This window comes from Mastigoproctus giganteus, chromosome 5 (genome assembly GCF_048544385.1).
Source record: "Mastigoproctus giganteus isolate SK-2022 chromosome 5, ASM4854438v1, whole genome shotgun sequence".
Lineage (NCBI taxonomy): Eukaryota > Metazoa > Arthropoda > Arachnida > Uropygi > Thelyphonidae > Mastigoproctus > Mastigoproctus giganteus.
Genome location: NC_143579.1, coordinates 211,800,825 through 211,945,003, shown reverse-complemented (window position 1 = coordinate 211,945,003; position 144,179 = coordinate 211,800,825). Strand labels below are relative to the sequence as shown.

Sequence of the window (144,179 nt, the reverse complement as noted above, 5' to 3'; positions counted from 1 at the left end):
TTACTTAGATGGCGCTATCTGTACTTCCGGCGGAAATAAAAATTACATTTTAATATTAATTAAAGCATTTAAAATATTATTAGCACTGAACTTAGTGGACAATTTCCCATACATCCGTAAGATGGCAGCACATGTGACTAACAAAATTATAAGTTTTTAATGTTTAAATTCGTTTAGTGCAGTTTGTTTATAGCTAAATATATAATTATATAAAATATAAATCACTAATTAATTAAATATATATTTTATTTCATCTACTACGAAGTAATATAATCTTTTATATTTTATTTTCATATATAGATTTTAAAAAAGCGCTATAAAGTGTGAATTTTTTTTTTACGATGCTGGTGCCATCTAGGAGAAGCTTTCTGAACTGCTTTATTAAAAAAATATATAAATGAAATAAATAAAGTTATTTATTTATTTACATTTGTTTATTTATTGTATTTTTATTTATTTAGACTCGCGTCTTTATAACTGTCGTGGAATTCAGCTTAAGAAGTTAATTACTTTTCGTTTTTTTTTTAAATTTTGTGGTCTTCTTTCTCAGCTGGTAGTTTCTAACCTCTTAGGAAATATCTTCTCATTCCTTAGACTTTTAAAAGTGTCTGCGAGGGTCGGTCGTTATTTACGACAGGTCGCCGCTACGGTGTAAACAACGTTACCTAATTATCTTTAATGCAAATTACACGCTCGGAGCATTTTGCATCGCCCAGACGGGGGGAAAGTTTCAATTGGAAGCGCCATCTGCCGGTTGTCAGAGGAACTAAGCGAAGGATAACGTCTTCGTTGTGTAAACTTCGAAAAATCTTGAAAATATCGTATCGGAAAGCGGGCGTTTCGACGTATCGGTCGACTACTAAGTTCACGAGCTGTTTGCAGAAGTCATAGGTCGACATTTGATATCTGGGAAGCACCCGTATGCTTTCCAGTCGTAGCGATCTTCCCCCCCCCCCCCCACACACACCACTCTACGGAAATCAATGTTATGGAAAGAAAACACGACGTGTGTGTGTGTGTGTGTGTGTGTGTGCTCTTCGTTAGATCGTTTTGGTTGCATCGGATCCGACGACGAAAGAAAGAAATCTGCGGACCGCACTTTCTTAGTGCTTTCACGATCTTTAACGTCACAATAAACAGTAATGGGGGGGGCGACATCAGAGCTAATACAACCGGATGTTGACACACATAAGAACAGACATTCACAGTACAGAACTGTAAAGAGAGAGAGAGAGAGAGAGAAAACAGGAAAAGAGATGGAGAGAGAAAGAGAAAAAGAGGTAGAGAGAGAGAGCAAGAAAAGAGATGGAGAGAGAGAAGAAAAGAGATAGAGACAGAGAGCGACCGTGAAGGGTGTTGTGTACGGCATGCGCTTTCTGTGTACAATAAACAGCTCTTCTTCTTCTAAAAAGAGATAGAGAGATAGAGACAGAAAGAGAAAAAGAAAGATAGAGACATAGAGAGAGATGGACAAAGATAAAGAGACAGAAACAGAGACAAGGAGAGTGTGAGAGAAAGAGAATCATGGAGAGACAGAGAAAGATAGAGAGATACAGAAAAGGACAGAGAGAGAGAGAGAGAGAGAGAGAGAGAGGTGTACTGAAAGATAGAGTTAGAGAAAATGAAAGAGAGAAGAAGAGCGATAGAGAAAAGTGCAGAGAAAGCGACATATATGGACAGAGAGAGAACGGAAGAGAAAAAGAGAAGAAGAGTGACAGAAACGAGAAAACAAAAGAGCGATAGAGAAAGATAGAGGGAGATATAGAGAAAGAGAGAGAGAGAGAGAGAGAGAGAGAGAGAGAGAGAGGAGAGATAGAGAGAGATATAGAGATAGAGAAAGAGACAAATGGACAGAGAAAGAGAGAGAGAGAACGGAAGAGAAAAAGGGAGATAGAAAAGAGAAAAGGAAAGAACGATAGAGAAAGATAGACAGAGAATGAGACAGATGGACAGAGAGTATAAGAGTAAGAGAACTCTAAGAGAGAAAAAACAGGAAAAGAGAAAAAGAAAGACAGAGACATAGAGAGATGGAGAAAAAGAGACAGAAAGACAGAGACAAGGAGATTGTGAGAGTAAGAAAAAATAAGAGAGAGAGACAGAAAGAGAATAACTAGAGAAAGATAATGATAGAGAGATAAAGAAAGAGAATGATAAAGAGAGGTAGGGATAAAGAACGAGAATGATAAAGAGAGATAGAGAAAAGGACAGAGAAAGTGCGATAAAGGCATAGAAACAGAGAAAAAGACAGATGGGGGCAGAGAGAGAGAGAGAGAGAGAGTGGAGAAAAAGAGACAGAAAACGAGAGAGAGACAGAAAACAGAGAGAGAGAGAGAGAATGAAGAAAAAGAGACAGAAAACGAGAGAGAGACAGAAAACAGAGAGAGAGAGAAAGGTATAGTGGAAGATAGAGAGAGAGAGAGAGAAAGGTATGGAGAAAGAGACAGATGGACAGAGAAAAGAGAAAAAGAGAGAGAGAGTAATCGAAGTACACGGTAACTTCACGGAAACTGTTGTGGACCAAATGTAGGTTGAAGCAAACATTTCTTCTCCTTCTAATTTCATCCACAAATAAAACTGCTGCCAACTTTTGAAGGAGTTTCTAATTGAGTGGTGAAGATGAAGGGTAGTGCACTTTTCCCAACGCTGCTCGCGTCTTCTTAAAACCCACAAAGAAAGTGAAGCGGACATTTTCTCGACCACCCTCGTACGACACGACACGCCTTCATCAGGAATGGCGGCTTCTTCGGCTCGTTACCTTCGAAAAATCGGAGCATCGCTTTGGCAAACTGTCCACGTGATCATCTGTTAGCAGATTCCCACATTCGCGCAGCAGTTTTAAAACGGGAGACCGAAATTTGATCGGTGCTGCCATCTACCGATAATTGAAACTTTTCATAAATAGTTCGTTCGGTTTGCATTTTTTTCCCTCTACAACAAAAGCCATAAAAAGCGTCATTAACATATTCTGCCTGAATTGTGACTACGTTTTAAGCTCGGTGCGAAGTACACGACCGCCGTATTGCAGCCACCCCTTTATCTGGAACCCTAAGGGACGGAGGATAATTTATTTCACTTATGATGACTTTCAAGCTGCAGATGGGTCGATAATTTTGTACCGGGCATCCATTTGCTCGTACCGTCAACTTGCCGTGCCTAATAAACGCCACAAAATAAGGGAGCCGAACGTGACGACATGTCTTCGGGGGCCCTAATTGCAGTGATGAATTTGTCTTCGGCGTGCACTTAAGTTTACCGATTAACTCAAGAAACAGCTGGAAGCAGTTTATCAACCAGCCATCTCTCACCTATACTGTACTTCTAAGTGGCGATTCTTCCAGTAATCAAAACTTTGACCGCTAGGGGTAAACCCCAGAGGGGGTATCATTTCAAAGAGACCGAGATTTGGTACCTTTGATGACTTCTTTGGATTCTTTTTTTTTTAGAAACCAGTTATTAGCGGAGGGATGTCTGGATTTTAATGGTAGGGCAGTATACACTGCCCTACCATTAAATACCAAAAGATCTGATTAATTTTATTAAATATTTTCTATACCAAAAGATCTGATTAATTTTGTTAAATATTTTGTATACCAAAAGATCTAATAAATTTTATTAAATATTTTGTATGCCAAAAGATCTGATTGATTTTGTTAAATATTTTGTATACCAAAAGATCTAATAAATTTTATTACATATTTTGTATAACAAAAAATCTGATTAATTTTAATAAATATTTTCTATACCAAACGATCTTGTATACTTCTATCTCTCTCTCGCTCTCTATCTTCCACTATACCTTTCTTTCTCTCTCTCTCTCTCTCTCTCTCTCTCTCTTTCTCCCCCCATTCTTTCTCCCAAAAAATCTGATTAATTTTATTAAATATTTTATACCAAACGATCTTGTATACCAAAAAATCTGATTAATTTTATTAAATATTTTCTATACCAAAATATCTGATTAAATATTTTCTATACCAAAATATCTAATAAATTTTATTAAATATTTTGTATACCAAAAGATCTGATTAATTTTATTAAATATTTTACACCAAAATATCTAATAAATTTTAATAAATATTTTCTTTGCCAAAAGATCTGATTAATTTTAATAAATATTTTCTATACCAAAAGATCTGATTAATTTTAATAAATATTTGATACCAAACGATCTCGTATAACAAAAGATCTGATTAATTTTATTAAATATTTTGGATACCAAAATATCTGATTAAATATTTTGTATACCAAAATATCTGATTAAATATTTTGTATACCAAAAGATCTAATAAATTTTATTAAATATTTTGTATACCAAAAGATCTGATTAATTTTATTAAATATTTCACACCAAAATATCTAATAAATTTTATTAAATATTTTCTATGCCAAAAGATCTGATTAATTTTAATAAATATTTTCTATACCAAAAGAACTGATTAATTTTATTAAATATTTTGAATACCAAAAGATCTGATTAATTTTAATAAATATTTTATATAGCAAAAGATCTGATTAATTTTAATAAATATTTTATATAGCAAAAGATCTGATTAATTTTAATAAATATTTTGTATACCAAAAGATCTTGTATACCAAAAGACCTAATTAATTTTGTTAAATATTTTGCGAAGTATAGTGTCTTCTGAAATCCTTCCAACTGGTGGACTAAAAGCACATCGTGCCCTGCCATATTTCTTCATTAGGGATAGTGGGTTTTACTGTAGTAAGTTACCATCCCCTCTAGAGATGTTAAGATATAGTGCTACCCAGATAATTAGCAGTTATGGGCTCCCAGATACGGGAACCATTACTATTCTCCCATCCTGAACAAGAAATTGCTTTGTTTATTAACACCTTAGAAGAAGATGGCTATTGGTTGACGAACCCATCTGTTGCTTCGAGAGTTACTTAAGGCTGGAAGCAGAATTAGCAATTAGCAATTGAGTCGTAATGTTTCTTTCGACACTGCCTGTAAATTAGCAGCTTCATAGCACTAAAAAAGAAAGGCTTGTTGGCTGCCATGACATTCCATTACGTTGCTATCGTCTGCCAAAAGAGAAATACGTCATTAAATTAAAATAGATATATATATTAAATTAAGTATACAGCAGAACAGAATACTCGATTATTTACAAATATATATATATAGTTCAAAAGATCTGAACTATATTTTTTCACTTTTTCATTCCTCGTTTTTTTTGTACCCCCCCCCCCCCCACCAAAAAATGAGGAATTTTCGATAAACAACTCCTACGCATTTTCGAATAAAATTTTATCAAATTAACATGAAAAAAAAATCAGCAACAATGCTCTTTTTTTCATGTCTTTTTCATCTAACTGAAACTGACAATTTTTTTTACAACGTCACAGCACGCGCAGTGACGCAAAAGATAATGCACTTAGTCCCCTGCATTCCATTGTCGACAAAGCGTTCCTCCACCAGACGTCAATTTAGTACATTTCAGTCGAAATTCAAATTAATGATTATAAAAATAGCCGAGTCAACTCTTTTTTTTTTTTTTTTTTTTAATTTTTCCCTGTTCTTCTGGGAACGAGATTACAAAATTATTCTTTTAAAACTTAGTGCAGAACAACGCGGTAATTAAATTTCGTTTGCAAATTTAAGTCTCTTTTCCAGAAAATCTGTTGTCACATTGTTCGAAATGGTAGAGATCGTCTGTTAATAATGCGCCATAATCAGATTACGTCATTTTATCGTCTGCACTTAAATAATTGCCTTACAAGATTATGAATTACAAGAAAGCGCGAAACTGGTTTTGCGCATCCGATACCGTTTCTAATTATTTGATAAAATCGAGAGGCGAACGCCAGTAAATAATTTAAATCGTTTCCAATAAAACGAGACTGTTCGAAGATAATTATTTCGAGAATGAAGACTGCGTTTCATTACTTAGCGATCGTCTGGCTTTACTGTCCTCTTATTTATTTTAATTCACATTTGATTTATTCTAATTAATCTACTCTGGGCCCTGACAACTCAGAAAGCGAACACGTGGATGAGTTCTTCAGTCTCTATTGAGGATTTCCTTTCAGGAAATTTGGGTTTTCCATCCCGCAAAAGATATAGACGCCCATAGATCACATGGAGTTCATCGATGCTCTACATCTGTCCCTGATGGCCTTAACGCTTTGGGGAAAACTTCAAAACTACTCCACCTACATTTACAGAACTGAGATTCTTATTTATTATAAGTTTTCGTCTGCAATATCGGTTTCGTCTGCAATACTTCCTAAGTGTCGTGCGATATTTTAATGCATTTAATCTTGGGACTACTAAAGAGATTGCTTAAGAGACGAATTCCTTTATTTTATTGTACCCAAATATTTTTAAATAGCTAAGTACTCCGTAGGTGTTTCATTGGAACGGAAAGCATTCCAAACGAAAGAACACAAGTACGTAATGCAGATGTCAAGTGAATTATATACATTAGGTAATGAAACGCTGAAAAAGCCAATGGGGAAACCCAATGGTTTTTGTATCGATCAACTACAATGCTTTTTGGCGAATACTAAGTTTCATTTGCATGACCAAACGACGCTAGCTATCGTCTGCTTGGCTTGATGACCCATAATGATGAGACATAGGTAAACATTGCAATCTGTCTCTGGCGACATAAATTTACACCTCTAAAAGCATTCATCTATAAAACTTATGAATGTATACACACTTACCACGTGAATATTTGCATATTTTCCTAACAGGCGCCCATTTTCACGCCTCATCTATTTCCTTCGAAGATAAATGGACCCAAGTCCATAGCTGATTCGTTACAAATGTCTCTGTTAGTCTTCTGGTATTGATGATCTGGTTTTCTAACCTTTGCCATCAACGCATTTATAGATTAGATGGATGTGTTTATCAAGGGACCCTCGCTTGCAGGGGCAAAAACGAAAAGAGTTTGTTACGCAAAGCTGATCACCCAAATAAATTACGCTATTGTATGAATAGTCGGACAGCCAACACGAAGTTAAATTAGCAGACGATCGATATCTGTTGGACATATGAGGGGAATGTTTTTTATGGGACTGGATTTCTATTTGCAGTCACGAGGTCTTATAACAAGTACAAAACCTTGGTAAGACGGCATTCTTCTTTGTTTGTCGTCTGAAAAACTGCCTGATAAATTGTTGGAACAGACGATTAATCATTTAATATATTGCTACATTTTTTGCTAAGACAATTTTTATATAAACAAAAAAAGTTCGAATATTCGCTGCAGTTGCCTGATCTTGCCATGTCGGACTTTCACGTGCTTCCAAAAATGTCTTCGTTTTGAATCAAATAAAACTTTCCGAATAATGTTGACTTCCATCAATATTTTCAATAACTTGGATGGTTGCATAAACTGAAGAGGAGAGTACTTTGAAGGTGGAAGCACTAAAGGTTAGTGACGAAACATTTATTTTCAATTAGACTAATTATTTTTTTTTATCAGGTTGATTGTTTTGGATTTTTCACCAAAAGCGATAGAAAGAGGCAGATGGACAGAGAGAAAGAGAGAGAGAGAGAAAGAAATGTGAGAGTGAAGGGAACTAAGAGGGGGAGAAAGAAAATGATAGAGAGAAAAGAGAGACAGAGACCTAGACAAAGAGCGAGAGAGAGAATAAGAGAAGCTAGGAGAGAAAAAAATGAAGAGAAAAAGATGGAGAGAAAAAATGATTGAGAAATTGAGAAAAGGGGAAAGAGAAAGAGAGAGATAGAGATAAAGAGATAGAAAAAGAACGAGGGAGATAGAATAAGAGAAACTAAGAGAGAAAAATGGTAGAAAATAGAAATAAAACGGAGAGAAAAAAATTATAGAGATGGAGAAAAAGACGGAGAGAGAAAGGGAGAGAGAGAGAGAGAGAGAAAGAGCGAGAAAGAGAAACTAAGAGAGCGAAAATGATAGAGAAAAAGACAGAGAGAGAGAGAGAGAGAGAGAGAGAGAGAGAGAGAGAGAGAGAGAGAGAGAGAGAGAGAGAGAGAGGAATTAGAGAGATAAATGATAGAGAAAAAGACAGAGAGAAAGGGAGGGAGAGAGAGAGTGAGAAATGATAGAGAAAAAGACGGAGATAAAAAATGGTAGGGAAAGAGCAAGAGAGGGAAGAGAAACTAAGGGAGAGAAAACGTTAGAGAAAAAGACGGAGAGAAAGAGAGAGAGAGAGAGAGAGAGAGAGAGAGAGAGAGAGAGAGAGAGAGAGAGAGAGAAAAATGATAGAGAAAGGAGGAGAGAGAGAGAAATTATAGAGAAAAATGATAGAGAAAAAGACGGAGAAAAAGGGAAGGAGAGAGAGAGAGAGAAATTAGAGAGAAAAATGATAGAGAAAAAGACGGAGAGAAAGGGAAGGAGAGAGAGAGAGAGAGAGAGAGAGAGAGAGAAATTAGAGAGACAAATTAGAGAGAGAAATGATAGAGAAAAATGCGGAGATAAAAACTGATAGGAAAAGAGCGAGAGAGGGAAGAGAAACTAAGGGAGAGAAAATGTAAGACAAAAAGACGGAGAGAAAGGGAGGAGAGAGAGAGAGAGAGAGAGAGAGAGAGAGAGAGAGAGAGAGAGAAATGATAGAGAAAAAGACGGAGATAAAAAATGATAGGAAAAGTGCGAGAGAGGGAAGAGAAACTAAGGGAGAGAAAATGTTAGAGAAAAAGACGGAGAGAAATCGAGAAAAAGGGAAAGAGAGAGGCAGAGAAAAAGGGAAAGAGAGAGGCAGAGAAAAAGACGGAGAGAGAGAGAGAGAATGGGATGAGGTGTATTGCATTTTGTATGTTCTATGGTCCCTTTGGCCGTGTCTTTTTGTCGGATGAACACACACGGTGTGGAAAGACAGCATTCCGAACCACTGCGCTAGCCTAAGGGGCTTTATTGTCAAACCGTGGCATATTAATCCCCAGAAAACTGACAAAAGACTGAAAATTTCCGATATTTTCTTTCCTTTTTGCTCTTTATAAGAAAAAAAAGACGGATTTTTTAGAGAATTCCTAGAAATGTTTTTCTCTTTTTATTGGTCCGTTACGTCATCAGTATTTCGGACAATAGCACCCATCCGTCTGAACATCCAACTGAACACCATAAATCTCAAGCGACCATCAACAGAGCTCTATTCATGCAAGGTTCTCAGTAATCCGGGGGGTTTCTCCTACAAAAGAGAAACTGCGCTGTTACATTGACATGTGGCGTTGCGGGATTCAAATCGAAATTTCTCAGATAGAAAGAAGGAAGGAAAGAAATGTGAAGAAACGATCGCAACAACAAAGACACCCGAAATACAGACAGTGGGGTTGATTGATGAGATAATTTGAAGCTATTTAGCAAAGCGCGTCTCTCTATTTCGTTCGAGAATTGGCTTTCAACCCCGCCCATTATCCGGGGGGGGCGGTTCTTTGAATTTCATTTGTTGTCCGAAGACCCCCCCTCCGGAAACCTTTTACAGGTGTTTATTTAGAAAAGCTGTCTGTCCGTGTCAAGACGTTTTTATCGGGCCATTTATCAACGTCAACAGTTTACTTGAGGCGAAAAATAAGACCTTTGTTTCGTTCAATTAAGTTTTCTTGGTGTAAGACGTGGTGGAATATCTGATGGTCGTAAAATGAACAGCGTCCCCGGGCAAAAAAAAAAAAAAAAAAAGTTCCTTAGCTAGACAGTCCGCGTTCCTTATGTAACGGAATTGGACGCATTGTTTGTCGATTAAAGTTTAGAAATTCTTATTTGGAGAAACCAGAAAAATAGATTCATTTATGGAGATTGTAAGTGTTAATGTGGATTCAAAGGAATAAATTACGTACATTCTAAGTCACGTGAGTTAATTGTGCGTTTCAGCTAGGTTCCAAACGATGAAAGAGTGAAAATTACAAACAGTGCACCTTATGTCCACAAATAATAATGTGGATTTCAAACAATAGACCTGAAAAATACTTCTGCTGATTTCAAACAATAGACCTGAAAAATACTTCTGCTGATTTCAAACAATAGACCTGAAAAATACTTCTGCTGATTTCAAACAATACACCTGAAAAATACTTCTGCTGATTTCAAACAATAGATGCCAAGAATACTTCTGCTGATTTCAAACAATAGATGCCAAGAATACTTCTGCTGATTTCAAACAATCACAGCACGTATATATATGATCAATTGACTCGTGGTATCGATTGACCCTGATACCAAGCGAAGACAATGCTGTACAGGTTACAAAATTTCCACAGATAAGGAGCCCCTTTCTCTACAAATTTCACGCAACGTATCCACTCCCAACATGCGTTCAGAACAATGTCCTGAAATCTCCACCTAACCATCCAACGTGCCCTGGTCAGATAACTTCGTAATCAACACCCCAGCGAAACCTAAAACTACACCATCCTAGTGCAAAAAACCACGCCACTCCTACAAAGTAAAAAAAAAAAGTGTGTCCCCACCACAGTCAAGATTCAGTTGTCTTTAGCCGGGGTGGTTCATGAAGAGAGCACGAAACGACAGCACGCCTGACATCGCTTGCTCTCGGCATGTATACAACTTAGTAATTTACGTCTGCATCTCGGTCTGTGAATGCGTGCTGTCATTGTCAACGGATCCCGATAAGATAGAGCGTCCAATAAGCGGCGATCCCTTAATTATTTCGACCAGCATAAATTTTTAAACAATGAACGCTAATGTAAATTTCAAACAGCAGACGACTGTAACGTACAGTTAGGCTGATGTCATCTTTGGCATCTATTGTTTGATGTAGACATCAAACAATAGATGCCAAAGTAGATTTCAAACAATAGATGCCAAAGTAGATTTCAAACAATAGATGCCAAAGTAGATTTCAAACAATAGATGCCAAAGTAGATTTCAAACAATAGACGCCACTGTATATTTGAATCCAGGTTCAAACAGTAGATGCAAATATATTTCAAATAATAAATACAGTACAATATAGATTTCAGATCAGACGACAATGTAGATTTCAAACAAAACGTGCAAACACAGATTTCAATGTACATTTCAAACAAAACGTGCAAACACAGATTTCAATGTACATTTCAAACAAAACGTGCAAACATAGATTTCAATGTACATTTCAAACAAAACATGCAAACATAGATTTCAATGTACATTTCAAACAAAACGTGCAAACGTAGATTTCAATGTACATTTCAAACAATAGATGCCATTGTATATTTGAATCCAAGTTTCAAACAATATATGCCAACGCATATTTCAAGGTAGATTTCAAGCAATAGATGCCAATGTAGATGTCAAATAATAAATGTCAATGTAGATTTGAAACAATAGAGGTGATTAAATGGACGAATAGTGTCGATTTCAGAGGAGGGTCGTGTTATTTAAAGATACAGGATGAAACAATCATTTGGAAATTAATAAAGTGAAATAAATAAAAAATTAACTGGGAATAAAATTTGTTCAGTAATCAGTGTACATTCAGTATAACAATTCTCGTACAGAACAGCCGAAGTTCTCGTATCAAAAAAAGGAAATGGGACTGGAGGGATGGAGGGAAAATTTTCCTCCTCTTTTTTTGTGCGCATCCAATCCACCAGAAAATAATTCTATTAAGGCATTCGTTTCATCTTAATCGCTTGGCCTTTAACCGAGCTGAGGGAGAGGCGAAGAAATTGGACGAATTCGTCTCAAACATATTGAAAAGGTATTTACTTAATCAATTCTTCGCTATATTTACTTAAACAAATTGCTCCGGTCCATGAAATTCAAAGTAGCGCGAGCACGAGTCCATCCTTCAGCCAGCCATATCGATTCCCGTTTCAGAAAGAGGATTGAATTAGAAACGCAATGTCGTCTTCAAGGTCGTGCGTTTAGGTGCAGCTGTCTCTTCAAAAACACTGTTCTCCTTTGAGCATCTTAAGACATTCTGCAAGCCGGGGTCAATACACGACCACCTGTATTTGATCAAAAACCGTATTCACACCGTAAACAATCAACAAACTCACCCATCTATTGCTGCTCATACAGCATTAGGATCTGAGAGGCGGAGATCTGCTCCATCTGGCAGTTGTCATGGTCACGATCTTTTCTCTTTAGAAGCCAACAGGACCGGAACATCTCAAACATAAACTTATCAACATTTTTCAGAAAGGCCAGTGTCTATTCCCGAAGAACAGTGGAGCAGACCAATGGGTTATAAAGTTCGCGTTATAAAGAAGTGTCCCTTCCTGGGACACATCTTTATAACGTGGTCTTTATAACTAGGTTTCCGATTTCATATTTTTGAAACCAATGCGCATATAAAATTGACGCTTAATTTCATTTTAATTAATTTAATTAGATTTTTAATTAATTAAAATAAAATATTTTTTAAAAATTGTTAAATACTGAAATTAATTTTAAAATTAAATAATTTTGTGTGATAAAAATATATAATAATTTATTAAAACCTTTTTTATCCACGCGCAAATTATATAATTAATTTAATTAATTTTTCTGGAAACAGCCCGTCTCCAGAGTGATGGTTCCTAACATCGCGCGACTGTAAAATATAGGTACGCTGATGTAGATTTCAAACAATAGATTTCAGTGTAGATTTCAAATAATACATTTCAGTGTAGATTTCAAACAATAGATGCTAATGACATTTCATGTCAAAGTAGATTTCAATGTAGATTTCAAAGAACAGATGCCAAAGTAGATTTCGACGAATAGAATCCAAAGTAGATTTCAATGAATAGAATCCAAGGTACATTTCAGTTTCAAACAATAGATGCCAAAGTAGATTTAAAACAATAGACGCTAATGTAGATTTCAAAAATTACATGCCAATGTAGATTTCGATGTAGATTAATGTAGATTTTAAAGAATAAATGCTAAAGGTAGATTTAAAAGATTTCAAACAATAGATGCTAATGTAGATTTCAAATATTACATGCCAAAGTACACTGAGTGATCACTGAATTATGACCACCTGCCTAATACTTCGTAGGTCCTCCTTTTGCCCTCAGTACAGCAGCTATCTGATGTAGCATTGATTCAAAAAGATGTCGGAAGCGTTCCGGAGGTATGACCAAACAAGCTGTGTGTAATGCGGTAAGCAATGCAGGTAGAGGTGATTGGTGAATCCAGATGCCTGATATGTCATAGTGTCCCACAAGTGCTCTATGGGGTTGATATGAGTTCGGAGGCCAATCGATATGCTGGAAGTCAGAACTGTGTTCCTCAACCATTCCTGCGCATCAAGTGCGCATTGTCATCTTGGAAGGCACCATCGCCATTAGGGAAAAAGTGTAACATAGCAGGGTGTACACAGTCAGCAAGCAGCTGACGACAGCGGAGACCACTGATGCGTTGTTCCACATGCACCAGGGGTCAAGTTCCTGCCAGTGAAACATGCCCCACACCATACAACCGCCTCCACCAGCCTGCACTTTGATACCATGCATGGTAGATGAAGAGCCTCATGTTGTGGACGCCAAATCCGTACACGACCATCCACGGTGTGGAGTAAATAACGTGACTCATCCGACCAGCACACCTTCTTCCAGTCTTCTAACGTCCAACTTGCATGCTCTTTGCACCAAGGGAGTCTTTTACGCAGATGAACCTTGGTTAGTAGAGAATGCCGTAGGGGTCGTCTGCTGGTATAGCCCATACGTGCGACGCATGGTAATGCCAGATATTGTTCCAGGTTGGCCCATATTGTATTGGGTAGTCAACTCTTCAACAGTGCTGCGCCTGATCGCCTGTACGAGTCGTCGGACCCAGCGCTCACCTCTAACATCAACCTTTCACTGACCTTTGCAGTTTTGCCGTCGGGTCGTTGTTTGACCATTTTGAAGCCAGTCCTAGTACACTTTAACTACGGCGGCTTTCGAACACCCCAACAGTTCAGCCATTTGGGAAATCGAGGCACCAGCTCGTCGAGCACCCACAATCTGTCCTTTGTCAAAGTCCGATTAATCCTTCCTTTTAATCCTGACGCTCGGAATTTTACTACTTACTGAACCACTGACACCTTATCTATGCTACGTAGGTCGACTAACTTCGCACTCTCGCACCTCACGTGGTCAACGGGTCGCATTCAGTTTTCATAGGGGTGGTCATAATTCAGTGATCACGCAGTGTAGATTTTAAAGAATAGATGCCAAAGTAGATTTCAGTGTTGTTGTTGTTGAGCTTAACAACACATAGGCTGCTGATTTCAGTGTTGATTCAAAGAATAGATGCCAGTGTAGATTTTAAATAACAGATTTGGATGTAGATTTGAAACAATAGATACCAATGTACATTTCAAATAATATTTCCAACATACACGCGTTTACGCCACTTAAAATTCACCGACTGCTTTACACTTCACTCTGCACATATATAACTTGTTTGACATCTGGGATATTTTATTTTGGAGGGTACTGTACACACTTACAAAAAAAAAAAAAAACTTGTGTGGTCTTCACCAATTATTCCACCTCAGAAAATACTACATCTTTGCTCCGAAAAAACCTTTGAAATGAGGCCTTAATAGAGAAATTCCATTAGGTAGAAAATTTCATATTCCACCTGAAGTGTCTTTAGTCCGATATTAGAAATCCCGAGGTATTGGTTAGGCGGAAAAAACAACACGCAACTTTTTATTAAATGTGTTGTCAGTTGAAGAACTCGACTTTCGTGTCCCACCGGAAATAAATGTCAATAACAAGTTGTGCCTGCAGTGGTGATCAAACCTACGACAACTTCTGTAACACGGATGAAAAGATTTCTTCCTCCTGCCCTCTGTACCTACAGATATGTTTCAGTCCTCGGTACGAGGTTCAATTGTACATCTGGACTAAGTCTCGACACCTTGGATTTAAGACAACTCAATACAATAGGTCTGCTAATGGTGAGCACCGACGTCCAAAGAACTTTTCACTTAAAGAAGTTATTTTTGACTAAGAAGAAGGCTTCTAAGGCAGTGCACGTACATCTAAGTTTTCTTTAAACCGGAAATCCCAACCTATACGTCATCTCGCGTGCTATTTGAAGTTTGTTTCACTTCTTTTGGCGCGTGATCAACAATAACAGACATTTTTCTATCTTTCACAAAGAAAACAATTTAGTGTAGATTTCAGAGAATGAAACATTGTTACGTCACAGAAACAGATGTTCATTTCAATGAGTCGTACTTTTATAAGCAGTTTCATTTGTTTCACTTTATTGTTAGCGCGTGATCAACAATAACAGACATATCTATATGTTTCACAGAGCAATCAGTTAATGTCGATTTCAGAGAATGAAACTTATGTTGTTACGTCACAGAATCAGAAGTTCGTTTCAATTAGTCATACTTTTATAAAGTTTCATTGTTAGAGAAAAATCTAACGCTAATTTTGTCTAATTTATTAAATATTAAATAAAAACTGGTCTATTCGAAGTTTGTTTCATTTTATTGTTAGCGCGTGATCAACAATAACAGACATTTTTGTTCCTTTCACAGAGAAATCAGTTTAGCGAAAATTTCCGAGAATGAAGCTTAAATTGTTACGTCACAAACAGAAATTCGTTTCAGTCGTACTTTTATGAGCAGTTTCATTGTTAGACGTAAATCTATTGTTCTAATGCTAATTTCATTTAATTTATTAATTATTAAATAAACATTCTATTTCAAATTTGTTTGACTTCATTGTTAGCGCGTGATCAACAATAACAGACATTTATGTATCTTTCACAAAGCAGTTAATGTCATTTTCAGAGAATGAAACATTGTTACGTCACAGAAACAGAAGCTCATTTCAAAAATGTATGAGAAATTTCATTGTTAGACAACAATCTAATGTTTCGATGCTAATTTCATTTAATTAAATAAAAATTGCTTCTTTTGAAATTTTTTCGCTTTATTGTTAGCGCGTGATCAACAATAACAGACATTTATGTATCTTTCACAAAGCAGTTAATGTCGATTTCAGAGAATGAAACATTGTTACGTCACAGAATCAGAAGTTTATTTCAATGAGTCGTACTTTTATAATCAGTTTCATTGTTAGAGAAAAATCTAATGTTAATTTCATCTAATTAATTAATTAATTAATTAAAACTATTCTATCTGAAATTTGTTTTATTTATTGTTAGCGCGTGATCAACAATAGCAGACATTTTTGTACCTTCCACAGAGAAATCAGTTTAGTGAACATTTCAGAGAATTAAACTTGCATTGTTACGTCACAGAAGCAAAGTTCTTTTGAACGAGTCGTACTTTTATAAACAGTTTCATTTTTAGAGAAAAATCCAACGCTAATTTCATTTAATTTATTGAATATTAAATAAAACTGCCAAGTTGGTTAGAATATGGGATGATATTTCTGAATTCTAAGAAAACATTAAAGTTCTTCACGCTTTAATGTCTTATAGTTAAGAACAAAAGAAAAGGCCATTTATATCTGCGCTGTTTCATGCCAAAGTAAACTTTCACTATCATACAATGGCAGTGTCTGAATAAAAATGGTTTTATTTTATATTCTTCTCTAGGTATCAAACGTGGTTTGGATAGAGATGGAGTTGTTAAATGAATTTGGGGTGCGCTGCGATGAAGGCCAAATTATTTGTACACGGCGACCGAAAAACGAAAAGAAAGATGGACACTGGGGAAGCGTTGAAGGAGAAGAAATAATGGCCTAATTTCAAACTGTATGATTGTTAAAATATAATGGAAGCAGTATTTATTTTCCAACAAGAAGGAATCGAGGACATAAAACTTACTATTAAATCATTTTAACAGACTGAGCTCGCATTTCACAGCTCGCTGAACTGTTATTATTCGATTCGATTCATTTAATCAATTATTTTTGAATTTCCTCTCTTATTAGATCAATGATTCTGGATCATAAGAATAGGTTACGTATCTAAGTATTATACACTGCTCTAACAAAGTATTAGAGTATGATTGCATTTATTAGTAGTTACATACGATTATCCTAAGTGTGGATTCAACTCAGCGACTGTGTGGCCATCGCAGATTCTATTTAAGTTTAATTTATTCTGATCAGGTTCGGCCTGAATACATTTTCACATCCCATATACGCAACAGTGTTCATGCCTTTTTTCAATATCATAATGGACGCATTAAGTAAAAAAAATTAGCAATAGATTATGAGGAATATATACACTACCCTATCAAAAGTATTTGGACACCATTGCGTTTAGAAAAACACGAGTTTTAATGGACACATTAATTAAGGTGTGGGCCTGTTTCACTCAAGGGCCTTACCCCAACTCGTTCTGTTTTTATCTGATCTTGCGTGCACACTTTTAAATCAATTTCTGCTTTGCAAATACAGTATCTGGTCGCATCGTTCACTACATTGGGAGGGAGTGTCCGAATACTTCTGGTAGGGTAGTTTATACATGTTGTTCTGTAAACACGTATATTTTTAACTGGGTACCACAGACATGGGTGAACTCCTTTTCTGCCCTTATTCACGTGAGACATTTCCAGCGTACATCTTTAATATGTCCATCGAGGTACAGCAATTCTTCTTATAGGTATATCATACCACGTGATCAAGCGCATCACGGACTATTTCATTTGCCTACGACGGAAGTATGCAGATACCGAAATGCTGGATTCCCCAATTAACTACTATGTAAAAAAAAAAAAAAAAACACTACACTCTCAAAAGTATTGGAAAAATAGCAGTAGCAGACAGCATGTCAGAGTAAGGTGCTTAGTAGTATCAAAGAGGATGGTTTTCTTTAGGATTCAGGCCATGAGGCGTTAATAACTGATTGTCCACAAAGGCGTCCACATTAATTAAAAATTAATGTGGCTTCTAATACTTTTGGGAAGGTAGTGTACTTTGCATTTCACGCCAGTGGTTTGTTCTTTAGTTTCTAAATCAGGACGCGACCACCAATCATTTTCTTCTCAAAATCCTTTGGTAACCCACCTGGTGGACAGTCTCGGCTCTCTACTAGTGGCTTAAGAATTAAAAATAATTAGTTAATTAGCCACTCTTTGTATTTCAAGAGTCAACGCCTATTTTTTGGCCGCCATTGTTTTAAAACAAAAATTTGAAATTTCCAAAATAACAGTTTTATTGTCTTGGATCGGTTGTAGACAATCTAATAAGTTATTAACTGAGCAACAAATTAATATCTGAAAGATTCTCTGTCTTTTCTCTGAATAAAACATCATTTACAGAAAACATGTACAGTAGTATAAAAAGAAAATAAGCCACGTAGGAGCTGGGGGAAAATTCAACAAGTGATGGCCTATTACAAGTACCATAATGAGAAATGTACATTGTTTATGACACAACGCATGTCTGAAAACAAAACAAACAATGCTTTATTGTTGTCAATCGATAAATAAAAGAGCGCGTGTATCTCCTAAATTATAAATCAAAATAACCCGCGAAGGAGCCGTGTAATTTATTTGAAAATACATTTCAAGGTAGAGTGCATTACAGGGAAACACGTGAGGTAATTTATTGGCCGAAAGATATTCGCGCGTGAAGGATAAATAGCTTTCTTCGACTACCACAGGTGGCTCTTTAGGACCCAATAAGACGGTATTTAAGGCGAGACCTTTTCTGCAATTCCATAAACATATCTGGAAGAGATTTAAATCACTTCCCACATTCGTTCGGCGCAGGCGCACAGCAAGGATGGCGCAACTGGCCACCACACTCTCCGATTAGAAAGGAGCAGTGAGAGACATATCTAGTATCCTGTGATCACCGCACGCGGAAGTTTGCATTCGTTTCTAGTGCTTAATCTGAACCCCCTTTTTTTGTTTTGTTTTCTTTCTTACTAATCGTCTGGTGAGTACCAAAATTTAATTGAACAGTTGAAGAAAATCGAGGACAAGGCGTTCAGGAAAAAAGTGAGTATTTTTGTTTTTATAGTAAGTGTGCAAAGGATAAGTAGTAGTAGAAAAAATATCTGAGTTCTTAATGTATCAAAATGGCACACTTTTAATCAAAAAACAAACGTACAGACGATCTTGTTTACACTCTGTAGATTTCTAACATAAAAGTCGGCTGCCGATGTCACGCGCGTTATTGTTGGCGATTCACGAGTGAAACTAACGTTTTTTTAATTTTTTTTTTATCAACAATGTACGTATCTTGTTTAGACAATAGATTTCTTACAGACAATCGGCTGCTCAGTTCACGCGCTTTACTGTTACACACAAGTGAAACTGACATTTCCTATCAACAATGCGCGTACAAAAGATCTTGTTTAGACAATGTAAATTTCTAACATAACAAAAATCGGCTGCTGAGTTCACGCGCTCTATTGTTGATAATCCACAAGTGAAACCGACAGTTTTATTTTTACGTAACAATTCTATCGCGTTTGCTTACGTAACAATTGATGACGTAAAAATAAAATGCTAATTTGTGATATATTTTCACAAAAAAATCATTAAAATGTCAGAAATTTATATTTTTTTGTTTGTAAGCGGTTTAATTATTACTATGCTCGTATTACTAGTAAAATTATTCTTTTTTTTTTTTTTGATTGATATTAAAACTTGTCAAGATAAAAATTTCAAAAATTCAATTATTTTAAATGAATGCGCAAAATAATAATTATCGATGCGAACCCAACTTTGATTTTAAACTCATTTTTATTGACCATTAACTAATCGCTAATCGCAGTTTGTTGCACACGGAACCCTTTAAATTAACGCCGCACCGTGAAGTTTATTCGGGTGTTCTCGGATAAAATGAACGCGCCATCAGTCCCCAATTACGTCTGCCACTTCAGCTTGTGCGTCGTCGTGTATTATCAGTAAATAGATCTCCGCGGACTAATATTTTTAATCTTTAAAGGATTCCAAATAGCTGTAGAATTTAACTTCGTTTTATACAATATTCAGTGGAGTAAGAGAGAGAGAGAGAGAGAGAAAGAAAGAAAGATCGTATCAATGCATATCTTGGCTCGCATGAAGAGGGAGTTTAACTTCTTTGATAGGCAGACGTGAGAAAGTTACCAAGTGTGAGATTTTTTTGTGAGAATAGCATTGATTATGCTAAACTCTAAGAATGGTACGTGATTCGAATATAGGAGTATTTAAAAAAGATAGAGAGAAGGGGAGAGTCGAAGCTATCGCATACGCGGCTGTGGCATCTCTTTGGAAAATCGGGAGCTGATAGTTCTAGATTACAATATGCAAAGGGACATTAGGGATAAAAAACCGAGGTTTGGGGAAATAAATCAGATGTTTGCGTGGCTGTCATCGGGTTTACTTCTTCCAATAGACATTTCCTTGAAAGTTAACTCCACCTAGCGAGCTTATAGAAAATTAATTTGCTGTTAGGTGTATCGGTTAATTTTTCTTTTAATTCTATATCGGTTACAAGAAATATTATTGCATTTAGGATATGTTCTTATCCCTAAGATAGTGATCAGCATAAGATTTGCCAATGTCTTTAATCTTGAAGATATATTGATGACGTCATGCCTATGGGAGTTAATTATCGGTTTGACTTTGGTAACGTTTCCATTGGGGACGTCACCCAATGGACTTCAATAATAAAAACTGGCAACCGAGGACATTCACATCATCAGTTCCCATAACGCACTGCGAGTCATCATTGGTCATCGTTGCAGTCACCCAAGCACAGGGGATAAATATGTTTTGATAAATGAGCACGACAAAGGCGGGAGTCGATCCGTGCTCCTTTTTGATTCATGGCGTTGCATCCAGCGTGTCTGATTTTCGTCAGGGGCCCACCGTCAACGAAAGGTTCTAGTTTATCATTCTCCTGTTCCATTTGAAAATCATTCACCAAATTGGATTGCTTCCTTGGAGATCGCAGTTAACCCGGCGGTGATCAATTGCCAGGATAACTGAACTGTATTTTTAACTTTGCACATTTATCTCCATTGAGTTGGGCACTGACACCCAGTTTTGGACACTCTTTAAGGCTAACACATCGTATAACGGTAGTGATAAATTGTCGATAATTAAGCGCAACAATCTATTGAAAACAGCATTGTTCTTTGCTGGATTCAATTCTTTCTTTTGATATTCTATTGAAAGTTGACCCCATCTAGTGAGCACAAAAAGTTATACTTCGAATTAAAAAAAATGTTTTTGGTATCGATTTTATCAATCCAAACAATAGTTCTAAGATATTCCTATATTTAAAGGGATATCATTCCCTCAACTGTTTGTTTATCAGAATGAAAAACTCCGAGTTGTAGGGAGAAAACGAATGGATTTGCAGCTTTTATGGGCTTTCACACCATACGGTTAGTCCGTTTCCGATGTGTATTGCGTAATTTTTTCTCCCTGGAAATGGTGATTTTCTTCCCGCAAAACAAATAGTTTTTCATCCCCTAAACCGATCATAGAATGTACGAAATTTACAAACAAGATATAATGAAGCCTTGGAAGCATCTGAGTTTCAAAATTTAGGATTCGAAATGCATAACTATGAGCTCATACCATGGTTGCTTAATAAAGAATCTGTAAAGATTATGTGGACCACGGATCCCCGACTTTGATCAATACCTGACTAAGTAATAACACCAAGATAAATAATCATTATTATGTTTGTTAATCTTCTAATATAAATAACTTCCTCACTTCCAATTCTACTGGAATCGCGAATGTGGTGGGGTGATTGATGCCGGGTACTCCAAAATTTAAAACTGCCTTATATCATATTTGTTATTACGTCTAGATGGTTCCAGTGGTTAAAATACAACCACGTGACAAGCTTATGCTTAATCGGAGTATTCCGTTGCTTAATTTTTAACTTTTCTAGACAAAATCCTACGTCCTTTGCACATATTATTGCAGAAATATTAGGGATGAAAACTCTGCGTGCATTCTTGCAACCACATTCATTACTTTGGACTTATTATACTCATAATACCCTTCCGAGAGAGACATATGTTTGCCTGTCAGGCGACAATTACAAATATGGCAAAACAGACTCCATTTATCCCAGGATTAGCACCTCCTCAACTATAATTCCACTCCTTCTATCTCTAGGGTTATGTAAACCTTGACCTGATGAATGCTCTGAACACGGGCGTCTGCATATCTGATAGTATCCCAAATGCCATCAGATCTGTGCAAGTCAGCCATTATAAAGAGAAAATAACCGTGAAGGCGACGTACGAACATTATTTAACTCGCATGCAGACGAACTATTTGTCAGGTAAACCAACTTTAATTTATTAATGCAAACAAATAAATTCTTATTCATATCGTTGTCAACAATTTTATTAGCAAATAAAAGTTTTCTGTTTTAATAATGCGCTCAGATTAAATTTTAAATAAATATTAAATTTACGACTGATATCTGATAATTTAATAGAAGATATTTATGTAAATTGCATAAGAACCTTCGACATTGTTGATTTCAATAATAAGAAAAAATGTTGATTTCAACAATAAGAAAAAATGTTGATTTCAACAATAAGAGAAAAGTTGATTTCAACAATAAGAGAAACTTTGTTAGAAAATGTTGATTTCAACAATAAGAGAAACTTTGTTAGAAAAGGTTGATTTCAACAATAAGAAAAACGTTGATTTCAACAATAAGAAAAACGTTGATTTCAACAATAAGAAAAAATGTTGATTTCAACAATAAGAGAAAAGTTGATTTCAACAATAAGAGAAAAGCTATTAGAAAAAGTTGATTTCAATAATAAGAAAACTTTGTTAGAAAAGGTTGATTTCAACAATAAGAAAACTTTGTTAGAAAAGGTTGATTTCAACAATAAGAAAAATGTTGATTTCAACAATAACGAAAAAGTTGAAATTAACTTTTTATAGCAGTTAAGGTTGCTAGGCAACGGCACATAGAATATAGAAATAGGTATCTTGGGACAATTGGAAAAGGAAGTTTTGCAGGCTTTTTCACAGTGGCTGTGTTTGTCAGTCTCAAGAAAGGTATGCACGGCTTTTCATCCCGAAAAAAACACACCAGGCTAATAATTCTCGCAGATTCACAGCTAGTGTGCTTTGCCGCTGTGGTAAAAATGGATTTGTACTTAGTCAATAAAAGGCTGTTTTTCTTCTTCTTCTTCTTTTCCAGTCCAACTCAATTTAAAATTTTTAGAGAGCGGCATACTTTCCAATATTGGCTCTGTTGGGATTGTTTGGAGCTTTACCACGTGTCTTCTAATTTCGCTTCTAAATAAGTGGGCTAATTGAAAGGTCGCTTGGCTCTACTTAAAAGCGATAGGAGAACGCTTACTTAAACACTTCATCTCATGCGTGAATTTCAACCATGATTAAAACAAAGAAAAATTCTTTCTCTCTCTGTCTGTGTACACAGCAGACTTTTTTTTTATTATTATGGAAACTTCGATGTGAAGTGACGCCTTGCTTAGCAGAAGACAGACAGAAATGCGTCGCTCAGCAAATAGTCTTTTAAGCATCCAGACCATGTTTTCTGTGCTCCTATAGCAACGTATCTGGAGATCAAGCCTAATATTAGAAAGGAAATCGTTTATTCCACGTGTGTTTATCGTTTTTGATCTCGCGAAACAGACAAACCGACCTATAGAACAAGTACAAATTGGACATACACAATGACAAATCACGGTCTTCGCTTTCTTTTAAATAAGTGAGAGAACTGAAGAAAGCGTACCTCAAAAGACGGAAACACATACACTGACCAGCCAAAATATCAAAAACATGCGATTCCATTCATTCTTAAAAATAGAAATTATTCAACGCCACAATTTTTACCTATCGTGGCAATTTACGAGATTGGTTAGGCATGGCCCCAATTAACGAACCCATGTTGCTGCAACCAATTAAGAGATGGTTGTTTGTTTGTCTGTTTGTTTATAGGCTTTATGGCGCAATGGATTTATTCTCTTCTGTTTTGTATACGCATATAGGGCGGTGCAAATGGTGGGTTCACTACACGCAACGCACCCGGGCCTCGATACAGAAGGGGCCCACTCAACGTTAAAGGATTATAATATAACTATAACAAAAGAAAGGGAGCTCCCAAAACCAACCATCCACCCGAACCCGAGGATACCACTGCACGTTCACATACACTGAGTGGCCACTTTATTATTCACACCTACCTAATAGCGAGTGGTTCGCTTTTAGTCCTCAGAACGGATACGTCTTGGCGTTGACTCAATGAGGTGTTGAAAGAATACCACAAAGATACTGGTCCATAACTGACGCAATTGCTTCTCAAAGTTCTTTCAAATTGGATGGTTGTGGATCTCTACTCTGAAAAGGTAGAGATCCACAACGAAAGACCCTTCATCCCGAGAAGAGGCTGTGCGATTGAGGCTGAGTCTTAATTACAGATGATTGTTTATTAGAGAAACTATTGAGCATAAAGGCAAGTGAGGCTCCAGGAGTTGATGGCATATTCCTGTAGTTTTGAGGGAAAGTGCGATGGAATGTATTAAGCCATTGAGGTTAATTATGAGGGCATCTTTGGACTCGGGGGGGGATTCCTTTGAATTGGAGAAGTGCCAATGTATCGCCAATACATAAAAGCTATCCTAAGAGTGGAATTGGTAACTACAGACCGGTTAATCTGACTTCAGTGGTACGAAAAAACCTTAGAGGCAGTAATTAAGAGTGCAGTCCAAGAACCCTCAAGGATCGGTTCTTCGTCCACTGTTGTTTCTCATTTTCATAAATAAATGATAGAAGGAGTGATGTCAAAATTTGCGGATGACATAAAGATTGGCAGAGTCGCTAATGATCAACGCCAAGCAGCACTCCTTCAGGATGACTTGAACAGACTTCAGAGATGGTCTGAGGAATGACAGCTATATTTTAATCCTTCTAAATGTAAGGTCTTACAATTTGGGAACAGCAACCCACAAATAAATTATACACTTTTTGGAGTTGAATTAAAAACAGTGAAGGAGGAAAGAGATCCTCCTCCCCTAATAAAATGGAGAAAAAGAAATCCCTTAGCTCTCTTCCCTTATTTTCTCGTAATTAGCTTTCGCGCGACTTACCCCCCATTGGTTTCGTAACACAGTCCCTTGTAATACTCGTACAAATCATAATCACGTGATTTCAAAGTTTTTTACGATGAAACTTCAACAATATGATGGAGTATGTGTGCAATTAGACGAAGCTCGTTACCAATCTTTAATAGATTTCGATGTCCTAGAATATCTCTTCTAAATTAACCAGTAAACATCCAGCGATGCTCATTAAAGTTAATTCGATAAAAACTCTACCATCCCTCTTTGTGACTGCGCAGATGATTTATAATTTTCTATTAATAAATACGATCAATGGACCAAAAGAAAAAAATGGAGAGAGTCCAAGTAATCAGAGTGGGAATTTTCTTTTAAGAAATTATCCCTCGTACTTGCAATGATTCCACATATTTAAATCAGATTAGCGCTCACTTTTGTTGCTGTTTAAGGGATCCAACAGAGGTCTTCTTCATAGAACGATAACTCACGTATAATCAGAGTTTATTGAATTATCTACTCTGTAGGGTGTTCTAACGGCACGTGTGAACATTTTGTTTTGTTCGTTCTGTTGCGTCATTAGCACTGTTTTAAAAGATAAGGGATTTAACTGGTTGTGCAAGTGACAGGCCATTTCATCCTAAATACGCTACCTGGGCTATTATCGCTGCTTACTGCAACATAAAGTGTAATTAATAATTGTGTTGGGGCTGTACAATTTCTAATTAGAACCTAACGATTTAGTGATGTCCACAAATTCGAGGGATTTTCAAAACAGCGTCATTTCTTAATGAATTTGGGAACATCTTCGATCTTCTTCGTGTTCATTTTTATATTTATGCAGACGAGATTATCTCATTAACGTATTCTAATCCATCTGAATAAAAAAACATAACTGGTGGAGAGGCTCAGTATGATAGATACACCACGTAGAGGTTGTAGAAGATAATTATTACTATGGAAACGACGCAGACGAAAATTGTTACCATTGTAGGCGATGCAGTCGAAAATTGTTGCCATTGTAGACGATACAGACGAGAATTATTACTATGGAAACGACGCGTACGAAAATGGTTACTATGTAGACGATGCAGACGAGAATTATTACTATGGAAACGACGCAGACGAAAATTGTTACCATTGTAGACGATGCAGACGAAAATTGTTGCCATTGTAGACGATGCAGACGAAAATTGTTGCCATTGTAGACGATACAGACGAGAATTATTACTATGGAAACGACGCGTGCGAAAATGGTTACTATGTAGTCGATGCAGACGAGAATTGTTACTATGGAAACGACGCAGACGAAAATTGTTACCTTTGTAGAGGATGCAGACGAAAATTGTTACCATTGTAGGCGATGCAGACGAAAATTGTTGCCATTGTAGACAATGGAGACGAAAATTGTTGCCATTGTAGTCGATGCAGACGAGAATTGTTACTATGGAAACGACGCAGACGAAAATTGTTACCTTTGTAGAGGATGCAGACGAAAATTGTTACCATTGTAGACGATGCAGAGGAAAATTGTTGCCATTGTAGACGATACAGACGAGACTTATTACTATGGAAACGACGCGTACGAAAATGGTTACTATGTAGTCGATGCAGACGAGAATTGTTACTATGGAAACGACGCAGACGAAAATTGTTACCTTTGTAGACGATGCAGACGAAAATTGTTGCCATTGTAAACGATGCAGACGAAAATTGTTGCAATTGTAGACGATACAGACGAGAATTATTACTATGGAAACGACGCGTGCGAAAATGGTTACTATGTAGTCGATGCAGACGAGAATTGTTACTATGGAAACGACGCAGACGAAAATTGTTACCTTTGTAGAGGATGCAGACGAAAATTGTTACCATTGTAGGCGATGCAGACGAAAATTGTTGCCATTGTAGACAATGGAGACGAAAATTGTTGCCATTGTAGACGATGCAGACGAGAATTATTACTATGGAAACGACGCGTACGAAAATGGTTACTATGTAGTCGATGCAGACGAGAATTGTTACTATGGAAACGACGCAGACGAAAATTGTTACCTTTGTAGAGGATGCAGACGAAAATTGTTACCATTGTAGGCGATGCAGACGAAAATTGTTGCCATTGTAGACAATGGAGACGAAAATTGTTGCCATTGTAGACGATGCAGACGAGAATTATTACTATGGAAACGACGCGTACGAAAATGGTTACTATGTAGTCGATGCAGACGAGAATTGTTACTATGGAAACGACGCAGACGAAAATTGTTACCTTTGTAGAGGATGCAGACGAAAATTGTTACCATTGTAGGCGATGCAGACGAAAATTGTTGCCATTGTAGACAATGGAGACGAAAATTGTTGCCATTGTAGACGATACAGACGAGAATTATTACTATGGAAACGACGCGTACGAAAATGGTTACTATGTAGTCGATGCAGACGAGAATTGTTACTATGGAAACGACGCAGACGAAAATTGTTACCTTTGTAGAGGATGCAGACGAAAATTGTTACCATTGTAGGCGATGCAGACGAAAATTGTTGCCATTGTAGACGAAAATTGTTGCCATTGTAGACGATACAGACGAGAATTATTACTATGGAAACGACGCGTACGAAAATGGTTACTATGTAGTCGATGCAGACGAGAATTGTTACTATGGAAACGACGCAGACGAAAATTGTTTCCTTTGTAGAGACGAAATGCAGACGAAAATTGTTACCATTGTAGACGATGCAGAGGAAAATTGTTGCCATTGTAGACGATACAGACGAGACTTATTACTATGGAAACGACGCGTACGAAAATGGTTACTATGTAGTCGATGCAGACGAGAATTGTTACTATGGAAACGACGCAGACGAAAATTGTTACCTTTGTAGACGATGCAGACGAAAATTGTTGCCATTGTAAACGATGCAGACGAAAATTGTTGCCATTGTAGACAATGGAGACGAAAATTGTTGCCATTGTAGACGATGCAGACGAGAATTATTACTATGGAAACGACGCGTACGAAAATGGTTACTATGTAGTCGATGCAGACGAGAATTGTTACTATGGAAACGACGCAGACGAAAATTGTTACCTTTGTAGAGGATGCAGACGAAAATTGTTACCATTGTAAGCGATGCAGACGAAAATTGTTGCCATTGTAGGCGATGCAGACGAAAATTGTTGCCATTGTAGACAATGGAGACGAAAATTGTTGCCATTGTAGACGATACAGACGAGAATTATTACTATGGAAACGACGCATACGAAAATGGTTACTATGTAGACGAGAATTATTACTATGGAAACGGAGCATACGAAAATGATTACTATGTAGACGATGCAGACGACAATTATTACTATGGGGAAGGCGAAATTATTACTATGTATACCATGCAGACGAGCATTATTACTCTATGTACATGATGCAGATCTGAATCCTTACTGTTTTAGACGATGCAGAGCAGAAAATGGTTACTATGTATGCCATGCAGATCATGCAGACAAGAATTATTACTATTTAGGCGATGCAGACCAGAATTATTACTACGTATGCCATGCAGACGAGAATTATTAATCTATGTAAATTATGCAGACGGAAATTCTTATTGTGTGGACGATGCAAACAGGAATTATTACTCTATTTAGATGATGAAGATGACAATTCTTACTATGGAAACGATGAAGACGAAAATTATTACTATATAGACGATGCAGACGAGAATTATTACTATGTAGACCATGCAGACGATATGCTAAATGTTACTTACTATTTTAGGCGATGCAAACCGGAATTATTACTATTTAGGCGATGCAGACGAGAATTATTACTATTTAGACGATGCAGACGAGAATTGTTAATCTATGTAGTGATGCAGACGGGAATTCTTTCTGTGTAGCCGATGCAGACGGGGATTATTACTATGTAGACCACGCAGACGATATGCTAAATGTTATAAAGTAAAATAGTGTTAAAATTTTGGGGAAAAAATTATTTATTTACTGTTTTACAGCGATTCACGCTACAAATTACTTCATATATTCTTGGATTCGAAACCAGAGAATTTTCAACACCAACATTTTCCACGACTTTCCAGTAAGCGCTTCAAGAAATTGATTTTCTTATCTTTATACCACATCAGCAAGATTTCCTGTCGGAGGTAATCCCTAACAGACTCATAATCTCTTAAGAAGGTTATGTTTAAATTAACATTGTTGGTAAGTGGCTCACGTCACAGAGTGGACCATTGGAATTTTATGCGTGTTTCGGTTGTAATACCTCCTCTACACGCACACGACATGCTTTTTCATCAGACGCGCAATGTGGGAGGGGGCCCAGTGATGAAAAATTGTTTCCTCTCTTAAAAGATCATGCCAACGAGTTGGTAATTTGAAGTTTCTAGATCTTCTATAATGAGAGAATCTGGCATCTGATAATCTACCATCTGAACGCGACAGTGGCTCCCCCTAACGGTATCCTTGTATTTTATATAAAATTCGTTTTTGGGTTGTTTTTTTTTTTGTGTTGTAGATGGAAGGAACCTGTCGACTTTAGTCTGACCTTCAGACAGAGTTTATGTACTTTCCAATGTAGGAGGCGCAGGTGCTAGTAATTGGAAATAAACCAGCTTTTCAGCGTTGTAGAGAAAAGGTTGTCATTAGCAGCAACTGTTGCGTTGACAAGAAAGAGGGAGCCACCGGTCTTTCGAAGTATACACTGAAATAAAGCTTTCACTTACCACAGAGAGAGAGAGATAGAAAAATGGATCAATAGAAAAGCAAAACGAAGTTTAGAAATTGTTTTTAAGTGGTTGAGTTCCTTTGATATGGCTTCATGTTTTTGTTGAGGACCATGCCACTTATTTCAAGTATTTCGAGTTATTGTAATTGTAATGTACTCTTTGAACTTGTGGAATATTTTACTCCACTAATCTAATAAAAGTTTCCTTCTTCGCTCGATCCTTTTAAGAAAGGGATCAAGGAAATGAAAGTATGTTCAACGGACAATGTCTATCTTCTCCTAATAGAGATTATTATTACTGCAAGGACAGATGGTACTCGTGATCGAAAATTACTGGTAGCTTGCAGAACACCTGGAGGCAATGTAGCCGTTCGTTTTCTCGGACTGAAAGTGGATGTTGCAGTGACTGATGCCTCATGAGAGAATCGAGGGCAAATGCAGTTTAAGAGCATCTAAATCGAATTAAGGGAGCTTTATAAAAGCCTCTATCTACGTTTGGAACATGCAGGAGACGTTTCCGGTACTACTTTACAAATGACCGCCCTTGTTATTAGTATTTTCGTTTTGTTGGTTGTTATAATAGGATTTTAGGAGCATCAGCGACTAAGGCCATATTGCTTCGTGTATACTGTCTGTAAATTGCATGTATTCTGAAGTCGATTTTCTGTTTTGCTGCATGAAAAACCCGAGTTTCTTGGAGATAAAATCATGCTGTCCTTGCCTGAGACCGACTAACTCGGCCATGTTGTGAAAAAGGCTCATAATTATTCCTCACATCATCGAAGAGGGACTCGAACTCAGGTCTTTTACACCCGGTTTGAGGAGGGCGGCGATTCTGCCATTTGTGCTACCCACCAGGGCCCTGTTCAGTGAGATTTCTCTAGAATTTACCGTTAGGATTATACATTTTTAAATTAGATTTTGCTAATCTATTTTTGTTTATGAGAACGTTGTTATGACTGAAATGGAGTTGAAATAATGTTGAATTGACACAAAGATAGTTAAGGCCATCAGATGTCGGTATATAATCTCTAGAAACTGATTATTCTATTTGTATGATCAATCTGTTTGTTTTTAGAGATGACAAACAATGTATTACTCGCTAAAACCGAATAACTCGAATAACCGAATTCCACAGCTATTTATTTTAATTTTACCTAAATTTAAATTCCCCTCCATCATGGTGTTGTCCCTGAAACCAATGCCTGCTTCCTCCTAATAGTTTGATGGAAATGCTTCCGTGTTCTTCACTGGGAGCTCCCAGGGTTTCTGGAAAGAAATCCAAATGTGAATCCAAGAAATGGATCTTTAGGGACATTATCCATAAGCCTTAAGAAGTGCATTGACTATTTCTTCGTAATTTCCCAAAATATTGCTGTCTTGCAGTCTTTTCCTGTCCTAGCTAAGAAAAAAAAAAGAGGAGATGGCAGGTGATATCAGTTTTAAGAAATATCGATAGACATTGCAGGTGCTGGGTTGGTTCCTTGTTGTTGGTATATTGATATACTTGAGAAGAGTTCTTTCTTTTGGTGAAAACAGCAGAGGAGAATTGTTGTAGAGCTGAGAACGATTGAGAATTTTCAGCCAGTGCCACTTCATTTCCTTCAGAGAAGTTGCTGACAACAGCTTGTAGTGTAGATCAGTCGTCGTGGTACAGGCTGCAGCGATACAGAATGTACGTCCAGGTTTCCTCAGCACCACACAAGAACAGACTGGTGTCAGACAAGCCAAATTGAAATAGTTTGGAGTTGATGGAGCCGTGCCCAGTAAGTATATATGATGTTGTTAAGCTGGGAGGAAACCATTAGCGGACGTTCTTGTTGAGAGGGAAGGTAACTGCAGGAACAAAAGAGCGGGTGACTTGACCAGTAGTACCGGAATGCCATCGTGATTGCCACACACTGATAAGTTCAATCCAGATTCTCCGTTTCTCGTTTTTGATGTTAGCAATTAGGTTGCATGAGAAGCCGAGAATCTCGCCAGGAACTCTGTGCTTTAGACGATAGCATAGTCCTTTGAAGATGACATGCATGTTTAGTGGTAAGACTCCAGCAAGGACCTGCAGAACAGCAGAGGACACTGTCCTGCAGGTCCGGAGCATGGCAAGCAGCATAATCCGTTGAAGGGAGATGCGCTTGGAACGGAGTTTAACATTAACGGCTCTATGAAACCAGACTCCCGAAGCATACGTTGTTATTGGTACGAATACTGCTGTATAATATAATAAGACAGTCTTCCTCTTTAGTCCCAAATACGGATAATTGCTGCAGAGAACTTCTTAATCTTCGACGCGACGTGATTATTATGAGAGGAGAAGGTTAACTTGTCATCTAAAATTACGCCAAGATGTTTTAATTCAGGTACAAAAGGGATTTGCTTACCGTCTATCTTTATATTTGGAGGTCTTCTGTAATTTAACTTGCCCTTAAAAACCACCAGTTTTGTTTTTGTGGCAGATATTCGCAGTTTATGTATCCTTAACCAATTGATTAGCTCAGAAAGAGTTATATTGGTTCCATAGTGTGTTCCTGCATCGGTGCGGCGCAAATTCTATGTGCTCCATGTGTAAGTTTAATAGTGAATGATATTCCCTATGAACTGTTCCATCAAACGCCCATGAACTGCACCCAGGAAGTCACTCGTCAGTTAGCCCTAAAGTAGACCGAACCACTGCCAGGCCTGCGACCAACTTGGTGTTGGGTGCCGAACTGAGAAATAACCAGACTACCAAGTGCAAGACGGCCAGAACAAACAGTTTGAACAGGAAGAAAACCACTTGGACAGGCACCGCACTAGTCTCAAAGCTTCGGCCTTTCAAACGGGATGGTTCATCACCCAGACTCCCCTCTCCAGCAGTTTGTTTGTCTCACGTTTGGCCCCAGATACGTCAGCAGAACTTGTCACAGATGTACTGATTGAGGAACTTCAGTTAGACTTAAAGATTCAGAGATTGAACACTCGAAGCACAGCATATGCTTCTTTTCGTATCTATTGTGATAGAAGTCAGTTTGAAATGATTGGAACGTGTACCAAATGGCCCCTCGACACTAACATCAGGCCATTTTATGAAGCACGAAGCAGAAAAGAAGTGATATCCATAAACGCTCCTGAGATGCGTCCACAACAGTCCAGACTCTAACTAGACGATGCATCCCTATTCTCCACTAACAACCCAACTGCTCTACATGGAAAAACAAGGCAAATCCATGCTTCGCCCTTAGCATACCTACGGAAAAGGGGCTCCCAACGGTTATTGAAAATGATGAGACTGATTATTACCCAAAATCTGTGTCATCTCTCTCTCCCTGAATTTTACGATCCCTGTCATAGTTTCGACATACCGAAGACCAGCGACGCATCACAGGCCGATCAGACCGCGTACATCCCTCGCCACGGTAGAGAACAACTTCATTCCAACTCCTTTTCCAAAATGTGCGATCCATGAGGAATAAACTGAATGAAGTTGAGGAGCTCTTGCTGTCTAGTTCAATGGACGTGGTTTGCTTCGCAGAAACCTGGCTTGACCCCAGTGATGAAGCACTTTCCTCTACTTGGCCTGCAAGGTATCAGATGGTGTGCACGTCTAGAGAAAACCGGAGGGGAGGAGGAGTTGCAATTTTTTTCAATGAGCAGGTATTTTCCATCCTCCACTCAGTATCGAGGCAGTTCTAGTCACACGGAAACCTAAAAACAATAACAGCCAGAACAATTCTCTCGACATTGTCGCAATGTATATCCCACCGGTTCCAGACGCACAAGTAGTTGATTAACTCCTCAATTGGCTGCTTAACCATCTCCATTCATTCAAACACGTCGTGTGTGGGGATTTCAATCTCCTGAATACTCAGGGAAACCTCAAGAGGAGACTGAGTCAGTGTCTAGGTATATTAGGTCTCAAACCGGTTAGCACACCACCCACGAGGGGCGAAAGCACACTAGACCTTGCGTTCGTGTCAGCAAATTGTGTGGTTGATCAAAACCTTATAAGCAACATACAGTCTGATCATAACCCCACCATTCTCTCTGTACAAATATATATGCCCATCACTTCTGGAAGAAGGAAAGTCACAACCAAAACAATTACAGCGCCCAAATACCTTAATCCTGAAAAGTGTGTTTATGGGGCTCAGGCAATCCCATGGGATGTGCTGGAGGAATGTGACCCCGAACTCGGGATTGACCTGATGACAAGATGGATAGCCAGTGTTTCTCTCTATGCTGCAACGAAGAAACTAACCATCACAGAGCATTCAAAGGCCTGGTGGAATCCAAAAGTCTTTGAAAGTTTCCACGTTAAACAGAATTTGCACAAAAAGTGGAAAAACTCCGGCTCACCCTCGGACAGAACTGCCTATTCCCGAGCTAGGGCGCTTTTTTTCGGAACAAGAGGGAGGCGATAAAACTTCACCTAGAGGATACCATTAATAAGGGGAAGTCCTTCCATAGAATCCAATCAGAGGGCGCTATTGACTCACTCAATATGAGCAGCTGGCTCGACCATATAACTAGGTTCGCTGCTCAGCCAGAATCCACTACGCCAATGGAATTCCCAATCAATCCGATTTCGACAGACATCTTAAATTCAGTTCAACTCACCAAATACCAGCTGATCGACGCAATGAATAGCTTAGCACCTACGGCCGCATCAAGTGCCAACGAAATGCCTCAGTACATTTGTTGTTGATCCTATCCTGTCGTTATTTAACAAGATCCTTAATCAAATTTTTTCCTCCTATGTGGCATGTCTATCTAATAAGACCGCTGCCGAAAACACGCTCTGCTTCTCAGCCCAGTCACTTCCGTCCAATTTCCTCTGCATCATGCCTATTAAAGCTCTTTGAGAAATCTCTTCTAAGAACATTAACCATCCAAATTATGCCACAACAGCTACCGCAGATCCACTATGCTACTCGGTCAAGATCCACCGCTACAAATCTAGTCACTACCACTACCAAGATCCTCGAGGCATTTGAGCACCGTTCGGAAATCACCGTTACGTATATCGACGTCCAGGCAGCATTTGATTCCGTATCCGTTTACGCGTTGGCAAGGCTACTACGTGAGTATTACCTCATTGGTGGAGACGTGCTCTGGTTTATTCAGACAATGCTGGAGAACAGGACCATTATTGCTCGCGATGGTAATGTGCGCTACACCAGGACTATTACAGCTGGAGTCCCACAAGGCGGGGTACTGTCCGGAATCTTGTTCTCAGCTGTTCTCGTGCCATTCGTGAGGGGCCGAATTGATATCATCACCTTTGCCGATGACATAAAACTGTTTACTCTCATCTGCCTTGAAGACACAGCTGAATACATCAATAACTTAATCCTTCAGAAAATACGGAACCTTGAGGCCTTCCTCTCCGGTTTCGGACTTCACATCAATCCCGAGAAGTTAAAACAGTTGACTTTCTTTCTCACACGGAGCCCAACAATAGTACAACCCATTTTAAGAGGATCCGTGATTTCTGCCGTCCAAACAGATCTGGGCGTTATTTTTGATCAAAAGCTCTCCTTTCTACCGCACATAGACTACTTGCAAATAAAGTTCTGTCAACTCCGGTGGATGATTAAACAATAACTCATGCATGTCCATGACCAGGCTGTTGGGTGCAGATATATCAAGACATGTGTCTATCCGGTCATACTCTATGGCGCCGAAGTCTGGACTTCAACTGCTACGACCCATCTTAGACGGATTTTCGCGGGGGAATTCTGGCTACTGAAGTGAGCCATATGGAAATTTCGGCTTCCCCCTACACCAAGGACCACCCAGATGGCGGCAGCTCTCAACATGAGACGTCTTCCTGCCATCATTCACGAGAGAAGACTCGTCTTTGCCATCAAAATGATGGTGGGCATTATTTCAGTACCAGATTTCTGGGCTTACTGCGGATGGAGGATCCCGGTCCCAAGCCTTAGGGCTAATCCAATCCTACAGGCCATTCCAAACCGGTTAAAGCTAACTGATCGTTTTCTATCCGTGCAAATGCTACAAGACATACAGTCCTTGGACGGCGACCTCTACAAATTCGCAGTCGACAAGGAATATAGGCAGAAAGTACTCTGTCGACTTCCTTCCCAGGAGCGCGTCAGAGGGCATTAGAACCTGTTCCCGGGGACATATTCATCACTGCCATGGATCCATCTCGCCAGTGTTCAAACATTTCTGGAGTCATATTTTTTTTTTTTCGTGTGTTTATTATGTTGTATAATTTCTTTTATGTAAACCCCTGGCTTGTAGCCGTGAAGGGAGTTGTATACAGCAATGTGCCTTCTGTATATAATAAAGAGTTCTTCTATATTGGCTGATTGTTCTGGTCGAAGACGCGAACAGCCTGGAATTAGAAGAACCAAATCATCGGCGTAGGTGAAGGCAGAGATATTGTCAGGTTTTTGCACGAGCCAGCTGTCCAAAACTATGTTCCCGAAGAGGAGTCCCAGAACTGATCCCTAGGGGCATCCTCTTGAGATGGTCCTTGAGAGAGACTACTGTTTCGAGATTACTTGAATGAGTCTATTTTGGAAGTAGTGTAGCTTCTAATAACTTGGAATAGTTTCTGAGAGAACTTGGCTTTGGTAAGGCGATTGAGAGCGCTCTCCCACCAGAGGGATTCGAAAGCTCCCTCGAAGTCAATGAATATGGCCAGTTCATATTTAGCCCTGGAAACTGATATAGGGTTAACTGAAGAGACCAAGGCGTCCTCATAGGATTTTCCTTTCTTGAAGCCAAATTGGTATGGAGACATTAAGTTTTGGCCTTCAATTAAATCTGTTATTCTGGGTACTAACAATTTTTCAAATAGTTTGCCAAGGTTTGCCCAAAGAGAGATGGGTCTGTATGCTTTGGGATCAGATTTATTTTTGTCCGGCTTGTGAATCAAAGCTACCTTCCAGAGATTAGGAAATATCCCCTCAGTAAGACATTTGTTGTACATAGAAGTATTTTTGGAAATATTTCAGAAAATTTGATAATTACAGCATTTTCCACAAGATCTAAACCTGGACATTTATGGATATTTATTTTGCTTAGGGCCAGCTTTAGCTCGGGGAGAGTGAAGAGATCCGTTTCATATGAGGAGTGGTAGGTTGAGTTGCTATTCCTAATAGATATTTGTTCTAGAGTTTCTGTGGTGAGATCGTCCAGGGTCAGCAAGCGATCCAGGATAGCATTAACTGAGTCATTAGAGTTAGTGGTTTCTGTGTCGTTGTTCATTAGTGTTGAACACTTCATGAGGGTGAAACTTGTTTTTGCTAATTTTATATAATAGACCCCAAATATCAAAATTTCCTGTGGAGTGAACTAAGTATTGCCAGGAGGTAAGTTTTTGTTTTGCAATTGTATTTACATATTCTTTCCCCTGGCCTTTATAGATATTTTTTAGTCTGGTGACTTCTGGTTCAGGCCAGGACCTTCTCCGTTGAAAGTCTCTGCGTGCTTTGTGTACTTTTTTGCGCAGAGTGGAAAGTTCAGCTGTCCACCATGGAACTGTAGTATGCTTGCTAATTTTCTTCTTAGCAGAGCGTTCTGTAGTAAGGCATATTCTGAGGCATTGAACTGGTTCAAGGAGCGGCGAGTGTCAACGTTAAAATCCTGGTGAATTGAAGACATAAATAAAGGCCATTTGATGGTTTTGATAGAAAATCTTCTAAGATCTTTTGGAGGAAGAGAAGGAGGCGGACCTGTAGTATTTGGAAGGACAGATACCTTAAAAGTGATTGCTCGGTGGTCACTGTTTGTGTAGTCAGTATGTATGGTCTAATCAGAGATCCTCGAGGAAATGGCAGGCGTTGAAATGGTTAAATCAATGTTTGTTTCTCCGTGGACGTTTCAGAAGGTATGCGGTTGGTTGGGTAAGTTGTGCAGATTTAAATTGTAGTTGAATAAAAATTCCTCGAAAATCCTACCTCTGTTGTCCAAGACACTGCTGAACCATAAGAAAGATTTTGAGTTAGAATCTGTTGTAATTATTAAATATGTTGGATTTAAAGTAGCAAACACCTGTGCTAGATATCTTTGTGATAAATTAATATCTGCTGATGGCGGACGATATAGTGACAGTAAGTAGAATGAGAAAGTTGATGTAGAGACTAAAATACAGGTAGAATTTTGATTACACAAGCCAGAGATAACAGTGATATCCAGCTTGTTGTTGAATAGGCGATGGCAGATTTAGGATCTGTTTCAGAGGACTGAATGATCCTTGAAGTCATGGTATATCCCATAACTTTGGAAGATTATCCATAAAAGTGCTTAGAGGCATAAGGTTCCTGAATACATATAATATTAAATAAATTTTCCGTTGCAATGAGCCTGATCTCATCAGCAACGCATCTAGAGTGTTGTGCGTTGATCTGCATGATTGTAAGTTGGATGGGACAGTCTGGTTCGCTGCCTAGTTACGCAGATAGAGGCACACTGCCCATCTATGGTCTCGAGATCGGTTGTACTGCTGGTTGTTCATTATGATTACCAAAGGACCTGCAGGCCAGATAGCTGTGTTTAGATACCTTTCAATATATTGGGATTTTTGATCTTAATCGGGAAAGAGGCATAGGATGGATGCCTGGTGTGGACCTTGATGGGGACATCAGATATATCGAGCTGCTTCAGAAGGGCTTCAATTTGTTCCACTTGTTTCCGGGTATAGTCGGCTTATAAAAATGCTGGAGGGCCTTGACCTTCTTCCTCTACCCTCTACCTGTGTTAGGGTTAGAGACAATAACTGCATCACGATTCTGATCTGCTTGGGTGAAGAAGGTCTCTTTTCTAAGGCTGGACTTGCTTTGCTTGGGAGGAACTTTACTGCTGATAGGTGCTGATTTCGTCTCCCATGCTCTTGGTTCAAATGTCTTATTGGAACTACTTTCAAACTGCACGTGGTGACCATCACATGTATTTGTTGCATTACTGTTCGTTGTTGGTTGGAAGTAATGCTGTCGTATATTCACTGCAGCTGTGTTTTGTTGATAGCTTGATTTGGGTTTTTTGGATTTTTTATAGTTCAGTTCTGAACCTCTGACAGCCACTTTAGTTGGTCTTCTGGTGTTCTGATGCATTATTTCTCCATGTCACCATTTAATAAGGAATCTGGAGTTTTCCTTTGTGTGATTTTTTGATCAATTCTAAGTAGTCAGAATTCCTTAGCATTTCTTCTAGAGGACTAGAGACTTCAAGAGCAGGTTTATTATTATTCAACTGCACCTTAGATTGCTGCGGTACAGTCTCACTAGGCGCGGAAGAAACAGGATCTGACGTTTGAAGTACCCACTTCCCTTTTGAGTACGGCTTCCTTTTCTTTAGTTGAACAATTCCGGGTTCTTAGGTATGTCTCAAGAGTATTGACTATTCTGTTAATACCTTCAAGAATCATCTCAAAGCCATTTGTTTCCTGTCCTCCTCTGTGCAATATAAATCCTCAATTTTCTCGAGACGTTGTACCCAGTTTTCTAGTTTTTTCCCATTGGCCGATATATATATTTTTTAAATTATTTATCTCGCTAAGACATGGTTTTTAGGGTTTTTGGTACCTGGTTCAAAGATCTCCGGGCCTCCTCGGTTCAGGTTGAGAGAACAAGCGGTCCAATAATTGTATTGTTATGGTTATTTCGCATATTCTTTGCTTTTCTAAGTGTTTTCTTCATTGTCCTTATGCCCTTAGATGCCTTAAGGAATATTCTAAACAATCCGAACCCAAGTTCTGTTTAATCTTTGATCTTTGTTCCGGTGAGTGATATAAACGCCACCTATAAAGGTTAACTCTGTTGTGTTATAACTTCGTGGCTAAACTTCAGCTGCCCTTAAGTGTTTTCAGTTTATAGTTTAACGGCTGTGGCCTTCCATCAGAAAGTCAATAAAAGGAATTTTATTTCCTATTTTTATTGCAAGTGTGGCAGACCAGCGTTTATTGTTTTCTGCAGTTATTTGTTCTCATACTTTTGTGTTCGGCGATACAATTTTTAGTCCTTTTTCTATTGCTGACAAATAGGAAGAATCCAAGAGCCATCATAAATCTCGTATAAACCGTTCCTTAGAATTCCACTACAGGCAAAAATTCCTCAAATGAATTCATCTAAGGAAGAACAATGGATTTGTTTTTATATTAACCATTAGGGTCGTAGTGAAAGAAAAAAAAAATTAAGACCTCATTTTTGAATAGAGAAATATGACGTTTGGGATTTATCAATTCTGCATCTCTTTCCTTTGGTAAATACACGAGATTAGCAGCTGTCCAAGAATTCTTTAATTTCAATAGTGGATCTGCAGACCCTTTTAACATAAACTCCTTAATTCTGGCTGTCTTTAATCTCCTGCGCTCTCTCTGTATCCAATTTGTTGTTATCTGTAAAAATGCTGAGTGATCCTGATGCTATTTTCTACATATTAAAAGGTTTTCTTAAGGATTCAGTATAAAGAGACAGGAAAATGTTTTTTGTTTCATTAAATCTCTGGGGGTACAGCAACGATGAAGCTTTCTTTGGAATTCATGGGCTTATGCTCGATATTAAATTATTATGATGGCAAACAGGAAATGTAAAATAAAAACAAAAAACCAAAATGAATTTTAGCATTTTTCTAGCTTCTCTTATTTTTAATAAAAGCAAACGAGAAATGACAAATAATACGTTTCTTTTGCACCAAAAAGCAAAGTTGATCAAGTATCGTTGTTTTGAGTTAAATATAAATTGTACGCATTCCATGGTTGGTTTTTGTTTATCTGGATGAAAAATCAGTGTTCTGGTGAGGAACCCATTCAGTCCGAGACCGACTAACCAGGACATCGTGGGCAAAAAGCCCACGATGTCCTGGTTACTCGGTCTCGGACACTGCTCATCATGAAATTTACTTCACCCAGAAAGAATGGACGGATTTACCAATTAAGCTAATTGGGGTAGTAGAACGTCCCTGCAACTGGTATCGCTGGTCATCTATACTATACTTCATATTGATGTGTACTGCATTCTGGCAAAAATAAACACTGTTGAATTGATACTTAAACTTAATCATTTCTTGTCTACATCTACCACTCCACTTTGACTTCAACATGTGCGCTAATTTTAAGTGGAGCAATTTCCACGACGAGCAATATATTGTATATTTATTATTTTTCATTCTTTAGTCAGCGCCTGATGTCTGCAAATCTCTTTTGTAACGAAATGTCCAATCAGAATCATATACTTCGTTGCTGGGGCAACAGATATTCTGGAAGCCTCAGTACCTGTTAACCTTTTCGATTCTTTGGTTAGAGGCGTTTTCCTCTTCATCAACATTCATTTTGATTGGTCGCTTAATTCTATAACCTGAAGCACGAGGACTTTCTCTGAGCTGTGCAACCGAAAAGAAAGTTCAGTAAGAATCCCTGGAGACACAGGAGTGAAAACAAGGAATGAATATGATAATGTTTTAAAAAAAGAACTCCACACTTTTAAGGAAAATGGATGACTTTGTTATGGAAATTAATAGAAACTTCTATTTCAAGTAGAGACTTCGAAGGCTTACAGTAAGGGCACCTCAGTCGATTTGCAAAGATTATTCTCTGCGTTTGAAATAATTTAAACGATAAACCCTGCAGATCACATTGAAAAATATGTTTTTAACTTTAAGAAAGGTCACGTGCAAGTTGTAAAATAATCCTAAAACTTTTCAATAACTGTTGGTTTTGTTATTTATAATTTAATTAATTAGAATCCAATTGTGGAATGTTTCTAATATTTTGGCCACTTAGTGTAATAGCGTTTTTGGTGCATTTTTTTGTCTATTTATTATAGCTGATATCTCGAGATACTGCGCAATTTTGAGCAATCTCTAAGATCCTGTGATTTAAATCAAAACACGAACGAAATGTTATTTCATTCATATTTTCTCTCTTTCAATCTGCCAAATACGATTTTGTTTATGGCTTTTTGGTGCTGAACGAGATTTATCTCTTAAGAAAATATTTTTTCTTTCATTTTATGCTGAACAATATTTACAAATAATAAATAGTGTTTTTGAAGAAACAAATATAAAACAGTAAACCTTTTGATATTTTTATGAGTATTGCAACATTCAAACAAAAATACATCTTGTTCAATTTTCAATTTCCTTGTGTCATTTGAAACCTGTAGCATTTGTAAACATGACGTAAAAAATCCAAATAAAAATCACAAGGTAATCAGCGCCATCTGCCATCTTTTATAGGAACCAATGATAATTTATTTTTTAGAAATTGCTATTTACATTTCAGAATTATTTTCCTATATTCTGCTGATGGATTCTGATTGGATATAAACATAAAAAGAACATAAGCGCCATCTGCCATCTTTTATAGGAACTATTATAAAAATAATAATTTATTTGTTTTATAAAATTCTATTTACATTGCAGAAATATTTTTGTACATTCTGCTGATGGATTCTGATTGGATATAAACATAAAAGGAACATAAGACAATCAGCGCCATCTGCCATCTTTTATAGAGGAACCATTATATAAAAATATTACTTTATTTGTTTATAAAATGCTATTTATATTGCAGAAATATTTTTGTACATTCTGCTGATGGATTTGCATATAAAAACTTGGATATAACTCACTGAAAAGTATTTTATTCTCCAAGATGGTTTTATAAATATGGTGGTGTGGGTTACTTATTGAGCAAAATACTTAATCTCGTATGGGCAACTATATCTAGTTTATTTTTATTGTAGACCATCAAAAAATGCGAGGAAGTACATGGTCCCGGTATTGGTTAGAATTTAGATTCAGAATGGGATGAGTTTCCCAAGGGATTTTCTGCATTCGTTTTCCCTCACATCCCTTACAAATTACTGCTAGACTTAGTAATATCTTCCTGATAGGCAATATGTAGATGTATACTTCAAATCAATTCAACTTTCGGCATTCGCCTTCGGAAAAACTTGCTATTAAACTTACTTTGCATAAGCCACCTTTCGAGGTTTTATTGAGAACTTCCAATTTTATATTGCGGGCTCGGACTTTCCCTTAATATTTTGTGTATTTCACTACGCGAAGCTTCGAAAGATCTTTTTTGTCTGGGACTTGACTGGCGTCCATATATCGTGGAGGAGGGAGGCAAGTGATTTTAGAATTCTGTAGAATCATAAACATTATTATAACTTATGGACAGTGTCGTTACTTATTATAAATGGGTTAATTTCTAATAGTTTAACTTTCCATGGTCTGAAATAAGTGCATGGGTCAAGGAGAAGAGCTATACCAAAAGCCAGCTGTGAACTGTATGAGGATTAAGTTGGTTGCAGTGATATCTGTAAAACGCAGGATGAGTTATGGTGATGCCATTGTTGTAGAAGCCATAGAAGTCCTCTTGAATGTGGAACTTATGTGATATAAAATTGATCCCAACGCCAACTTGAATTTAATATTTTTCTCGGAGGACCTTGTAGATTTTATATGTGTTCCGAAAATATGCAACCGTAGACTTCCTTGGATATCCTTCGAGTCTCTGGAATACATGGAGTCAAAAATTCAATGACTATTACATGTGGTGATTATAAAGTCTTTTCTTACTTTTAAAAATTAAAAACTCGAGGACTATAGGTAGTATGGAAAAAGTTATATCCTTGTATTGTAATCAGTATATGCGAAATGTTTTGCAACAATAAAAGAATTAGTTCGTAATGTGGCCACCAAGAAGGCTATTTAATAGTTGATTATAAAAGGAAGGATTCTGGGATGGGAGAATTTGATTACTAAACTGGAAAATTTTCTGTGCCTCCTGGTGCGTACAGTTGTTAGGCAATCGGATTCTTTCTTGCATTTCCAAAGAATTCGCAGAAGACAGAATGGAATCCAAGTCATTCATTTAAGGTAGTAATTTGACTTTCCACTGCATACCAACGCTATGGAAGAGTAGACCTAAAGGCCTTGAGCTACCTGTTTCTCTCTCTCTACTATAGCAAAGGGTAGAATTGTTATCTGTGTCTGAATCCAAAAAATAAATGATATTTCTGTTTATATTCGGAGATGGCCATATAGGATGTGAGGAGTAATTTAGTATCTGTACACAACCATTTGGCTAGAGTCGCTAATCTAAAGAAGCTGTTTTTAAATCGAAACTTTTGGATCATCTTCTACTTCCTCAAATAGCCTTAAAAATCTAATAGGTAGCTTCCTTCGAGAAATTTCTTTAAAATGCAAAGCTGTTTCTTTACTATATTCTAGACAAACAAAAGAAAAGTCGATTTTTTTTTTGTTTTTGTATTCATAGTCAAAACTTATCTGCTAAGGGCGTTTTAATGTGAATATTGCCATCCGTGGAGATCTCCAGCCTTAGGAAATTACAACGGCCGTGCTAGAGTTAGAGCACAACGAAGTAAACATTTCAACTCTTCTATACCTCGTTATACTCTAATCATAGTCAAAAAAACTGATGGATCTGAAGTACTGGCAATGTAAACAGATGTTAATTAATAGGAATACCAAAATCATTGTGTCATTCTCAAAGAGAGGACTCAATTTCGAATGTGTACAAAAAAGGATAAACATGGCAAGGGCTAGAGGCAGTAGTAAAATACATGTTGATTAAGAAGGTAAACGATGTCCAAGTTATTTCTTGCGTCCAACTGGTTTATGACGAATAATAATTAACTAAATTGGTCAGTCAAGACATCCTCATGGTAACTTATTGGATCACATCCAGTAAGATACCATTCCTATCGAGATGATCCTGTATTGTATCCTTAATTACCTGTATAAATGAAGAAATGTTGAATTACATGCAGGTTCCCACAATGGATAAAAGATCAGTTATTGGTAAAAGAAATAGAACTACTTGATGGAGTGGGGCATAGTAGTAGGACTTTAGGAGCATCAGCAACTAAGGCTATATTACTGTGTATACTGTCTGTAAAATTGCGTGTATCCTGTGGTCGATTTTCTTTTCTATACGAAAAACCCAAGTTTCCGTGAGAATAAAACATGCTACCCTCTCTTGAGACCGACTAGCTCAGCCATGTTGTGAAAAGGCGCATAAAAATTCCTCACGTCATCGACAGAACTCGAACTCAGGTCTTTTCCACCCGGTGTGGTGAGGACGGTGATCCTATCAACTGTACTACCCACGAGGGCGTTGTTTTAGAATTTCTAGGCAAAGGCTATAAAATGATATCGCTTGATGAAAAGCCAAAATTTACTGGATGAAAAGACCATGCACTTCTAATCGGAGATGGAGATATACATCTTAGAATTGTAGAGAAAGGAGAGTTTAAGACTAATGGTACATAAACTTATCAACTCTTAAATCATTCTTCTTTTTTTTTTTTTTTAAACATCGGGTCGTATCTAACTAATAGAATACGTGTTCATTTGTTCAAAATGCAAATTCTTTCCAACCAAATCGCTCAAGTGCGAGAGAATATTACTGTTATCTTGTATGTATTAGCAAAACAGGATTTGGGTGGGAACACATCTTGTGATTGAAGAAGGCCAAACTCAGAATAACTTTGATATATCTTCTGACCAATTACTCCAAAATAACCCATTTGTACGGAAAGAAAAATAAAACGGATTTGGGGACAAGGTAGCTACAAATCCCAACTGTTGGAAGTAATATTCCAACAGTTTACCTTGTTAAGCGAGTTGAAGAATCCATAGTAAACACAAAGCTTTGTATTCATAAATAATTCAACGCTAGCTAGCTATTTTCTAGGGATTCAACAAAAGTAATCCTAGCCTTTTCTATTTCAACCGATTTGTTTGTTGTCAGATTCGTAAAACATCTCTCACCCCCAGAAAAAACAGAAGTAATTCCCTTGGCACATTCTGCAGCAGGATGCCATCAATCAAGGTAATTCGGATGTCTTGTTTGTTAGCCGGATGTAAACTTTCTGTGAGAATGGAGAGAAATTATTTATACATAGCGCTTTGTTTGTTTTAAATTATGGAAATCGTCTTGTTTAAAAGATCTAACAATAACTAAATCCCTCAATATTGTAATTAGGGATTTTTTAAGTCGACTGAGGAATGGTTGTTGAATCTATAGCAGCAGTTTACTTTCTTTTAGAATTCTGCATTGTGTAAATGACCTCTACTTCTGCGCAGCGTGCCCTGGTTTATTGACAGTTGGCCGTTCATGTTCTCTAACGGACAGCAAAGCTCTCAGAAGTGAAATCAAAAGGCAAAGTATAAAATGTCTTCACTAACAGGGTAATTCATCACCATCTCAATCGAACTATAGAAAAGGGTTAGAATGACTGACGTATCAAGGTCGTAAACCAATGCTCCGTATACGTAAACGTACAATGTCCTTGACCAAAAACTTCCTGATTGATATATTTACATGAGAAACCGGTAACAGAACAAACACATGATTGCGTATATGCGTATATATATATTGACATTTTGTTTCTTTACTAACACCATCTTGCAATTTATGTCAAGAGTGGCATGATCGTGTCAGGTGACCTCGAAGGTTTGTGTGTGTACATTTTGTCTGCATAAAATGTATAATGCACCAAAATATAAAATAATACTGACAGAAAATAACCTAAATTATAATGCGTGTGTTCCAGCATAACAATGCGCCTTGTCCATATTGTTCGAGAGTGTTCACAAACAAGGTTTTACTTTGGCCACCGAATTAACTGGATATGAATCCCTTAGGACATCTCTGGAATTATGTGGATCGATGGATCCAGCGTTTGGATCCTCCACCACGGACTATCGCAGAGTTACGGTACACGATCCTGGCGGAATGGTACAACTACCTCCAACGTTCAAAGGCCTTATAAAATTATTGCCTTGCGTGTGTGGAAGAAATGCTAGAGGAAAGAGGATATACCACTGTTAGGTGGTCATGATGTTTTAACTGGACAATATATACCCTACATATCTGCACACCAATATTATATTACACTGGTACACACAACCCGAATAAATGCCCTGGAATTGATCTTATTGAGAATGCATTCATACAAAGTGTGTTCAAACTGAAACCAGAGCACCTATTTCTCCTTTTTAACCGCTGCCTTAGAGAATCTCTCTTCCCTGAGCCCTGGAAAATCGCTCTTCTCCGACTCATTCCGAAGCCTAACAAACCACCAACAGAACCTCAGGCACTCCGCCCCATTGCTCTCTTACCCAACCTTGGTAAAATTCTGGAACGGACTCATATAGATAAAAATTGTAAGCATATTTCAAGACAAAGGACTTATCTCTCCTTCGCAATATGGATTCACACAAGATCGCTCCTGTGAGGATGCACTCTCAGAAATAACACTCCATCTGTAAACCTCCAAGGGAAAGTACGAACTGGCCGTCTTTATAGACTTTGAGGGGGCCTTTGACCGGGTATGGTGGGAGAGCGCTCTTGAGAGGCTGAGCTCTGCTGATTGCCCACCACAAATCTACTGGTTAATCAGGAACTACTTCACCGACAGAACCGTTACAGTACAGGCAAGACATAGGCAACTAACACGACCAATTTACAGAGGATGCCCACAGGGCTCCGTATTGGGCCCCCTAATCTGGAACCTCGTTCTTCAGGACTGGCTTCGCCACAGCATCGACAGTACCAAGATCATTGCATTCGCAGACGATCTCACCATCATCTTCTCGGGCCGCTCTCGGCGAACCCTTGAGACCACTGCAAACCACGTTCTTGACGACCTTGCTGACTGGACTCAAACCAATAAGCTCCGAATCAATCCAACAAAAACCAATATGATGATCTTTGGAGCGAAACTCGACCTTCGAAGGCCTCCCCAAGTTAAAATCCACGGCGTGCAGTTACCTCTTGTGACCCAAACCCGAGTCCTAGGGGTCATCATTGACCATAGACCTACTTTCCTCCCTCACCTTCAGAATCTCAACATAAAAGTAAGAAACTTCTCAGCCTCAATAGTCAGGATCTTCAGGAGTGAATGGGGGCTCTCCAAGAGCACAATACTCCTTTACTACAAGGCGGTGTTCCTCCCCATAGTCAGGAGCGTGGTTTCACTGGGCAATTAAGTGTAAAATTAAAGAGAAGCTGAAGTCTGTCTAACGGGGACTTCTTCTGGCCACCCATCGGATCTTCAGAACAGTCTCCACAGCAGCAACACAAGTCATTGCAGCGGTTCTTCCACTGGACCTCTTTGTAGTTTATAGGGGACTTATGCTACAGAATACGGAGGAGGATTCCTGCAGCAGTTCTAGGCATCCGACTTAACTTAGACACGGACGTGAAAAGAGGAGAGAAGCTGCGCTGGTATAATGAGCTAGTTCATATATGGCAGACGCGATGGGACACAACCACAAGGGACTAGTCACGAAAAACTTCATACCGGATGTTACCTTTGCAATGACAACATCTGTTACGAAATGGTTTACTCTCACGATGGAAACTTCCTATCTAGTCACAGGACATGGGACCCTCAATGAGAAATTGTTACAATTTAGACTTTCAGAGTCAGAGCTTTGTTTCTGTGGAGCAAAGGAGAACTGGTCCCACATACTCTTCGACTGTGCTATATATAATGAATCCAGAGAAAAGTTGAAAAAAAACGTCCAGGGATTCTCCTCAACTGCAGTGGAACAGCTAATTCAAACAGCAAGTAATCTTGCAGCACTTCAGACCTTTTCAAAAGAGGTTTTTGCTCGAAGGAAGAGGCTTATTCTGGGGTCGAACCCAGTTCTGCCCCAAATCAATCAAGTCTGAAGATAAAATTGGACAATAAAATTCGTTTCACCAAGAAGACCTGGACAATACTTAGAGTTTAAGTCTGTTTTTGATGTTAGTCACTATTGTTTAAGATATGGGTGAGTTGCTAGTGTAAATTTTATGCGTTGTTGTTTTTTTTTTAATTAATTTATATATTTAATGTTTTTACAATGTTTTATTTATTTATTTAATGAAAGATGTAAGATACTCAGTTGAGAGTTGTTAGGCGGATTTGAACTTATGTTCTGGGTGCCATCTTTAGTTTTAATTAAAATAAAAAAATAAATATTACACTGGTAATTGTACCTAATAAAGAGGCTACCCAGTGTATATTAAAATATGAATTCTTTAAACTGCTGCTGCACTCGTGGGTAGCATAGTTGGTAAGATCGCTGTCCTCCCACACTAGGTGGAAAAGGCCAGAGTTTCGAGTATCCTAGATCAGTGCTTCTCAAATTTATCTGTCATGAAAGATCAGTTTCTTTTATTTCCAATCCGTCGCTGAGCGATACTTTTGTAAAATGCAAATCTCGCGGACCGGTAACGGACGAATCCTCTGGGACCTGTAACGTCCGCGACCAATTTCCAATTCGTCGCGGACCTACACCGATCCGCGGACCACACTTTGAGTAGCACTGCCCTAGATGACAGGAGGAGAATTTTTTAAGGGCCGTTTTCACAACGTAGCTGAGATAGTCGGTCTCAGACGAGGACAGCATGGTTTTTTTCTCCCGAAAACTCTGGTTTTTGGTCCAGCTAACAGAAAATCGGCCACAGAACAGGTCATACCGAAATTTCCCCAACTAGAAAGAGTAGGATTTACCAAAAAAATTTCATGCATAACTGTTACATATATGAACGTAAACGATTGTGACATATATGGACGTAAGAAATCAGTAAATCAAGCTGATTTGCGCAGTACAAATTCAATAACGTGTTTGTTACCGCACGTAGGAGTCTGAAGGTTATATAAAAAATTGTGAAAACATTATCATGCAAACAAAATCATATTGCAGCTTCTCTATTTGTCACTCATTTAAATTTGAATTGATGCATTGACGCTATTAATAATATGCCAGATTCATATAATCTTATCTTATCCAATGACACTCTAACAGCACGTCACTTAAGCGTTTCTGCAAATATGTTTCGAACAAAGCAGCTGCATAGGTTCCTGTCAGATTTTCGATCTATGGCATTATGGGTGCAAACAAGGCATACCTTTCGTATAAGCACGCACTCACTAAGAGTGCGTGTCGCCAGAGAAAGGCCATCAATCACCAAGAACTCTTCGGATTTAACAAGCACTTTCTTGCGACGTCGAAAAGCAAACTACGGACCACCCCACTTGTGTATTACATTTCAGTCCTTCGCAGACAAACAGAGCTAAAGTTAGTTGGGAGAGTCTAAGAAGGGCAGTTGGATTAGCAAAGTGTAGGGCACCTTCATAATGTCCGCTTTTAAATGCTTTACTCCATAAAGTAATTGAAAATAATTATAAATATTTTTTAAAAAATCAACTTTTGTTGAATTAAATTTCACTGACCGCAAAATCCGAGAATCGTTATATCCGTTAATAGAAAACACACATGTGGATGTATCGAAAAAAACAATTAGTTAATTAAAAACCTAAGTGGTTTAGATGGTAAGCTGAACATTTTGTGTCCGAAGCTGTGTTGACGCATTGAGATTGTGGATCTGTGCCATTGGCAATTCTCATGATTTGGCAGGAGCCTACAAACAACTGTGATGACTGTTACTTTTGTTTAGTTAATGTAGAGGGATATAAGCAAAGAGTGAGAGGATATTGTGTATCTTAATGTTTCATCTACCATTAGACCAGTCCCAAGTGGAGATAACCTGCCGATTCCATGCCCTCCACTTTTAATGGAGAATGTAGCAGCACAGAGTGCTGAAAGTGAAGCATCTGAAGATGAAACTGAAGTCTACACGCCTGGAGACATTGAGTCTAGCGGTCAACTGTTTTCCCAGCACGAACTCAATGATGTGGTAAGCGATTTAAATTTACCAAAGGAATCTGCAGAACGCTTTGGTTCTAGACTTAAATCAAAGAATCTTCTAGCTCATGGACGTTTTTCTCATGGTACAGACAGACACGCAAAACGAGAACTAGTCCACTATTTTTCTGTGAACGATTCTATGATTATTATTATTTATTTTTTTTTTTGCAGTAATATAAATGACGTAATGAACTATTTAGGAATTATTTACAATCCAACACAGTGGATCTTTTTATTGCCTCACCAAAGAGGAGTCTCAAAGATGTATTTCTCCACAATAGAAATAAACATGGGTCAATTCCAGTAACTCACGCTTTGTATTTGAAAGTAACATATGGGAACTTTGAAGAAGTTGTTGACAAATATAAGTTGTTGTTGTTATTGGGCTTTAGGAGCATCGGCAACTTTTGCGTGTTCTGAAGTCGATTTTCTGTTTTCTGGTGAAAAACACGAGTTTCAGAGAGAAAGAACTAAATTACCCTCGCCTGAGACCGACTAACTCTGCCACGTTGTAAAAAAGACCCATAAAATTCTTTCCGTCATCGACCGGATTCGAACTGAGGTCTTTTCTACATGGGTTGTTGGGAGGACGATCCTACCAACTGTGCTACGCACGAGGGCGCAAATATTAACTACGAAAAACAATGGTTGGTTGGTCTGTGCTGACTTTAAAGCGATAGGCATGTTAATTGGACAGCAATTGCTTTTTGTGTGAGTGGGATAGTCATGGAAGTAGTAACCACTGAGATGTCAAGGTCTTGCCAAAGAGAGGTAGCTTTTTGCCTGGATCAAAGAACAAAGTTCATAAACCACTGGCAGACCCCAAAACTGTCCTCCTTCTATCCTTGCACATCAAACTGAGTTAATGAAACAGTTTGTGAAATCTTTACCTCAGAAAGGTCCCTGAATCAATTACCTTTGTATTAAATTCCTATCGATCACCCAAGAGAAGCTAAAACAAGGTATTTTTGTTGGACCTCAATTCGCAAACTGATGAGGGATCGTATTTTGAGGGAACTATGAATAAAAGAGAAAAAAACAGGAATGGATTAGCTTCAGGTCTGTTGTTGAGAACTTCAGATCCACACAATAAAAATCCAGACAAGGATCCAGACTATAAGAATATAATTGAAAATACTTTAGCAAACTTCATAAAGCTCAGCTGCAACGTAAGTGCCAAGATACATTTTATACACTCCCACTACGACTGCTTCCCAGAAAATCTCGAGGTGTTAGTGAAGAACAGGGTGAGAGATTTCACCAAGACATTAAAGACATGGAGATGAGGTACTAGGGGAGGTGGAATACCAACATGATGGCTGACTATTGCTGGATGCTGAAGGACTGTAAATTATATTTTATTCAGACCAAAGAGGACCTGTTTTAGTTGTTTATTTTTGGGACAATTTAGCCAAAGAAACTAAGGCTATGAGATGTCAGTGTATATTACCTGTAACTTATGTGCATTTTATAAATCCCAGAAAAACTTTCAATATATGTAGGGTAATTAAAAATTATCCTGCCAAACTTTGGGAGCGTGTTGGTGAACCAAAAACTCATATGAATACGGGTGTCCTTGTTGCTTAATAAAATCATGCTGAAATGTTGCTTGCCATTCAGGATCGACCTTCAAGAACACACTTTCACTACTGTTTCGCTTTGCAATATCAGTTAAACTACAGTAGTTAACATTTCTGGAGTCAGCGTATGTAATATTTGCCACTAAACTGCTCTGCTTTAATTCGACATAATTCAACCCAGGCGAACATATTCGGGAAGTTGCCCACGAAAACATTAGACCGCTATAATAACAGCGTTCGTATATGTCGTTTAAACTTGCTGACAATGACGCAGTACTATGTTCGTGCCACTGCAAAGGTGATAGTTACAAAATTATTCCCTGTTAGTAGAATTGGTTAACTGCCAAAGATGGGGAACTCATCCAAGCACATTTACTGGATCAACTGACAATTGCTTGACTCCAGTTGAAATGTTTGATAGATTCATAACGGCAAACACATCCTAAAAGATATTGTTATGGTAAACGCCCTTGTACTTTCCATAATGGTCTCATTAACGGTTAAAATTTGGAAAGAAACCTTTCCTTAGAGATTTATTTTCGTAGGTGATGAAACTGATTAAAATGGAAGAATTGCTATCTTTTGTTAAGAAATCTTATCCCAGGACTCGTTTGCCAAGTCGAAATTTTCTACGCTGCCTGCTTCTTTTAAGAATTACAATAGGATTCTCGAAGGATGGTGTATAGACGTAGAAGATATTTTTAAACATTCGTCTAAAATATAAGAAATGTAATTCACCAGGGAGTAATATTTCTTTAGAAATAAAGTTTGTTAAGATTTACAAAATATTTCTTACTACTAAAGTTTAATTTCCTCTTTCCTAAATGAAAATTTATTTGACAATTTAAAGGCTCATCTCCGTTGAACAATAATATACACTACTTTGCCAAAAGTAAGAGAACACCTGCTGCTTTCAAAGAATCTTTCATTGATGCAATATTAATACATGCCTGGTTGCCTTTGGCCTTAATTTCACCATATATCATCGTTAGCAAACTAAACTTCGTACCAATTTTAGATATCAAGAAGGCAATATTTTAGTTCATTCCTCCTTCAGCATTCTCAAACCAACGTTCCAGTTCATCACAGAGGTGTTCAAGAGGTTATGATCATAGCCACTGCCGGGCCCATGAAGCTTTTGCACGCTCGTGTCTTAAATGCAAATCACAGGCTGTGTAGAGTTATATGGTGTATTGCCATGCCAAAACAGAAAAGGGCTCTCACCTGCTGTTTTCACAGTATAGGAAAAGTAGAACTGTCCAGAGCATCAAAGTACCATTTGTTGTTCCAGGAACGATGACCAATGGCACAAGCCTAAATCACGACAATCAACCCCAGATGGCGAGGGCTCTTTTCTTTGGGTGTCCACCAAGCCCAAACACGGCTATCAGATCAGAAATTACGTACCTTGAAAACAACATACCTCGATTCGTCACTCCATAGCAGCTTTCCAGGGACTAATTATGATGGGTTATGCACCAGGCAAGTCTGGACTGCCTGAAAACTCCAGGTTAACAGTATTCGATGAGGACTGTGGGGTCCATGCCACTCTTTTGAGCCACCTCCGGTGATTACGAAAGCCGCCGTTGAATTTCACAGTATTCTTGCCATGGTATGAACAGGTTGATTTCTAATCTGGCATCCTATAATGACTCGGTAGTGCTCAATTTTCTCACCAGGAATGCTCTGATACTTTTGGTAATATTGTGTAAGTGACAGGTTTGCAGCCACAGAAACATATTTGGAATTTTCTGAGTTGCACACAGACAGGGTTAGTAAAAAAACAAGACGAAGTAAATATTATAACTCATTAAATCTGCTGCTCTACCAGTCCATTAGAGAAAGACCTAGTGTGGATCAATTACGTATTTGCAATCTCAGTAGGTCACGTGCTATTTCATTTACCTATGATAGAAGGCATGCAGATTTCTAAACATGATTTCTAATAACTTGGTAGGGCAGTGTAGACCCCGTTTTTCTTTTTATTGTTTTCTTGTAGAGTACATAACTGTCTGTTGTCTCAAAGAAAAACCAGACAACCGAAGGCTGAGGTCGGTTCCTTAGTGTGGCTTTATTTTAACTCCAGCAAGAACACCACAAACTCCCCCAGTGGCAAATTTCGGAGATAATTGATTAAGTACTTTTATAAGCATTAACTGGAAATTACTCCTTTCTGCAATCCAAATTTGTTTATTAAAATATTAAAAAATTTTAGAATTTAGGAAAATTCTGTCGTTCCTCAACTTCAACATCAGCGAAATATTCTCCCTTGGTGGCAACCTAAGAACTAATTGTGAATTTTTAGTGATAGATATTTTTTTTTTCAGTGACTTTTGCTTGTTCCTTTAATTGGCGCACTTAGCAAATTTTGTCTCAAGAAAAAAATTAAGATTCTACAAAGAAAGAAAGAGAGAGGCAGACTCAGTATCAAATAATAGGTGACAACCGATGAATGTTTTCGTTTTTTATGTTTATCTTTTCTTTCGCTTACTAGAAATGTTAAAGCCCTGTTAACACGTTCTTTTTTCTACAGGGAATGTCACACCCAACTGACAAGATTAAGCTGGAGTGTCGAGTTGTTTGCAATGCGGGTCAGACACTTAAATCCCCTGTTTATCGCTGCTTTTGAAAACCGTTTACTCCAAAGACCTTGATTTCGATAACACACTACGAATAGCTATCTAAAATTACTATCAACCAATAGGAAAAGAAAATAAATTTAATGGCCCACCAACAATCTGACATCTGTCAAAGTCTGATCACTAGGAACTTCGATCACAGATAGATTGATTTCGGAAGAATTCATTAGCCTCAGAAGGACATTTTAAGATAATTTCCACCAATGCCCAGTCTAGCATGTGGTTCAAAGACTCATATATAAGCAAGACGTAGAAAGGGAATCAGCGCGGAAAGCTCAACAGATCCAAGACGTCTTGCGTTTATCGGTTCATCCATTCATTGGCTGTCATCGCCGATGGAACCTTGATGCTCTCAGGGATTTGGAAAATTTCCCGCAGCTATACCTTGAAACTTAATCAACTGTCTCTACCATTTGGGAGAATTTTGAACACAAAGTAGATCACATTTTCGGAAAACGCCCGCAGTAAACGGTTTCTGTACGCCACTTCCAATTTATTCTTCTCTCTTTCTTGGTTAGGGGTAGATAACTTGTTTACCAAGAAGACCATTCTTGCTTCCATATAAGGACTAAGAATTTAAGTGAAATTTTCTGGACGAATTAGACAAACCTGATTATAACTTTCTGCAAAGTATGAGTAACTCATCGTAAAACCTTTCCCCGATTAATCGTGTCCGAAAATTATGTTCGATATTTAATTAAAAATTAATGTTCCCCCATATATTAAAAGTTTCAAAGAACGAAGCGCCATGTTGGCCATTTGCCAAATATCAAAACTACGTATATTAATAAATACGTCATAGACTGGAAAGATGTTTGGTTGAATACTTTTTAAGAGCGATTATTTCTAGATTACCCCCAGCTGTTGGGGTTATTTGACCTCTAATGTCTACATACATATGGTTGTCGTCAGAGGTATTTGAGCCTGAAGTGATCATTCGATTTTTGTGATCGATTCCTTGACTGTACGGTTGTTTGTAAGCTATAAAACGGCCAGTTAGATCTTTATGGTCTTTTTCTATTGCTGGAATAATTTGGTTAGTGGTCATCCAGTAGAGGTCTTACCACTCAGCTCCATTACTTTTTACGTACATTGGAAGGTCGATAATGTCGCAGGAAATGCGACGAAAAACATTTGCTCCGAAATAATCCTGCTTGTGCTTGGTTAGCTTTCCTTTGCCAACATAATAGCCATTCTTGAAAATGTCCCATGTGAAGGAATTACTTTCTTTTTAAATGAAAAGTTACTTCTAAAACTGTCGAAAAAAAGTATTATATGATTAGTTAAGAGCCAATGTGAAAAACAAGAGAGGTGATTTAATAAATGTACCTTTAATAATTAAAATAATTAAAGAAATTAATTTATACATGACTGTTCAGCAAAGAATGAGCATCTCAAAAGTTGGTAGCATCTTTATCCTGTCTGTATCCTATTTAACACTTTTTAGAAATAAAATAAAGACTTCAATTAAATATAATCGTATTTATTTAAAATTTTTAATGTGCATTTAATTTTTTTAAACCAGTTTTCAAGATTATTTAAATTTATATACAGATAAAATTTGATGTGTTAAAATTACGTATAACAACAGAATACGTCTAATTAAAAAAAAGAGTGAATAAATGTACAATATTGTGAATTATGCCAAAAACGCCCTCATGTGGCGACTTCTTAGAAATAAAATAAAGACAAATTAAATATAATCGTATTTATTTACATTTTTTAAAGTGCATTTAATTTTCCTTTTAAAACTCTTTTTTAAGATAATTTAAATTTATATACAGATAAAATTTGATGTGTCAAAATTACATATAACAACAGGATAGCTAACTACATAAAAATAGTGAATTAATTACAATATTGTGAATTATGCCGAAAAGCGCTCTCATGTGGCGATTTTTCAGAAATAAAATAAAGACTTAAATTAAATATAATCGTATTGATTGGTAAATACAGTAATCTATTTAAAAATCTTATAAATTGTATTTAATTTTTCTTTTTAAACCAGTTTTTAAGTCTTTAAATTTATATACAGATAAAATTTGATGCGTCAAAATTACGTTTAACAATCGCCCTCATGTGCCGATTTTTCAGAAATAAAATAGACTTAAATTAAATATAATCGTAGAGTACAAATATTTATTGCTAAATAATTTATTTAAAAACTTTATAAAGTGCATCTTATTTTTCTTTTTTAAACCAGTTTTAATGATTATTTAAATTTATATACAGATAAAATTTCAAGAGTTAAAATTACGTATAACAACAGAATACGTCTGCATAAAAATAATGAATAAATGTAGAATATTGTAAATTATGCCGAAAAGCGCCCTCGTGTGGCGAATTACGTACTCGAGACTGCAATATGACTGATGTAAACGTGAAAGGTTAGTATAAGGTTAATTGCTTTCTCCATGGAATTTAAAGAAGATATACGGATTTGTAATTCAGAGAAATTTAGGGAAAATAGAAAGATAGGTTTAGTTAATAAGATACGATTTAGACTGTTAATTAATAGCGACAAAGCTGGAAACTCGTTACTGCATGAATGAATATTTTAGAGATTAGTCTCCAAGCAGACGAATATCAGCATATAATCCAAAAGATCACGCAATTTCTGTTTATGAAATTGATTTAAATGCGACACGGTTAACATACAGGTACTGAACACAAAAATAGGAACACTTGGATGTGGTTTATTATCGATAATGAATACCTACAAAAATATCGCTTTATTTAAACATTCTCTGAGGTTTAATATACAGAGAAAAACTTAGAACAAAAAGCATCTTTCGCTGCTCTTTCTTAACTGTATTTTTTTCTTTTTTCTTGTCTTCTTACCGGTTTAGTGATCTCGTATCATCCGGGCACTACAGTCGATATAACGGAAAGTCAAGCTAATACGCTGCTCATAGGAAAGATCTTTAAGATCAACAATAACTTCCATGCCACTTGGGAAAAGTGGATTTTTTCTCCATCCCTAACACAATTATCGGAGTTCATTAGTATGAGGATTCCAGTGAGTGTTCAGCTGCCTGTCCATATCTTCAGCTACTGCAAAGAAAACAATGTTATATCGTAATGTATGAGGGTACTTAGTTAGCATTGTATGAGAAGGGCATCGGTTAGATTGGTTCTCTATCAATTCCATGGTACTTAATCTATATTTTTGTACTTAATCCGTTTCTTACGCGAATAATAATAAAATAAACAAATAATTCATTGTGGTATAAATATCTGTGCGTGTGTGTTAAGCGCCAAAGCAACTGAGGCTTTGAAGTTTCAGTATATTGTTTCTATAAATTGCAGTTATTCTATGGTCAATTTTTCTGTTTGTTGGACAAAAGAACTGGACCTTCCGGGAGAAAAAATCATAGAGTCCTCCCCTGAAACAAACTAACTCGGCCACGTTGTGGAGCAAGCCCATAAAAATTCCTCTCGTTGTTAAAGTGATTCGAACCTTTACAATCCAATGTGGGGTAGGATGGTGATTGAATCCAATGTGGTAAATATTAAAAAAAATTATAAATTCGAGTACGGATAGTTGGGCGGTGATTATATAATTATCTCTTTCGCTGTCATTTGTGATCAGAACAGGAGACAGATTATTGGTATCTTAACATGGGAAAATGATTAGGAATATCAGGAGCATAAAAGTTAAAGGTTAGTTAGGTTAGTTATCTCACAAATTCACTGAGTTGGCTTTGTATTAGCAGTCTATCTAACACCTCGTGGGGCAATCTTTTGCCCTTGGGCTACCTTTTGTCATGGATTCCACAAGGTGCTACAGGGCATCCTATGGTACTGCACATTATTGGATAGTTGGGCGTAGCATCGAATGTCATTTTCCAGTAGGTCCCAAATATGCTCAACTGGATTGAGATCTAATATATTGGGCGTCCGTGGGAGGAAGGAGAATTCATTGTCATGTTCCTGAAACTAGTTAGTAACCTGCGGACCTTGAGACATGGCGTGTTGCCTTGTTAGACGCCAGAGTTGTCTGGATAAACTATCATCATCATTGGTAAGAAATTACCGAGTGACCCTAATATAATAGTTTGGTTTTAGTTTGATTAGAGATTAGAGGACCAGGGCAAGCCATGAAAGTACTCCCTAAATCATAACACCGCTGCCTCCAGCCTGATGAACACCACCAGTATATCCAGATTCCTTGTCGTCGGTATTTCCTGACTTTGATCCTTCACCAGCTGTCCACTCCATTCCTACGCAAGGGGATGTTGCCAATGCAAAGCCAACACAGTGTATCATAACACCATGATACACCGGTTGCAACAATTTAAAGTTTGTTGCCAATCAAGATAAAATGTATTTTTGAGTAAACAAGTATATAGTAATGTAGAGTTCATTGAGGCTAATTCTATTAAGTGTTTTCCTTTCCAGTTGCCACGCACTATTTTATCAGAACCACCTCGCGTTCAGATTTCACGAGGAACATCTGGAACCATTCCTCATTTTCCTTTTTAAAAGAATATTTCAATTACTGCACTAACCATATTTAATTAAACACATTCTGATATACGTTTTTGTTTCGTTTTTTTTAAAATTTTTCTTCTGTTGAGTGATATTTTACATTCTGCCACACGAAAACGCCATTAAATATTCAATTATTTATTAAATTAAATAAAGTTTCTTCATTTACAATATCAACGGTAATATTAAGTTATTTATTTCGATTGCAAAAAAGCGCAGACGATAAAATATGCCATCTTGTACTCTCAGAGCAGACAGCAAACGAATGAAATGAACAAAAAAATAAGCGCCACCTGCATAAATCGTGCTCTGTCATTTTCACGTGGACAGTTATTTGTTTATTCTGCTGGCCTCCTCGGATTTTAATTTAAATAATAGCGAGTGTTTTTGCTTATTTTTAACTGTGCGGAATTCCGCTGTTTTTTGTCATTTATGAAGAAGGTTTTATTAAAAATTTCTCGGTACTTTAAGAATGTAAAGAAGGAAGTTGATAATTAGCGCATTAAAATTTTAAAAAAGGTAACCGCTGGTGGTGAGTGAGGTTTGTAAATGAGTTAAGAAATTGCTATTTTAGTTTGAAAAAAAAAGTGGAACTGTCGCTATTCAGCTGTGTGACTAAATTTGAAAGAAAAAACAAAAAAACTCAGTTTTAAGTCTCCTTTTAAAGACTTCTCCTATCGGTTTCGACATCATTATAACACTTGAGCAGAAGAAGTTAACTAGACATACGCGGAATTTCACCGCTCCAAGAAATCGATGGGAAACTACTTGGGCGTTGACAGGCAGGTCTGAGGAGAGACTAAACTTTTAGAGGAAACACCGATGCTCTTGTTGCTGGTCTTATTAAAGGAACTGGCTAGTTTTCTGCTCTGCGAATTAGTAAACTACTTCAATTCCAAAGAGAGAGACAGACAGACATATATATGTCTGTCTGTCTGTCTCTCGCATATATATGTTTAGAACATTTGGAACAGACATGCGCATATATATATATATGCCTGTCTGTTCGAAACAGAGGCCTTGCTTTGTTGCATTTCCCTTAGTTTTGGCGGCTGACTCCTGAAGAAAACACTAAAATCATCGTAATTCCTTGTTGTGGCCTTAAGCTATAATATGTATGAGGCCCTTTTCTCTTACAGTTTACCTGTGACAATATTAAAAAAGGGTTTTTTTAAGATGGAGCGAGGCCCCTTGTAAGGTGAGGCCCTAAGATGTAGCTTGTTTAGCTTATATGTAAATCCGGCCCCGCCCACAACTGCGCCATCATTTATCGTGTGAAGTAAACAGAACTTTGTAAATACAGGTGTAGTGTCAAGTGTGTTAGCTGTCTGACGGCACCAAGGGTTCCCCCCATCTCCGCGTTGTATACTCTATGCATCACAGTACTCCGTGGAGGCCAGAGATTTAAAAGTGTCTGGTGAGTGGAATGTCGTGAAGTGTTACGTTCTTCTGACTATTTAGCCGTTGGGCCCCTAGTGGGACCCACCGTTGCCCACACTCCAGGCACCCAGTAGATTTTTAAGTACTCTGACAGGCCCTGCCACCTAGTTTCCAGAGATTTCAGTGGCAAGTTATAGAAAGAAAAGGGGGGAGCATTGCGGTGAATTCACAGCCGAATTGGAGTATAGGTTTAAGTGAGAGGGGTTAAATTTTGCGCTAATTCAATAAAGTTACTTAATGGGCATACTCGGTAAGTTAAGTTTCAGCACAGGGAGAGAATGAAGGCTGGGGGGGGACAGATAGAGATAAGGGGACAATAGGGCAGGCGCCCCCGTGAAGATCAGTGGGGGACAACCTCACCAGGATAAGAGGGGGACAGAGGAGGCGGGAACCCGTCTACTCCCTCCTTGCCAGGGGATGGGGATTTAAAGAAACCAGGTTAGGGCACCCGGTTTAGATCGCCAAATGGCAGAAGGTCAGATTCAGGATGTTATTCTTCCTAACACCCCGACTGGGCGGCTAGAAGGTCATTCAATTAGTTGGTATTTGTCATACTTCAGTTGTATTTCCAGTTCTTCCATTTGCTATTTTTTTTTTCGGTTTTGGTGGGGGAATCTTGTACTACTACTCAGCGCATTGTGGTAGTCAGTTCCGATCGATCAGACATGAGGCTGATTTGGGAATGTCCGTCATCAGTGTCGGGTCGCTATAGGCACCCTCCTCTTTGTTCATTCCCTTCTCTATTTAGTAGCGTCACGTTTAGGTGTCATTTCTGGGTGTTTAGTCAGTAAGGATTTGTTGATAGGGACATCATTTCCTTACTCAGGTTCCTTGCTGCTCTTTTCTTGCTCATTTGGTGCGGGTCTACGGTCTGCTCTGTTAATCTCTTGCGTTGTTATGCAGCGCAATGTCCTCCTCCTTGCGAAAAGATCCTGCGCGAACTTACAGAACGTTTTGTATTCTTACATTCATACATTATGTGTTGCTAAGTCTTTAACTCTCCGCATCCACAATTTGGGTCATCTACAATTCTCATATTATTTAGCTTGGCATTTATGGCACCATGACCCGTTAGTAGGTATATAGTGTGTAATCCTGCGAAGAACCAATGTGGGGTCCTGGGGTAGACTTTGCTGACTTGGGGTATGAATTTTCTTGTGATTTCTCCTTTAAGTAGTAGGACCATCTCTCTTGCAATGCCTGCCGCAGGTGCAGCACCAGCCGCGTTTTTTACTGCTTCCGATTATTCGCTGGATCTGTTGTGTACCCTATGAACGTCGTTTGGATTCCTCTAGAGAGTATGTACATTAGCCCACAACAAACCACCTCCAGATCAAGGGGAAGCACGCCCGCCAGGGTCTGTAGGGCATGGGTGCTCACCGTACAGCAGGCACCAGTTATATTTAGAAAATATTTCTCTGGATGGTGTCAAGAATTCTTTTGTCAACGGCCGTAACTGCCTTGGTAAACCATACCGGCGAGCCGTAAGTTATTTCCGGAATAAAAATCGCTTTGTAGTAGAGTGTCAGAGTTCTTCATGTTAATCCCCAGTGTTTTCTAGTGATTCTTGCAATCATGGCCGTATATTTTCAGAGTTTCTCCTTCCGGTATAGAAGACGTTGCTTGAAGGATAAGTTTCAGTCTAAAATGATTCCAAGATATTTTAGTTGCGTGCTAAGCTTGATGGTTGCGCCTTCAATTTTGATCTGTGGAGGCCGACGAGTGTCAAGTGTCCCTTTTAATAGGTTGAGCCCGTCTTTGTTGGAAAAATTGTCAATGAGTGCAGCTTCGTCCATTACAGTAGTTTTTCCAGCACCCTGTTTGCATGGATTTCCAAGCCAGTCCTTGAGCTTGCCTCCACGGTGAGGATGAGGTCATCTGGAAACGTTTGACTGTTAACCTCTCCAGGTCCATCGAAAGGAAATCGTCTAGAACTACATTCCACAGGAGCAGCCCCAGCACCGAACCCTGCGGGTAGCCTCTGTGTACGAGTTTAGTTATTTTCTGATACGGTGTTATAACTTCCACTTTTCTGTCGTGTAGGTATGATCTTATGGTATTGTATAGATTCATCGGTAGGTCTGCCTCGTGGAGTCTGCCGAGAACGCCCGACCACCAAAGGAGACGAACGCCCCAGCAAAGTTAATTGAAAACATCAGGAAGTATTTCTTGGAACACTTCTTTGCTGTGCTTGGATAAGGTTTTGGAGTGCATGTACTGTTCATGAGCCTGGTTTGAAATCATATTGTCTGCTAGAGGAGAGGTTTGCTGAGTTGTAGTGGCTAATAATCCTCATGTGTAGGAGTCTCTCGAACAGTTTGCTCACCGTGGACAGCAAAGCAATTGGCCTATAAGGAGTTGTCTGCGCGTGTAGCACAGTGATATCGTGACCGTCCTCCCCACATCGGGTGGAAAAGGCCCGGATTCGAATCGTGTCGATGACGCGAGGAACTTTAATGGTTTTTTTTTTTTTTTTTTCACTTCGTGGCTGAGTGAGTCGGTCTCAGGCGTAGATAGCAAGGTTTCCCCCCAGAAACTGGGGTTTTTCGTACAGCAAAAAAGACAAATCGACCATAGAACACACGCAAATAACAGACAAATCGACCATAGAACACACGCAATTAAGAGACAAATGGACCGTAGAACAGACGCAATTAATAGACATAAGATACACAGCATGGCAGATGAATTCAATTATTCGGGTGGCCTAAAAATAATAGTTGTTTTTTTTTTTTTTGGCCTATAGGAGTCTGGCATATTTGGTTTCTTGGTTGGATTTTTTATAATCAGTCTCAAGTTTGCAGTTTTCCAACTAGTTGGAAATTTTCCTGCCATGAGGCAGCAGTTGAATACTTGGAAAAGGAGGATTGGGGCTATTTCTACCACTTTCTTGATAATCTCTGGCTGCAGAATATCTGGGCCAGGACAATTTTTGTTTCTCATTTGGACAGTTGCAGTTCGTCCATTATAAATTGTGGTTCCATCCTCTGCATAGTATATGCATCGTTTGCCTGACAGATCATCTGTTGATCAAGTGTCAGCATGCTCGTTTGTTCCCGTAGAATTGTATTCAGTATATTAGTTGTTGAGTCCTCCCAGGTTGTTGTTATAGTGCCTTGTGGCGTCTTGGTTGCCGTTTGAACTTCTCCCCTGGGGAGTTTGTTAATGGTTATTTTATAAACCACTCCGCGGGAGTCTGTGTTCCAAGTCGTGGAGATGAGCCGTTCCCAAGATGCCCTCTTGTTTTTATTGATTCTGTCAGTGTATCTGTTCCTGGCATCCCTATAGCGCTGGCGCAGATGGTCCACCTCCGCGATCGGCCATGATCTACGTCCGCTGGAACTCTTTCTTTTTTGCTTGGACTTCTCTCCTCATCCCCTGGAGCTCCGGAGTCCACCAAGCCTTTGCACCAGACGCCGGGGTCTTTCTTCTCATCGCTGCCTCTGCCGCTGTTGTAATTATTTAGGTTATTTTTCTTTTTAGGATGTCTAGGTTTCCCTGCCGGTCAGGTTTTTCGTCCCTCAGTTCATTTGCTTTAGCTATAACTTGAACAGCTGCCAATATTGGCTTTTTCTATTGAAAATCTATCTGTTCATCTTCAGCCTGATGGTAGGTCTCCCCGTCATGGTTCTGTCAATTTGGTATGTTATGGTGCAATGATCAGATGTGGTCCAGGCGTTTTGGACTTCCCAGTTTGAGACATGCTCTGCTATGTTCCTTGTAGTTAGTGCGATGTCGATTGTAGCTTCCCATAGCGTATTGCAGATGGTTGGGAGCTTGAAGGGTTGGTTCTGTACTGTGTAGATAGAGTTTTATAAATAGTCTTCCGGTTGCTGGCCGTTTTAGGTGCTTTTCCGGTCTTGGATTGTGCTGTGCCAGGCTGACAAGCGGCAGTTAACATCTGCTCCCACTATTATCTTTTGTGCTGGAAGAGTGTCTTGGACAGCCTGGAGGTATCTTATAGATTGTTGGATGTCCTCCCCTGGCCTACGGCAGAGCGCGATCACGTAGAGATTATCGATGGAGGTGACAATATGGTGACAACACACTACACAACAAGTCTAGTGTATTGTCTTATGTTAGAGTAGTGCTGAGGTCTTTTGCCCTTTTGGCTTTTGGCCGCAGAGCCCCTAATGGGACTCTATGTTGCCCGCTACCACTACTAGGAGGTAAGCCAGGCAGTCCATAGTTCTCTGGCTGATCTCTGCCAGGGTTGCTTGAGCTTCCTGACAGAGGCCAAGTTAAAAAAAAAAGTGAGTGGGGGAGATAGGAGTAGAGTAGGAGTGACAGTAGGAGGAAGGAAGGATGAAAGAAGCATCCTCCAGTAGTGGGAGAAGGGGCTAAATTGGGGGACGCTTGGGTTGGGGAGCACGCCCAACCCAGTGAAAGAGAAAGAATGCAGGACGAGGGGCTTGTTAAGTGAGTGCCGTGTGGCAGTCAGAAAGGGTGCCCAAGCCCTGTCACATTAAGTATTTAGGGGGAAATGTGGAAAATCCTATCCTAGGATGGGTTTCTCATTTTATTCCTACCCCGAATGGGTTTGCAAACTATCCTACCCCAGAGAGTTGGCAGTTAATTCTACCCAAAAGGGATTTCAGTACATCACACCCCCAGAAGGGGTTAAATTCAAATTATTATATTAGAGTTAGTCGTAATTCATTACATAAACCCGTATTTGTGCATGAAAATTGCATATGTTCTCTGGTCGATTTGCCTGTTTTGCTGGACGAAAAAACCACAGTTTCTGGGGTGGAAACCTTGCTGTCGGCGCCTGAGACCGACTAACTCAGCCACGGATTGAAAAATGCCCATTAAAGTTCATCGCGTCATCGACGGGATTCTAACCTGGGCATTTTTCACCCGATGTGGGGAGGACGGTGACGATACCAGTGTGCTACTCGCACAGACTCCCGGAAGGGGTTGGAGTATGTTTTAGGATATGGCGGCTCCTAGAACATTAGTTCAACTCCGCCTCCCGGAAGGGATTAACAGAAAATCCTACTCCCTAAGAGCATACATAGTGTGCATAGTGTGCATAGTATTAGGGTCAGGCGCCACCTGTGGTTTCCCACATCTGCGCCATATGTTCGCTGTGAAGGAATACAGTACTACTGTAAATGCCAGAAAAGTGTTGTGTGTTGTATATGACATATTGCGTTAGGTTCTGTTGTGTGTCCTGGCATTTGGCCGCAGGGCCCCTAGTGGGACTCCACGTTGCCCGCACACACCACTAGGAGGTAGCCAGTCTGCCCATTATTCTCTGGCTTGTCTCCGCCAGGGTCGCCAGAGCTTCCTGGACGGAGACAAAAAAAAAAAAAAAAAAAAAAAAAAAAAGGTAGAGTTGGGGAAGTACAGAGTGTACGCAAGAAAGGAGGGTATAGCTAGAAATATGGAGGATGTAGGCGAAGGTATCCTCCAGGTTATCAATGGAGCAATAAGCGCCATCAGTTGAAAGGGGAACCCGGGAAGGACAATAAATAAGGCAGCAAGAGAGCCGTGTGCAATTTGCCACTGAGGAATGAGATGGTCCATACGTCAGTTGATCCTATCCAGGTTAAGATCGGTTGGCCAGTTAGGTTAGGATCAGATGTTTGGGTTGTTCCTATTTTGTGTTGGCAATAGGGTGCTCCGTCTTGTGAAGAGGGCTTGTGCAAACTTGGTAAACTCATAGTAGTAGTTTTCTTCTGTGATGAATAAGTGTTCGTTTCCTTGAGGGTTATCTTGTATACGAGTAAACAGGATGCTGCGGAGGTCCTCATAGTGTTGGCAGGTATATACTAGATGGTTCCAGTCTTCTATTTCACCACATGCACAGTAGGGGTTGTCAATGATTCCCATGGATGTTAATTTATGGTTTATTGATCCGTGTCCAGTGATGAGGTAGGTGGTATGAAGACCAGGAGAAAACCAAGTTGGAGATTTAGGAAATACGGCATTCACATAAGGTATAAATTTCTTGGTGATTGGGCCCTTGTCGGTAGCAGTCCATCTGTCCTGCCAGGTCTGAAGTAGTAGGATGGCAATTTTTTTCTTTTCCTGCCTGATTTCATTCAGGTTATTGATGGAGTGTCCAAGGATAGTTGCTGGTATACCCCTGGATAGACAGTAGTGGAGGCCCCTTCGAATAACCTCCAGATCAAGTGGAAGGACGCCCGCAAGAACCTGAAGGGCTGGGTTGCTAACTGTGCAGCATGCCCTTGTAATAGTAAGAAGGATGGTGCGCTGGATGGTTCCCAGTTTACGTTTGTTGTTGTAAAGAGTTGCCCTGCGAAACCAGACCCCTGATCCATACGTTATGAAGGGAAGGAAGATTGATTTGTACAGAATCTTAAGGGTGCGTCGGTTCAATCCCCAATCGCGACGACACACCCGTGCGATGAGAGCAGTGTAGTTTCTCACTTTCGCGTGGAGGTGTGCAAGATGCGGAGAGAAAGTGAGCTTAGAGTCAAGTACTATTCCCAGTAGTTTTAACGTAGAAACTAGCTTGACGGTTTGGCCTAGAAGTTTGATAGTGGGGTTTCTAGTAGGCTGCAGTGATCCCTTCAGGAGAATGGATTGTGTCTTTTGGGGTGAGAGTCTTAGTTTGTGTAGGGCTGCCCAGTTCTGAAGGATTTGAAGTGCCTGGTTTCCTCTGGCTTCCAGAGAAGCTCTGCTGTCAGCCTCAATCGAAATGGTCACATCATCAGCAAAGGCTTGTATACCTACAGGACCTAGGTCCAGTCCAAGGAGCTCATCCAGGACAATGTTCCACAAAAAAGGACCAAGGACTGAACCCTGGGGGCAACCTCTGTAGATTGACCTGGTAATTCTTCGGTACGTTGAGGAGATTGTAATTTTCCTATTTGATAAGTAGTTTTCGATGCATTTGTATAAATTTAATGGTATATTTGCTTGCCTAAGTCTGCGAAGGATACTTGCCCACCAGAGCCTGTCAAATGCTCCTGCGAAATCTATTGCTATTAGTAGGTAGTATTTGGAGGTAGAAGTTGAGACTGCAGAGATGATCCTTTGCAGTGCGTCTTCTGTGCAACGCCCCGGTCGAAATCCAAACTGGAAGTTGGACTGGAGCCCAGCTTTGGTGTAATGGTCTTGGAGCCGTACTAGGAGTAGTCGTTCAAACAGTTTACTGACCATGGATAAAAGGGCAATGGGTCGGTATGACTCTGGTTGTTGGAGTGGTTTAGACGGATTTTTTATGATCAGTTTTACATCCCACTCAGCAAGCATAATGCCCGAGAGGATCCTCTACACAAGAGGGAAATCCCTCACTCCAGCGGAGTACAGCAGAGGTCTCAGCCGCATTAGAGTTTTAGAAATGACAGTTGGTGATCATGTGTTAAACTGATCAACTACAACTATTATATCAGAGTTACCTATAAAAACACTTTAAACTACCCATGTATATTTTGTGTGTAAATTGCCTGTGTAGGTTTATTAGCCAATGACCAGGTTGAAAGGTCAGATAAAATCCGGTTTGTATTCACCTCCAACACCACACGAGAACTGCCCTCCACAATTGTCAGATTATTGGCGAAAGAAAAAATTTTACGATTCTGGAGAGAGCCGCCCAGCCAGTCTTGGAGCACCACGTTCCATATAAGGGCTCCCAGGACTGAACGCTGAGGGCAACCTCGAAAGGCCTTCCTAGATACTTTAAGAAATTTTGATTTGACGATTATTGAGCATCTGACAGACCAGAGACGTTTAAAGGCGCTGCCCTATTTTACAGTTCGAACTACATCCCGCCTAGAAAACTGCAAAAGATTGCGCAAGGTGGATGTTCGTAGTAAGCGAAGGATGCAGCGCGTATGGGGTTCCACAGCCGACGATCCAACAGGCACACTTTCCTCACCGATGATCATCGTCGACAGCAAAAGCTGAGGTGTCAATAACGCGCTGGTTAGACACTGGAGAACTGGAAACGAGTGTGTTAGTCGGAGGACTCCAAATACTTGGTGTAACACGCCGATGGGCGCCTTCTTGTGTGGCACAAGCAACACAAGTTCATAGATCCATCGTACCCATTATTCAGAAATGTGGCAGTAGTTGCTTAAAATTGGGCATGTTGGCTGGTAAGAACTAGAACCCCTGGTGAGTAGAAGTCAACGTTTCACTGTGTGGTCTACCACACGGTGAAACGGCGACTTTTAGGAAACCACGTGCACCTACAATGTTGCATTTTTCCCGGCATTAAAGGGAGCATCTTCCAAGACGTCAATGTAGTAGTAGTAGTAGTAGTGGCATGTGATGCAAGAAAGCAAGTGTATGAGCTTATGCAGCATCAGCCAAAAAAAAAAAAAAAAAAAAAAATTTACAAAACATTCCCTTTAAATGTCTGTCCAAATTCCTCCTTGAATTTATTTAAGCTATCAACTTTAACAACGACAGATGGAAGTTTGTTCCAGCAATTAACCACCCGCTGGCTAAAGGCAAATTCCGTACAGCTATTCTACATCTGTCTTTCCTCAATTTGGATTTATACCCCCTTAGGTTCGTAATCTGAACAAGTGGAAGAATCCCATCAGAATTCAGCGTGCTCAACCCATTCAAGGCCTTATACACCTCAATCAGATCACCGCGCAGGTGCCTAGTCTCCAGCCACTGCAATTTGCTGAACTTAAGCCTCCCTTGGTAAGATGATCCCTTCATTCCATTCAACAAACTTGTTGCCCTTCTCTGTACACGCTCAAGCAACTCTATATCTTTCCTAAAATGAGGCCTCCAGACCTGTACGAAGTACTCAAGGCCTATCCTGACCATTGCCTTATACAGAGGGACAATCACCTCCTTTTCCCTGCTAGCAAAATTCCTATATATCATTAACAAAACCGCATGACCTGCCCTGGCAGCCTGTCTGCATTGCTCAGAAAACTTCATATCTGCCTGCACAATTACTCCCAGGTCTTTTTCATTTTCTACCACCTTAAGTGTAGTCCCACACAGTTCGTACTTTTCTCTGGGGTTACTTCTACCCATAATCAGTACTTTGCATTTGTCAAGGTTAAACTTCAGTTGCCACTTCTTAGCCCATCTGCCCAAATTATCTAGATCCTGTTGCAGTAGCACATTGCCATTACTGTCATTAACAACCCTACCAACCTTTGTATCATCTGCAAACTTCGACACTAAGCCTGATATACCTTCATCAATATCATTGATAAATATACAAAACAGCAGTGGCCCCAACACCGAACCCTGTGGGACTCCACTAATAACATTAGTCCAAGAAGAACAGCACCCATTAATTACCACCCTCTGTCTTCTCGCACTTAACCATCCTTTTATCCATTGTAGCAACTTACCCTTAATACCATTCTGCTCCAATTTGTACAATAGTCTTCCATGCGCAACAGTGTCAAAAGCTTTCCTGAAATCCAAATATATGATATCAGAATTATTTTTTGCATCCAGTTCCTTTGTAACCACATCATAATATCCAATCAAATTGGTCAGACAAAACTTTCCCTTAACAAACCCATGCTGTGTCTGAATTATTGCTGCAGTCTTGTCTAGATGATCCTGCAATGCATATTTAACCAGTGACTCCATTATTTTACCAGGAACAGAAATTAAACTAACTGGTCTGTAATTACTCGTGTCACCCTTCGATCCCCTTTGTGAATTGGGGATACATTTGCACATCTTCAGTCCGTGGGAATTCCCCTGAGTCCAAGGATGCTCTCATAATTATGGCTAAGGGTTTGCTTACTTCCTTTACTGTACCCTTAAATATAACTGAATAGATTCCATCCACCCCAGGTGCCTTTTTTATATTTAACTTCAACAATTTCTCCTCCACTTTGCTCTCAGTTATTACAAAATCATTAAGCACCCTGTTACAGTTTGATCAACTTTCCCTCCCTTAATAACTCCTCATGTGTGAATGTAGATGCAAAATACTCATTCAGATTGTCAGCTATCTGAGCAGGTTCATCAACAGCGATTATCGATATCAAATGGAGCAATCTGGAGTTTATATAAGTAAAGTCTTTGCTGTTTTTCTTAGCATCTTTTGCCAAGGATTTCTCGTAATCTGTCTTCGCCTGCCGAACCTCCTTTGTGACCTGATTACAGATTAACTTATATCTGCTGCCATAGGCTTCTGAGTCGCTTGATAATTTATATGCATCCCATGCATTTTCCTTCTCTGTCACGAGTCTTATTAGTTCATCTGACATCCGTTTAGGCATAAACCTTGAACAATATTTCTTAGTTGGTATGAAACTTTTAGTAGCTTCCACGATTAATTCCTTGAATGCTTCCCATTTTGAATTTGATTTTGGTAACATCATCAGTTCTCTGTACATCCCACTGTACAGAATTTAAAAACTGTCTGAGACCACTGTAGTCCCCTTTACGAAAGCAAAAACCCTTCTCTTAACCCCTGATGCTAGATATATCTTTAAGTTAATCCCACATCAGTACACTGTGATCACTGCCACCTAGTGGTTCCTTTATCTGCAGATTCTTAATGCATGAAGAATCACTACTGATAATCAGATCAAGAGTATTGCCCTCTCTGGTTGCCTCTCTGGTTGATATAGATGAACAGTGCACTGTTCATCTATATCAACTGGATGCACTTCTTTTGATTTTATGTTTTTCTTAACTAACAGCATAACACCTCCTCCCTTCCTATCTTGTCTATCCTTTCTGTACACATTGTACTCCCCAAATTCCAATTCTGCCTTCCTAATATCTGTGTGACACCACGTCTCTGATATCCCAACAATATCTGCCTTTGATGTCTTGACCAACACTTCAAATTCATCAAATTTATTTACTATACTTCTAGCATTGGTATACATGCAAGCATACATGCTCCTATTCTTATTCTTAGTCACACTAACACATCCCATATACCCACGTGTTTCACGATGACTGCCATCAGTCCCTGAAACCCCCAACACCCCTCGCTCCACCCCGCTGCTTATTCTAATAGAAGCAGTGCAAGAATGTAACGTGTCATTGGGCACGCACTCTGCACGAATGGTTCAAGGAACACAGTGAAGATATCATATCCATCTTGATTGGCCTCCAAATTCTCCTGACCTCAATCCAGTTGAACACCTGTTCTGGAACGGGAAGTGAGGCGTATGGACACGCAACCGTCTTCTGTTTCGACACTGTGGAAAGCCTCGCAGGCAGCATGCTGCACATCACTAGGGACGTGTTTGGACATATATTCCTCGAATAGGCAACGCTTCCCCAGTAGAGAAGATTGTTGTTACCTATTCGAGGAAACTCAGTGGCCATCAGCCTCCCCCCCGTAGTAGAGTCAATGCTTAGGCGAATAGTTGCTGTTATCGGTGCGAATGGTGGTCCACGACCATATTAGGTAGAAAGAAAGAGACAGACAGACAGAGGAGAAAGAGAGACAGGAACAGACAGGATGATAAGGAGAGAGATGGACAGATAAGGAGAAAGAGAGACAGTAACAGATAGGATGATAAGGAGAGAGACAGACAAAGAGATAAGAAGAGAGACAGACAAAGAGATAAGAAGAGAGACGGAGAGATAAGAGGATAGAGACAAATAGATAAGGAGAGAGAGAGAGAGAGAGAGAAGAGAGACAGATAGGGAGATAAGGAGAGAAAGAAAGACAGACATATAAGGAGAGAAAGAGACAGACGGAAAGGGAGATAAAGAGAGGGACAGAGAAATAGATAAGAGAGATAGCCAGATAAAGAGATAGAGGCAATTAGATAAGGAGAGAGAGACAGATAGGGAGATAAGGAGAGAAAGAAAGACAGAAAGACTGACATATAAGGAGAGAGGGAGACAGACAGACAGAGGAGAAAGAGAGACAGACAAAGAGATAAGGAGAGAGAAAGAGAGAGAGAGAGAGAGAGATAAGGAGAGAGACAGACAGACAGATAGATAGTTTGATAAAGCCAGGACGACAGAGTGACACACAGAGATAAAGAGAAAAAGACACACAGAGATAAAGAGATAAAGAGAAAAAGACAGGTAGAAATAAAGGCAGACAGAGAGAGAGAAAAAGTATAAGCAAGAAGAAAGAGAAAGAAAGAAGAGAAACAAAGAGAGAGAGAGAGAGAGAGAAAGACAGAAATAGAGAGATAGAGATAGAAAAATACCGATAACAGAAAAAAAAAAAAGGACGAGAGAGAGAGAGAGAGAGAAGAAACGATTAAAAGTTAAAAAAAACTATTTGCAAGGCGGCATCTTTTTAAGTTATATCTCATATTGTGAATACCTTCTTACGACGAGTTGCCATGATATTGCAATACTGCGAATAAGTAGCACTTTGAATAAGTAGCTTGAGGAGAAGACTAATATTACTTATTCTCAGATGGATACCACCACCCAGACGGCACCGTTTTGAAATATGGTATGGGATAAAGTTCTCGGTTATCCTCATACTATCCCTATTAGACTTAGAAAAGACATAAAGATGTAGGAAGGTGATAGTAGGAAAGGAAAGAAATGCCGTAGAAGGAAGAAAAGGACGGTTGCTCCTTCGACTCACACTCAAAGCTCATATATTCCTCGAATAGGCAACGCTTCCCCAGTAGAGAAGATTGTTGTTACCTATTCGAGGAAACTCAGTGGCCATCAGCCCCCCCCCCCCCCCAGACGGCACCGTTTCAGGGCTATTTGGCCCTTCTTCGGTGGGTGGGTAGGTACCCGAGTGATGCAATGATGGCAAAACAGTTATGAAGTATAACTCCACAATAGACTATAGAGCATTTGGGGCTAAGCCCTAAATGCTCTATAAGTTAAAAAAAAAAAATTAAAAGGAAGAAAGAAAAGAATAAAACCGAAAGAAAGATGAAAACGATTCTTGTGATTATCCTCCTCTGTTGCTGTCGAACACGAGGCCAGTTCCCCGATTGATCAGCTGACTACACGTTGAAAAGGTAGAGCCATTCTCCGCTTAAAGGCATTGATTAGAGTGGCGAGACAGAGAGAGAGAGAGAAAGTAACAGCAAGAAACCAAACGTAGCAACGCAATTGCAGAAATTGCTTCTGACGTTTCTCACTTACAATATCTTTGTTGCAACTTTCAGCTGTGCTAATAGGAAAGACGAACGCAGCAAAGAAAATAACAGGAAATTAGAACGCCATATTCCATGAAGTAATTCCCCATGTATGTCGGCAATGGGGGAGGGAGGGAGGGGGGAAAGATTTATCACGAAAGAAAAGATAGAGAAAAAAATTTTAAGTTTCCGAAAATGGCCATCAGGGCGGCGCTACGTTTCATAAGAGAGAGAGAGAGAGAAAAGCTTCCTGCATTTAAGAGTTGATTTATTCGTGTTGATAACGAGCTGCAAAAACAATAATTACAAATACATTTCGTTATAGGATACGCATGCGCAGTAAAACTAGCGCCCCCTGTAATTAATTATAGATATTTCCGAAATATTTGCAGCGTGCATATTTTCAAGTTATTATTTTAAATATTTATGTAGATCGAGCGCGATGAATTATTTATAAAAATCTCCCAGGCAACGCTTTATTACTATTCGTCTATTTTAATTTAAAAATTAAATAAAGATCAACAAACTTCAGACATTACTAATACGTGTTATTCATCCCAATTACAAACTGCACTTTAACTGTAATTAACTAAACTACAAAATCCCTGCTTTCATCAACAATTCCTAGAAAGCTCTAAATTAAATAAACAACTCATTCGATAAGAATATTTATCGCGATACTCGCCATAACTATTTAATCTTTCTAATTACCAGCGAGAACAATTTAAAAATGATCCACGCATGCGCATAATGAGTAGGAGGACGGGTAAATTTCAGTTGGCGTCTTGCCAATAAACCTCTTTACCATAACTTAATATCTAAGTTTCTTAATCTGCAAATAAAATAGTCCGTACAATTTTAAATAGAAAGTTTGAAACATTCGAAGAAATTTTCGTATATTTATTAGCCTCGAAGTACGCCTTTCGTCGTACGCACCAGAAATGTATTTTACTCATAATTGCTAAAAGCGAAAGTTGTCAAGCCTTCGCGGATGGTGACAGCTCCATTTTTTGTGAACAAAAAATGTTCTTTCTGATCAAAAATGGCTTATTTTGGTTTACTTTTAATTAAAAATGATTGCAATTTCGAGATTGAAATAGCATCATTATAAGCTCTGTTTAATAAAGTTCATTAGCAAAATGCCTTCCTTCATTTTGATAGACATTAATGATAGTCAGTATAAATTTAATTTGTGTAACGATTGATAATTCCTGTTTTGACTAATAGAACTCCTGAGGTCTTTCCTTTGGGAATTTTGAGTTTATCTGGTGAAATGTTGTAGTAACAGTCAGGTCAAGAAATATAGCCCATTAGCTTTACTAATTGAATTTTAATGATAAATAATTGATTACTAATTCATCATTATAGTTCCATCTCAGGTGACTCGTTAAAATCAGCAATCCAACGATGTTTATCAGATGCATGGTCAGCAGTAGTCAATGTTTATGGTATCTGCATAAAATTTGCATATCATTAACACGCAATGGTGTGGCCTTTCCTTGGCAGACCAGAGCTTCTACTGAAAAGGAGACTCACTGATGAATGTGTTAGAACACGAATTGCAATGTGTAAGCGAAATTTGAGCCAAGTTTAAAATTATCTCGTACACTGGTTAGGTTTAATGAAACTCTGACATTCACTGTGATTTATCTACTTGAGTCGATTTCCGGTTTTTGGGAGTTCAAACTGCTTCCTGATACAGTGAGAGTAGGCGGTGGTTTGCAATCCATCATTTTGGCAGTTGTAGGAGCCGTCTTTCATGGAAATGTCTGTGGGATTCCATCCGCGCTGCCACAATGGAAACAAAACGTAATGGGCATGCGCAGAGAACGATTCATTCAAATTCTGCTGGGTTGCTAAGATGTAAGTTGCCTATAGATATGGAACTTTGCATCCTTTCCCAGATGAAAACACTGATAGCTCACCGAGTATTTTTTTTTTTTTTTGTTTATTTTTCACTCGCTAACAGAAAATTTCCTTTCTATTTTTTGTTCGATTTACTGACATTGCACAGCCAGCATTATTGATCTATATATAAATTTCCAAGTGCTACCGCAAGCATATTTGTCTCTGTTGGAGAATTGTCTTTTCGCACTCTCTGTATCTTTGAAGTACAAATTGGTGTCCTGAAGCGAAGGAACTCGTGAACCACGGACGTCATATCTCAAACAAAGATGAAGTACTCTTCTGAAGAGAAACATAGTAGAGAGAGAGATCATACAGTCAGCCAACATGGGATCTGAGAGAATTGCCACTCTAACAGAAACAAGTCACCCTCGAACTAATTTAAACACTCAGAATTATTCACAATGAAGAAGTATTTATAAAAAAAATATTTTAAAGTTTTTAAAATTAAGGGAACAGTTGGAGAAAACTTCATAGTGATCTCATTGGTGTTTGGAGGGAATTTTTGATTGTTTGTTTAGTAGTGGATTAAATAAAATTACAAAAAATATATAATTAAGTATCTGTCAGGTTTTAGAATGGTGTCAAGGGGATGCATGTCTAGACTGCGTTGGAGTGAAGAAAAAGAAATAAATTGAAAAGAAAGATTTCTTATACTTCCACATTTAAACAGGTTTTTTGAGTAATTCCCTGAAACCCATCTGGAACCGATTTCTTAGTTCAACTAGCACTAGCAGATGTTAGTCATATGGGCAGGTCATGTGACAGCATCTTCTCACCTTGAGAAAAGAATAAGGTAGCTTTTGCTCTCTGCAGTGACCCTCATAGGCGAGTTTGCTCCTGCTCTGGCTTGTACATTCTTCCCTGCCTCTAAGATCCCCTCACGTAGCACTGATTTTAATTACTGAAAGCTATCAAGTCTTTCTCCCCATTCCTAAGCCTAGAAATACCCCCCACCGGTTCGGGGATTAATAACAGCCTTCAAGTCACGTGCTTGTTGGTATGCAAATAAGACTCCCTCTGTCTCAAAGGGGTGGACGCTCTTTTAATGGCAGCAAACGCGGCTTAGAGCCCGAGTTAAGACAGTTTAATTAATTATTCTATTGGTCTCCATGGTAACCAAATATGGCCGTTGTGTGTCCTCGCGTTAGAATCCGAGAGTTGACAAACTATCGCTGACATTATTAATAACGTAAGAGGCAAGTAACGATTTTGAGTCCATGTTGTTGAAGGAGTGCTAATCGTTTACGCCAAGCCAAAGAGCAGTTTGTAAATGACACTCTCATTCCCCGTTTGGTATGGAATTCGAGATTGGCTTACTTTGACTACTTGACTCGGTGCTTGTATTTTGATAGATGTCTTCGGCTAAAAATAGGAACATCGTCATCAATTGACATCACGCAGTGACCTTGGAACAACTTATCACAAGGAAAGCGGTTTCTCTATTCTTTCTCGCTCCAGTAAATGCACTTCGAATAAGAAGTTTCGAGCGCATTCGTTTGCCATCCTAATGTCAGTACAATGAGAATTGGTGTGGAACGTTTGTGCGTGTTAGATAAACATCAGAAGAAAAATATGTTTGTTTTCGTTGCCTGAGCATTCTTTAGTAATTCGTGCACACGAGTCCCAAAGGTGGTCGTAGCCGAGTAGTCAAGCGAGGGTGCATAAATACACGTGCCGGGGTTCAAGCCCATGATCTATCTTGTATCCTCACACCGTGTCGTCCCGGAGTTCATTCTATACTTTCCCCCAGTAAAGGTCATTTGTCTGTTGAAGTAATATTTCCAGGTTAACGACAGCTTTAGGGGCTCCAATACAAGAACCGGGTGGAGAACCGTTCTTCAAACTTCCTCTTGAAAAAGTTAAATATGTAGGATATAAATTGGCTACTTTGTGGAGTCTTGAAGTTCTATGTACGTTGTTGTTGGAGTTAACGAAGCAACAAGGAGGAAAATTGCTATAAGTGTCTCTGCAATCAGTTTCCAACTTTACCTATTGTGAAATTCAAAGAAGGCATTTACGTTGGGCACACTGATGTAGAAGTGAATTACATACAATACTGCTGAAGGTGTGCTCAATAAATTTCTAAAAATGGAATTTAAAATAAGTTTGAAGGTTCATTTCTTGCACTTTTTCCAGAAAAACTTGCTTCCATCAGCCAGGAACAGTGTAAGCAATTCCTCAATTTATAAAAGAGATGGAAAATGATACCAGAGAGGGTGGAACGTAGATAATGTCCGATTATTGATGGTAGATTGCTTTTGAGTTCACGCCTTTGTGGGTAGCACAGTTGGATAATCGCCATCCTCCTCAAACCAGGCGGAAAAGACCTCAGTTCAACTGTCATCAATGAAGTGAGGAATTTTTATGGGTCTTTTTCACAATGCGGCTGAGTTAGTCGGTCTCAGAGAAGGGTAGCATGGTTTTTCATCCAGAAAAAAGAAAATCGACGCAATATCCGGAGCAATTTGGCCTGCCTTAGTCGCTGATGCTTCTAAAACCTTACTACAACAAATAATTTTACAGATGGAGTTACTAAATATGGCGACATCATAAACACTCCTGAACTCTCTGAACCTTTGAAAAAAATGCAAAAATGTTGATTCATTCAAATGGATTTTCCAGCCTGAATTTTCCTTTATTCCAGCCTGCCTAGCGCTTGTCTTTGCAATTTTTCCAATCAATTCTATATAAATGGCAGGCAATATAAAATTCCATCTTACCCCCATGGTCCTAATAAAATTCTATAGAGTTTTATTAGGGCCATGGGGGTCTGGGCTATATGGTAACGGTCAATCAAAAATATATAATGCAAAAAAATAGAAGCTGCTGATAATACAGAATCATCTAAGGACCAACAGCAGTAGTAAAACTAATCACATCTTTAATACTATGATCTGATCAAAAATCAAGATCTTTGATCGTCTTGTAGAAAATTTTAACTGACATCATCCAATGTGTTTATAATTAGCATTGAAGAGAGTCTTCATTTAGTGCTAAACTAACTTAGACCAACTGCAGACTAACTTGCAATTTCTAAAGACATTTTGGTCGATTTTGGAATCCTTTTTGACAAGAAATAGCTCTCTAAATCATGGGCATTGACGAATATCCATCATCTTCTTAGTTAATTAAAGTCTCTGGTTATTCCTGAAATATACTTTGCGCCTTTGGCAGGCGTACTTCGCCTGGAATGCCAATCAATAAAGACTGAAGGCTTTTTGTTGCTGGTTCACTGAAACACTAATAGACTTAACGTCACAGTGGGACCCGCTTTTCGATACTTACAAGCGTCTTCTCAAATTATCTACAAATATACATTACCCTCCAAAAATTATCCGTTCGTTTCACATTTTGACTATGCCACACTTTGTTTTGAGTAGGAAATTGTATATTAGGACATATCTCGCTTTCTGGGTTCGAACTTATGGTGAGATTAGATAAGGGGATGTGCTGTTAGGCAATCTTATGTTAAGTAATTGTGAGAATATGATCCTTGGTGTTACATCTGGTCGTATCATGGCAACGCGAGGGTCAATATACTGTATGTTGGTTAATCCGGAATTATTATAGTCCCCATTGATGTTCTTTTCCTCATTTAAAATTAAAAACAATAGTAATACCCTTATAGAACCTCTTGATGGATAATATTTTTGGTGTAGACTTTCTTTAATGATTTGAATTTTGTAATGAATGTTTTGAAAAGCCAACTGTATACGAAGGTATCTAATGGCCACGTGTGCGAACTACAATCAGCCGTTCCTGACTTTGAACCTTCATCAGCGTTAGAGACCAATCCATTTCTGCACAAGGAATACTTTGATCTAATTTCAGCAGTAGATCTAATTTCAACAAGTAGGGTGCATGTTCACACACAGGGATTTGTATTTTGGCCAGAAACTGGGGTACAGAGGGCGCATTGTGTTGGAGCATTGTCTTGGTGGAGAAGTCAACCATCCTTCCACAATTCAGTCTCTTCATTCGAATTTTTTCACACAACCTTGTCAGACCTTCAATTTACTATGTTTTGGTTTCTAGGTCGCGCTGGAACAGTCAGCTTACATCGGAAGTAATTACAATCCTCAGAAAGTCTGAATCTTCTTCATGTTTTTTTTTTTTCCAAACATCTTCACAAACTTGGACTCTTCTCATTCTTTGGTCTTCGTTCAAAATTTTTGGCACCACCCTGGCACACACTTTTCTCGTGTCTAAATTTTATGTTAAAATTTGTCTGTTTCTTTGTCCATATTGAGTTTTGATACAACCATTCTAATGCTTAAACAATGATGGCTTCTGATCAATCTCTTGCCCAGTCCACATTTTTATCAGTTTTCATGGATACCGGATGGTTTGATCCTTCATTTTCCACATTCTCTCTTCCTTCTAAAAATCTTTTATGCCATTCAAACATGCGAAATCTAGAGATGGTATCTTTCCCATGAAATTGGCATAACAACTCATGACTTTCAGTTGGTATTTTCTTCAGTTTTGTTGGTTGGTTGGTTATAGGCCATATTGCGCGGTATATATATTGTCTGTAAATTACATGTGTTCTGTCGTCAACTTGGTGTTATCTCGACGAAAAACCCAAGTTTCCGGGAGAAAGAATCATACCACCCTCGCCTGAGACTGACTAACTCAGCCACTTTGTGAAAAAGGCCCATAAATATTCATCCCGTCATCTACGGGATTCGAACTGAGGTCTTTTCAATTCGTTGTGAGGAGGTTTAGCTTTGTTAAAAATTTTGAGGTTGATTCTTTGTTCGATTCTTTTTTATGTAATTTTTCCGGCAAACTGCAAAAACACAAGGTAATGAAAGCCTGTCTCAGTGCAAAGCGAATGAGCGTGTTAGAACATGATTTTACAGACAACTAGGGAAAGGTTTAGTGTCAATTGCTGCTTCCTTGTTTCGCAGGTGGAGCTTGGTGTGTAGTGGCTGCTTGCACAGTCTCGTTATTTAATAACCACCTTGTAGAAATATGCTCGTAGGCCTTCGAGGAGACAATAATGCAATTGTGGATGCAAGATGTCGCACTCTACGATGTTAACAGACTTCCAGCATGGAGTGATAATAGGGTGCCACATAAGCAATCTGTCTGTACTTGACATTTCAATGGCACTGGAGATCTCTAGATAGACCATTGGTGTGATCTACAAATGTAAACTCCTAACAAGAGTCTTCCACTCAGAAGGCAAGTCAACATTGTCGCAGCACATACAAACTCTTAAAAAACCCTAAATTGGGACTGTAACATCCCACACCATCACTGTCACGATGGTGTGGAACTGTTACACTCCCAGATTTCACATCTTTGGTTTGTTTTTTTAATATTCATCACAGGTTGCAGTCTACAGGTGGAAGGGACAATCAACAAGGTATTGATTTTCCCATCGTGCAGTTCTTTGCAAACCTTAAAAGGGAGTGAAGGCTATCTAATAACATTTAACACGGTGGTATGCAACTGAGGGAAATAATATAAAATAGAGGGAGCTTGCAGTAACATCATCTGAGAAGTTGGTAATAATGCCGAAGTGTGGTCCATGCAATGAACTTAACTCTCAATGTCTTAAGAAAAGTCACCTCCTTTCGGATAAATATTATATTATTCTTGAAGAAATTTAGAGGATAATCTAAACCAACGCTAGAGCATTTATAGAATAGAATTGAAAATTGGATTTTTATTCATGCTATCTATATCATGAATAAAAATCCAATTCATCTACACCATTGTAATCTCTTCCTCTCCCTAATCTTTCGTGGCTGTATTGATTCTTTAACCTTTGACTTTCTACCCTTCATTCAAATACAACACATTTCTATACTCAGTGAGCAAAATATTATAAATCTTTATTCAATATCTCGCAGGGCTACTTTTTTTGCCCGAATTACAGCCCGTTCACTTAGTGGCGTGTAGTCCACTAGTTGTCTGAGGGAAACGTAGCTCCACGTTTGACCATTCTTCCAAGAGGATATTTATTAGCTGCTGTACTGTGGTTAGGAGAGAACTACGAGCTGAACTAACCTTTACAACATATACCAGACATTCTGAAGTGGCTTCAAATCTTGAGAATTAAGCAAGCAGGGTAGAAGTTGGAAATATTGGGAATGTTCCTCGAAGATGCCCTCATTAAGCAGAGTTGGTGTGATCAGCGTCGTCCCCACACCAGGTGGAAATATAGTCCATCAATAACGCAAGGAACTTTTATGGGTATTTTTCACAACGTGACTGAGTTAGTCAGTCTCAGGCGAGGTCAGCATGGTGTTTTCTCCCGGAAACTCAGGTTTCTCGTCTAGCAAATAGCAAATCGTCCACAGAACACGCGGCGCAATATGGTCTAAGTCACTGATGTGTCTAAAACTATACAACAATCAAGCAACTAACCAGCCACACTTTCAATAGTACAAAAACAGTATAAATCGAGACTCATCAGACCCAGTTGTTGATTTTCTGTTTGCTGGACGAAAAACCCGAGTTTCCAGGAGGTAAAACCATATTACCCATGCCTGAGACCGACTAACTCGGCCAAGTTGTGAAAAACACCCATAAAAATTCCTCAATTCATCAATGAGATTGGAACTCAGGTTTCTCTTCCACCCGATATGGAAAGGACGGTGATTCTACGAAATGTGCCACCAAAGAGAACTCAGAACACGTGATCTTTTTCAACTGTTCTAGTCTTGGTGTTGGTGGCACTACTCCAGTCGAATGTTCCGATTTTTTTACAGACAAAAGTGGAATTCAGTATGAGCAATCGACTACCAAATCCTAGATTCTTCAATCCAGCCGCTTAGTTCGATTGGATATGGGTTTTTGGTTGCCTAAATTGAATTTTTCAGTATTATTCCTTTGAGAGCTGCATCAACTTTCGTCTTCCACTCTTTGTATGCTTTTAAGATGGTTGCCTTTGACACAAAAGTAATATCCTCTGTTTTCTCAACTGTGGTTCCTTCTAAACGTTCTCCAACAATAAGAGCTTTCTTGAAATCGAAGAGATCAACCCCTACCCATGACCAGATCGACTAAGGAATCCTAGGGAAGCGTATAATATTTATCTTATACCAAAGAACTTATGATCATACCATTTGACCACATATATTTGCATATTGTACATTTATCTGTTGACCCTAATTGCAAAGGTTCCTAATTTTTTTTACCAATGACTGTATTAAATAAAATTTGGTTTAAACCTTGCAAATTTAAACAAACACAAGTTGTCCTTCTCAGTGATCCTCTTTCTTTTATCAGAAGAGAGAATGGTAGTTTTATGTATTTGATAGTCCAGACTTGTCCGCAACGCATATATCAATCTGTTATAGTCTGACGCGTTTTCTCCTAAAACCTTCGTTCTGATTGAGAGTGGGTGACAACGCGGTGTCCCCAAGGTTCGAAGTAGGTGGTTGCCTCTTCGGCAGTCTTGCAATTGGCATGCAGTGACAATCTTCACACACGAGACCCCAACTGATTACAGATAAATCCCCAGACATATCCCATTACCCAAGCGCAGATTTCTACAGAATATGTATTGGACTAGAGGAGGAGTATTAATCCATCTTTAGCTGCACTGTTATGACCTCCAAATACTTTGCGAAGGTTGAAGAATTAGTATTCATTGCACTGTACCTCTTAAATCATCTCTAGAAGCGAAAATTTCGCATTGAACCTCACTATTTGCCTCTTGACTTGAGAACAGAATTAGCAAACTATAAAACTGTTCTTGAATAGGGTTAATCCTGCAGCGTAGATGTTGCACCTATCAGATGTAGCGCCACCATTTTTGTAACAATTAGGAGCACCACTACTCCAGGATTAAAATTTAATAAAATTTGTTAAAGTTGTATTGTTACTCAAAAATTTTTAAAAATCAGTATATCTGTTATATAAGTTTTAATAAATTGATTATTTTATAAAAATAAAGTATTTTCTAGTGTGTACTTTGTTAATGTTAATAGCACGATCCTGCCTGAGTAATTAGGCGCCTCCAGCAAACTGTTCAAAACTATATCACTACAACTTAATTTAAATTAAATTAAAATTTATTTAATTTTAGGTAGATGGTCATAATATTTTGCTTGATAGTGTATTTGTACACCCGTAGTAATTATTTAAATTGCACGCCATCGAATATAATTTGAATATTTTATATTTACAGGTGAAAGAAGCTTACTTTTGTCTTAAGACCTTCATTTATAGATGGATACCACGAAGACAAAACAAAGATGGATATTTCTAGGATTTCTACCTACTCTTCATGCTTCTACGGACTTCAACCACAACTACAAGCAGTTCCATTAACAATAAAAACATATCTGTTCGCTTTAAATCCAAAGAGATATGCTGGAATCATTTGAATCATTGACTAATTCAATGTATTTTAAGAGAAACAGTGTAGATTTTTCAGGGATTGTGATACCAAACGAACCTTTAATCTCCATGTGGTTATTCTGATCAATCCATGAGCGATTTTACTCCATTTTATTGTCCTGTTCGTCAGTTACAATCTACCAAACATTCCACCATGGCTTCCTGTAATGGAGCAACAGCCTTTCAAGGTCTGGATGATATCTCGGTTGCATCTCCAATAAACATCTCTTGTTGGATTGACAACTCAACAAACGGGACTGATCTCAATGAATATAAATTCACACTTCCGGAGGACACGATCTTTTTTATACATCCGGAGGAAATGTTAATTCCTTGGATTATCAATCCATACTTTTTTCCCATTCTGATCACATACATAGTCACCTTTGTGATCGGGGTCAGTGGTAACTTAGTGGTGATTGCTGTAATGGCTGGTGACCGGACATCTCTAAATGTCACCACCATTTTCTTGGTGAGTCTGGCCGTGGCTGATTTACTTCTCTTAGTGATTTGTGCCCCACTAGATGTCGCTCATTACTTCGTTGTACAGTGGGACAAAGATGGGACAGTTTGTAAATTAGCAGCATATGCTGAAACCGTGTCTGCTTTTGCATCAGTGCTAAATCTTGCAGCTGTGACTTTGGAAAGGTGAGTTTTTTATTTAAAATAATTTAATATTATCTAAAAGAATCAATTAAATTATCTGAATTTCATATTAATTTATTATCTTTTGAATATTTATTATTTTTGTACATTATAATATTATGTTTAGTTTGGATTTTTTTAGGAATTACATTTGGTTGAAGAAGGCAGTTTCACTGTGACAGCAGTAGTATTTAGTTATGTTATAAAAAGGTATTATAAAGAGTTGGTTCCAACTATACCGAGACTGAAGTCACAGAGATACTATTTTTGTTGTTGTTGTTGTGTGTATTTTGTTTTGTGTTATTTTGGGCTCACCCAGAGTAGCTAAGGCCATGAGGCGTCAGTATGTTTCTGAAATTCAGTGTATTCTTTAGTTGGCTTAACTGTTTTTCTAGATGAGAAAATAGAAACAAAACCACTCAACTCATGGCCGAGATTGCTACTGTGACAGCTCATAAAGAATCCTCTCCTCTTGATGGGTGTCGAACCCAGGCCTTGGGACAATAATTGGATGGCGGATGTTTGCAGTAATTTTTTGTACTTGTTGCGTGCACTGCATTTGACCTATCGCATTACGCGCACAAATGCTTTCACCAGTAATCTTTCGATCAAAGAAGCTAAAAGATTAGTTGGAAGCATTAGCGGACATCTAAGAGATTAGTCTGTCCGCAGCGTTAGCAATGAGAGGCAGGCCTACAAATGAATTTAGGGATTGCATATTGATTGCATTAGTTTGGGCACTTTGTTGATTGTCTTTGTCTGATCGGCATTCCACTGAGAGGGTTAACGGCAGACGGTTATGCATTAACCTTAACCATTCTTCCTGATTGCCTGAAAGGTTCAAATTACTTAATAGGATCAAAATTAAGTGCAGACGATTTCCTTTGTGGAAGTTATTTAATGTATGTTACGTGCAGAGTATTTCATAGAGGCTAGCCTTTGATAATGAGTTTAAAATATCAAGTCGCAATCGGGTTTCTTAAGTCTTCTTTTTCAGTCCAATAATTATGTTTAGATTAATTTATTATTTAAAATTAATCCGTATAGAATGGCTAAGTTTTGTTATATTTAACTTAAGGCTGCAGACGGTAGCAAATTCCCCCCCTAAGGATAAATATAACCATCAAACACTTGTACATAAAATTGCTTCTTGTTATAGCAGTTCCATACCACTACTTTATGAACAGCCCTTCTATTATCAGCTGCTTTTTTTATATTTACCTTTTCTCAAGTTCTTAATATAAAAGATGTAGTCTTATATTTTTTGAAATATTTTAATTTATTAATATAAATACAATTTAATTAAAATTAAATAAAAAAGCAAAAATCATAAATATTAATGTCTTTAATTTTTACATAAAATCTACGCTCTTCTCATCCCTGTTACGCAAGGGAGTAGATTTTAACAGATTAATTAAAATATGAAATATTTTAATTAGTCTAAATGGTCCTAAGGATGAGCCTTTTGGGACTCCTGATGTGAGATGTAAACTATTTTTCGCAAATATTTCGCCCATATTTAGACACCTCTGGAAGAAGATGATAATTGTTGCATATTAAGGTACGCTTGGGGACATTCGGATAATTGGGAGGAGAGGGGGGGGGAATTCGTACATGTTAAATAAACTTCCGTTGAGTAGTTAGGTGTCTTCCATCTTGCAAAAATTCTTTGTTAAGTAATGATCAGGAAACTATCTTCGCCTCGATAGATCTTATAATTGGAAATAATTCCGCTTTACCGCGGATGAACGCGTGTTTCGTTAATGGTTTAACGACCTTTAAGATAACCTTTTTCGTAGCCCCAAGTTGAATTTGACACATGAACTTTGCTGAGCGAGTAAAAGTTCGCAACGATGCAGTACAGAAGACAAACAGAGACACAACGAACAGCCAGACGCCATTGTGTCTGCAAGCACTTCTGCGGTTGTTGCGATTTATTTTTGTTTTCCAGAAAAAGGCAAGAATCGGTCTGAATAACTCTTAAAATTTGGAACTTTTTGCCCCTTTTTCATTAGGTTATTTCTCACTGTTGGCTTATTATCGTCTGACAAAGAACCAACCAACAATACATATTGAGCAGATGACAGAAATAAACAACTTTTGAAATGCTCAGAGAAAATTTGCTGTATATCGTCTGACAGTGACCCAAGAATACAATCTGAGCTAATCAAAGAAATAAACATCTTTTGACATGCTCAAAGGAAGTTTGCTATATATCGTCTGACAGAGACTCAACAATACAACTTGAGATAATCAAAGAAATAAACATCTTTTGACATGCTCAAAGGAAGTTTGCTAAATATCGTCTGACAGAGACTAAAACAATACAATTTGAGCTAATCAAAGAAATAAACATCTTTTGACATGCTCAAAGGAAGTTTGCTATATATCGTCTGACAGAGACCCAACAATACAATTTGAGATAATCAAAGAAATAAACATCTTTTGACATGCTCAAAGGAAGTTTGCTATATATCGTCTGACAGAGACCCAACAATACAATTTGAGATAATCAAAGAAATAAACATCTTTTGACATGCTCAAAGGAGGTTTGCTATTTATCGTCTGCTGATAAGTCGTTTTTGCATACGTCATTACTAAGAGTTGGCTTAATTTCCTGTGTAGACATTTTGAGGCAGATTGAAATTTCCTGAGTAAATTGCGTTTAAATTAAGAAAACGTTGCGTTTGTAAACAGGCTACGTACTCGCGCGTTAGACATACATGCCTAATTAGCCACTGAGAGTGGTCTAATTGCTGTAATTAAGAGAGGATGATGTACGGATGAGCTTTGTCAACAGAAAAGGAGTGATGAGCGAATAATGAAGCCACTTATAATATCCCCAAGGATTGCATTTCACAGAACCTTCGTAGTCCATACTTCATGCATAAATCATCACCTGCTACAGTGAGAATATTGAGTAATACCTCATGACTAACCCCCAACCATCACAAACGTTTTTGAGGATGATAAGATAAACGGAGTAGAAGTACCGCTGTATTAAGAAAAACGTGTTTACTGGTTGTAAACACGTTTTTCTTAATACAGGCATTGTAATGTATAAACAATTACCGTATTTTTGGGATCACAAGACGCTTTTTTTCCTGCAAATTGATAATTACTGCCTAAAAGTCTCTGCGCTAAGGCTATCCTAGACGCATGCACTGATCTTTATTATTTATTTATTTATTTTTATCATACAAACGGAATTAAACCCTCATAAAATGTATGAGAACAATACAACCCTACTTTCTGATAGAAACTCCTTAACTGGGGAAATAGCAAAAGAGTAAAAATTTCATTCTACTATATATTTTGCTTAGTAAATATTTATGAATTCACAAAGTTCGCATTTTAAAACTCAGGTACCTCATATGGTCTGAAAAATACGGTATTTGATAAACGAGCTTAGATCCTCCAAACTTCTGGGGTTTTAGGATCAGCTTATTTTAAAGATTTAAAATAAGCTGATATATACTATTTTATTTTTAAAAATGGAGGAGATTTTTTAAATGAATATCCATCATTATAAAAAAAGAAGAGTATTTAATGGATTTCTTGTCGCACAAACAGAAAGAATTCAGTAAATGACATCAGAGTGTATCGAATAAGAAAGGCTTAATACATGTGTACAATTGATTTTCTTGGATAACTTCGCAACCGCTCGAGGCTAGATTACGGAAGCGTTGTCGGCACACAGAGGTCATTTGGAACTGCATTTTAATTAAAGGTTACCGGAAAAAAACAGACCTCAATGAAACAAATAAGATATTTAAACTAAACAGGGGAAATCCAATTGGCATTTAATGCGAATGCGTTTGTCCTTCTCACTAGAATGATCTCTCCAAGCACGAGTCAACCGATTAAATGATCTCTTAATGAATTTTATAACGCGGTAACAACTCGGTTTTATATTTATGTACCATTTTAAAAACCACCAGTTTTTACGCATGCGCACTTAACTCCAGTTTCTCTCAAAAAATCGGGAAAAAAGCTAATATCAAATTATCTTCCTGTAAGTTGATTTGATTTCCTGTTAACGACAGTACTGAACAAAAAAAAAAAAAAAAAAAAATCGCGCATTTCCCAATTTCCGTATTTTTCTCATATCCACCTATCTGTATAGCTAAGTGATTTCCTATTGGTTGAATTTTAATAATGTCTGGGAATTGAAAGAAGGAAACAGTAACTCAGAAAACGGAACTTTGATGTTTAAAGTTCTCTATCTTACCTTACTTGCTTCTGCTGGCCGTCTATAACGGATGTCCACTGGGAATATTTCCCGAAATGCATCCTGGCCTACCGCTTGGCTTTTGATAACGTTTTTTCTCCAGCCACCTAGCGAGTAGGGTAAATAATCAGATTGTGAGGTGATCAGAGAATGCTAAAAAAACAAGCGTAAAAAAACATCACAGCCTTAACAGAATTTTCATGGTTATTTGAAAAACCATTGACCACTAATTATTTTTAAGCTGTTCCAGCTTAAAAATAATTGGTCAATTATTACATTGTTTAATAGTTGCACAAAAGGGTTTATAATAGAAATTAAATTATTTTTAATATAAAATAATCTGGTAAATATATTTAAAATTGAGTCAGTTCTCTAAAAATTTTCATATCTTAAAAAAGTTTAAAATAATATCAATTTTTTTAATATACCAGTTTTTATTAATTAAAATAAAAGTATAATTGAAATGGTTTGATAATTATTAGTGTGGTAATTCACGCAAGTTATTTTAAGCAAATTACTTTTTTCACGAGATCTTAAAACAGAAGAATCTCAATAAAAATTAATACTTTTCTCTTTTTAATTTCTCTCTCTCTCTCTCTCTCTCTCCAGGTTTGTGGTCATCGTGTTCCCGATTCGATCCCGTTCTCTGTGTACAATGAGTAATTGCAAACGTCTCATGGTGTTTGTATGGATAATATCTTTGCTCCTTGCAGTTCCAGTTATTGCTGCAAAGGTTAGTCGTTCCTTATATTAAAAAGAAAGAAACACTAGACAAACTGCATTATTGATTTACATTTTTATCAAATTTTATATCTCAAAATCTCTGGTTTATTTTTCTAACGACAGTAGCATCCTCTAGCGGCTGAACATAAATATCGTGCTTTATTTAGTTTTTAAATCTCCGATTTATTTACAATATTACAATGATTTATTTATTAATCAGATTTATATTTATTACAGATTTATTTATTATAGATTTCTTTATTACAGAATTATTTATTATAGATTTCTTTATTACAGAATTATTTATTACCGATTTCTATTTATAAATCTTATTAATCAGATTTATTTACAATATTACAGTGGTTCAATTTTAAGCCTTCAGAGGGCACTATAGTTCACTGATGCGATTATTAGTAACCTAGCACTAATGTTATTTCTTTAATTTATAGAATATCACCAAAACAACCTTTACAAATTTCAAGGTTACTGTCACACTGTTTTCGTGTAAAGATGTGCACGACTGGAGGGGGCTCTCAGTTGCAGTATATCGTCTGACTACGCTTTTCTCATTACCGTCCATTATGATGATCGTTTGTTATGCCTGGGTAATAGTGGAGTTATGGGTTAGTACAAAAACTATGGACGAACTTACCAGTTCAATGAGGTAAGCAAACATAGATTGTTTATTATTCTTCCCTCTCAATTCTCTCTGAATTTTCACAATTTATTTTAATTTAACCTATTAAAATAAAACGGATATTACTTAAACGAGTAGATATAAATAACTTTTAATGAAATATAGCTTGAGCTTTACCGCCACCTGCTGGCTTAAAAATAATTCGTGGTCAATTATCACAAAGTTTAATATTTTAAAGCACAAAAAGGCTTATAAAATAAATTAAAAATTGTTTTTAATAATAATTTGTTAAATATATTTAAAATTTAGCCGATTATCTAAAAAGTTTCATATCTTGTAAAAATATCAATATTTTATTATTATTATTATTTATTATTAATTAAAATGAAGGTATTTATAAAATTATGAAATGGTTATACATTCCCGATATTTAATTTTAACTTTACATAAATAACAAAAATAAATTTAAACACTTTGCTTAAATAATTCACATTATTTATGAAATAAAATAAGAGGGATGAAAAAAAAGGCAGCACTCACCTTCAGCATCAGGATTTCCAACCCAAGGGATGCACGCCCACACCCACCAAAGAATGAGCACTACTTTTATAAAATACTATATCATAAGGACTGGGAACTCATAAGCACCATCTCTTCAAGGGGACATCAGTGGTTCTGAACTCCAAAAAGTGTTGTATTTCAGTTATTGACCGCTATCCGGAAAAATGCCAATGGATGTCCCAAATCAGATAGTAAATAACGAACAGAACTGAAACTTAAGAAGTCAAAAACTATATTATGGCCATCATTGTCGGGACAATACAGTCCGGCAGGTTGCTTGGAACCTGCCGGACTGTATCGTCCTAACAGTGAAGTTTGGCAGAGGCAGCGTTATGATTTGGGGCACTAGAGGCTGTCATAAAGGCTAAAGGTTTCAACACACTTTATTAGTTTTCCTGTAAATATAGGTTATTTATTTACAGTTGTAGTTGACAAAGCATAGTTGAGATTTACATCTTGTAGTTGAGAAAGCATTCCTAACATTCGCAGAAGTTCAGATTCATTACAATTAGCATATATAGTTGTACATCTTGATTATGTCACCTTTCACTCTCCTTGCAAATGCATCAACGAAGATTTTATTCCCAGATAAACCAAAATTGCACCAATTTTCCCTAAACGTGACAAGTGCAGGTGTTTCGAGATACATTTTCTCAGTGTCACCTTGTCATCGGTAGCCTGATGAAAAGGCACCGATTCATCTTCAAAAGGGTTGCCGGTAGGCTTTTAATCCACTGTGGCCTTTCCTTGCTTGCGAACGCTGCTCCTTACGCTAATTCCTCAAACATTATTCCAATGTTTTCGTGCGCCGCTGAGAGTAATGTTATAAGGACAAATGAAAATTAGAGGGCAAAATCAAATACGGAGCACTTAAATCCTGGCGCTTGCTAATTGTGTGTAGATCATCGGCATCTGTGAAGTTGGGATAAAATCCTTGAACAGCACGTTGCATGGAACTTGTTAAAGACGAAGACAATAGTGCTCTTGCTTTAATTGTGAAATCGAGTTTATTTCATCAAGAGGTTGCAGAAGCAAACTTATTTCTTAAACAGGCGTTTCGCAGAGTATTGTCATTAATATTACCAGATTTACATCGGTCTGATTTTAACGAAATTAGAATAGGCTGGAGTAAGCCTTTATTACCAAATTAAAGATACGAGTAAATATTACAAGGCTGTAATTTCAATTTTTACCCTGGAGTACGCTGGATTAGGTCAACTTGTTAAGTACAGTGTCCTTCAACAAGTATCCCTGTACCCTCATTTTGCTTATTGGAGGTTTCAAGTGGTGAATACCATGTTTACCATAACTTGGCAAAAGTCTGAGTTGTATACATTGCGAAGAGCAAACCACGTTTTCTAAAAGATACGTCGTTCTAATATTGCAAAGCCACGAGTTGCCTCGGTAATGCATTCGCGCTACAAATAAAAAGCACTGCAACTTCAGAATGGTTGTCGAACGGTAGGGCACAGTAGTGCAAGCGTTTAAGTTGACCGTAGCTCTGTTTCGCGTAGCAGCTGAATACGATCTTTTATTGTCTTTTGTCTTTCAGACTCCTGCAGCTCTTGGTCGTCCTTGGACTACAAACGGGAAATTTTGTTTTTTTGTTTATTTGAAACGAGGAATAGGAAATTTATTGGGGCGTCAACTGGTGTTACCAAGGCCATCAGCGCAAGTTTTGACATTGTGATGCAAACTGCAACTGCGCAGCTAACCTTGTTTGTTTTAAAACGAATTTAATGAGAGAGATAAAGCTTGTTTCTTTTTCTCTCTGGTTTTCAGTTAAATGATTAATTCAAAAATAAAATAAGAACTGACTTTTAATTAATTACTCAAAAACACCACAAAAGAGACATTTTTTGCAAAAATAACTTTCCAAAAATCTGCTAGTCCAAATGTAGTCCCCACACTGGGTGGAAAAGACCTGAGTTCGAATCCCGTCGATGACGTGAAGTATTTTTATGGGCCTTTTTCACAACGTGGCTAAGTTAGTCGGTCTCAGACGAGGGTGGCATGGTTTTTTCTCCGGAAACTCGGGTTTTTCGTCCAGCAAACAGAAAATCGACCACAGAACACACTCTATTTACTTACAGTGTACACTCAGCAATATGGCCTTAGTCGCTGAAACTCCTAAAATCCTACTCAAACTCAATAACTCTTTTGTATTATTATTTTTTTTTTTTTTTGGAAAAGAATTTTTGGCATCTGGTCATGAACTCCGTACTTCATAACAACCAGTTAGGGCAGAATCGGTTAATGTCAATCTAAACTTCCTCCTCCTGGTGACTCTTCGTCTAATTACAAGACCACATAATCCTTTTGCAAATAGTGCTTATTCTTCTGTTGAAAATACTGTAACGTTTATCTTACAGGTTGAAAGTTTCCGTATCCAAAACTAGAATAATAATAGGAAGAATTTTTTTTTAAAATAATAATAAGAGAAAAGGAAATGGACAACCTATGCGTTTTCCCCCTCTCGTACGTAATTATCCAGCTGACCTTTGAATTTCCCCAGACTGTCAGCCTCTACCACCCATGTAGGTAACTTATTCCAGTAATTTATAACTCGCTGGCTAAAATAAAACTTCCTGCAATCCAATCTAAACATTTCCCCCCCGTAACTTGAATTTATGTCCCCTAGTTCTAGCATCATTTATAATCTTGAAAATTTCGTCCTCATTCATTTTACTGATGCCTTTCAGAGCCTTATAAACACCTCAATCAAATCTCCTCTAAGGTGTCTAGTTTCCAAACTCTGCAACCCACATATTCGAAAACTTTCCTCGTATGGACGCCCTTTTGCCGACCTTACCAGGCGAGTTACCCGTCTTTGGACCCTTTCAAGAAGAATAATGTCTTTCTTTAGGTGCAGTCTCCATACCTGAACACAGTATTCCAAGTGTGGTCTAACAATAGCCTTATATAATGGGATATTTGATGTCCTTATCTCTACTAGCGATTGTTCTATAAATCATCGATAGGACACCATGGGCCTTCCTTGCAACAAGTCTACAATTCTCAGAGAAGTTTATGTCGGACCGTGCCATAACACCCAAGTCCCTTTGCTCCACTACTTGCTTTAGTTCAATTCCTCCAAGTGTATAAGTTATTTTGGGGTTACTGTTCCCTAGGTGCAATACTTTACACTTGCTGGATGAAGCATAGCTGCCATTTTTCTGACCATCCCTGAAGTCTATCTAGGTCATTCTGAAGAAGCTCTGCTTAACCGTGATCATTAACTACTCTACCAATCTTTACATCATCTGCAAATTCAAGGCTCCTGTGATTAATGTTTTAAAGGTCAGCTACCCTGACACACCCCTTAAAGTTATTTAAGATCGCTTCCTTGGCATTAGCTTCCCGCTAATTTGAAACGTGTCTGCTCTCAGAACATCTTGCTAATATGATCTGTTGCGGTAACAAACAAGAACTCTTGAGGTACGTGCAAGTGTTACTTTGACCAATATTATCAGATAAACGCATATCTGTATTATCCTTGCCTCCACAAACTATCAGGTTCCCCGAACCTTTAAGGTATCCTCAATAATACTAGCAAAAACTCTTGCACCACCTTTGTTTAAATGTATTCCGTCTCTACAAGAAAGATTTCTTCTACCTACAAGTGCGGGCCAAGCTGATAGAAATTTTCCCCCAAAAGCCTCGCAGAATCCTTCAAGCCTTGAGTTAATCCACAAGGCTTTCAGAATATAATCCCTTCTATCGTGCCTGGGTAGAATTGCAGACACTGTGGCCTAGCTCGCGGCATTTCTTCAGCATGGTCCTGCATTTGTCTAACAAATCGTCAGCTCGTGTATGCTTAACGTCATTAGTCCAAACATTAATAATAACGCCATTCTAAACTTCTTCCTCCTGGTGACCCTTCTTCTAATTTCAAGAACACAATCCTTTTGCAAATAGTGCTTCTTTGAACTAAAACTGGAAATTCTTCTCTTGTTCCCTACCTAACGTCTTCAAGAGGGAAAATTTCCCGATTTATGGAAAAATGCGTTATTAAAGAATAAAAAAACAAACCTGAAAACAACTTCATGATCTTCAAGCATATAGACTAACGACCGTACTAGCTATTCTCGAAAAGGTCCCGGAAAGATATTGCGTCCAGAAACATTGACCTCTTAGAGCCTAACATCCCCACTGCAATTTGATTAGCCTCCAAATTCGCCTGACCTCAATCCAACTGTACACCAGTGGGATATTTTGGAATGGGAAGTGAGGCGTATGGACACGCAATGTCATCTTTTCCGACACTGTGGCAAGACTTGCAGGCATCCTGGCCTCAGATCCATACGGACGTCTTCTGAAATCTAGTGAAGACAATGCCGAGGTGAATAGCGGTTGTTAACCATGCGAGCGGTGGCCCAACTACCTTATCACATCTCAAGTATTGTTAAAATTAACAGCTGCCAGGAAAACTGAAAATTTTTATCCTACCCATGTTTGGTCTTCCCTGAAAGTGCTTTTCCTTAGAAGATGGGGCGTCTCCTTCACCAGAAAAGCATATGTCCCCTATCTGCTATATTAGAACAGCGTCAGATTAAATTGCTCTCATTGAGGATAATTACTGGACGTCGATGATCCGAACGTCGTATGATAGACGTTCGGATAATCGAGAACTAATATACCAAGTTGCGCTGTGCGTGATCGGTTTATTTCAAAGAAGCTATCTTTCTATTGGCTGATTGTCCGAGATCTGTTTTATTAAGCAACCGACTTTAAATATCCCCATTTGGTGCCCACTTTTACTATCCTAGGTCCCCTGGCACCTCCTCTGTGTTTAGAATTTTTTTCTTGATAGCAATCAAGGGGATTACGTCTTCCACGTGCATCTAGAGACTGCTGAGTAAATGAAAATAAGTGAATCTCTCTCTCTCCATCAGTGTGCGTTTATCTTAGATGGAAGAGATATCTTCCTATCAGATCTGGATTGTTTTCACAGACACAACATCATAAGCTAAAATCACGGACTGTATCATATTAGACGCCTTATTTTTACTATGTTTAATTAGGCGGATAATTTATACCCACTTTGTTGCCTCGCGAAATAAGTCATTAAAGTAGATAATTAGTAAATGCTTCTACAAAAATTAATATTAGTTAGAGTTTGTATTTACAGAGAGACGAGAAAACAATATATATAATTATTATTTGCTTGTGGTTGCTCCTTTTTTCCCATCTCCATCTCTTTATTCGGTTTACGTTTTTTTCTCTTAATCAGTTTAATGCCACAATTAAAAATTGTACATTCAACATAATAATTAGCCCTTAATTTCATCTACTCGTAAATTTGGATTAATTAATCTGTATTAAACGAACTCTTCGTTGATGAAATTGGTCATTTTAAACGCGGCTGTTGAGTTAATTACCTTAACGTTGCTTCAGTGTTGATTACAGCTAAATGTTGATTTTAGTTGCTGCTTTTTTTTTTTATTTTAGTGACCCCACCCTGAGGCGCGTGAATTCTCGTAGTAGCATCAGCCATGAAACGCATTCCCCCACTCAAGGCAGGCGTTTGATACTTCGGAGTCACGTGACGTCTGAAATGCGTAATGTCAAAAAGGCAAGGCAACAGGTGAGATTAAAAATTTGCATTTTTAAAGGTTAGTTAGAATTTATTGTTAACCTTTTTTGCACAATAATTCAACAATAGCAGTTTAGTGGACATTTTCTATTAATTGTTTCAATAAAGGAAATATTCGGAAAATTTCTGTCCGTCTGTCTGTCTTTCTGTCGCGCTCCTTACTGTATATATTAGAGCTGGCGTGAGCAACCTTCGACCCGCGAACGTGCAGGCCGGAAGTTGCCCACCCTTGTGTATATATATATTTGAATTAATGGAATTTCTGACGTAAATTTAGAAAATACTCTGCGCATTACTACGACAAATATCGATTACAATAAACAGTATCAAATCTCTCATTAAATATTATAGAACTAAAATATTGCAATTTTTGCTATTTCGTTCGTATTTTCTTTTTTCTCATTAATAAAATTAATTATACGTGTGTGCGTGTATATATAAATATTACAACAAATAACATAAACCTGTTTGTGACAAGTTTTTTATTCATTATACACGATTTTAATAATTCTAAAAATAATCCTAAAAATTGTGGAAAGCTAAAAAAAATTGGCCTACGCGTTCAGAGAGATTTTATTTGGCCCGCCATTTATAAAGGTTGCCCACTCCTGTATTAGGGTAATGATGATGACACACATTTATACATATCTAGTTGTGCAAAGTAACAGATTAAAATATCTACTTCATCATCATTACACAGGTTTCTTTCTAGCCTTTACACCTGTAAAATCTGTAAATGATTCTACCAAGTGGAGTATTCTTAATCTTCATTAAGCAGAAATTTTAACAGCTTTTTATCTTTATTGAAGAGCAAAAGGTATGCGAAAAGCTACTCAAGGGATCAACATTCCCTCTAACTTGCACGCTGTGCAAGGTGATTGTAAGTGGCATTCAATTGAATAAATAATAAAAACATATATTGACAGTAACCAGCCTCAGGCGATACTCATAAAATAGTAAATTTTTCACGAGGACCAAGTGTTAAATTGATCAACATTCGTCAACCTCACGCAATCCTATGAGAAATCTACAGAAAATGACCAACATACGTCAATTTCACCCAGTCCAACATGAAATCTACAGCAAATGACCAACATACGTCAATTTCATCCAGTCCAACATGAAATCTACAGAAAATGACCAACATACGTCAATTTCACGCAGTCCAACATGAAATCTACTGCAAATGACCAACATACGTCAATTTCACGCAGTCCAACATGACATCTACTGCAAATGACCAACATACGTCAATTTCATCCAGTCCAACATGAAATCTACAGAAAATGACCAACATACGTCAATTTCACCCAGTCCAACATGAAATCTACAGAAAATGACCAACATACGTCAATTTCACGTAGTCCAACATGAAATCTACAGTTTATTGATCGTTCTAATTTTTAACCCGAATCATGCGTCAATTCACGTGACCAACACGTCAAATAAATACTGAAATTAAATTATGATATTATTTTGCATTTTCGATCTATTTTTACATTCGATTTTTCTTCTTAATCATTTCAGGTGATTAAAATGCTAATCTTGGTGGTAATGTTATTCCTAGTCTGTTGGGGACCACGCCTCATCATGGAGATTATCCTGAAATGCTGTCACGTCGTGTTCAATCACGGCACCTACGCTATTCGCTTCATCTTCTACCTTCTACCCTTCGTTCACAGTTGCCTCAACCCCATCGTTTACTGTTTCATGTCGACCAAATTCCGACGTCGCATGCTGCGTTGTTTTGAGCGCAGTTGCATCCAGCTGGGCTGTAAATTTTGCACGGAAAGTCATAAAAATCACCACCAGATGAGGCTGAAGAGCTCAGTGTCTCGAAATGGTACTTCACGACTGGTGTCAACCTATACCTTTTCGTCGTATGCCCCTTCAACGACGTGCAGCCCTTCTACGGAAGTTCAACCGAAGATCGACCTCGAAACCATCACTCTGTGAATGCGACAGGAGACCCAATCAGCCAAGTATATCATTCTGTAACTTCATACATTTATACAGTAAGAAGTTGACATTCTGGATTGTCAGCGACCTCTGATGTGGAAAAAAAGAAAACATTGTAAATCAAAATAAAAAGAACTTCACTGTCGTTATGTAGACTACGTTTATTGTATTCAAATTCAGTGAAATGTTTCTCATGAGATTATGTACTGATATTTATAATTTAATTCGAGTTATTTGCATACAGTGTTTTCTGTATCGTTACGTATACTCTTATAAACCACTTCAGTCAAAGAAATTAATGTGTGTTTGTTTTGATCTTCACATAAGTAGTTTTAATGTTCACTAGGGAGGTTTCGTCCCCTGCTCGCTTTGCTCGCCAACCCCCGAGCACGCTTTTCTACGTAAAATGTAGAGGTATGATGGAGTAAGTCAAATCTTTTCTACTTAAAAGACACACCTGTCGAAACGCACTGGTCGATATCTAATCAGGAAATGACCGATGTAATTGTTTACCTGAGCATTTGTAGTGACTTGACTGCTCCGCCCATTTGTACCACGTGACCCGCGTCCCTCTTCTCCCATTGGCTACCCCACCACGCGGCATTCTCAAGGTGGAATAAATATCGCTATGTAATTATTTACCTGCGTTTACATAGATCACTTAGAAAAAGGCCTTTTGCTTCAGGTTCCAAAATGCATGAGGAACATTGTTGCATCCGAAAGACCAGGACTAAAATATTTACAAACTGTATCAGGTCCCTTCATCAGCTGACATTACAGTGATGCCGTGCGTGGTCATGTATTACAGAAAGAGCACGTGCACGAGGTTGGTGAACGTTATGGAGGCAGTTGTCTTTCAATGCGAGACAACAATGTAATTATTTACCTGCGCATTTGTAGTGACGTAATTTACCCACCCTCTTCTCCCATTGGCTCGAATAAATATCAGTAGGAGGAAAACTTTTTTAATGTATAGAGAGATACAGTAGAAAAAATCAACTTTTGGACACTAGAGGGCACTTCTGTATTCTACTCGATAACTGCTGTATCTTGCCGAATATTTTTCTAATTGATTGTCATCGCACTATTTATTGAGTTAAATTGTACTCTGCAGTAGCAAAATAATAGAAACCAAAAGTAGGTCATCTTTTTACCAACTACCATTTTCAAAGCACACACTGAATATATCTAGCGTGCTCTTAAAACCAATAATATGCAATCTTTGTCCTGTATGCCGAGAGAGTATCTTCCTGGAATGTTCCTTTATCGTCTGTGTACAAAATCAACAATGCAAGAAGGACCTGGTTCGAACGAGGTGAGGTCCTTCTTGGATATTCCAGTCTTGGGTGGATCAAAATCCTTCCAGGATATTTTGGTGCACTCAAGACTGCTCCTAACCTTTCACAACATGGTTGATACCATGTTGTGAAAACACTGCTCACACTACAGCGCATGGCATTAGAAGCCTGGGCCCAATGCGTTCTGGGTCTATAGTTTCGTTTGGTACCTTCTAATAGAAAACTTCTATTTCTTTGTGGTTAAGTCATAAACCAAATACAATTTTTATTTATGTCTTCAGAAAAAGCATTCACTCGGATAATGTAGTCTTTTTCTTGCCTGCCTGTACGTTGCAATTTTCTTCCATTCGATTGTTACTGATTACAGATCGTTGAGACAGTCTGCACAGATACATGTGTCACCTCCATCGTTGCCCTAAGGGATCTGCACTTAGATTTGGGAAATCATATTCTCCAATATTTCGTGTAGAACTGAACTATCGCTGAAAACAGAGCACTCAAGGCTCCCGTGAGTTATTTTTAGCTTTCTCTTCTACTGCCTGCATCCGATTCTTCTAAGACAACATAAATTTTATTTACGTTACCAGGCATCGAAATGAAAACAGATATTGATATTTTGAACCAAGATGCTTTTGCCCTCTATTGTCCAAAATTTATTCCCTTTTTATTCAATATCTTCCTATTCATTTAATCTATTACTGCAGTGTTGTGTGTGTGTGTGTGTGTGTGTGTGTGTGTGTGTGTGCGCGCGCGCGCGCGCCACGCTGGACAATCTAATTAATCTGGCCAGAGGAATGCACAATAAACGCTCTGTCATGGAATCAACGATAATTTGATTAGCCATTTAAGTGCGAGCTTATAGGAGGACTTTTGCGTTGGATCCCTTCAGCCATTCACTATTTGAAAGTATTTGTTGCGAAATTAGTTCCCAAAGGATCTTATAATATTTAGATCCTGTGGTCTGGTCGTCTGCATTTTTTTTTTTTTTTTTTTTTTTCAGATTTCAGCTTCCTTTTCCTTTCAATTTTTAACTTCTTTTTACTAGTTTTGACTTTATTTTGTTTTGATAGTTGACTTATTTTTTCCTTTTTTATTTTTACATTTCGACTTCCTTTGTTCGGTTTTTCTTTTTGTTTTCTGTTTTTGGCATGCTTTTTCTTTCTTTTTTCGATTTTTTAACTTTTTTTCCTTTTTACGTTTCTATTTTTCGACTTTTTCCCTTTTTGCTTTTCTGGATTTCGAGTTTTGCTTTCTTTTTCGATTTTGGCTTTCCCTTAATTTTTTTACTTATTCCATTTTTGCTTTCTCTTCTTCGAGTTATTCCCTTTTCACTTTCTCTTTTTTGACTTTTCCCCTTTCTTTTTTGATTTATTCCCTTTTGTTTTCCCTTTTCTGACTTTTTCCCTTTTTGCTTTCTCTTTTCTGAATTTTCCTCTTTCTTTATTGACTTTTCCCCTTTTTGCTTTCTCTTTTTCGATTTATTCCCTTTTTGCTTTTTCTTTTTAGACTTCAGCTTTTTTTATTTATTGCCTTTTGTTTTCTCTTTTTTTGACTTTTTCTGTTTTTTCTTTTTTTTTTTTTACTTTTTCTGTTTTTTCTTTCTTTTTTTGACTTATTCCCTTTTTGCTTTCTTTTTGACTTCTGCTTTTTTGATTTTCATATTTTTTCTCTTTTTTGACTTTTTCCCTTTTCTTTCTCCTTTTTGACCTTTTTCCTTTTCTTTCTCTTTTTTGACTTTTTCCCTTTTCTTTCTCCTTTTTGACCTTTTTCCTTTTCTTTCTCTTTTTTGACTTATTCTCTTCTTTTTTTTTACTTATTCCCTTTTTGCATTCTTGTTGACTTCTGCTTTTTTGATTTTCACTTTTTTCTCTTTTTTGACTTATTCTCTTCTTTTTTTTTACCTATTCCCTTTTTGCTTTCTTTTTTGACTTCTGCTTTTTTGATTTATTCCCTATTGTTTTCTCTTTTTTGACTATTCCCTTTTCTTTCTCTTTTTTGACTTATTCTTTTTTTCTTTCTCTTTTCGGATTATTCTCTCTTTGCTTTCTAATTTTTTTTTTAGACTTTTTCTTTATTTTTCGATTTTCGATGCATGTTTCTTTCCTTTTTGATTTTCACTTGCTTTTGATTTTTTACTTCTTTCTTTTGAATTTTATTTTCTTTCTTTTTTGTCTTTTGGTTTTTGCTTTTTTCAGGCTTTTTTCTTCAGTTTTCCGAAATTTCATTTGACTTTTTTTTTTTTTTGATTTGTGACATTGCTTTCGACTTTCATTTTCATTACCTTTATCCTTTTTTCTTTTTTTCAATTTTTTGCGTTTCTTAACCATTTTCATTACCAGTACTCGATTTATTTTTTAACCTTAGACTTGTTTTGATTGTGTAATGTTCGTTTCGTTTGGTTCATTTGATTCTTTTGTTCGATCCCTCTTTTGGCATTAATGCTTTGTGTAAATCTAAGCCTGCGCGAGTTTTCTGTACAAAACGTCAGGTGGAGAGTACAGTTTGCGTTCGAGTGTTCCCCTTGTGCAATTGCAGATATTTCTGATTCGGAAATGGTGCAGAAACTTTCGCGATGCAACAAACGCATTAATTAAACATTTTTCAGTTTCGAGGGAGAATCCCCTGATTAATGTAAGCGGGACACTCGATACATCACCGCTCTGACCTTTGACCCCCAACTCCGTGAAGAGTGAAATTGATGCCGTTTTCAGTTTGCCAAGCGACTTTGTGCTCGTGTGTTCGCCATGCAGTCGGAACAACCGCGAATAGCTATTAATTACGGCGGTTTTGTTATTTCTTTGTGACGTAAGTCGGGGCACACTCACCCCCGACAACGCACAGTCGGGTGTGCTCGTATCGAAATAAGCTCGAGCAACTTCAGTCGACAGTCGGCAAACAAGCGAAGTCGATGTTGCGGAGAGGATTTTCACGCTAGCCCGGTTAATGCCGCTATCAGCGTTTGCTTCAGTTGCAGCCTGCAGCACATCCACAAATTGATCTGGCAGATGGTGTAATCTGAAGCGGTCTCTGGTGGCGAGAAAAGTCCCCAGTCGACTCGCTGTCTTAAATGAGTGCCATCACCTTTGACAGCTCTCAATATTAGCTAGTATTTCCTTTCAATTATACCTTCTATAATCACCGTAGCCTGGCCCTCAGGTTGTTGTGACGTCACCTGGTGACGTCACAATAAACAGCTTTTCGAAGTGGAGCCATCTTGACTTTGATAGCCATTTACTAAAATAATAACCACGCGCTACACCCACCCACCCCAATTTCAATGGGGGATGAATAAATAAATTTATTTATTTATTTTGCTCTATAAAAATATATGATCCAGGGCCCCAGACATCTAAATCCGGCATATTTGGCTCTTAAAGAGCTTTTTTTTATGGCAGAAATAATACTAAATATTAATAATTACTTTGTAATAAAAGTTTTCTGAGGACAAGTGGATAATGGGGATTTTATGTTTTCAGTGTGAAGGGCTTCCTGCCAATTGTATTTATCCACAATGAGGAAATAGAAATTTGCTGAAATTTTCAAACCTGTCAGCGAGATTAATGAGCAATAAAGCGCCATTTTAGCTCCATTCTTAACAGAAATAAATACTTATAATCTTTAAAATCAAAGAAACAACATAATAAAAATATTGAAAAGTTTCTATGGTACGAACCTTCGCGAAATAGCAGACGATACTATAAAAGTATCGTCTGCTGTTTCTTTGCTTAAATTCTTTAGTCTGATGTTTTTTTGATTTAAAGTATCGTCTGCTTAAACAGCAGACATTAAAGCTTTGCTTTAAAGTGTTATCTGCTTAAACAGCAGATTTAAAAATATCGTCTGCTGTTTCTCGAGGAAGAATTTTATGTCGATTTCATGTCTCGTGAAATCACAAAAAAAGGAATTAAAATTTTATATCTTAAAAGGAGGAGAAAAATGGGTTTTATATCCCAATGAAGACATTTAATGATCTTTCTTAATTGTTTTTCTTTCTTCTTCTTTTTTTTTTTTTTTCTCTTATCTTCAATAGTCTTTGGGAGAACGCACAAAGACTGATGATATCATTTCGCGTAATGAAATCGAGGAATACGTCTGGAGAACAAAAAAGCTGGTCCACATAGAAAAAAAAAAAAAAAAAAATAGAAAATAGGAGAACGTTAAATGTGGGGAAGAAAATATGTATAGAAACCATAATAAATAATTTAAGGTGAACTCGAACTAGTTAAACGATTTAAGACTCACATTAACCCAGTTTTGAATCGAATGGACGCATCTTGCCCGAGGTTTGAAAATACAAACGAAATCGTTTGTTCTTTCTGTGGAGAAATTACATTTTTTAATGTTGCCATGGTAACTGCCAAGTGACAGATTTTTGAACATTGTTGCTGGGGTAAGCGCGAGATTAACATTTTAATTGTTTCTTGAGAGTTTCCATGGTAACTGGTGCCCTTTCCGTAAGAGGAATTTAAAGTGTCATATTGCGCGCATAATTTTTGTAGTTGGACTTCACAGAGCATGCGCTAACTGATGCAAACTACGGATATTATTAAAAGATCGTTTGGACCTTATTTAATTGCTTTTTTATTAATGAAAATAACCAAACGTAAAAGAAATATGTCACCTCTGAATTCTTTCTGTCTCTTCTTACTCCCATCTTATTATTCGTTTGGAAAAAGCTAGTTAATGAAAGTAAATTGTTAATTTATATAATTAATACAATTTGAATTGTTTGATGGCTGCGCATGCGGATTTTCTCAGTCTATTTCTACAAGGAACTCGAAGAGCAATGAAGACAAGATAGAGCACATTTTAATCACCTCAGAACATCTCGTTTTATGAAAGATGCCTTGAAAAGAAAGTTGAAGAGGCTGATAAAAAAAATAAAAGCCGCCATCCGACTTTGATTGATGATCTAAGCATCTTCCACCTCTTAGATAAGGTTCTCATTAGTGACCAGATGAAATTGATGGACAGATCAAGCCTACTTTTGTTTAAGTGGTTTATACGCCATTAGAGATATACACTATCCCAACAAAAATAATGGACGCATTTGCCTGATTGAATGCAGAAAGAAATTCAATTTGGGGACCAGTAGAAAATTTTTATGATGGTCCCTCAATTGATTATTAAATATATTTTTTTAAAAAATTAAAATAATAAAACAGTACTAGGATAAATGAAATATTTAATTTTTATGGAGGAGATGGGAATACACCTATATATTGTACCCGGATATACAGAATACGCTTTTTTATAAGAATAACGTAATTAACTCGTTTAATTCTTGGGTAAATGTAAAAAAATAGAAAATTTAATTACTGTAAAAAGGGTTAATTTTTATGTGAAGATAATCTGTATTGAAAACAAACGAAGAAAAAAATTTTCAAGTTACTTGACTTTGATGGATGAGTCTAGAATTTTCAAAATCTTGAAAAAATCTTCAAAAAACGCTTTCTAATAATTTTCCAAGCTCGTTATAAGACAGAGATTATTTTCAGCGTGCTATAAGGACTTTCATAAAATCTGGATCACTCTGCTGATCCAATTAGGACACTTCTGTTGATTTATTTGACTTCGGAGTCGGATATCGCTGCACAGATATTTCCAGACATTAAATAAGAGTTGTTTTATGGGGTCCTTAATAAAATATAGCGAAGATATCCGCGTTTCTCCCAAGCTGGTTGGTTTTCTCTCTGTTTACGTTCGTTTGGTTGCTGTCATAAAAAGAAGAAAAAAATGTTTGCATGCTCAAACATTGCTTCCATATGAAGACGGAAGATTTCCGGACGTCAACAGAAGATCGCGTTAACTTGAACACCCTGTACACACAATCTCGGGCAGGAAATGCCAATTTCAGATGGTACTTCAGGAGCTGTCAAACTCCAAAGCCACAAATATTTGCAGTTTTTATTATTATTTTTTTTAAATAATCGTTTCTGAGGTTTCCGTGCATCCCTCTTACTGCCCCCCAACAAAAAAAAAAAAAAAAAAAAAAAAAAAGAGCAATTCGTCTTTTACCCGATTTTCATGATTGATTGAAAGTTCAATTATTAAAATTTTAAAAAAGCGCGCATCGCGTGCGTCATGAAATGAACTAATTACGACCACGTGCTATCAGCAGGATTGAAACTGACATTCTTAGAGGTTAAAATATTTTGTTTCATTGATATCGACTGCACGTGAAGAAATAGTAGATTTCAATCATTTCGCGCGCATCATGCACGTGAGATTGTTCCAAACGACTTTCTTAATAACAATTGTACTTTTCATCAATCATTCGGTTTCACTGATATTGATTGCACGTGGCGAAGTAATTCATTTCAATCATTTCGCGCGCATCCCGAAATGAACTATAACTACAGTGGCGGACAAAAAAAAACTTCATCACCTTAAAAAAAAGTAACATTTGTAGTCAACGTATAAGATATTGTTTGATTACAGTCATTTTGTTTGTCGCAAAGCAAAGGTATTGCGTCAGATAACGCTTTTATTGCATAAGACAGTAATTGTAAGGTATTGCATCAGCCGTTTTTATAAATAAGGCGTTTGAAGGGTATACATTGGTATCATGTTTTGCGGAGATGTAAGCATGGCTCCATACGTTCAATTTCCAATAAGCAAAAAAAAAAAAAAAAAAAGTGCAGCTGTTGCTAGTCCCAGGAGGGGCTTTCTACGCGTGCTATCGCTGAAAAAATAGGCTGCCACCAGTCAACAGTATCCCGGGTGCTGAAATTAAAGCGTGAAACCGGTGATGTGGAGAGAAGACGTGGATCAGGCCGTAAGAGAGTGACTACGCCTTCCCAAGATCGATATTTGAAAGTTTGTAATCGCCATGCTAGTGCTCCTGATCTGAAACTGGACTTTGAGATGGCCTCTGGTGTTGAAATAAGTGCACAAACTATCCAAAGACGGCTTTCGCAATGTGGGTGGTCTGCATGCCTGTTGGTCCAAGAAGAAGCCTTTGTTGACCCAACAAATGAGGAAGAAGCGACTTGCTTGGGCTAAAACGTATTTTTCACGGACAAAAGAGCAATGGAACACCGTCATCTTTTCTGACGAATCGAAATTCAACCTGCATGACTCGGATGGGAAGCGATATGTCAGAAGTCGAAAATCGGAGGCATACCATCCTGACTGCATAACACCGACTGTAAAGTTCCCCATTGGTCAGATGATCTAGGGATGCATAACAAGCAAAGGGGTGGGGAGGGTGAATTAAGTTTATTAACGGAACGGTGCATGCAGAAACCTACATTTGTTACCTTGGAGGAGTGCCTGAAACCCGTTATTAGGGACCACCACAGACATCCAAAGCTGCATTTTTCAACAGAACTCAGGACCTTGCCACGCAGCAAAATTGGTAAGTTTTATGATGTTTAGATTTAATGATGAGTTTATCTCCTTGTCACAAGGAGATAAAACACACTTACACCAATGTTTTCCCTCGTTTTATTCCCTTAAGGTGCAGTCATACCTCAGAAATGCTGGCATTACAGTGTTATACTGGCCCAGTAACAGTCCATTTGAACCCCCCTACTGAAAATTGCTTGTTCGTAATGTCGTCTAAAATTGCTCAAAAGAAGCCAACAGGTAAGATTCAGCTGCAGGCGAGCATTATAAGGGTGTGGTACCACGAAATTGGGCAACCGTATATCCAGAAGTTGATTAACTCTATGCCAGATTGTTGCAAGGATGTAATTGCAGCTCGAGGAGGAACAACAAAATATTGAGGACTTATTTTGTTGATTTACAGTACATAATACTATTACCAGTGGCGTAGCTACCATGTAGGCAGGCAAGGCAATTGCCTCCTGGCCCGAACCCTTTAGTGTCCCGGCGTCTTTGGCTGTCTCCTGTTTTTGCAATTTTCATTAATTAAGTATTGGCCCGAACATGCTCTTTGCCTCCGAGCCCGAAAAAGGGTACCTACGCTACTGACTATTACGTTAACTTGTAATTTCAGTTTGTACACGTAAATGCAATAAAATGTATGTTTGGTTGTCATGATTTCTCATATTTCCATTAATTACGCATTTTACCCTTTGGGAAGATATTTCTGGCAATTAGGTATATCAGGTGGTGTCTTTTTATTGGATTTCATCCCATCTAACAAATTCATTTCGACATTTCTACAACCCACAATGCAGGCGAAACACATTATTTGCAAAATTCATAAATGATGCAGTTTTTTTGTCCACCACTGTAAATACAACCACGTGCTATCAACAGAAATGAAACTGACATTGTTAGCGGTTAAAATAATGCTTAAAAAATTTTGTTTCATTGATATAGACTGCACGTGAAGAAATAGTTGATTTCAATCATTTCGCGCGCATCATGAAATAAACTACATACGACCACGTGCTATGAACAGAAATGAAACTGACATTGTTAGCAGTTAAAACAATGGTTGAAAAATGTTCCATTTCATTGATATTGACTGCACGTGACCGAAGAAATAGTTGATTTCAATCATTTCGCGCGCATCGTGCACGTGAGAATGCTGCAAACGACTTTCGTATTAACAATTGTACTTTTCATCAATCAATTTCATTGATATCGACTACACGTGAAGAAATAGTTGATTTCAATCATTTCGCGCGCATCATGAAATAAACTAAATATGACCACGTGCTATGAACAGAAATGAAACTGACATAGTTAGCGGTTAAAATAATGCTTGAAAAATTTTCTGTTTCATTAATATCGGCTGCACGTGAAGAAGAAATAGTTGATTTCAATCATTTCGCGCGCATCGTGCACGTGAGATTGCTCCAAACGACTTTCGCGTTAACAATTGTACTTTTCATCAATCATAGTAAACGTCTGTACCTATTTAAAATACAGCATTCATTATAGTTTCTGGGGTGTATTTGCGTTAAAACCGAAAATGTTAACTCAATGAAAGCATTCCGCTTTTCGCCATCCAACTATGACCTTCCTGAACGACAAAATTTCCGCGCAGTATTTCTTGATTTAGCATGCACCCTTATATGAGTATAAACAACTCTGACAGCATTATGGTTATCGAGTCTAGTGGGCATCGTGTACATTATTCACGATAACAGGCTCACGTGGCATCTTTTGCTTCGGCTAATGGACCGAAGTCATAAAAGAATTATGGGAATTGAGTGGTGCCTGCCAAAACAATGATTTAATATGTCGTCAAGTGTCCATAGATGGAAACAAGACATATCGATAAGAGTTACAACCCTCAGTGGAGGAGTCTGCCGATATCGCACGAGATATTGCATTCCTGTTAGCTGAACAGATTGTGCAAACAAGACTGTGCGTTAAACTTTTATAGCAATGCAACTAATGAATATTACAAACGCTGAAGTGTTCGGTGGTGCCATCTGGCGGAAAGCAATTATGTTAAATGAAAACACATAAGCCAACAGTCAAACAACTTTATTGGTACATGTATAAATAACTATAAGGGTTTTCGCTCTCTGGTTTAATATTTTTATTTTTTTTTTTTAATTTGTTCAGTTCTGTTCAGTATATTTTATTATCAGCTTGACGTACTGTGGGGATCATCTCTCAACATCTGGTGAGGGTGTAAACGAAATCTGCCAACAGTCAAACAACTTTATTGGTAGATGTATAAATAACTATAAGGGTTTTCGCTCTATGGTTTAATTTTTTTATCTTTTTTTTTTAATTTGTTCAGTTCTGTTGAGTATATTTTATTATCAGCTTGACGTACTGTGGGGATCATCTCTCAACATCTGGTGAGGGTGTAAACGAAATCTGACTTATTTTCAGAGGTGGAATTGTTAATGGTTTCCCCTCTACAGAATTCAAAGACATTGGCGATCCTTCCCCTAAAAAATAAGACAGAAAGATTTAGTTTCAAGGGAGTAAGCATTCACTTGAAAAAAAAATACTATAAAAATGAAAAGGAGAGACAAAAAGAGATTGATCTGTATTACTCACTCTTCCGAGGTAGTAATGATATTCATGGGAGTCACAAACACTCTCTCTACAACCACATGTGGCTCTGACCGTCTAGGACCGCCCCACCAGCCGTGAGATTGATGGAAAGATGAAAAGTGTCCCCATTTCACTGTCACATTCCTAAGTGTACCTACGTCTTCAGGAGATGTGATGACCGCTGTGTAAGTTTGGCCATCTTGGGGGTGGTAGAACCTACAAACAGCGGAATAATATAAAATACATCTTCTTCACACTTCTAAACTTTATAAATTCAAAAAGATTTCTTTTCCAAATGCGAAAATGAAGCATCATTTTTATCGAGGACTACTCGGTCAAAATAGCCAATATCTGTACAAAAAAATATTTGTATCGTGCTGACTTACCCATGACTTGGGTTGAGATAAATATTTCCTTTGTCACTACGTAAGATCAGGTTTATCGAACCAGCGTAACCATGCTGATCTTTCTTGGTATCATTAAACTGAACTCTAACTTGATAGTGATATACTGTAACATAAAAAGAAACGAGAATTACTCTGTTAGCAACAATACTCAAATTACTCTCATCAGCTGTTGGACGAATACTTACAGCAAAATGGCGGATGTGCTTTGGTCCTCAGGTAAAACTTTCTGCTCTGTTCATCATTCTTAAGGGGCCTGTACTCGTCTGCTCGTAGTCCCATGATGGCGCATCCACTCCCGTCTGATCCACAGTCGGCACACTTGCCTCGTTCAAAGTCCTCTAAGGAGTCGCATCTGTGACCAACTGGCTGACAGTCTTGGGTCTTAATGGAATCGATAAAGAAATGTGCAGCCATCTGGTGGTGGCAAAAAGAATGGTCTGTGTAACCTGGAGAGAAGAGTATATTATTAGAGATTAATGTGCGATCATCAGACACCAAGGATGAAGCCAATTAATTAGGTGCAGAGAATTTTATTTATTAAAATTTATTTTCTTCTGTATTACATTAATTTAATTATTACTATTTAAGGTGATCTTGATTATTTCGAAAGGTCCTATACACACCACGTAATGGTGTAGATATTTTAAGTATACCTTTGGAATATCCTTTACCATCATAATATGGACCACAGCCCGGTTGAGATTGACCTCCATTTGGATAAAAGTCCACGTGACCAGCAGGAGCTTCTATGCCAAGACCTATAACGATAAATATTTTTTTTTTATATGTGAAGGTCAAAAATAATTTTATTGTAATCACACCCACTTTAATTTAAACACTTTATGAACCTTTGTAAAGTTAGAATGAGCATGCTACACTACTAGTTTTGATTAAAAAATTTAATGATCCAAGGGAGAAACCTTGAGGGACTCCATGCATGATATGAACTAATTAGAATAACTCCACCAAATCACAATTGCTGCGCCTCTTACCTGCGCCATATTCAGCACCATTTGTGTGGATGACATCTACAAAATCAGCATCTCTACGATCCAACCGCACCGATGTGGGCAATTGTTCAAAGTAAACTCGAGCTGGATCGAGTCCTGAATTTAAAAAAAACACGTTACTTCGTGACATTTTAAACACAGTATATTTAATAAGAACGTATTATAAATTGATAGAGTTGAATCTATTAAATTAATTGTTGATATGTGGATTGTTCGGTTACAGACTCATCAAGGGATGACATCCACCATAATGATGATGGAACAAGACGAAAATCAACACTTTTAGGGGTGCACTTTTCATGAAAAAAAAGGGCAGGGCTAAATTTAATATTGGCTTCAAGTGCTCGTGTTTTTTTTAACACCCTGTACTCAGCAATTAATACTGCAAGAAAACTCAATAACCTAAACAGAACCTATTTATTCCAAAATAAGTGAAAACTAGCACCAACTCAATTCTACTAGAAATACTCTCCTATTTTGAATATGTTCTTTCGACTCGATATTGAAAGTCCAGTGTCAGATAAGATTTTACTTTTTTTATTTCTTTGTATCTTCGGGGCTTAGCATTGCCTCCAGACGTGCGTACCATCCAAACAGTGTTCAGAAGCTGAACTTATTGCGTCAGTGGTTCTGTCTCATTCTGATATAGAGCGCCTGGCGTTACCGGAGAAATGCAAACAGCCAGGCGTTATATACAGCGAAGGAGAAAAACATTTTTTAAATTAAGATTTCGAAAAAGTCTGTTTTTCTCCTCTTCAGATGTCCCCTGTGAAGATGGAGGTAACTCGTAGCCATTGGGCTGAACAGACAATGAAGGATGACTATTGGATATCTTGAAATGTGGAGGGGGTTAAAACTGAAAGTCAATTTAGATCAATATACTTTGGAGATATAGACGATTTATTAATGAATCTTTTAGGTGGTAGATGCTTTGCCGTATGGCAAAAAATGGATTACACGATTATAATTCATTCCAAGGGATGAAATACTAACCTGTGATCCGGTTGACATTCCCAAGTCTTTCTCCAGCATAGCCAGCAATATGGGCACCCACCCCTTCTCCGATAATGTGAACATTCTCGGTGGAAACATCCGCCCTCTGTAGGTCAGTAAAAAATTATTTAAAAGTGTCATTTGTACTCAGTAATTCAAATTTTATTAAATTATATGAATTTTAAATCTTATTAAATTATTTGAATTTTAAAATCGCATTTGTAAGTGAACAATAAACAGTAAAACACCAAGGCGACTAGAACCTTCGTGGTTACTATGGAAACAGTACAGGGAAATTTCATGTTTAGATTTGCTTCATCCTCTCTATTAGGACAAAAACAATATTAGAATAGATTAAAGGGGTCAGAGCATGCACACAACAGGCTGGGTTCAGGACACGTTGCAATGAAGCAAATCGATTTTTAAGCTTGCTCAGGAGGATCATTGTATGAGTGTCCACTCGATTTACATTCACATTAAACTACACGTATTCAATTTGGAACATAAAAGAACATGCAAAGAACTTTTAGCTGAAGACTGATTCAATTTTAGCATAATATTTTTTAAAAAAGCGTGAGTGAATGTAATCAGTGGACTCATCTTGGCCAAGTGATGCGAAAGATAAAAGTGTGGAAAAATGAAGCTTCGGATTGATACATCTTGGAGAAGCACAACATAAATAAAACTTGTTGATAATTACGTTTCAGAGAGGACACGAAAGAAGAAAACGTTGGCTCGCGTTGAAATTGAATCCTCTCTTCGTACGAACTTTATTGTTCTAATCGACTTGGTGCACGCTAATTTCTGCAAGAGTAGGAGTTTTACTAAGACAATATTAGTTCTCTGGAAAGTGATTAAGCTTACCTGTAAGGCAGTAACCAGTTCAGCTACTTCGGCCCCCACCACTCGAGCGTTCGCAACAGCCTGTAAATAAGAAGGTCTGGTCCCTTTGTGCCAGTCCACGATAATGACATTGTAGTCTCCGTTTTCCAAGAATTCATCCTTCATTCGCTGCAAAGAGGAGTGCAGTAATGTAATTAGAGATTGTTCCCAAAGATGCTCGAGTAACATTTCTGAAAGCGAAGAAAAACGAAACTTTGCGAATTCTAAAAATTCTTACCATCTTTCGACCGCTGCTACTAAACATCAAGTTTTATTTTTATTATTCTTAGAAGCTTTATTTCTTAATCCCCCATCTCTTGACCAAAGAAAGAAAAAATTCCGCAGCGTTTAGCTTCTTCGTTCTCTTTTAAAGCTGCTTATTTTTTATTTTTCTTCTAGCAATAGTGAGCTGAATGCACTCTCCAATTTAATCACCTGTGAACAAAACCTCTTTGAAACAGGCACTTTCTTTGAACTTCTCTTATTTCTGAAATATATATCCCCCTATAGTGCGGATACTCAGTAATAAAAGTCATTTATTTGGCGAATTTAAATCCTGGTGAGATGAAAATTCTTTTGCAACAGTCTGCATACCATTTTATAGTTAAAAATATTTTTTTTTATATTCGATTTGTTTCTTAGTAGAATAAAAACACTGCAGATGTCGCATTCAAATGAGTTTAGGGTTTAGAATACAATTATTGGCGGACAATTAAAAATATGAAACTTAAACTGCTCTTTTCCTAACATAAACAATTGCCCTTGAATGACCTTGTCGAATTGAAATTGTCATGAAGTTTAAAATGAACGTTGATTTCCTAATCTTAACATTTGCCCTTGAATGACCTTATCGATTTAAAACTGTTGCGAATTTTAAAATAAACGTTGATTTTCTGAACAAAAGCATTCACGAAGTTGAAAATACGCAAACGTGTTTATTTACTAAACTAAACTGTTGCCCTTGAATGACCTTGTCGACTTCAAACTTTATGAAGATTAAAATAAACGCTGATTTCCTAAAATAAAGCATTTTCCCATGAATGATCTTGCTGATTTCAAACTTTTAATGAAGTTTAAAATAAAGGTTCATTTCCTAAACTAAACATTTGCCCTTGAATAACCTTATCGATATCAAAATTTATGAAGATAAAAATAAATGTGTTGATTTCCTAAATACAGTAAAACATTCATGAAGTTGGAAATAAGCATGTTGATTTGCTAAAATAAACAATTGCCCTTGAATGGCCTTGTCGATTTCAAATTGTCATGAAGTTTAATATAAAGGTTCATTTCCTAAACTAAACATTTACCCTTGGAATGACCTTATCGATTTCAAGCTGTTACGAAGTTTAAAATAAACGTATTGATTTCCTAAACTAAACATTTGCTCTTGAATGACATTGTTGATTTCATACTTTATAAAAATAAAGTTAAACGTGCTGATATCCTAAACTAAACATTTATGAAGTTGGAAATAAGTTCGGTGATTTACTAAACTAAACATTTATGAAGTTGAAAATAAGTTCGGTGATTTACTAAACTAAACATTTGCCCCTCAATGACCTTGTCCATTTCAAGCTATTATAAAGGTGAAAATAAATGTTGATTTCCTAAAATAAACAATTGCTCTTGAATGACCTTGTTGATTTCAAATTGTCATGCAGTTTAAATTACAGGTTCATTTCCTAAACTAAACATTTGCCCTTGAATGACCTTATCTATTTCAAGCTGTTATGAAGTTTAAAATAAATATATTGATTTCCTAAACTAACCATTTGCTCTTGATTGACATTGTCGAATTCAAACTTTATGAAGATAAAGTTAAACGCGCTGATAGACTAAACTAAACTAAACATTTGCCCCTCAATGACCTTGTCGATTTCAAACTATTATAAAGATGAAAATAAATGCTGATTTCCTAAACTAAACATTTGCCCTTGAATGACCGCGTCGATTTCATATTGTCATGCAGTTTAAATTACAGGTTCATTTCCTAAACTAAACATTTGCCCTTGAATGACCTTATCTATTTCAAGCTGTGATGAAGTTTAAAATAAACATATTGATTTCCTAAACTAAACATTTGCTCTTGAATGACATTGTCCATTTCAAGCTTTATTAAGATAAAGTTAAACGCCTGATAGACTAAACTAAACTAAACATTTATGAAGTTGGAAATAAATGCGTTGATTTACTAAACTAAACATTTGCCCCTCAATGACCTTGTCGATTTCAAATTGTCATGAAGTTTGATTTAAAGGTTCATTTCCTTAACTAAACATTTGCCCTTGGAATGACCTTATCGATTTCAAGCTGTTACGAAGTTTAAAATAAACATATTTATTTCCTAAACTAAACATTTGCTCTTGAATGACATTGTCGATTTCAAACTTTATTAAGATAAAGTTAAACGCGCTGATAGACTAAACTAAACTAAACATTTGCCCCTCAATGACCTTGTCGATTTCAAACTATTATAAAGATGAAAATAAATGCTGATTTCCTAAAACAAACAATTGCCCTTGAATGACCTTGTCGATTTCATATTGTCATGCAGTTTAAATTACAGGTTCATTTCCTAAACTAAACATTTGCCCTTGAATGACCTTATCTATTTCAAGCTGTGATGAAGTTTAAAATAAACATATTGATTTCCTAAACTAAACATTTGCTCTTGAATGACATTGTCCATTTCAAGCTTTATTAAGATAAAGTTAAACGCCTGATAGACTAAACTAAACTAAACATTTATGAAGTTGGAAATAAATGCGTTGATTTACTAAACTAAACATTTGCCCCTCAATGACCTTGTCGATTTCAAACTATTATAAAGATGAAAATAAATGCTGCTTTCCTAAAATAAACAATTGCCCTTGAGTGGCCTTATCGAATTCAAATTGTCATGAAGTTTGATTTAAAGGTTCATTTCTTTAACTAAACATTTGCCCTTGGAATGACCTTATCGATTTCAAGCTGTTACGAAGTTTAAAATAAACGTATTGATTTCCTAAACTAAACATTTGTTCTTGAATGACATTGTCGATTTCAAACTTTATTAAGATAAAGTTAAACGCGCTGATATCCTAAACTAAACATTTTATAAAGTTGGAAATAAGTGCGTTGATTTACTTAACTAAACATTTGCCCTTCAATGACCTTGTTGATTTCAAATTGTCATGCAGTTTAAATTACAGGTTCATTTCCTAAACTAAACATTTGCCCTTCAATAACCTTGTCGAGTTGAAACTGTTATGAGGATGAAAATAAACGCGCTGACTTCGAGATATTTAAATTAAATGTCTAAAATTACCACGCATCAATTTCAATTAAAAATACATTCGTTCTCAGAAATACATCAATGAAAATTATTACTCTAAAGTGCGGATTCCTTACCTTCACCCAGAAATTGTGCCAGGGACCATCAGACACGCTGTGAATAATGATTTTGATCGGACGACTGGAGTCGATGGCTGCATCTGTAATTGTGCTTGGTGTTCGCGGATCCAAGCGCTTTCCTTCCGTTTTATCTTGCTGGGTGAATAAAAAGAAGCGTGCATTGATGTGCTCTCTATCCGCCGGGAGTAGATTGCATGGTCGATGTCGGTTATCGTAGAAATCATCAGTTAAGTTGAAGCATCCCAGTCCATCAATGCATTTGGCAGAGCCGGCTGTCAGAATAGAAAAATTAGTTTCAGAAACGAACAACAGGCGAACAAATCTTTCAAAAGTTAAAGATGATTGATCCCGGGTTCGAAATTGAAAATTTTCTTATTGGATTTTGTCTTTCGTAGAACTTGCATATCCATTAGATCTCAATTAAAATTACAAAATTAGATAAAGCTCCTTGTGAGATAAAAAAAAGAATACAGGCCAACTGGAATGCCCGCTTAAAGTGAAAATGTCCAATAACACAACGCGCGTTAAAATGATGTCTTATCGGAACGTCTCTGGGCAATTTAGTCTCGATATATCCTGGTAACTTATGGCATTGGCATGCAAGAATCAATGTTACGTCGACTAAAGTGCAGCTAATTACAACCATCAGAGAATGTTAATGAAATTTCGGAATTTGTCAAATAGTTGTTGGAATCTGGAAAGAAACATTTCTCCTGTATTTTACGATCCCCCGAAATAACGTTCATTCTAATTTCTTCAAAGGGAATTTAATATTTTGATTCATGGAATTATAATCACAATATCTAAGCTGCACATCTGCGGTTACAGAAACATCTCTTTCTGGAAACATGGAGGAAACATTCCTCTTGATGATATTATTATCAGAAATTCTTCCTATTCGCCTCTAGAATTTCTAATAATAATATCATTAGGTGCAATTACCAGTAATTAGAATTTTCTCTAATTTGCGGGAGGATTCTATTTATTTCGAATAGTTCAAATTTTCCTTTAAATTCTATACTCCTTGAATAACTTGCAAAATGCAAAATCAAATTTTCAACAACTACTAATTCTTCTTAAACCGAATTTTAGGTTTCGTTAATCTATCCCTTTTTCTCTCTCCCAAAACTTGCGTCTTGTATATCTCGTAAATCACATAGAGGTAATTTGTCAGTGCATTGGAGGTGGTGACAGCTCCAGTCTCTATGGATGGTCGAGAGTTTCTGAGGAGGAGTCGCTGGTGAGTTGCTATAATCTGTGGACAGGGTCTTGCAATAACCTACACCAAGACGATATCTTCAGTGAAATATCTACTTCTCTTGTTTTTGAACGAAACTCGCAGTTTGGAGGATATTTGAGTATGCAGCACCAAACTCTGAGAGTCCAATAACATCATGAACCTAACGTAGTTCTTTTAAAATTCTTGACTTTCACTGTTTCCTGATCACGGATTCAGTCTAAGAATACATTTCCTCGATTTGATAGAGCATCAAATGCTGCAGACTCAGTCCAATTCGCCGTTGTTTTTGATAATCTTCGAGATAGTTAGGTATCATTTTCGGGAGATATTCTTGTGGTGAAACCAGTCATGATCCCCAAGCTCTTTGATCTGCGTGATTGACATTAATAAGATTGTCTATCGGTTCAAAATTGTCGTCATAGATGTTAACTATTCATACCTCAAATTTTTTTCGAAATGAAATTTTCCAGCAACCTAAATTTTCTACAAAATTGCACAGTATAACCATCCGAACACTCCTCTGTTGGTCACGTCCTTAACCCTATAAAGTTGGTCACGTCCTCACCTTAATCCTATAACGTTGGTCACGTCCTCACCTTAATCCTATAGAGATCCTCTAGCATGAATTGGATTGTTGGTTGCGTGGGAGAAGAGTCTGCCCAAAAAACAGAGCTCAACTGATCGCCGCTTTGAAGGCCGAATGGCAGAAGATATCGGAGAACATTTAGAAAATGCTGGTGAAGGATGTTCCACGAACGCTGGAGGCTATCAAAAAGGCTAAATTTTTCAGCCCACTATTAGTTTTCTTGTAAATAAAGGTTATTTGTAGATACAGATGTCCATATATTAATGGTAAGGCAGTGTAAATGAATAGCCATTAAACTGGTGTACAAGGTTCGATCAAAAAGTACGGTGAGTTGCAAAAAATTGAATTCAACGATAAATGTTCATTGCTAATACGCTTCAATATAATGTCGTTGAAAACACTAAAACTGTTAAATTTTGGAAGAAAATTTAATGTTCGTACGATATTATAAGATCATTCACCGAACTTGTTGATCAAACCTTGGACTTCAAGTTAGCTAGACAATTATCAGTTTATACTGGAAAAAACAAACATCTTTACAAGTATATTATATTGCTAACATTTTAACACTTTGAGCTATTGAACACACTTTTTTCCCACTTATTTCTGATTTTCTTTTCTACATCTCTGTTTTAATCCTTGATACAAGATAGATAATTGTTGCCAAGAGCAAGTTCTTAAACTCGCAGCAAACATCGTTTTCTGTTTTTCATTTTTCAATTTGAGTGCGTCACATTTCCTTCAAGCTGAAGAACTCCCATTTGCAACATATCACCGCGTTGCTGCTGTTAGTAAATGCTCGCTGTCACACTTTCAATTGTTCTCCGGCCCTGACTCGATTGAAATGCTTCCCAAAGTTAGTTTCTGATCTTAGGGATTTCCGTTTTCTGTTCCTGCTGACGGTGTTCGATATCTGGGACTAACTAAGACGATGGATTTGAGTTGGAAACCCATGATCAGATGTTCACCGAAATAGCTTTTGCAATTCGGCCCGTTGCCAAGATTATTTTGCCCTTCACGCCACACTACACGATGGCTTACTGTATAATCTTCTTCCAAGCAATTATCTCCAGTAGTCTATCCTTGTAAAGAGCAAGTTATTACTATACTTGGATAGAAAAGACATGGATTATACATATCGCTATAAAACAAAATACTGTGTTGGTTGCTTTACGTAGAATGACTTAAGAAATCCTGATTTATTATCAATCGAAAGAAATTTAAAATGTTTGGGCTGTGCGCTGACCATCTATTGGAATTTACACTCATTGCCCAAAAAATTAGACACCGTTTGCAATTATTATTAACAGATCATTAAACGTACGGTATGTAAATGTAAGTTGTCTCGTGTCAATCAGAACTTACTCGGTAACAGATAAATACTGTATGCTTCTGGGGTTCCTTTATGTTGTTGTTATTATTGGGTTTTATGAGCATTAGTGACTAAGGCCATATTGCGCCATATATACTGTCTGTAAATTGCATGTGTTCTGCGGTCAGTTTTCTGTTTCCTGGACGAAAAACCAGAGTTTCCGGGAGAGAAAACCATGCTATCCTCGCCTGAGACCAACTAACTCAGCCACGTTGTGAAAGAGGCCCATAAAAATTCTTCTCTTCATCGACGCGACTCGAATCCAGGTCTTTTCCACCCGTTGTGGGGAGGACAGCGATTCAACTGTGTGCTATCCATGAGGGCGGCTTCTTTATCGATTGGGGAAAGACAGGTGAACTCTCCGATTTTCAGAAAGGTTTCATTGTTGGAGCACATTTATCAGGAGCCACAGTTGGGGAACAGGAAATCACTGGTGTGTCGAAAGCAACCAACTGAAAAGTATGTAATGAGTGGAAGACGAAAGGAGAATGTAGCTGGAATGGATATAGCGACAGAAAGTGGGTACTCCAAGAAAGAGAACGCAGGAATTTAAAGTGAACTGTGCATCAGAACAGAAGGTCCAGGGTGCAGTAAATGACTGAGAAATTCAATTTAGTTCCGTTTTCTGATGAGTCCCGTTTTAGCCTGCAAACAGATTTTAGACGTTATTTCTTCTGGAGACAACGAGGAACGCGGTACCATCCCTCCAGCATCAGACATAGGAACATTTATGGTGGAGGCGGTGTTCTCATGAGGGGAGGAATAATGATTAGCGGCCACACCTCCTCTTCATATTTTTGATAAGGCCATTGGAATTGCACAGAAGTACCCAAAACAGATCCTCGAATATTATGTGCGACTTTTTTAGTGGTGCGGTTGGCCCAAGTTTTCTTTTCATGCGCGAACAACGCCACTGCACATAGAGCTCACGAGGTGGAGGAGTATCTTGAAACTGAAGATATCCAACGACTGCCTGGCCAGCTCGATCACAGACGATCGAAAATGTGTGGGACACCCTTAGGCATCGCATGACACGCCGACAGCCAACTCCTCGATCATTTGGTGAGCTAAAGTCTGCGCTGGTGGAAGAATGGGATTTGCTGCCACATTACCCTTGTATCAAAAATCGTTCCCGGCTGCCAGGCCTGTTTACCTGTTGGAGGGGATCATACCCCGTACCGATGCATGTGACCATATTTTCGAGCATCCTGTATCAACTTCTGTAATGTGACCATTTGGAAATTCATATACAACTCCTATAAATACCCCTGTCCGAAGTTTCTCGCTTTCTTCTCATTTCATCGTTATTCTATGGTCCACCACCATACCAAATTTTGTCCCGCTTCATCGCAAGCTGCACGAGTTACACACGTTTACTGTGTTCTGTTAATTTTGACGAGGAGTGTACTTCATATTGTTTCTGGATAATGGCCCATTTAGTCGGCCTCGAAGAAGGTAGCATGGATCACCCAAATAAAAACAACTGTAATTGTGCAGATTCGGACATCTTTTTATATAACTTTTTTCTCTTAATCTAAAATAGATCAGAATTTCTTTTGCATTTTCTTTTGGAACACGCTGTATACATTCGGATAAAATTTTAGAAAGGAATCTGAGGTGAGAAATTCTGACAGTTAGCTACATCCCTCTGGTTTGGAGAGTTATCACAGATCTTTGCAGGGTCTCCTATTTGTATTTTATTAAAAGCATCAAACAGTAACTCAAAATAATACTCATAAGAAGCCATGAGATGCTTAAACATCTGGAATTTTGCAATTTCTTGAAGAAACTGGTTACAGAAAAATAACCCAAAACACCCACACAATAACGCATTCTTTTATATTAAAAGAATTCTTAAGTCAATGTTTCTCAAACATCAGAAAGCGACCCAGTTACGGAATAAGTATCTTTACGAAATATTTGCCACAAGCATTGGCAGAAACTGGTTTGGAAACTCTAATGAGAACAGCTCTGAATTAAACTGTGGCACCATTATTCCTGCAGTCACTCTCAGTGAATCTGGGTTTCCTTTCTCCTAATATCGTTTGTATTTGGAAAAATCAAAAAAAAGAGCATCAATCATAAGTTGATTAACCATTAGAAAGGTGTCATAACAATATGTCATTAAATATATGGTATATCGTAATCAATACTGAGACTATCCCCTTCCAGCTTTAACTATGTTAGGTATGTGTTAAGTGCCCAAGCAATAAGGCCATGAACCATCGGAACGTTGTACCTGTAATTGGGTGTATAATTCAGTCGCTTTGTTGGATGAAAAGAGCAAGTTTCCGGGAGAAAAATCAATCTCCTTGTATAGGGACGTCTAACTCAGACAAGTTATGAAACGAGCCCATAAGAATTTCTCGTGTCTCTGACAGGATTCGAAATCAGACCATTTCCACCCGGTGTGGGACGACGTTGATTGTAACAGCTGTTGTTGTTGTAATAGGGTTTTAGGAGCGTCAGTGACTAAGGCTATATTACTCCTTGTATACTGTCTATAAATTTCATGTGTTCTGTGGGCGATTTTCTGTTTTCTGGACGACAAATCCGAGTTTCCGGGATAAAAACTGTGCTACCTCGCCTGAGACCGAATAACTTGGCCATGTTGTGAAAAAGGCCCATAAAAATGTCTCGCGTCATCGACGGGACTCGAACTCAGGTCTTTTCCACCCGGTGTGGACAGAGATGGTGTGTGAGATCTATAATATCAAACAAATCTTGCACAATCCTGGTTTGTGAACCGTGGCGCTGGAGTCCAAAAAGAGACCATCCTCCCTGCAGATACAGTGGTGTTTTCGCATCGAAGTATAACCTGAGTTTCTCTCATCTTATTTTGATTGCAATCGGTTTGCAGCTCTATGGATACTTTATTTTTGCTCATCGGAATATAAAAATCAACAATCATTTAAATTTTTAAATCACCACTAACAGACCTGCTTGTCCATTGAATCATTAAAAACTTCTTAATAATGATATTCAAAGTACATTAAACCTAAGCTTTAAGTTCAGTTGAACTAAATGCGAAAGTGAACACCATAAGTAAGTTTCTTTACAATGGAGATGTGTGAACGTAAGCATGAGGATCTCCTCTGCCTACATGTCACTGGTGGATTGCTCCTACGTGAACACGATTCCTTATACTCTCTTCAGTTTTTAAATTTGTCCACAGAGAATACATGGAGTTCTTCCAATTTGAAGAACATATACTGGAATGAAACGTTATTGCAGGTGGGTTTTAGGAGCATCAGGGACTAAGGCTATATTGCTTCGTGTACATAATCTGTAAATTGCGTGTGTTCCGAGGTCTATTTTCTGTTTGCTGGACGAAAAAACTAAGTTTTCGGGAGAAAAACCATGCTACCCTTGCCTGAGACCGACTAACTCGGCCATGTTGTGAAAATGCCCATAAAAGTTCCTCACGTCATCGACGGGACTCGAACCCGGGTATTTTCTACCAAGTGTAGGAAAGACGGTGATTCCACCAACTGTGCTAACCATGAGGGCATTAAACACATGGATTTGCCATCAATTAATCTAATTCCCAACCATTCAAGCTTATCCCATTTTGTAAACAGACAAACAAAAATTGCTCATTTACATATTTTGAATAACTGCGCAAAACGGAATAAAGGTAGTGTTGTTATTTAATAATTAAAAATAATTATAAAATAATTATAATCGAGAACTTTATAACAGCCACCACATATCCTTAAAATATCATAAGGAAAACATGTAGTGGTATTTCGTATCCATCTATAATTAATCCAAGACAATGGTGCGAAAGATGACTCATTATTAGAAGGGTGTGGTCTATTGGGATTCAGACATCGAGGTTATAGCGGTATTCGGTATCGAGAGTGAGTAGAGGGCACATGGCCAACTCTGTCTACATTTCCTGTAGGTATTTTGTTTTTAATAACCTTGTTTAAGACTTTCCTTGTCAGCTAAGACAACCTTTTAAACCAACTCATTCCAGGTGTTAAGACTTGCTTTCTCGGATACAGACTTGAAATCTGATAAGAACAAAACTGCTAGCATAATTACCAATTAAACAGCCTTGTTTGGTTTAGGGGAAAACCAACTTACAGAGAACGTAAGAACATGACAAGAATCTTTGTTTGTTGCAATCAAGTAGGAAATTCCAACTATCCTTCGAAACATCACGAAATTGCCCACGAAGTATTTTACTTCAAATTAACCACAGCGTTCCTGGTAATAGGAGATATTTCGTACGCCATTTTATCTTATATGTAAGAAAATATCCAAAAAGCTCTTTTATTGGCCAGTAATGTCTTATTTGACGCCTTTTCGTGCGTTTAGTAGTCCACCACTAGAAATAAAAGATAGTGTATCCAAGGAGAAAGCAATCATTTACAAGGTGGTTATAAACAACACCTCGAATACGGCCCATTAAGCAAGCAATTAAGGGATAATTTGTATCCTGAATGTGGTTTTGGGGACACTTTTTATGCTACCTCATGTAGTCCTCAAATGGAGCAACCACTTTTGGATTAAGAGCAAGATGTTCATCTATCCAGATCACATCAAGGTTATTGCAGCTGCCTTGGGGCCAATGGCTGTGTTTATTTTTTCTAATTCTAGCACAATTAAAAATACACGCATATAACCATTAAAAAAAGTTGGAGCAAAGTGAACTCAAAACTACGAAATGGTAGGAAATTCAAACTATCCATTTGCACAACACCAGATGGAATTTTGTTCCAATAATGAAATTCCTCTCTGGCTGAAAGCAAATTTTCGCTCAACTATCTTAAAATGTTCTCATGGGTAGCGCCGTGGCTACGCGCGGCTTTTGCCCCACCATACGGAAAAGAGAAGAGATGGATTCCACTTTGAATGAGAGGACTTTTCTTGACTTCTTTTGGCATCATGACTGAGTTAATTGGGCGAGGGCTGCATGGCTTTTTCTGCTGCAAACGACTGGGCTCAGCGATATGAGGAACTGCATTGTCCTGATGAAAAAGGCCCTTGCTACTGATCCGAAAATGATATTTTCACTTCAATGCTGAGCTTTTGATGGCTCTTTGTAATCATTGGTGGACTTCATTCACTTCAACATCCGTGTGCAATTGACTTTCTGCCTGATAGTTAGGTATCATTCGAGACTTTGGACACAGCCCGATGCTTTCCAAAATCTTGAACTTGTTTTCAATCTCTCAAAAGTATGAAAATCGCAAGCAACAAATTCGAATTGTAGAGGATGCTCAATCACTTCCCATTGCAGTTTATGGATGATTTTCGTGGTGTGACGAGATCATTACACCGTTTGTTACATAACAATATACTATGGTTATGGTTATGGTTGTGCATTGTATGTAACTAAATGGCACTCAGCCAAACGTCCAGATACCCTCTTTTTAATGGCACTTATCAGATGAATCTTCCCGATGCTTTCCAAAATCTTGAACTTCTTTGGCCTTGTAATGACTAATGTTTCCACTCCATACTACGTCACTTGCTTTTTGGTTTTATGGGCTCTCTTCACAACGTGGCTGAGTTATGTCTCAGGCAACGTATGCGTGGACTTTTCTCCCAGAAACTTGGATTTTTTGTTCAGCAAGCATATCTCCTAAAGAGATATGAGGACACAGCCCCCATTTCCAAAAGTTTCCATTCGACACTGAGACACTCGGAAATCCACTTCTTTCAGACTTTCCTGTACCAGAATCTCATAGATGATGGTGCAGCACTTATGTACCCTTACCACATTGACTATGGATCCGCCCTGAAGCTGTTGTCTACCAACATAACGTTTCTTCTGGCCAGTTGTCTCCCAGGATCGGGACAGTCCCTGAGTTCTTGTTTCACAATAACGACTTTCCCCCTCGTAGCCCCCGTGGGTAGCACAGTTGGTATAATCACCCTCCTCCCCACACCAGGTAGAAAAGACCTGAGTTCGAATCCCGTTAATGACACGAGGAATTTTTATGGGTCAGATGATACACACTTTTTCCATAAGCTAGTGAATTTCTGCTGGTTGTACGAGCAGAAATACAGCTCGTATACCCTCTGCTGTGAGAAACTGAATGATAATGATGCTAGCCTGAACACGCTCGTCACTGTGAACGCCATATTTCCTTTGTTGTTGGGTGTCACTCCGAACGCGTACAGGACAGTGAGCATCTTCTACTGTTTGGTAGAAACATTACTACCAATCTCTACATTTACATCCATAGCGATACTTGATTTAAATTTTGACAATTGAAATATCCTTGTCATTTGTCACCATCGACAATGCTCAATATTGTGATAAAGCATCATTTTATTTTAAACAGTACAATAAGTTCAGGCACGTTAATTGGTCCGATTTTAATTAAATTTGGGATGGCTCGACAAATCTTTTCAAAATACCCAAATATAAAATTTCATGAAAATCCATCCTCTAAGAGACGAGTTATTACATGCGGACGAACGGACGGACGTTAGGCGCTTTAGCATATATGCGTAATGCACCTATTGCATTATTTCACTTGCATTACGTGACGGAAAGAACATAAGGCGTTTTCACCCCCCCCTAACCCGATTGCACACCATTTCAGAGAAGGGACCTATCTTTCTAAATGAAAGATCTCGCAATGCACCATAATTAATATCACAAAATATTGCTTCCCACTTGAGATGTCAAACTATTTGAACAATAAGAACATTACTTCATTTGGTCAAAGTACGTGACTACCACGATCCGGGAAAATAAAACCAGGACACGCAAAAGACAAATAAAACCTATCAGAATAAAAGAAGTCCGGAATCTACACACTACAAGGTTTCCAGTTCGTAGCTGGAGGCAACTCCAAACCTACTTTCGCGTTCACCTCACACTGTAACCAGTTAAAAGTCTGTACATAAAAGAAATATCGCATTGTCTGAAGAAAATCTTCTGTCATTGAATCAGCCCACGCTAGATTGGGATCTACACCACGACTTGTCATCCCGGGAATTTTATGAAAAGAATTTCATAAAGAAGCAGCTATTCCGTGTATATTTGACCATCATATCTTTCGCATCTACCATTATCCTTCACAAATTGAATCCTTGGCACCTGAAGTCAAGGATTTACTTAGATCCGACCTTTTCAGAACACAAAGTTCTTATCTGGATATCTAAACAGGATAAAGGTTAGCCTGTTTGTAGTCAATCACTTCTGGTAGAAAGACCTTGAATGCTGGAGATAGTCGATTCGTGTGGTATCCTAGTCGGTTGTGTACTTCGATGCCCTTCTGACATCGAAATAAAAGAACAAGCGAAGGAAACGTTTCATTGAGTATCCTTGTGGATTGTATTTCAGGGTTGCTAAGCAGTATCAACCAATTATAGATCCTTGACACAGTCTGCATCAATCCATGTCACCTCCGCCTTGTCCTAAAGGATATTCACACTATTTGGGAGTATCCCTAAGTGCGTGCAACGGAACTTTACCATTTAGGATCCAGCTGGGAAATTTAAATCTCTAATATTTTGGTATGGAAGTGTATGGTATATTAGAATGACTGTGTATGTATTTAGTTCTTTGGTGTAGTTCCTATGAACACAACTCTAAGAAATTAAAATAAGTAAGGCATGAAAAGAAGTCTAAAAAGTCAATAAAAGCGTATTTTGAATTTTACAAAGGATTTTTAATTCTGGACACACACACACACGTAAAATTGAAAACATTTTTAAAGATAAACTTTTTCCCAATAAATAAAATCGGTTTCTTAATTAAAAACAATAGGGTGGTCAGCCGTTCTTAAGGGATTATTTTAGGGAAAAAAGGCAAAGTTCACCAAAAGTTCACTGCAAAAATGGGATTTGATATGGGTTTTTGATTGAACTGAAGATGATTTAACTGAAAATAAGCAGGTTAATGATTCTATTTCCAACCGTATTGATCAAAATAACAGGGATCTTGCTTTAAGAGAACAAAAGAAGATTACTTACGTTTATCACCGTAGCATTTCACTTGCCAAGGCTGGTTGTGGTGGTCGAAATTATCGTACGGCCATCCTCCAAACGAGTCGTAACTGCTCACGGAAGCTAGAAAAGACAGAGCGATGAGGAAGCTGAAGAGCACGAATGCCATGCTGAGCGTCTACTGCCCCGTTCTCGGTCCACGGACCAGGGGAGATACTTGCCGGAAAAGGGGACAAGGTCGCAGGTGTGCTGCAACTTGGGTATCGAGGGGTAGCCCGACAACGTCATCCACTAAACCAGTCTGTGTGGTATACAGTAATGGACTGGTGGCCTCCAGAAAAATACAAAAATATTCGCGCAGAGGCGGGGAGGTGCTGTGGTGACCAAGGTGAGACCTGTGTCGCGACGCGTGCGGTGCGGACCCTCTTGGATATTAGGAGCGGGGTTGTTGGTTAGATAACGTCATTAGGCAGGCGGAACGCGACAAATTGAGGAAGGTCACGTGAAGTAAACAAGAGACAGAAATGCACTACCGGTAGATAATTGGACACCCGTTCTTGAAACGAACTTTTTGTAAGAGTGGCACGTGCCAGCCGATTCAATCAGTTAACAATTCGTGAAGACAGTAGTTGAGTTATCAATATGTCCTGCGGTCTGACAGACCTTCAACATAAAATGGTTAAATGCCAGATTCGGTTAGAATAACCTTGAAATAGACTACAGGCCACTTGAAGCACTTTCTTGGAATGCTTCCTGAGAATTTGAACTAAGGCGCAACTCCTTATTGTAAAGAAGATGTCATAATATTACACCTGACATGTAAGAAAATCCAGCCCAAAGCATTGTCTTACTTACATATATACTGAGTGGCCACTTTATTAGGTAAATCTACCTAATAATGTGCTCGGAACGAACTGGATTCTTTGTGTCATGGACTCCTCGAGATGTTAACAATGTAATATAGGAATTCGGTCGATGTTGACTCAATTTCTTCCAACAATTGTTGCAAGTTGGATGGTTATTGATCTCTGCTCCGAAGAGCTCGCAATCGCGGATAGCACAATTGGTATAACACTGTTTCCCCACACCAGATGGAAAATACCTGAGTTCGAATCCAGTCAATGACCGTTCGAATCTCGTTCTGAAATGCTTCTTGAGTTTCCACTACTGTACTGGGTTGTTGACTGTAACCTTTCTCTTACCCAGCATACTCTTGTCAGCCTCCATTGGCTCCCATATCAACAAGATTTTTTCCGACCACACATATCGCTGGTTAGATGCTATATGATTATTGCACCCATATCGATACATCCCAGAAACTAATATTTTGGGTATGTACCAATGCGAACCATATTGTAACCAACAAAAAGTAATGTATAGAACGATGGAATTAAAATTTAACATTATTTTATTAATAAAATCTATAATTATTGTACACTTTATCATGAATTCGATCAAAACCCTTCACCAGCCTTTGCTCAACTTGAAAAATATTTCATCGGCTTTCAATAATGACCACTCTTATACCACGTGAAATCTCGAAATCTAGTTATTGTTGTTATTTGTTATTTGGTTTTTAGGAGCATTAGCAACTAAGGCCATATTGCTCCGGGATATGCGGTGGTCATTCCCTGACCTTTCCGCATCCTCCGTATTTGGTGGTGACGGGCTCGAACCCCGGTCTAATCAAGAAGCGTGTGCTACGCACTGTTGCTCCTTCCCACCTGGCTACGGAGGCGCCTCGAAATCTAGATTTCATGTATTAAATATACAGGGTGTCTCAAAAAATATTGGTACAAACGTTTAGGGGAGGTAGGTAACATCTAAAGGAATGTGAATCGCATAGGAACCCATAACTGGAAACGTCACCGTAAGTCGGTAGACGGCGCTGTTCATCAGTTCGCGAGAGGGAAAATTTCTGGTTTACTCATTCAAGCAGTAGTCGCCGCACGAAGAGCATGCATCGATATACGAACTGTGAGCTGGTAGACATGCATTAGCAGAGGGCAATAGACGAGCCGCTCAACGAATTTATGTAGAACGCTTCCCAGACAGACATGTACTGAACCACCGATTGTTTGCGCGTGTGCATCAAAATTTGTGCGATTATGGCTCATTTAGAGGTAACAGGAGTAGTGCGGGAAGACCACGTTCGACGCGATTCGCGCCATGGAAGAAAGTGTGTTGAATGCCGTCCAGAATAATCCTACTACCAGCACACGTGCCGTTGCCTCTGCCTTAGGAGTGTCTTGTTGCAGTGTACAGCATGTCTGGTACGACGATTCCTTACACCCCTTTCATCTCCAAAGGGTTCAGTTACTGCTCCTCCCAAGATCATCCTGCACGTGTGGCTTTTGCGCGGTGGTTTCTCCAAGAAAGTGTTCAACAAGACTTGAATTTTCCAGCCTATGTTTTGTTCACGGATGAGGCTTATTTCACTCGGGAAGGCTTATTCAATCAGCACAATGCTCATGTGTGGACTCACAACAACCCACACGGCGTGCGCCCCCATGCGGCACAACATCGCTTCGCAATAAATGTGTGGGCAGGTATGGGCGGTGACTGCTTAGTCGGCCCATACCTGTTATCATCCCGCATGAACTAAATATCGGATCTTTCTTGAACAAGTTCTACCAGGGTTACTTGACGATGTTCCAGCAAATGTGAGACGCAACATTTGGTTTCAACATGACGGGGCGCCTGCCCATTATGGAAGGTGTGTTCGTGACCATTTGAACAGGCGTTTTGGGCGTCGATGGATTGGCCGTAGTGGACGGGGGTCATGACATGACCCCCGTCTAAGTGAAACCCTCTCTTCTGGGATGACTTGACCAAACTGTCCCCTCTTCAGAACTTAGAATATTCTATGGGATTGCCTTACAGATTAATAACTTAAACAATACAATAGTATGTTTTTATGAACGGGCACTATCTACAATATTCGTTAAACAGCAGGTGCTTTTTTAATATTCAGCCTTTGTGAAGATCTATAATACATTATGCATTTGTTATAATTTTGTTGCATGTGTTGGAATATTTGCCTATACATTTTGTTTGCTCATACATTTGTTAATAAGCAATCGCAATATTTCTTAACAATATTAATGATTTCATCATTTATTAATTTATTAAAAGATTTTCTGATGCTTTATGCAATATTTTTCATGTTTAGTGCTTGTGAAAAATTCGATCAATAACATAATGTCTCCACTATTCCAGTGAGCTAAGACCAATCTTATCTTGGCAAGAAAAGTAGATACCTACGACCGATTGATCTCTTTTATTCTGTCTTGAATAAAAGAAAAGATACAACACGCATAGTAGAGATAGAGATGCAGAAAAAAGATGTGAGCTAATCAAAAAGCAAGGAAGACAAGCCGTGTTGCTGATTGAAGCTGATCTTCCTTGTATAATTTAGCATCTTACCCCCACAAGGGATCTCGCCTTGCCTCACTTCAACAACGAACAGGTTTCGATATATTATCCGTGACTGTGGCACTCCCACACCTCTCTGCACGTGCGGTAACCCTCGGTACATAAACACCCGATTAATCTTCCCTAGATAAACACGTGCAAGGAAAAAGAGTCTTCAAGAAATACGTCACCGCCCACACTACACAAAGGATGACAGTATCTGAAGTTCTGTGCTGAGCATTTGCTGAACTCAGAGTAGGTTACTAGGATAATGTGCACGTGGTTACTAGGATAATATGAAAATTAATTCCCACTTAATGTTTGAAATTCCATTTCATTTAATCAGTGTTATAATTAAATAGAAAACAAACTAATACAAATATTTATTTATTTATTGGTTTAATATTAATATTTATGAAACATTAATATTAAATTATATAATAATTACGAATATATTAAATTAGCATTCATTATTAATAATAAAATACATAATTTCAGTTTTGTTAATGCGCCACTGGCATATTTATACTGTCCAGTGGCGCCATCTCTGTGATTATGAAATTTTAATAAAAATTAGAAATATTTCTAAACCTTGCGTCTTAGGCGATTAATTCTATTTCATTTATCAATACAAATAAAAATTTATTTTATTAGTTTGTTATTAGTATCTATCAAATACTATTAGTAAATACTGTGTAATAAATTATATTTTAATTACAAATACAATAAATTATACGAGTATTCGTTAATTACTAACGCAATGAAAATTTTAAACAGTTTGGTTGTACACAATACTGTATTTATATTTTATTAAGTGTTCCAGTGGCGCCCCCTCTGTGAATTTTGAAATTTTAATGAAATTTATAAATATTTCTGTAGGTTAAGCCTTACGAATGAAATTTGATTTCATTTACCTGGCTATCTCAATGTTTTTTTAACGAGTAACTTATAATTTAAAAAAATGCCCATAATAATTCGAAAACACTAATAAAAATGCATAATTTCCGTCTGTTTTTTTTTTTAATATATACAATATTTTATTAATAATATGCTAATTACTGGTGGCGCCGCCTGTGATATTTTAAAATTTTAATGAAACTACAAATATCTCTCTGCCTTAAGTCTTATGCTTTAAAAATCTGCTATCGCCATATTGAAAGCGAAGTATTTACGCAACGATAAAAGTCAGCACGTGGGTAGTTATGGTAACCCAATTGCCTCAAGTTATTTTCTACACACCGTGGCGCTGCCTGTGAACCAAGTAAACTAGAAATTATGTGTTAAGTTCCAAGGAAATTATTCTAGTGAGGGAAAGATTTCTTGGAGTTTATAATCTCCAAATACCTGTTCTGGTCAGTGCGTTTAAGATCAAACGTCCTTGACTATCACGAGAGAGGGTTATAAAATGGAAGGTTTAATGAGTTCTATCTTTTATTACAGTAAATTTGTTGGCAAATTACCGAATGAAGAAAATGCACTTGCAGGAGCAGCCCAGGCTTGAAATGAGCCCTGGATTCATCCTAGAGTGTAACCCAAATTGTCATTTTGTAAACATGTTGACAACAACTAGGTCAATGATGCTGTGCGTGTGTCTATGCGCATTTGAATTCGAACAGAATATCTTTTCGGTTAACATAATTCGATTTCCTCTAAATGTCCCTCTAAAGGTAATATCCAATAATATTGATTTATCATTGTTCAGTGTATCATAAAATTGACAAAGGGATAAAGATTAATCTGATTAATCTGCCCATGAGGAATCGAAGTTTAAAAGCTTGAATACATAAAATAGACGGCATTAAATAATCTAGTATAGTGCGAGGAACCCCTTAGAGGCTATAGATAACAGTGTTTCATATTAAGGAGGAAGTGAATTTATTATAACTTTTAATAGGATCTTCTACAAGAGGGTGTCATTCTAATAAATAAATTCATATGGTGTTATTACAAATATTTATAAATATACAGTCATTATTAAAAATATTTGTGTTGAAATACTCTGCCGCATATTCAATAGAGCATAATATAGCCTGTAGATTCCCTTATTGTTTAGAAATTTTAAAAGGTTTTCTAAACTGATATATTAAAGATGAAACCAATCAAAAACAACAGAACATTCCACCAGATAATGGCATAAATTTTGAAATTTGTTAAAATTATTTTTTCTGCATTAGCCGCTGACAACGACAGGTGAAAAATCCAGTAGGAACGTTGGGTTCTTTTTAATGTTCTTATTTGTCTTACTGGTTTCGTGTTCATACTCTAAATGTATCAATTATTAAAGCATTATATGATATTAAACCCCTAGCCAGTGGCAGCTATTGCATTAGTTTTGTATTCCATCCGTCCATCCTTTCTACTAATTACCATAAAGATATTATTAATTAAATGCATTAATCCTAATCAGTGAGAATGTTAATCTATAGTTAGTAGATATAGTGATAGACCAGTAGTTGGCTTCTCTGGAATTCAAGATGTCTCACTGGTTACAATGGATTGGTTTTCGTGTTAAAATAATCACATTTTGATTGCATTAAAATAAGATTTTTTGATGCTATATTTTGATATGATGCCTTAAGATTTTTTATTTATTTATTGTTTTTTTTGTGGATTTATTTCGGTCTTATAAAATTCAGTGTCTTGTCCATTTTCTTAATGCTTTCAGCCAACGAAGATGTTCGAGAGATTTCTTCTATGACTGACAAGATGAATCAGAAAATCATCTCGCCAAAGGCAATGAACTATTGGTTATCATTCCTGGCAGCACGGTGCGAATTACATATTTATTGAAGCCTTGGAGATTGTTAGGCTTCCAGAGACAGCACTCTAGTGTAACTCATTTTAGTAGCGCAGAATTTCAGAATTTGCTAGCCGAAATACGAGAAGGACATCAAAAATACATCAGAAAATGATACCAATCAACTGTCATCAAAGAGAACTCTAGAGATATTTTTCTTTTTGTTTTATTAATCGATATTTATTGATCCAATGATCAGTTTTCGCGCGTTATTTGGTATTTTGTACTACGAACTTTCACACATGCGCAGTTAGCGATTATGGATTCCGGTAATTCCTATGAAAGACTAACTGAATTGGTTGCTACAGTTACATTTTATAATGACTTGTCTTTGTTGAATAAAGCTTGCGCAAAATCTGTCAGTCGTTGTTTCACAAATCCATTTAGATCAATATATTATGCATTACTGTTCTTCTGGGTGTTCACGTGATATTTTGGATATCGCGTGCGTGTGTGGCATACTGCCCTGATCAAGGCTATCAAGACGTTGTACCACGAAAACAAAAACTTCTATTGCTAACAGTAAATGTAACTACTGTAACCTTAACCTATATGTGACAATTCTGTGACCGTTACTAGTCGATATGAGAGTTACAGCTGAGAGTTGTCTAGATATCTCTCCAATGGTATCATGATAGCTTTGTTGTAGAAGAGTAGTAAATCAAGGAAACTCAAAGTGAACAAAAAGAAAGAGAACGGGGGTTAATGATTTTATGGGCTAAGGAAACTAAGGCCACGACGCACATACCGTCTATATAAAGCGTATATTTAACTATCGGTATGTTTGTTTAATGGGATGAAAAATTCGAGTTTAGTAGACTGATTAAGTCGAACATACCGTTGTATAATCTATTTAGTTCGGCGAACCAGTTGGGTGATATCGCTTCCGGGCAGGTCCCCCAGCGTAATTAATTGGATAAATAAAATAAATATACGTGTTGTCTATAAATGATTACCCTGATTATAGTATGCTACAATTTTTAATGGAGTGTTAAACATCCGTTTTCTTTTTCACAGGAAGCACATACGCACGCATAGAGTTTCTGTGCTGGTGTGCTTTTGTTTATCGTATCTGCCACTAGGAACGCTGTAACAGCTGCTCATATGTGAAGATGGCGTCCTGGCACAGTTACCATTAGTATTAATAGTGGCAAATGAAGCAAGAAAGCAAGCTTATATGGCATTAGCCAAGAAAAAAAAAAATTTAACTTGTCCATCCCCTCCAATAGTTTGTCTAGTTCTTCCTTGAATTTATTCAAATTATCCACTTCCAGAACAACGGATGTTAGTTTGTTCCAGCAATCAATCATCCGTTGGCTAAAGGCAAAATTCCGTACATCTATTCTACCATCATCCTTCCTCAATTTGAATTTATGCCCCTCATATGTATAGTCTGAGCAAGAGGAAGAATGCCATCGGCACTGAGCTTGCTTAATCCATTCAAAGCCTTAAGCAGCTCAATCCGATCACCTCGCAGGTGTCTAGTCTCCAGACACTACAATTTGCAGAACCGAAACCTTTCTTGGTAAGAACAAGAGCCTGAAATCTTTTTTCCCCTCACCAATCTCGTTGCCTTTCTCTGTACTCGTTCCAGCAGCTCTACATCCTTCCTAAAACGAGGCCTCCAGACCTATATGTAGTAGTCAAGATGTTATCTGACCATTGCCTTATACAATAGGATAATTACCTCCTTTTCCCTTCTAGCAATTCTTGTATTTTGACAAAACCTCATGCACTGTCCTGGCAGCCTGTCAGCAAAAAAAAAAAAAAAAAGTAATAATTCTCCCGAACAGGGACTTGAACCCTGGACCCTTAGGTTAAAAGCCTAATGCTCTACCGACTGAGCTATCCGGGAAGCTCATAATAATGTTTCGTATGCAGAAACAAATTCTAATTTTTTTTCAGCGACTGTTCAGAACCTTCAGTCGTTGACTTAATAAAATTCACATCTGGTGGTTTCTTACCACCGAATGTGAACGTAATTAAGTCATAGATCAGAAAATTCTTGGAAATAGTAACGGTGTAAAATGGAAGGAGCAGTGGCATTTTTCATTTATTTTTACACACAATTTTATATATATTTACAGTCTCATTATACATATATATGATGTCATGTTACATGTGACCTCCTGGTGCATTGTGTACGCTTTTTCTGGTATCGAGAGTGTCTCCTAGGCAAAAGCCCATCTCCAACTAGTTCAACTGTGATGGCGTAGAACCTCTACGAAACTAGCCAAAAAAGTGTGGTGTTAGTGGCAGGCCGCTTCGCCACCAGGAAGCAACCAATACAAGGGTAGCCGCTGCCTAGCGCCTGCCCCCGAGAACGAAGAGCCAGGCCCGGATCTACTATCTCTGTTCGTGCCGAAATGCACAAGTCCTGCACCCACCGGAGGTAGTGCAATAGGAACAGTGGAATTCACATTTATTTATATACGCAATTTTATGTACATTCTCAAGACATATATACAGTTTTATATACATTATCATATATATATATATATCCATTCTATATAATAGCAGTCAAAGTACTGTGTGGGGGGGATGCAGACCATCAATTTCTGATGACACGGTGGTAAACATTCAAGCCTTTTTCGCATGGTCACCAACAAAACCAGTGGGACAAGCTTCACACCAACTATAGATACCAAAGTCAACAGTTTCCAAGGTGTTACACAATCATTTGAAGTTACACACCTAAAAGGTACAAATTATTCAACAACTAAAGCCCGATGACCTACGAAAACGTGAAAAATTTGCTAATGACATTTTGAACTCATTAACGAGGATAATCACTTCTTGCAACGCGTCAGCATTTCAGACGAATGTTCATTAAAATTTATAGTATACTGGTAATCAGGGTAAGCGTTTATGGGCATCCTGTATTTAATGTGTATAAATATTTATAATAAAGTGGAACGATAATGATATTATTTATATTTATTTTGTTTTGTTTTTATTTTTTGCATTTCATTTACAATTTACTTTCTAGAGATAACCAAGGTCATATCAAGACTTTTAAGCACCCGAATATAAACACGAAAATTCCACTCTTCTCCATTACGTGAAAGGTCCTAGTAATTCCTATTTACTTTGCACCCGTCCCATTTTTATAAACAAAAAGAAAAAGTCCTGATATTAATCATTTTGCGCATTCTGGCTGCTGTATGTACTCGCTTCCAGCCAAATAGCGTTTGTGCTAATTGCATGTGCAATTTGATTATATACTTCGGAACTCAATAGATTTAAGCTTAAGAAGGGTAAGGGCCTATTAGGGTCCCAGAGCTTAGACCTCTCAAAATTACTGTGTTTAATGCAAAATGAAGAGTTAATATGGAATTGAGATAATCGCTTGCAATATATTTCAAAGTTAATTAGCTCATTAAAAAAAAAACAAAACAATTACCTTAGGTTTTCTGAAAGTAGGTGTAGATTCATAATGGTGTGTTTTTATCTCTCATATGGGAAGCTAAAAAGTATTCTCGTTTCGGTCCTTGAAAGCCTTAATTTGGGACGTTTAATAAAAAATTTATTTGGTGTTTTTTGTTTCTAAATATTAGTGTTTTGGTTGCTATTTTGCAATTTAAGTATTGCACAGAGATAAAATGGCGCTTTGTGAGCATTTTAAGCAATGAGATGCAGCTCCATCTGGTATTCGTTTTTAGAACTAACAGCTCGCTCAGTTTTATGTTTCAATTCTATATTCAATATCTTATCCGAGACTAATAGATTTAAAGAAATTAGACCAAAATATAACATATAAACCAAAATATAATATAAGATATAATTTAGGCTCATGTTTGACGATTCAAGAATATAAGCTGGTGTAATCAAAATTTATTCAACCTTGCTTTTAATTAAAAGATCATTGAATTGTTTCTTATTTCTTTATAACATTATTATTCTCAGTTGTTGCCTTCAAAATCGTGAGGCATGCCTGTTTACAATACACACATACCTCAAAGTGAATTGCTTTTCTTTTCATCCAGCCATTTCATGCATGTATTTGATCTGTTGCCACCTCCCTCTTGTCAAGCTTCTCGAGAAATTCCTGTTACCGATTGGGGTTATCATTAGACTTCGTAACAACCGCCTCAGATACATTATCTGCAGAAAAATCGCTCAACTGCTATTATTCTCCTGTATGGAGTACATCCTGTCAGTATTCGAGGTCAAGCATTTGCATCTGTAGCTACATCTGCGTGCAACTTTCGACACACTGTACATCCCTGAACTTCTTAAACTGCTGAAGATGGATTATCTCATTAAGAGAGTGCTCTCGGACTACTCATCTCACTATTCTCTAATAGAAACTTCTAGCCAAAACTCGGAAAGAGTTATTTGTGATGTTCGATGTTATCAGGCATTTCTCAAAAGGTCATGTCGAGTCTCCTTTTTGGAAGCTTCACTTAATTTCATTCTTCTTGAAAGAAACCAAATAACCAGTTACACGTGATGCAGATGACCTCGAATTATTTACTGTAGATTTAATGACCTCTGTATTTTGTCCAGTAGATTTAATCCGCTCTGATCCATGTGTTATCTACGTTATTGATTTTAATTTGAGCAATCTTGCAAGCTACTTCTCTTTAATGAGTACCCTTGTCCTCTTTCCCATTTTTCGAAAGAATTTATATGGCCAGTGGGTTCATCCTAAACGAATCACGTCCACTTTTACAACTCTCGGATGTAGATTTGGAGAAATTCTGTAGAATCCTTTAACTTCTGTAAGCGTTAGACATCATCTCCCAGGAGTTAATCCTTCTTTTCATTACCTCCTCAAAAAGCTCTCACGTAACCCATTGATCGGCATCAAGGTTTCGCATTACCTGTAGCATCTGGATAAGGAGAAATCGGTGTCCCACACCTGAAGCCATTGCTTAGCGAGCTTCAAGAAAGGTGTAATACAAAGTGCATGATGTAGAACTTGTCACCAGTAGTGTTCCCAGACGTCTAGAACGTTGATTTCGCCAATCACCATTTGTAGACTCTTGTAAAATCTTTGTAAAGACATCAAATAACATGTTGTTGAGAACACAGATTATTTTTTTTTATTATTTTAATTCAAGTATACTCTACTTTAGTTGCTGTAATAGGGTGTTAGGAGCATCAGCGACTAAGGCCATATTGTTCCATATATACCCTCTGTAAATTGCGTGTGTTCTGTGGTCGATTTTCTGTTTGCTACCATCGCCTGAGACCAACTAACTCAGCCACGTTGTGAAAAAGGCCCATAAAGATTCCTCACGCCATCGACGGGACTGAACAGGTCTTTTCCATCCGGTGTGGGGAGGACAGCGATTCTATCAACTGTACTATCCACGAGGGACAAAATCTGTAGTCAACGCCTATCCACATTGGACAACAAAGAATTTCTTTCAATATTTATTCTCTTATTATTATTGTTATTTATCGATAAATTGTTATTGGATAAGAATTTCAAATATAGTGTAAGTTTTCATTTTGTAAAATTGTTATCAGGAAATAAAAATAAATACGGTGCTGCATTACTATTAATAAATATTCTGTTGAAATGAATAAATAAAAACATGCGGCTTATCATCAAGGTGTCTCATTGGATCAAAGAATGTTTTCGCTAATCATAAACCCCAAAAACATATGAATAATTCAGACATTTTCGCTGCTTTTAAATCACATGAATAATTCATATCTCCATAATATAAATCATCAATAAAGTTCTGTATTGACACTACAGATGGCGCTATGTTCTGTGTTAATAACTATGCAGATAGTAAACATACAAGAGCCAATAAAGAGCCAATATGTTAATTGCTTTGAAGCTTACCAAACGAACTCGTAGAATCATCGTTGGTCCAGAAAAATCCAAGACTATTTGAATCCTTATTCCACGATTTTGCTCAAGGAAAATTGAAGACACCGAAAGTCCCGGAATTCTTAAATTTAAACTTCTTTGAGGGTTTTCAAAGAAAGAAAGAAAGAAAGAATATAACCCCAGGGGCTCACATCTGGTGAGTATGGGCTTGGCACACCCAGGGTCCTGAGCTGGATATCATCTCTTTCTTCTCTTTCTTGGTGATTCCTTTCTATTTCTGACTCTCTCTCTCTCTCTCTCTCTCTCTCTCTCTCTCTCTCTCTCTCTCTCTCTCTCTCTCTCTCTCTCTCTCTCAGGGTAACTCGGAAATTCTTCTTTTTTTTTTTTGGCTAGTGCAGTATAAGCCTTAGGCTTCCTTGCACCATATGGCTTATAGTAATAATCAAAATAATAATCATATTAAATATTAGTATGACTGCAGTTGCATATCAAATACAATAATGCAAAATTTTTAGAGTTAGTGCGGAGGCAAAAAAGGCCATGAGGAGTTGGTATATCTTGTCTGTAAACTGAGTGCGTTCTGTGGTTGTACTGCCTTGGAGAGTGCTGAGACCGAATAACCTGTCCACAGCATGAAAAACAAAAAATAAAGGGTGATAAAATAAAAATTTTCCCATCTGGATAGGATAAAACTCCTATGATTTTATCGATAGGATAAAATCATCTATGTCTATAATCATCCATTATAGACATGGATTCTATAATGGGTTTTAGTACGTTTTGGTCTAACTGTGACTATTCGTCCAGCAAAATAGTGGGTAGCTGCGACAAAGTTGAAGGAAAGGGCTTCTTAGCCGATTAGCCTTCTCCAGCATATTGCACACATTCACAATAGGATTGAGATCAGGTGAATGTGAAGGACAGGAAAGAGGGTGGATATATCTGTGTCATGTTCTCAGAATCATTCTTGCACGATTCTAGCAGGATGTGCTGATACCACGCCCTCGTGGGTAGCACAGTTAATAGAATCGCCGTCCTCCCCACACCGGGTGGAAAAGAACTGTATGATTCGAGTCCCAGCGGTGACGTTAGGAATTTTTATGGACCTTTTTCACAGTGTGGTTGAGTTAGTCGGACTCAGCCGAGAGTAGCATCGTTTTTCTCCCGGAAAATCTGGTTTTTCGTCCTGCAAACAAAATTTGAAGTCAGAATACATGCAATTTACAGCAAATATACTCGGAGAAATATGACCTTGGTCGCTGATGCTCCTAAAACCCTACTACAATAACAGCGCTGTTGCATTATCATTCGTAAAATGGCCGGAATAAAAGTGTAACATTGCATGGTGCAGTAGATCTGATACAAAATTCAGGTACTCCCTGGATGACACTCGACCTTCTACCAGCATCAACAGATCAACGGACCCAGGTCGTGCAAACAAACATTCCCCCAAACTATGATACCACCTCTAGGTGCATGGGTTGTCTTAACAAGTCAGGAAGAGTCCGTCGCTTCGTGAGGTTCTTGCATATTCTCTATCTAACATCACTGCAAAACAGAGTGTATGATTGATCTGACCACATGACTTTTTGTTCCATTGTTCCACTGTCCAATTACGACGTCCTCAGGCACAAATGCAGGGGGATTTTTCTGTTTTTTACTGAAACAAGTGACTTTCTAAATGGCAGACTATTGCCAATTCTCTGTTTCTTCAATTCTCTGCACATGGTAATGGTTGAATTATAGCACTTTGGGTTTGGTTGAATTCAGATGTTATTTGCTGCCGGATGGATGTGTCCTATTTTTACACACGGTCCTCCTTATAGTACGATGGCTTCGTTCTTAAAGTTTTGTTTTTCTGCCTCATTTACACCTTTGAGATATGGAAGAACTGCTTGCTTTACAGTCATTCAAAACCTTTGAGATGGATGCTTTTGAGAAAGCAGTTATGTCTTTCGTTTTTTGAATTGTGGCTCCTGCTAAACGTACACCCACGATAAGTCTTTTTTTCAAATTCTGATAGACCACGTATTTTCCTCATTCTGTTTTCAGATTACTGCAGTCGAACAGCCTATGCATCCTTTATGAGGCATCATCCAACATCATATATATATATTTTTAATCTATTTTCATTTATTCACATTTATTTGCATCTTTTCTGTCTGTGTCTGTCTTAAAATACAAAAGTTCGTATTTTTTTGGCCAGTGTGCGTACATTATTATTTTAAAATTACAGTAGTTTTGTTTCGTTCTTAAAACTAATTTACTTTCGAAATCGCTGCAAAATGAACTGAAAATTTAAAGCAAATGAAGATAGACGACAAGGAAATAAATCTCAGAAAATGTAAACTATTTCAGAAGCAATAAATATTTCAGAAATAATAAATTGTGAAATTAATTAATTAATTTTAATTCTAGATAAAACACGCTTTTGGCGCTGCAGTCGTTTGAAGGCTCCAATGTCACTTTGGAATATTATGGTGCAATATGGTGATTTGTATTTGTTATAATGAATTGTTCTAACATTAGTAACAGCAATACTCTTAAAGTAAGTGTTTAAAATTCATTTACTTTATTCAATTATTAAAAATTATTACGCTTGTGTCATTTTAATTTACAATTATAAGCTAAATTTGCAACTTATTTTAGTCTTTCGTGGAATGCAGAAATTTATGATATTCTAAAATTAAATTGGATTGAATCATTTTATTCAAAAAGTTTTGTTTGTTTCCGTGAATAAAAATATTGCCGTTTTGTGCATTACAGATCGTTTATATTTTAATTTCTTTTTAAATATAATATACTTTTTTTTTTAAATTTTAAATGCTTTTATATCTCAACGTTGTCTATGGAAGCATCCTATTTACCTAATTCCAAATGTATTTATGCGCACTTGGGACTACTTCTGGCTATGGAACCTTCAGACCTGTTTGATCAGATTTTTAAAATGGAAATATATTTACAGCGGCATATATAAATTTAATTATTTATGTATAATGTATATGTCACTATATTTACGATGTATAGAAATTTAATTATGTATAGCGTGTGTAATAAGCCTATATATCTACATACTGTATATTTTAACGTCAAGATTAAAAATCACATCATGTATGAAGTAAATGGGATTATCGACACTAAATTTTAAATAAACGTTGTTTATTTAAATAATTTGCTTCACTTGATGGGATAATTTAGCACCTTTAATGAAAACTTTGAACACGTTGTGATTCGAAGAACTAATCGTCATGTGAAGAATGCTCAGAAGCTTGTTGCGCATCGATCATTTCTATAATTTTTACTCATGGTGTATGCAAAACTTTTCGTATGATTTAGTATAGATAAAGTTTAACCTGATCAAATATTTATGATTGTGGTATTGTTTATTACAAATCGCCTCAGCAGATACAAAAGCTCTTCTAACTATATTGTCTTGCGTAGTGACACAACCGAACTTCACCTCTCCCATAGATGCTAACACGAAAGGTATTGAAACTAATATTTGTTGACTTTGGATTTTCTATATTTTTGTAATTAAACTAAGGAATTTATATGATATCAGGTACATTCATGTGTAATTAGTAACTTTCATTCACGTAAATTGGTATATCATATACAGAAACTACAAGTATTGCCTTTCTTTAATAAAAACTTTAATTTTTAGGACGATCCTTTCAATTAATATTATATTTTAATAACTACTTTTTTTTCTGTTTTTATTAACTGTTAGCCAATGGTCATGAATTGTGGAGTGAGGGATAACTGATTTGGGAAGGTAGATATCTCTTTGGACGCCTTCGGTGACTCTTTTCAGAAACTTTTAGACCGGTGTAATAAGTGCTTTCAATCAAGTTTGAATGCACCAATCAGTTACTTTGAATAAAAATGAAGCCATTTTTGAACTCCTTCACTTTGTGTTATTTTTATTGTACCAGTCCGGTAGCTTTATTGCAAAAAACCTCGTATAGCTTCAACTTAACAGGAGTTTATCAATTCCTCTAGTTTCCGACAGGACTCGAACCTATCTGATTTCCCAGAATAATGGAATGAATAAATATGATCTCCCAAATCCTCTGTAAGAACGTGAAAAAGACAGCTGGAGACATTATAATTAGGCCTTATGTAAATATGGCCTCAAAAAGTCAGGGTAAGCGGTGACCAGTTCAGCTCTGTTTTTGGCCAGTTTCTCTTCACGCGCACTTCACAATGCAGGTCACTCCATGAGTTTCTACAGGATTGAGGTCAGGGCTGTAGGCTGGTTAGGCCAACTCTTCAACGCTCATGTCCTCAAACTAGTCCACCATAAAGCGAGTAGTATTGCGTTATGTTGCTGTTATAGCTGTGGGCCTTTACGACGCGCTGCCAGAAAGTAGCTAACGCTTTATTGTCCAGGACGTCTAGACAGACCTCGGAATTCGTGGTTTTGTCTCAACCAATGGGCCAAGCTCAAATTATGACAAGCAGACCATCACGCTGCCTCCAGCAAACTTAATTGTCGAGAACGATACAGCCACCACACCCAGGCACGCCGTTAGAATGGTAGACTATGCACTCTGACTGGTCACTCCAAAGCACAGCTTTCCATTGGTTTACAGTCCAAGAATGGCCAACCTTACACCATGTTATGTGCCGTCTGGAATTAGTTGGGGTGATTAGTGGTTTTTCTGTACGGCTGCATGACCGTGGTGACCCATATCATGCAGGGTCTTGTGCATTGTATCCCAATCGTCTCACTGAGGTCCTGTATGTGCCGCGACAACGTCGACCTGCGTTCTGAGGTAACAATTCTTTCCAGGGCTCTCCTGTCAGCTTCGGAGGTTTTCCGGGTCCTTTTCTAATGAAATTTATTAACCATCTTACAGGCCCTTATTCCTTCAGACTGCTAGGGTCCTTGAATTTATAAACAGACATTTAAATTCCCTGCTTCTTTTTATTTTCTTAGTACTCATTGTTAAAAAGTTAAAGAGGCGAAAACAGTTATTTTTATATGAACAGTTAATTCATTAGTAAGTAATCGGTAACGAGATAACTAATTATTTGCTGTTAATCGCTGAAAGAGAAAGCAATTCAATTTATTTAAG

General features: G+C 37.8%; 2 protein-coding genes and 1 non-coding gene across 4 annotated transcripts; 1 reads left to right on the top strand and 2 right to left on the bottom strand.

The window, feature by feature from the left end:
* Window positions 1-83,501: 83,501 nt before the first annotated feature.
* On the top strand, window positions 83,502-98,138 carry LOC150086074 (galanin receptor 2a-like). Its single transcript, XM_090373687.1, has 5 exons — window positions 83,502-84,355; window positions 89,193-89,316; window positions 89,756-89,970; window positions 95,956-96,091; window positions 97,628-98,138. Exons 1-5 carry the CDS (start codon window positions 83,799-83,801, stop codon window positions 98,054-98,056), a joined length of 1,461 nt encoding a protein of 486 aa, XP_090229813.1. The 5' UTR covers window positions 83,502-83,798; the 3' UTR covers window positions 98,057-98,138.
* A 10,726-nt stretch (window positions 98,139-108,864) lies between these two features.
* LOC150086073 (pancreatic lipase-related protein 2-like) lies at window positions 108,865-127,492 on the bottom strand. Of its 2 annotated transcripts, none has more exons than XM_090373686.1 (10): window positions 127,124-127,492; window positions 115,979-116,253; window positions 112,568-112,714; window positions 111,704-111,809; window positions 110,693-110,806; window positions 110,372-110,458; window positions 109,886-110,146; window positions 109,680-109,803; window positions 109,297-109,509; window positions 108,865-109,184 (listed from the first exon to the last, which is right to left on the bottom strand). In XM_090373686.1, the coding sequence occupies exons 1-10, from the start codon at window positions 127,263-127,265 to the stop codon at window positions 109,082-109,084; spliced, it is 1,572 nt and encodes a 523-aa protein (XP_090229812.1). In that variant the 5' UTR covers window positions 127,266-127,492; the 3' UTR covers window positions 108,865-109,081. The 2 variants fall into 2 exon arrangements, with proteins under 2 accessions (XP_090229812.1, XP_090229811.1); XM_090373685.1 differs by having other exon boundaries at window positions 110,354-110,458; window positions 127,124-127,490.
* A 7,597-nt stretch (window positions 127,493-135,089) lies between these two features.
* TRNAK-UUU (transfer RNA lysine (anticodon UUU)) lies at window positions 135,090-135,162 on the bottom strand. The gene has a single exon. It is a non-coding gene; the product is annotated as a tRNA-Lys (tRNA).
* Window positions 135,163-144,179: the final 9,017 nt, after the last annotated feature.

What these genes read in the sequence shown, in the direction of transcription:
- LOC150086074 (XM_090373687.1), top strand. Translation starts at nt 83,799, where the DNA reads ATGAGCGATTTTACTCCATTTTATTGTCCTGTTCGTCAGTTACAATCT. An exon ending in GCAGCTGTGACTTTGGAAAG is followed by an intron (nt 84,356 to 89,192) that starts GTGAGTTTTTTA and finishes CTCTCTCTCCAG; the next exon opens with GTTTGTGGTCATCGTGTTCC. An exon ending in GAACTTACCAGTTCAATGAG is followed by an intron (nt 89,971 to 95,955) that starts GTAAGCAAACAT and finishes TTTTTATTTTAG; the next exon opens with TGACCCCACCCTGAGGCGCG.
- LOC150086073 (XM_090373685.1), bottom strand. Translation starts at nt 127,265, where the DNA reads ATGGCATTCGTGCTCTTCAGCTTCCTCATCGCTCTGTCTTTTCTAGCT. An exon ending in GAAATGCTACGGTGATAAAC is followed by an intron (nt 116,254 to 127,123) that starts GTAAGTAATCTT and finishes CTATTCTGACAG; the next exon opens with CCGGCTCTGCCAAATGCATT. An exon ending in ATCATTACTACCTCGGAAGA is followed by an intron (nt 109,185 to 109,296) that starts GTGAGTAATACA and finishes CTTATTTTTTAG; the next exon opens with GGGAAGGATCGCCAATGTCT.